At 37.4% G+C, this 144,179-nt stretch overlaps 5 protein-coding genes, 1 long non-coding RNA gene and 1 other non-coding gene across 11 annotated transcripts; 3 read left to right on the top strand and 4 right to left on the bottom strand.

The window, feature by feature from the left end:
* Positions 1 to 80: 80 nt before the first annotated feature.
* On the bottom strand, positions 81 to 1,718 carry LOC104590152 (fasciclin-like arabinogalactan protein 21). Its single transcript, XM_010248732.2, has one exon. It carries the CDS (start codon positions 1,597 to 1,599, stop codon positions 337 to 339), a length of 1,263 nt encoding a protein of 420 aa, XP_010247034.1. The 5' UTR covers positions 1,600 to 1,718; the 3' UTR covers positions 81 to 336.
* Positions 1,719 to 5,869: 4,151 nt separating this feature from the next.
* LOC104590079 (T-complex protein 1 subunit alpha-like) lies at positions 5,870 to 42,975 on the bottom strand. Its single transcript, XM_010248637.3, has 17 exons — positions 42,718 to 42,975; positions 42,472 to 42,536; positions 36,965 to 37,054; positions 36,742 to 36,828; positions 36,538 to 36,597; positions 36,349 to 36,399; positions 35,812 to 35,907; positions 27,727 to 27,792; positions 27,242 to 27,459; positions 18,787 to 18,883; positions 14,456 to 14,542; positions 13,485 to 13,619; positions 13,083 to 13,187; positions 9,227 to 9,355; positions 9,009 to 9,112; positions 6,773 to 6,863; positions 5,870 to 6,654 (listed from the first exon to the last, which is right to left on the bottom strand). Exons 1-17 carry the CDS (start codon positions 42,788 to 42,790, stop codon positions 6,568 to 6,570), a joined length of 1,641 nt encoding a protein of 546 aa, XP_010246939.1. The 5' UTR covers positions 42,791 to 42,975; the 3' UTR covers positions 5,870 to 6,567.
* Positions 42,976 to 70,082: 27,107 nt separating this feature from the next.
* Positions 70,083 to 80,325, bottom strand: LOC104590003 (protein NRT1/ PTR FAMILY 8.3-like). Of its 3 annotated transcripts, none has more exons than XM_010248536.3 (5): positions 80,129 to 80,325; positions 75,216 to 75,321; positions 74,913 to 75,130; positions 73,809 to 74,365; positions 70,083 to 71,238 (listed from the first exon to the last, which is right to left on the bottom strand). In XM_010248536.3, the coding sequence occupies exons 1-5, from the start codon at positions 80,162 to 80,164 to the stop codon at positions 70,416 to 70,418; spliced, it is 1,740 nt and encodes a 579-aa protein (XP_010246838.1). In that variant the 5' UTR covers positions 80,165 to 80,325; the 3' UTR covers positions 70,083 to 70,415. The 3 variants fall into 3 exon arrangements, with proteins under 3 accessions (XP_010246838.1, XP_088756184.1, XP_088756185.1); XM_088900058.1 differs by having other exon boundaries at positions 74,913 to 75,144; positions 80,129 to 80,323; XM_088900059.1 differs by lacking the exons at positions 75,216 to 75,321; positions 80,129 to 80,325 and having other exon boundaries at positions 74,481 to 75,054.
* Positions 80,326 to 88,298: 7,973 nt separating this feature from the next.
* Positions 88,299 to 97,165, bottom strand: LOC104589846 (cyclin-dependent kinase C-1-like). Of its 3 annotated transcripts, none has more exons than XM_010248311.2 (13): positions 96,899 to 97,165; positions 96,496 to 96,644; positions 95,078 to 95,159; positions 94,814 to 94,904; positions 94,674 to 94,703; positions 94,331 to 94,440; positions 94,171 to 94,243; positions 93,959 to 94,079; positions 93,748 to 93,865; positions 89,816 to 89,955; positions 89,624 to 89,681; positions 89,433 to 89,503; positions 88,299 to 89,305 (listed from the first exon to the last, which is right to left on the bottom strand). In XM_010248311.2, exons 2-13 carry the CDS (start codon positions 96,603 to 96,605, stop codon positions 88,771 to 88,773), a joined length of 1,539 nt encoding a protein of 512 aa, XP_010246613.1. In that variant the 5' UTR covers positions 96,606 to 96,644; positions 96,899 to 97,165; the 3' UTR covers positions 88,299 to 88,770. The 3 variants fall into 3 exon arrangements, with proteins under 3 accessions (XP_010246613.1, XP_010246739.1, XP_010246681.1); XM_010248437.3 differs by having other exon boundaries at positions 96,496 to 96,618; positions 96,899 to 97,158; XM_010248379.3 differs by having other exon boundaries at positions 96,496 to 96,660; positions 96,899 to 97,113.
* An 11,349-nt stretch (positions 97,166 to 108,514) lies between these two features.
* LOC148801092 (signal recognition particle RNA) lies at positions 108,515 to 108,818 on the top strand. The gene has a single exon (XR_016084831.1).
* Positions 108,657 to 117,483, top strand: LOC104589656 (uncharacterized). The gene is made up of 3 exons (XR_016083378.1): positions 108,657 to 109,009; positions 116,005 to 116,408; positions 116,529 to 117,483. It is a non-coding gene; the product is annotated as an uncharacterized LOC104589656 (long non-coding RNA).
* Positions 117,484 to 136,942: 19,459 nt separating this feature from the next.
* LOC104589582 (glutamate decarboxylase 1) lies at positions 136,943 to 142,900 on the top strand. The gene is made up of 7 exons (XM_010247975.3): positions 136,943 to 137,141; positions 137,233 to 137,437; positions 140,352 to 140,552; positions 141,381 to 141,595; positions 141,688 to 141,941; positions 142,045 to 142,097; positions 142,212 to 142,900. The coding sequence occupies exons 1-7, from the start codon at positions 137,056 to 137,058 to the stop codon at positions 142,680 to 142,682; spliced, it is 1,485 nt and encodes a 494-aa protein (XP_010246277.1). The 5' UTR covers positions 136,943 to 137,055; the 3' UTR covers positions 142,683 to 142,900.
* The last annotated feature ends 1,279 nt before the right edge of the window (positions 142,901 to 144,179 follow it).

The raw sequence follows: 144,179 nt of genomic DNA, 5'->3' as shown, positions 1-144,179 counted from the left end.
ATGGAATTGCATCGCAAACAAATGGAGGCAAAAGAACAAAGCTAGATCTATTTTAATGAATTCAGTATTCACACAATCTGGACGCAAGGGAAATGGATTTTCAGTTTTTCACTCATCAACAATAGAATCAACAGAGTAAAATAAGCGTAGTAGTAGCCTCTCATGCATCAAAGTTGCCAACTGAACCATAGAATTGTAGCAGAAAACAAAGAAACATATCTATATTGCTACTACCAAAGAATATTACTAGACAGGTGCACTATGCCGCCGGTAGACACTACAGACCACTTCTGTGATGGAACACCTTAACAGCAATAGAGGGAAGAAGATCAAGCTTCACAGACTATGATGATCATCAATTTCCATTGTCGCTTTGATTTCCGGCACGGGAGGAACTGCACAGCTACCGTCCTTCTCCAAAGCGTCGCAAGAACCAGATGTTCTCACACTTTCACCAACGTTTCTTGCTGGAAACATCCCACCGTCGCCAATCACTGCTGTCGAGTCCCATGCTCCTCCGATACCATTGAATGCTGCAGTCGGATGAAGATGTGGGAATGGCAAGTACACGCTGTGGACAACGATTTTGAGGTTGTGCATCACGTCGGGGATCTTGATCCGAACGTAGTTGATCCTCATTGGAGATGGTCCTCCTCCGGCAGTTGTAACCACCAAATTCTGACCGTGCTCCAGCGAAGGCAACAGCGTTCCTGCCGGAAGCTTAGAAAGGTCGACGTTCATCAAGTATCGATTGGGGACGATGTGGAACCTCACATTGCTGACGTACGCGTGACCACCAGAGAAGATAGACATGTCGTCCAGAGTGAAGATCGTCATGTTCTGGAGGTTTACGAGCTCGGCGTATTTCACTCTCATAGCAAGAGAGAGGACGCTGAAGCCATTGTTGCGCAGGCGGAGCATGGCGTCCCTTAACATAAGGCGCATCACAGGAGACTGTGTGAAATATTGAGTTCGTTCGGGCGCAGAAGGCTGGGGTGGAAACGACAGTGAGGTCATCCTCTCGACGTTGCAGGAGAAAGGCGAGAGGGGAGCAACGAAGCCATTAAGGCCGTGAACAACGATTATACCATTGTTGAAGATATCCGGCTGTGTAATCTCTACGCCTCCGACGAAGATCTTTGAATTGTTATCGGCGGAGGTCACCGTGATGCAGCGACCGGAGCTCATGGTCTCGATCTTGGTTCCGAAAGCTAGCTTGCGCATGTAGTCGAGAGAGAAAATCCCTGGCACGATATGCTCGCGAAGGAGACGAGGAACGGAGCATGATCCACAACTTCGGATCGACGCGTCCGTCGGAGCGAATAGCGTCGACGGTCCGTTCCAGGTCGTGAAAGCAGAGTCGGACAGAGAAGGAACTGCCATGGCCAGCTCGTGGAACCCCAGGTTCGCCAAGATCGGCTCGAGCAAGGTCGTCAGCGTGAAAGATTCTTGAATTTCTTGAGACAGTAAAGGTGACGAAGGTGGTGATGATAACGGCAGCGACGGAGTTTCTTCCCCTGCAGCGAAGCTCGTTCTGGAGAATGAGAACGAAGCGAGCACCGAGAGGAGGAGAACGGTGAGTTGCAGGCGAGTATCCATGACTGAGAAAAGCGAGAACGAGGGAGAGAGATGGGGATCGATCGATTAGGGTTTCTTGCAGAGAAGAAAGAAGAACGCAGTACTGAGGGGTGATCGGTTGTATCAGAGTGCGGAAGAAATGAGACTGATGAGGGGTATATATAACCAAATAGCCGCAGTGACGAGCAGTTTGAAGGAGTGAGAGGAGCAGTAGAATTCGTTAGGATTTTCTTGATTTTAGTACGAAAATGACCCTGATAATTGTGGGAAATTACGATATGAACGCAATTGACGCATTCATCTAGATATTTCTAGAATCTGTAATTTGTTATGTCGCAATTGATCTTGCCAATTACCATATTCATGCTTAACGCACGTGGTGGTCAAGGTGTAATGGGGCTTTATTCGTCATTTCCTATAATGAAAGGCAATTACCATGTTCCGATTGCCATGGGTCGGGATAGATTTTGGTTGTTTCGAACCGATTAAGACCCGAATTAACTACATATTACAAAAGTTCCCCTAATCGAGTCTTATTGGGTCAATAGTCAGGTCAATTCTCAACAAAAACCTTTTAGGATCTGATTCGAGAACAGGTTCTTCATATTTATTTTTTCGTTCAGACCTAAAACCAGTCCAACCCGATTCATTTTTGCATCTATTTTTTATACGCTGTGTTTGGAAATGATACAAATAAGTGTGAATGCAAATATGTAGTGTGTAAAATGGTTTCTATAAATTGTAAAATTGAGTTAGTTTTACATTGACAAATTTACTTTCTTACCAAACAGACTTTTAGCTGTAATGTATGCAAACATGAATTCCAATAAAGCATATGCTTTTTTCTTTGTCCAAAGCTCACTTGAATGCAAATTTACTTCTTTTTAATTGATATACTTTTACATCTTGCTATCAATGTAAATATGTATTGGTCTGTCATTTGTCAATGCATAAATATAATGTTGCCAAACATAGACAAAAGTGAACCGAGTGTAAATTTACCTAGACTGGGATTTACACTCCATTTGCATCGTTTCCAAATGCAGCCTTAGGAAAAATTCCCGATTAATACTTGTACTTTGGGTCTAGTGTCAGTTTGGTCTCCGAATTTTAAAACATGGTAATTCAGTAATCGAACTTTCAAAATGTGCCAATTCAGTACCTGCTCTTAATCAGTCATTAAGTGGTATTTGAAAAGACACATGTGCCTTTCAAATGTCATCTAATTTTCTCAGATTGTGTTTGTTTGCAGTGCAAATTTATTTGCACTAATACAAATACATGAGAGTGCTAATGTAAAAAATGCAAATTCTTGATTAATTTTGTTTTGGATTTTACTTTATTATGCTTCACGTCTAAATTTACTTCATTTGGTACTGCAATCAAACAAAATAAGGTAAAATTTGAAATAAATAGGTCAGAATTTACACTCAAATCATTTGCATTGCCATGATTTTGCATCAGTTCACATTTATTTGTATTGCAACCAAGAACAGCCTAACAACCATCTAATGGTACAAATCTGGCAACAACAGTAATAGAGCACTGCTCTATTTCACCAGTGCTCTCTCTCTCTCTCTCAACCCCATGGTTGCCCCTCAAAATCTTTCTTGGCTGAACTGCCAGCTGAAAATCATAAGAGCAAAAAAATCTCGATTTCATATCGATTGGAAACCTCGTTGTGACGACCCATAATGGGAGAGTCCGGCTTAACAGTCAAGAAATCCCATCAACCACTGACGACCCATACTAGAACGAGTCCTCGTTGGAGGGTTTTGGAACCCAAGATCCCATGGAGGTACTCAAGCCACAAATAGTGATGTTCGAGCTTAGATGGAGAAGTAAAGCATTGATCTCGTGCAGGTAGATTTTACAGGACTCTCCTGTAATGTGAGTCTTGGCCAGGTATGGTTTGAGGGTCATTTCCCTGCATTTCTGACTGTAATGAAATCCAGTTCACCGAACCAATCTGCTTTACTGAATTGGCAATTTCAAGCCCGATACCGTCATCAAGAAATAGAGCTGCTCGGATTAGCATAGCTCAATTGAAAGACTACTGATGATGCACAATCTGGCCGGTCTTAGCTGTCGATGATCTTGCCTCTGAACTGAGTAACAGGGACCTGAAACGGAGGGAGAAGAGAAGCTCCGGGGAGAACCCGGTGTAAGGGCTCCGAAGCTCAAATTAGAATCCTTCAAAGGCAAGATAAACCAGATCGCGCGAAAGTTAGCATACCTCGTTCCTAGGGGGTAGAAGCCTTTTATAACCACCTCGCGCACCCACTTCCAGGCTTCCGTCAGGTCGGGCATGATTACTTCTGAACTCCTGCCAGTTCGGATGTCATTTCCTCTAGCCGGACAGAACCGCCACTGTTCCTTTTGTCGGAGCCGTCTCTGCGGCTAGTGACGACGGTTGCAGGTGGCGGTAGCAGGAAGCCGTTTGAAATGCGGCTGTCAGGCGTCAGATCCCAAATCAGTCAGGTACGTCGCCCTTGGATACGGACGTCTTTGGTGTCGGGTACGTTTGGCTGGCCTGGTGCTTTGGAAGTGAAGTGTTGGAGTGGCGAGTGAGGTGTCTTGAGTTCGGTTTGGAGTGTTCCGAGCTGCCATGGGCCAGCTCGGGTCAGCTTTGTGAGGCTTGGGGCCCAGTATAGTTCGTGCTCCTTGCAGGGAGCTCGGGTTCTCAGTAGGGAGCTCGCTCTTAATAGGGAGCTCGGATTTTAGGGAGCTCGGGTTCTTACTTAGGGAGCTCGGACCCTTAACAGGGAGCTCAGGCTCTTACTTGGGGAGCTTGGACCCTTAACAGGGAGCTCGCTCTTAACAGGGAGCTCGGGCTCCTAGTAGGGAGCTCGGACTTAGGGAGCTCGGGTTCTTACTTAGGGAGCTCGGACCTTTAAGAGGGAGCTCGCTCTTAACAAGGAGCTCGGACTAAGTACAGCGGTCTGGAGTTCGGGCTCGGTAGTGAGCTTGGACTTGCTTCCGATGTTCGCTTTGGGCACTCTACTGTCCCGAGCTGCTTGCCTTTGCCACGTGTCGGGCGATCGCGAGGTCGGGCCAAATTTCCCTTCATCAACTACGAAGAACACGTCTGAGGATTTGAAATGCATTCTGGAAAGAACTTCGGCAGGAAATCAAATGGATTACATCTGTTTCATCTTCTCGAAGAAGAAGACGATGAGCATTATTTTATTTCTAAGGGTAATATTGACATTATCAAAAGTTTTAAGTCACAAATGATGTCATATAACTGACGGCTGATTAATGATAGATACTAAGTATGTGTTTGGTTCCGTTGGTTGTTGCCACATCAGCGCTACATAGGTATTGGCGTTTATTGCATATGAAGCAAAATGAAACAACTCTTTGGTTTCAACGTTTTGATTTTTGTGCATGGGGCATTTGGAGAAACACCAAATTCTTGTTTCCCCCAATGTCCCAGCATTTCAAGAAACGTTTAAAGTAAAAAAGTATAAATAAATGTTTAAAGTGAAAAAGCACAAATAAACGACCACCCATAAACGTAAACAGAACCAAACACCCTCTAAATTGGCACGTTTTGAAATTTTAGGTACTGAATTATCGCATTTTAAAGTTTGGGAACCGAAGTGGCACTAGACCTAAAGTACAAGGTACTAATTGGGAATTTACACTTTTTGTTATTATGATGTGCATTCCTATGTGATGTAAAATTTGCACTTTATCTCATTTATATTTATTGTGAGTGCAAATTTTGTATCTAAGGCTCAGTTTGGAAGGAGTACAAGTACAAATATGTAATGCACAAATATATACAAAATAATATAAAATACAAGGTTTTGCACTCTACAAATTTGTATTTGTACTCCTTTCAAACTAAGCCTAAGGTTGTTTTTTGTTGCAATACAAATAAATTTGCACTGATGCAAAACCATGGCAGCACAAATGATTTGAGTGTAAATTCTGACCTATTTTTTCTTTCAAATTTTAGCTTATTTTGTTTTATTGCAGTAAAAATGGAGTAAATTAAAACATGAAGTAGGATAAAGTAAAATCCAAAACAAAATTAAATAAGAATTTGCACTCCCAATACATTTGTACTAGTGCAAATAAATTTGCACTACAACCAAAAACAGCCTATAAGGCTCAATTTGAAAGGAGTACAAATACAAATATGTAGAGTGCAAAACCTTATATTTTGTATTATTTTATATGTATTTGTACTGTACATATTTGTATTTGTACTCTTTCCAAATTGAACAAAAAAAATGATGCAAAATTTGGACCCCTTCATCCTATCTTGATTTTTCTCTCATATAAAAAGTGGGAATCACATCATTTTACTTCTTACCTTATTCCTCCAAATAAGTAAACTTATACCGCATCCATTCTCTTTCATATAAAGTGAGAGATACACCATTTTATTTATTGCAAACAAACAAGCCAATATTGAACCTGAAGCAAAAGTAAGCCAGAATTCACACTCAGCACACTTGCACCCCCCTACATTTATACTAAGTGTAGGTGATGACCCAGTAGCTGAGAGGGTCATATGGAAAATTTCTAAATATAAGCATAGAATCAAACTCATGTAACTGAAGGTTCTTTATGGGTAAGTGGAACTCGCATTCACCCTACTTGGTTGGTGCCCATTCTTTGATACCTTGGGCTCCCCATAGAGCGCACCCCACAATGCCCCACAGCACATTTCAGCATGCATTGGGAACATCTTGCATGCTTGGTTGGGGACAGTGGTGGAGTCAAGAAATTTTCTTTTCTTTTTTAATATTTTTTTGGGGGGGACCCCACCAATACACTTGCCTCTCTCCCTGCTTGGAGATGTTTGATTGGTTGAAGCCTTTATGGTATCATGTCTTTCTGACATCATAGACTTTCCCATGTATAAATGAGAGAGAAAGAGATCCAATGTTCAAATCCTAATACTCACTCCACAGGAATACGTGCACGTACACCAAAATTGTCACTAATCCAATGTTCAAATCCTACTACTTACTACTCATCTGCATTCTCATTTTCATCTTTAACAAGCTTGATCATGTCGTCTATACGCAAAATTGTGATGGCAGCTTCAGTTGCAAACTAGAAGCAAAAGAATTCAGGAAACAAATTCAGTTACAAACTGTCAGAGAAGAACTGATATCACTTCGTCTACCCAAAAAAAAAACTGATATAGCTACAAGTCACTCACTGCCTTTACCTGTAATATCTTCACTTTGCTCATTGCGGGTTCAATAACCCCAGCTTCTAAGTTGTTGCGGATGGTTCCCTTCAAGAGGTCAAGCCCCATACTACAATATTGTAAAAGAACAAAGAATCAAGATGTAAATTTTCAACACAAAGGTGACGAAAAATAGTAGGAAATATGATTGCTTACCTAAAATATATACAAGATATGGCAAGATTGCTTCTTATTTTCACATATATTTTTAATGAGAAGTTCATATTAGTATATCTAAAATAGGGTTAAATTAGACCATAAAAGCTGTTTCTCATAGATCCAATCCAAAACAATGTTAATTTCAAAAACAGATACTGCTACCAAAATAACCCTGGATTAGTATACAAGTGGTTACAAGAAGGTTTTCAGCAAGTCCCAAAGATAATTAAAGGGGCCAGATGGCAGACCTGCATAATGCACAGTGTTTTAAAAGCACAAGGGCCAATTTGCGCCCGAGGCGCAAGGCGAGGCGTGTGTCTTTTTGAAGCAAGGCGCAAAAATACAAAAAAAAAAGCTAAAAAATCACTTGTGCTTATGTGTTTTAATTAAAATACATAATCATAACATGTTATGATTAAAAATAAAATTGAAGTACATAAGCATAGCCTATTATCTAAAATTAAAATACATAATCATAACATGTAAAGTGTACTCCAATGAAAATTTAAAAATAAAATCATACATATAAAACATTTTCAAGCATGTAAAACCCACAATCTCTTTTTTTCCTCAACTGCATTAGTTCAAGTAGCTAATGTGATGTCAAACATATTACAATCCTGATTCTACGAGCCGCCTTTGTACCACACCCCCTGAGGCAAGCCCAAACAAGTCCATGTTAGGACCTTAAATTCTTAATTTTCACATAAAAATAATGATTATATAATTTTAATTGCCTTTTAAGAAGATATTTTATTAAGATGAATGAATGAACAACATTAGCAAATCGGGGGTTCTCGGAGCACCTCTAGGTCCAAAAAAAGAAAAAAAGCGTAAAATTTTCAAAAGGCACACGCCTGGTACGCCTAGGATCTGGGCAAGGTGCCTACCCTAAAATGTGCCTCTCCTGTGCATCTAGGCATGCCTTTTAAATCACTGGTAGTGTTGTCAAATAAGAAAGAAGCAACTGTCTTCTGACTAGTCAAATCTTGGTCGTTTTTGCTGAAATTTGGCAGCATAAAAGTAAACTTGATAGTAATAAAAACTGTAATGGGAAAGTTCGAGTTGAGTGATTTTAGAATCTGCATGTCAAGGTCAAAATCCTAGTCAACATGCTGACCAATGGAATCCACTGGTGTTTATAGTAATTCCTGTTATTTCCATTTATAAAATGTTTTGCGGTTACTATTTATAGTAATAGACAATTTACTAGTTTTAGTAATTTCCAATTTCTTATATACAGTAGAACTAGAGAGTTATAGTATCCTGGTTTGAATACAAGCAATAGTCTAAGTAGGAAATTAAAAGTTGTTAATTTAGTCTATTAAAGAGTGTCAACAGGTGTTGAGAACAACCTATTCCATTTTGTTGTTTATTCCCAACTAGGTGCTAAATAAAGAATTCTCCTTCTGTTTCTACCATAGCCAGTAGCTATAGTAGAAGTTACTCTAGCTTCATCTTCTATTTTCTCTTCTTTATTTGCTTGCTAAAGTGGCTGAAGCCTATTGTTATCTCAGAAATTTTCTGCTACAATTAAAAAAGAAAAGTGTCACTTTGCACACTTCAAATAGGAGGTAGGGAAAGGATAAAAAACTCAAAGCTCTACATTTTACAAAAAGCATTTAGGCAACAAACAGACATGAAAACTACTCGCATTCTTTGCAAACCATACTAAGAAAAATTAGGTATGGGATGGTACTATAAACTGGATTGATGGACCTTGTGACGTATCAACCTGTGCATCTTCTCCAGATCACAAAAACAACTTATACAATAAATTGGGCAGAGCACAGCCCTGAAGAAACACTAATTAGTAATTTGAGAATCCTACCACCTAAATGATGAAATGTAAGCTAATTTGAAAAAATTAAGGAAATATGTGATTAATGGCGGGAATTTTTGTGCAAAAGTTGTAGATTTTGTATTTACAGGAATCAGGATAAGTACATAAGACACATGGACATGTCTAATGCTATCTTCTTGATTCTTTCTATTGTTTTTTTTAATACATAAATTCTCCTTAAACAGAGTTATAAAGTGGCCAAGAGACAAATACCTTGATAGGTGCTGCTTATCAGCTTTTGTTTGTGCAGTGTGGTGGTACGCCCGAAGCTTTGCAACCAATTCTGTTGCATCTTTTGCAGCATTTACAGCAAGAACCTATAGCCAATGCAGACATCACCAATTTGAGAATCGAGAGATCAAAATAACTTATCTCAAGAGGACGTACAGAAATAAATTGTGAAATTTAATGAACTCAATTCAAAAGATGACCTTTGGCACAATTAAAAGGGATTCAGCAAATTCTGCAATTGCCAGCTGTTCTCGGGATCCCAAAGTTGTTGCAAGATGCTCCAAGTAGACAGATAAAGCAGCCTCAACTGCACCACCACCAGCTACCACCTGTATCACCCCAAGTCATGGCAATGAGAAAAGGAATGTAAAGAATTTGCAGTGATTATTAGCTGTTAATTTATCTTATTCTTGCTGCAGGGATTTTTAGTCTGTGTACTATATTTTAGGTTTCACCCTATTTAATATTGTGGGGTGCCGTCCCCTATTTCTCTAGGTTCTCCAACCTGTTTCTCTCTTATTCCTTTTGCTTTAACTCTACTCTGTAGCAGATTACATGGTATCTGGCTGCTTGATCTTCCATAGATCTCTCTCTCTTTTTACCACATGACAATCCTACTTTTCAGAACTGATTTGCATAGCAGAAACTCTTTTCTCCTTGGTCATAGAACCAAGCCTTTATTTGTTCGAGTTGATCGACACGTCCACATGGCTGTATAGGTGTGCTCATGTGATAATACATACACTGGTTTTCAGATCATAGGGCACCTAAGTTTCTAGATTTTAAGCTACAACTACAGACATGGTTTAAAATGTCCATATATTTCCTAACATTTCCATGGGTACCAACATGAAATGTTACTGGAATTGACATATTCCTCAACGAAATCTATCAGTGCTTTGTGGTATACAAGATAGAGTATTACATATAAGTTGGCAACAATATTTCAGACACGTAGAGTAGCAGTGTTATTACCCGCCTAACGGACATAATTACCACCTTGAAATTCTTTTGAGGGGTGCAAAATTTGAATGGGTTGGGATTTTGTCAAAATTTGAATGGGCCCGGACAGAAACAGTGTAAAATGTTAACACTGAGTTATCTTTTTGCAGTTAAAATGCTCCCTTTAAACACTGAGTTTTTAACTGCAAAATGGATATAAGTCATTAAAGTAAGGAATGCCAAATGCAGCCTAAAATGGTTCGGGAATGTACATAGAAGACCACCAATTGCACCAATCAGAAGAAGTGATTCGTTACACATTGAAGGAGCTAAAAGAGCTCAGGGTAGACGAAAAAAGACATGGGTAGTAGTAAGAAATGATTTAAGCACTAATAATTTAACAGTGGATATGGTTTCAACAAGAACCAATTGGTGAAACAATATTCATGTAACCAACCCAATATAGTTGGGATAAGGCATGGATGATATGATGATTCAAGAAAACACTAGCATCTAGAATCAATATTTATTCCAATCAATACAGTGGTCAGCTAATTCTTTAGCAGATAACCAGCCTAGAGGTGGAATGAAGATAGCTGAACATGGAGATATTCCCTCCCTGGTAGGTTTTCTTTTTATCTTGTACTATGGATGCTTTCTTCTTTTTTGAGAAGTTTGGGCTTTTCTTTTGTCTTATTTGCCTTTTGGTGTCTACATGATTGCACTTCTATTGTTTTTGTATATTAACAAAACCCCATCCTCTTTTTAAAGATTAAAAAAACAAGGATCAATGTTTTAAAACATAGAGCCGTAACATAAGGCGTTCAAGTACTTGGAGGTGTAAGGTGTAATTCAGAATGCAAGAGGCATAAGCCTCCTCAACAACAAGAAGAAGAAGAATGAAGATGCACGAGCCAGAATGGAGAAAGGACCCTTCCCTTCCCTTCTTTTCTTTTCCTTTCCTTTCTTTTTATAATATGTGCATGAGACATACAAGAGACTAATGCTTTTTATTTTTTATCAATAACATCAATTTCATTAAATTAAGAGAATAGAGGGAAAGGAATACAAAGGGAGATAAAATAACTTAGCTCCCCAAAAATCAGAAAACTCAGGGAAAGCAAAGAAAATTAAAAACTAGCCTAGAAAACAGCCTCCCTATTCACTCCTTGCTTGGCCAACCCATCCGCAAATGAGTTGGCACTCCTCTTCACCCAGCTGTACTGAATCTCTATGTCCCTACCCAGCCATAAGAATTGTTTTTTCTCATTGTTAAAGTTCCACAAACCACTGTCCTCTGTCTTCAACCAATTAATCACCACCTTCGAGTCACCTTCCAGAATCAAACGGCTAATATTTAGATCTTTTGCTCTTCGAATTCCTTCAAGCGCTGCAAGGATCTCAGCCCTAAGAGAGTCACCTTCTCCAATAGGGCCAGAGAATAAAGCAGTAACAATCCCTTCCTCATTCCTAAAGACTCCTCCAATCCCAGAGGGCCCTGGATTCCTTACACTGCTGCCATAAAGAAAAAAATAAAAGATTAATAAAATTGGGGTGCAACACAAGGACTTCCCAGGAGGTCACCCATCCTAGTACTACTCTCGCCCAAGCACGGACAAGAGACTAATGCTTGAGAGGCATCAATGCCTCCACCATACGTTTCAGGGGTGTTTTGAGTGCAACTTACCTAGCACACTTCCAAGTATATGCCTCACACGCCTTTAAAAGCATTCACGAGGATGCAACTGTAGATACAAATAGTTTTTTTTCACTTGTAAATTCAATGAATAGAGAAAGATAAGGAGATGTGAGGTATGTGTATGCATGTAAATGTGTGCCTTAGGCTGTGTTTGGTTTGAAAGAAAAAGGAAGGGAAATTTCCCTCCCTTTTCTTTCAAACCGAACACAGCCTTATTGTTTGGTGGGGGGGAGATGAGTTGGGTGTACAGGTGCATCTACTTTTAGGCCCCATTCGTTTTCCTAATTCTAAAGGGGGAAGTCAGTCAATGGGATTGTGGGAAATTTTGCCATGTTCGTTTTTCACATTCATGTAGAACCTATGGAAAAATCACTTGACAAAACGTGTTGGGAAATTTTGCCCATTCTAACAAGAACTTTTTTATGGATAAAAGAGTCATTGAAAAATTTACCTAAGAATCAAAAGAAAATAGGTAAATAGCTTTTGAAAAATAAACAAGACCTTAGAGGGAGGAAATGAACGAGGCCTTAGAGGGAGGAGTGAATGGGAAAAAGGTAAAATAGGTAGGAGTCTGGCATTGAATAGAATAGGAATCACCTTTCACTAAAGTGTTTGTATTTCCAACTAATCAAGCACAACATCTACCTTCTAGAAGGTGTACAAATTAAAACATTTAAAACCATGAAGCAGTTTGAGTTCCTAAAAGGTAGAAGTGATGTTCTGTTCATTAAGTTTAAGATCATCTGGTCCAGCTGAACAACGCGAAAACATTTTAAATTAAATCCATGAAATAGTTAGGAACAAATCCCGACATGTGTGTATGTACACTTCTTAGTCTACACAAGCTTAATCACCATAATATCATCATCATCATCCAAGCCTTATCCCAACCATATGGGGTCAGCTATATGAATCCTGTTTCACTATTCCATTTTATTTAATCACCATAATATCCAGGCCAAAAATCAATGAATATCAGGTGGATAATATGCATTTAGTTCAGAAGAAAAAAATTAAACAATAAATTCAAACCCAGTAAAAAGAAGATAAATGGCTAATAAAATGACATTCAAACAGCATCAGCACATTGTGAACAGAAAAATTGGCCTTATTCAGGGATTTTCACAGATAACCCCTGGTTCTCTAGACAATATACCAATACAATAACCATGCGAAACAAAAACAGGACTGGCAATGTTTTGCACTATATAATAGTTTGATTTTCCCTAGGGGAGGATTAATAGGTTTTACCTCTCCCCTTCTGCTTTGTACTTATTTCTTTATTTATTAATGAAAGTTGTGTTATTCGTAAAAAAATAATAAAAAATCAGCATGAGAAGTTCTAATTAATATTTGAACTTCAAAACATGAAAAATAATGCCTCATAACAGAAACAAACAAATGCTCAGGCTTACCACATTGGATTCAAGAGCCCTCTTGACAATACACAAGGCATCATGCAAAGCTCGTTCCACCTCATCCAGCATGTAGTCATTTGCACCTCTAAGGATCACAGAGACCTGTCAACAAAGGACGGGGAGTAAAGAACAAAAAGTCAACCAGGAGAAGTTGCAACATAAGAAAGGTCGAAGATATTCCAACTGGAAACAAAACTGGTAATCAAACAAATATATTAACAGATATTGTTATAATATTATCATGAGTTGGTATGTGGAATGCCTTCACACACTGTGCTCGAGGTTCATAGGGATCAATGCCAGACCTCTGTTAGAGGAATATAATTTCTTAGAATATCAGCTTGGATTCCATGGTTTAGAAGATTAGCCAAAATATATTAACTATGATATATTACATACCGCACTTGTGCATTTCGTTCCCTTTATCATCATCACATCATCATCAGATATATGCTCCTCCACAACTTCATCAGCATATCCAAGAAGTGACGAATCAAATGTTTCCTCTCCTTCCATATCAGCAAATGTTGAAACCTGTGGTTCACCATATAGTTTCTCATTTTGCAAAATGTAAGAAATATGGGAGAAGTGAATTGGATAACTGAAGTACAAAAACTAAAGGAGATTAGAATTGGTTCATCTATGACCCATCCAATCACAAAAATAAACTTATCTCTGAAATGGTCCCCTCCTTTTGTTCTGGAGGTCTGTCTTGGGTCCTAGACCTCTATAGAGGTTTGAGACATTCTGAGACCTTGGCTGTTTTAAACCTTTTAGATAAACTTAAAGGGGTTTTCATTCTCCCTCACAGCACTGACAAAAGAATTTGGACCCTGACTCTGGTGGAGTGTGTTCTTGTTCCTCATTATTGAAATCCCTATATTCATCTAATCCATCTTCTTACTCTTGCTAAAGCTATTTGATCTGGCCCTATATCACCTCTAGGCTTTTTTATGGAAGTCTGCACTCAAGATATCAAAACCTGCGAGATGCTAATTTGGAGGAGGAATGCTTGATGTTTGCCCCCATGAAACCATTTTTATTTTTGCACATCTTGGTCAATCCCCCAAGATATTAGTAAGCTGTTCCCAGGCCAAGTTGATACATGTCATATGATGAAAATGGGAATATGATGCAAGGTCGAGATGGGAATATTGCATTAGGAAGAACTCAAAGATCAAGAATGGGAATATTCCATTAGAAAGAACTCAGACATATATCCTATTACTACCTCATAACAGCAAAGATAGTTACAAATGAAACTGTTCTCTAAGTACAAATATTTGCCACCTCAACTAGGGAGTAATAACTATGAATTGATATGGTTTCTAACTGCAAGTCATTAAAAAGAGATATGTTAAACTTCTTACCACAGTTGCACCAGTTGCCTTGGCAACATGGCGCAGATCCTCTTTGCGAACGCGCCTCACAGCTATTGCCCCAGCCTCTACAAAGTACTGAAATAACAATGAGAAAACAAATTCATTAGAAAAAGTGTCATAATAAATATATAAGGTTTCCAATTGACAAAATCCTATCTAAAAATAAGCATGTCATTTACTTGATGAATGAGACAATCAAAAAATTTTGACAGTCAGTATGCTTGTGACCTTTTCAAATATGAGTTTGTATTCAAACTGAAAACATAATATATAATGCATGTCAGAACAAGTACTAAAATGTCAAAAGATAAACATCAACAAAAATATCTCACTAGTATATCAAATGTTTTAGCCAACAAACTGCCACAATAAACCAATAATATGGTGGTGCTATAAATAGGGTGACAGTGTTCTTCAATATACTCAAGTCAGAAAGGCATATGCACAAAAGCAGGGTGTGCTGTGCATCATGGCTTGATAGGATTTTTTTTTTTTTTTTGAAAAGGTAAGGTAATTTATTAAAATAAGAACCAGTACAAAGGAGCCTAGAGCCACCACAAATTACAGATACAACCAGTTCTGAGATCTAAACAACAGACTCAAATTCTGATTTTTAAACAACTCCGATGCCGACACCCAGGACAGAAGTTTACCCACAGCCATCTGCACCATTTCCTCTGAAGATTTAGCTTTGCCCTGAAAAATTCTGTTATTTCTTTCAATCCAGATAGTCCAAAGCACAGCAGCCGGGATAGTCTTCCAAACCAAGATACCTTTCTTGCTGAGACCCTCAATCTGCCAACAAAACAGCAGATCCTTCACAGAAATTGGCATTACCCAACTGATTTCCAAAGCTTGGAGAAAATGCCTCCAAATATAATTCGAGACTGGGCAATGTAAGGCCAGATGCTCAATAGTTTCTACTACCCCACCACATAAGCCACATGACATATCCAAAATCTGAATGCCACGTTTCACTAGATTAACTTTGGATAGACATTTATTTAAAGCCATTGTCCAGAGCAAAAACTTCACTTTAGGACTGAATGAGCTCCAAATCTGCCTAGTCGGAAAGTTTTCCTGACCTGAACTTATCAACTTACTGAACATAGACTTAACAGAAAGCATGCCATCAGCTTCCCATTTCCATCTCCAAGCATCCTCCATGTTTGGGTCAATCCTCTGGTTCTGGAGCAGGCCCAACAGAATTGCATACTCCTTAATTTCCCAGTCAAAGAGGCGCTTCCTACAAGTTAGGTTCCAACTGAAAGAGTTAGCATCCACATTGAAATTCTCAGCCACCAAGGAGTCCTGATTTACAGAAATTTGATACAAGAGAGGAAAGGCATCTTTCAGACACACTTCAGAACACCAAGAGTCTTTCCAAAAGTTGATTCTTTCCCCATTTCCCAAGTTGTAACCGATTCCTTCCTCAAATAAACTAGCGTTCTTCATTATACCTGTCCAAATGGAACTTATCCCTCTTGAAATAGGAGAATTGGATCTCCAATCACCCCAGTCCACCCCATATTTGTCCACAATCAGCTTTCTCCACCAAGCATTTCTTTCATTTGCAAATCTCCAAAGCCATTTAAACAGGTTCAATAAATATGCCCCTATCATCATTTCATTGCACAAGGTTCAATAAATATGCAAGCCATACAACCTATACAGACATGCAATTATGCATGTGCTGCACATAGTATCTACTGTACCTGGACCCTTAATTCTTATTACAAAGTAATCCTGTCATTCTGACATCATGACATGGCATAGCCAGTATATGAATATGATGAAACAAGGATTTTATATGGGATATTTTATTCATAAAAAAGGATTTTATATGGGATACTTGTTATCTCCACCAAATCTATACTTATTTTTTTCTGTAACAAGCCGTCATAGATTGATACATGCAACGAGTTGTGATAGATTGCTGCAATAATAAAATCCTAGGCTGACAAGCAAGAGAATGTAGGTCCAAGTATGGAGCAATGTTTAAAAAGGCATGGGAAGCATACACTTGGAGGTGTTCCATCAGGCGAGGCGCTTCCAAAACACGTGGAGACACATACAAGAAGCGTCTAGGCATATGAGGCGTACGCCTCTGTAGAGAGCTGTGTACAGAGATATACGCTTCTATCACGCCTTATACGAGAGAGGCATACACCTCGCATGTGTGGCGTTTTAGAACAGTTCATTGTTTTGTTTATTTTAGTGGAGCCATGATCTTATCATGGTTCCCATTTTATTATATCATTGATTCAGTGTAAAATGGGGGAAAAAGCCCCCATTGGTTCATTTTGCAAATGAACAAAAATTAGGGCTCAAGTGAACCAGTGAAGCTGTGAACTGTGAACCTGCTGAAGTTTCTCTTTGACCAACCTCTCAAATCTTCAAGCTGCAATATCAGGTATGGGGTATTTTTATTTTTCTCTTCTTCTTCTTCTTCTTCTTCTTCTTCTTCTTCTTCTTCTTCTTCTTCTTCTTCTTCTTACTCTGCAATGTAGGGTATGGGGTATTTTTGTTTTTCTTTTATTTCTTTCTTCTTCTGCAACATCAGGTATGGGGTATTTTTATTTTTCTTTTCTTTCCTTTCTTTCTTTTCTTTCTTCTTCTTCTTCCCTTCTTTTTCTTTTGAGTAGCTCTGTACAGAACTACATAAAAAAAAAACACCACACAGCTCTGTTCAGTCTCACACTGTTTTTTTCTTTTTCTTTTTTTTTTCAGAAGATCTTAAGAGGACCACAGAGGCCAAGAAGCTGCACTGCTGGCTACAGCTTCAGCCTTCATCTTCAACTCTTCAAGTAATTTCTATCTTCTCTTCCTTTGATAAATTATTTCTTGATTGTGCTTGCCTCATTTGTAATTTCTGAACCTTAGACATGTTAATTTAGTCTATTGACTCTATTCTATTACTTATGCAGATTGTAAAAATTAAAATAATCTAGCAACAACTCTATATTTATTTTTTATTTGTTTTTGTTATATATCAATTAATTAAATATCTGAATTTCTTATTTTGAAGATGTGATTTGTGAATTACTTGGAGTTTTGTTTAGAACTCAAGTATTGAGAATATTGACAATTTGACAATTGAAATTAAGTCATTTAAGTCTTATGTATATTTTTTATGTTTAAAATGTCTATTTCTTTATTAATATACCCACTATAATTATAAAAAATGCATGCTCAAGGCTTACGCCTCACGCCTCCAGGTAGTGGACCACCTCGTGTCACGCCTCCGCATTTTAAAACATTGGTATAGAGTGACCACTTTGAGCCAATGTTGCAAGACTTGGACCAGACCGGATGGTCAAACTGTTAAACCTGAAAACTAGAAGCCATTCCAGCTTTTCATTCCCCAATCCCCCAATTTTTCAAATTTCTGAAAAACCAGCCAAACTGTCAAAACTGACAAGAACTGTTCAAAACTTGCCAGGTTATAACGACCCACCCAGGTCACTAAATCACCACAAACTTCAAAATGAGTAAATGGCAATAAATTGATGTCAACCTGTGACCCCTTTGTTATGTGTTAACATGCTACCTTTAATCTATCATGTTATTTGTGTTAATTTATGTCTCCCTAATATTTATATTGATTAAATATGCATATACTTTTGGAAAAAATGTGAATTGGAAGACTTGAACCCTAGTCTCTTGTTATCAAAAGTCAAGAAACAAAACCATCTAGCCACTACTTACACATATGCTATGAAATGCAAAATATATTATATATTATTTATATGGCTCGCGGTCAAACCATTTAACCCATGACCTGGCAGACATTCCAATTTTGTATCAAGTCCACATCTTGAAACTTTGCTTTGAGAAAAAAAATGACAAAGCTTAGGTCCATATCCCTCCCAAAACCTTTTTTTTTATAAAGGAGAATAGTTTTATTAATTCAAATAACAACAATACCTTTTACCTTCCCAAAACCTTTTACTCTCCCAAAAATGTTCAAATCTATTTATACACCTACTGGCACAGCCATCTTACCCAAGTCCCACATCTTGAAACTTTGCTTTGAGAAAAAAAAATGACAAAGCTTAGGTCCATATCCCTCCCAAAACCTTTTTTTTTATAAAGGAGAATAGTTTTATTAATTCAAATAACAACAATACCTTTTACCTTCCCAAAACCTTTTACTCTCCCAAAAATGTTCAAATCTATTTATACACCTACTGGCACAGCCATCTTACCCAAGTCCCCATATCCCAAGATTTTTGGCTTAAATAGTTCAATATAAATTCACATCCATACCAATAAACACATTGGTCATGGTAAAATAATTAAAACCTAAAGGATCTTGCCTTCAAAGCCATATCATCAATCCCTTTACTTGTTAGCACAACATTGGCTCCTGCTTTCAGAAGCTTTTCAATACGCTCTTTTGTCATGTCAGTCTCTCTGCAAAGATAGAAGAACAATTAGAGCTGCACTGCAGAGAACTATACACATCATTGCTTTCTTTGATAGGAGGGACATTTCAAAGAATTCACAAAACAATGAATGAGTTTGCTTCAAATTAAACAGCAAGGAAAACATTGCTTCATATAAAACAGTGATATTCATAAAATAGTAGAAACTGTGATTCTATATAGCACCAAGAGAAAGATGAAACAGACATGAACAGCTCAACACAGATAAAACCTAGAACTCCTTTTATATTGATAACAAGTTTGAACATCTAGAATTGATCCCCAATGTATATCTGAACCCAACTGCTAAGGCCTCAGTCAGGGTTCTGGACATGTTATTCACCTCGTTTGGGACAGCTCAACTTTTGGGCTTATGATAATTATGATAACAAATCGAGATCTGGTCAGAGTTATTTAAAAAGGAATATGTATATATATATACATATATGCTAATCACATTGACAAGATCCTTACTATCAGATATACTACCCAAACTCCATGTCTCAAACCTTCATATGATGACCATTGTTTAAGTTGTAAGTTATATTATTATTTTTTTTTTGATGAATGAATGGTATTTTATTAAATAGAGATAGAAATAGTACAAGCATGAAGCACCCTAAGAGGAGGCACAAGGTGTTACCTCCCCTTAAAGGTGGTTCCAAACCCAACTCTTTTCAGATTGCAGTAACAAATTAGCCAAAAACAGAGAATCCCTTGAAGCCCCTTGTTTAGCTAAAGAATCTTCCAAAGCATTTGCCAATCTACTAACCCACTGAAAGCTAACTGACATGGTTCCCGTAAGCCATTTGACTTTTTTGATGATGTCCCTATATCCCACAAACAACAGTTTCTGGGTCCGACATCCATCCCACTATCACCTTAGAGTCTCCTTCAACTATCAAATTAGTCACTCCAAGTTGGTTGGAAATCTGTAGTCCTTGTACCACAGCTAATATCTCAGCCCTTGTAGAGTCTCCATAACCCACTGGACCTGAGAATAAGGACAGAATGTTGCCATCCTTATTCCTCAAGATCCCTCCTATACCCGTAGGTCCTGGATTGCCTTGACTGCTCCCATCAAAGCTCAACATTACAACTCCTTCCAGAGGGGGTAACCAACTTGCTTGTGAATAAAATAGAGAATGCAATGAGAGACAAGTGAAACCAATAAAAGAGGATTATCTTTCATGTCCCCAAATGTAATGATCCAAAAAAATTCAGGAAAATGAAATAACCCAAAAAAACAAAAACTCCTACAAAGTATAGCATTCATTCACCCATCTGGCACCCTTTGGAACTCCTAAAAAAGATGATAGCTACAGTCCTCTTCAAATTTTGTTGTAATCTCCCTCTCCTTTGAGAGAATACAATTCTAATTACCACTCCAACAACTGAGCAGGTCCCATTTGCCAACACTCCAAAGCTGAGGAGTCAAGCATGCAAGGCATTCAAGTTGCTTTTTTCTTTGGTGATAAGAAAGCAGTTGTGCATAAACTTGACAGAATTTTCATTTTTGGCTAAGCACCTCCATCATCACTGGCATGGATCTCTCCCCTAACGAGTCCAATCTTTGTAAACCAAGTTGTCAACAACCTCCACCCTCTGTCAGCCATTATATATCTAATCCAGTTCACCACAATCAGATAAATAAGGTTGTACTGGAAGTAGTATTGCCATTGGAATATCAAACAATGGCATGAGCTGCTGAACCCAACTTCACAGAAGAACAGATCAACACCAGCATCCTCCCCCATTTCTGCAACACTGTCATCATTGTCAAGGGCACAAAAAATATAATGGTCTACAAATTCTGAAAACAATAATATAATAATGCTTTGACCAGAGGACATAAAATCTCCAAAAAGTCCTCAACTAAGCATTTATAGGTAGCAATCTTTGACTTTCTGCTTAATTGTTTATGATGTGCATATTAGGTATGACCAAATAGCGGGGTCAACAGTGAAATTCTGGGAAGATCTTTGGTGGAGCAAAAAGCCTTTAAGACAAGTCTAACCTAGACATTTTGCTTTGTCATTACAAAAATAAACCTATATCAGATTTGATAATTTTATCCCAATCACCTACGTCTACTTATTCCTCCTCCTTTTCCTCTTTCTTCTTCCTCTTCCTTGTCCTCCCCCATCTTGAGGAGGCTTACGCCACCTTGTGCTGCGCCTCTTGTGTTCTGACCTATGCCTCATGCCTCTTAAGTATTGGAACGCCTTGTGCCATGCCTCCACACTTTAAAACATTGTTTTAAACTGTCAGAAAGAATTTTGAGCTGGCTCAAAGTAGTCATCATCTCTATTAGGTGGTTGATATACTGTTTTTTTTTATCAAAAGGTTGATAACACTGTTACTCCGCATGTCTGCAACACAGTAGCCAACTCATCATGTTATAATACCATCCCATGTACTCCATATAGCATTAGTATTCTTTTTTTTTTTTTTTGATGATTTATATCATTAGCATTCTTCACTAAGGAAATATGTCAGTTCTAGTAAAATTGAGCCAATACCATGGAATTATGTTGTGGAAATATTAGAAAATATTTTGACATTTTATACCATACTCTATTCAAAAGGTCTTTGTTTTTGCTTCTTTCAGAAGCTATTAAACCATTACTAGTGGAAAAAACACAAATAAAAAACTAATTTAGAAATTAATAGACTATGCAAAGGTGTAAAATACATAAACATATAAAAACGCAACCAGAAAAGGAAAACAAAAACAAAGGCCACACCTGGATGTGCAAGGCAACCCGGGCACACATTCTGGAAGGGACATCACTTGAGTTCAAGCAAGGCACAATCCTTAAAATGCAGCTTGCATGTGTAACCAGGCACATTTCTACACTAGAGTAGCCATTTTCTGGTGTTTATGGAAGGAAAGGGATGTTTTTGTGTTGCTTTTGATAGATCTCAAATTTCATCATCATAATAACACTTTAGGTAATGACAGATCAGGCATTTAAGGGTGTGACTATGTATGAAATTTTGCAGGGATGACAGCATGTAGCAGGTTATTCTAATGGTGAACAGCAGTTGGCTCCCAATTTGGAAGATTGGGAGGTAAAAACTATAGCAGGTTCTCTAGAGTGTTCCATATCTGAATGACCTTTAACCTATTTGGGCCTTCCGTTAGGAGCTAACCCAAAAGAAAGTCGGTTCTGGTATCCAATTGTTGAAAAGTTTAAAAAGAGGCTGGCTGCTTGGAAAAAAAAGTTACATTTCGATAGGGGGTAGAGTGACCTTGATTAGGGTGACACTCGCTAGTTTTCCGGTTTATTTTCTTTCTGTATTCAAGATACCCTCAAGGGAAGCCAAGGAGCTAGAAAAGGTGATGAGGGATTTCTTATGGGAGCCAGGGGAAGAGAAGAAGGATCACTTGATTAGGTGGGAGATAGTCAGTAGGAGTAAGGAAGAAGGGGGATTAGGATTGGGAAATCTAGTTCTTAAGAATGAAGCTTGACTAGGGAAGTGGCTTTGGAGATGATCGTTACAAAGAGAAAGGTTGCGGCACAAGGTGGTGAATAGTATTCATGGCTATTTGCAGAACGGTTGGGATGCCGGGTATCTCGATGGGCGACTCTTGCAACACCCTGGAAGGCCATTCACGGAATTCTACCCCATTTTCTCAATCTGGTCAGGTATGATGTTAATTCTAGACACAATGTTCTTTTTTGGGAAGACATTTGGGTGGGCAACCAACCTCTTAAAGACCTTTTTCCCTCTCTTTACTCTCTTTCCCTTTATAAGGAAGAGCCGATTTCCAGTTTTATTTCCTACTCAGACCCTTCTTTGGCCCTAAACTGGGATTTTGGTTTCCGTAGAGGGTTACATGATGATGAAAGTGCTTGTGTTTCAGATTTATTTTCTTCACTTGAATCTATTTGTTTAGATCCCCTTAAACCTGACACAAGAATTTGAACCCCTAACCCGAATGGTTTGTTCACTTGCTCCTCTTTCTTCAAGTCCCTTTGTTCCACTTCTGCACCTCAGAATTTCCCTATTAAAGAATTTTGGACTAGGCCCATTCCCCCAAAGATTGTTGTTTTTTGTTGGGAAGTTTATTATGGTAAGATTAACACCTTTGAAAACCTACAAAAGAGAAGACTAAATTGGTGCTTATCCCCTAATTGGTGTGTTCTTTGTAAATCTCAGAATGAGGACTATCACCACTTACTGATCTCTTTCTCCTTTGCTACAGCTTTATGGAATTGGATTCTTACGTTGTTTGAGTGTAGGTGGAACCCGCCATCTGATACTAGTTTGTTATTTAGTCCGTCTATTTTTGAAAGGCACACAAAGAGAGGGAGAATTATGTGGAAGTACATAAGAACAGCTTTGTTGTGGACAGTTTGGGAAGAAAGGAACACCAGAATCTTTTGTGAAAAAGAAAGGAGCTTCTTGGAAGTTAAAGAATGTATTTTGACAAGGACAATTCAGTGGCTGAAAACTCTAAAGATCTTTGATGCATACTCTTTTGATGACCTATGGAGAAGTTGGTTAGCAGTGGCTAATACTTCTACCAGGAAGGACAGACATGGGGTTGAATGGATGCCACCAGGGGAGGAGTTTATCAAGCTGAACTTTGATGGAAGTAGTCGAGGAAATCCAGGACCTTGGGGCATAGGAGGAGTGCTGAGAAACAAAGATAGTAGCGTGATATCTTTGTACAAAGAATCCAGCTTGCAAAGAATCTTGTGGGTGTAGGAGACTCTTTTAGGGCCGAATTACTGGCTGCTGTACAAAGAATCCAGCTTGCAAATCAGCTAGGCATAGAGCATCTGATTATTGAAGGGGATTCCCAAGTGATAGTGGGTTGGCTGAAGGATCTAGACACTGTTATTCGGGGTTTTAGAGATCTTCTCAAAAAGGTTAAATGGTTAACAAGGAATATGACAATCAGAGTTCAGTGGGTAGGCAGATCAGCAAACTCATTGGCTGATTCACTTGCAAAACAAGGGGTTTCCCGAGATACTTTATTTTGGGCTTCAGTGTAATTTCTTTTGTACTTGTACTTCTGTTATAATTCTGTAATTAGTTTTAAAGGAAAGGTCGCATCTCGTGCCTTTCCACGGGTTGCATGTAACTCTTATTTGCTGGTTTAATAAAATTTCACTCATTTATCAAAAAAAAAAGTGCCTAATGTTGGGAGAAGAAAATTTTAACTCTAATTGTTGTTAGGCAACTGAAGAGTTTCAGGAATTTGTGGATGGTTAGGACTAATCACTTTTCACTTTTCTATCAATTCAACTCCCAAAAATACATCCTTAAAACAATTCTTTAGGGAAAAGAGACAAAACTAATCACTTTTCTATCTCAACTAAGACTCTAGCATAGCTCACACATGCCTTAAACAAAATTTATGAAACTTAAATTAAGATATTATACACAAAGGCAAGTCAGACCATGGGGTCCACTGGTCAACTGTTACTTTATTGTTTACCAAAATCTTCAGTTTTCAGAAAACATCTCCAAAGATGCTTCAAGAAAAACACACTTCTGCTCAGCCATTTTGGCTGAACTTGTTAAGCATCCACTATCTAGTACCATAAGAATAATAACTTTGTTGCAAAATTTGGCTTTAATCCACCTAGTAACTTGAAAGATACAACTTTTCCGAGAGAGAATCCCCCTCTCATGATTCTCCGCTCAGCAGTCCAAGCTCCCTCACTTTAAGAAGCATTACTTTGTGCAGAGATCATCTCCCCAACCCTCCTCAACCATCTGCAGCTTTTCTCTAGCCCCTTCCCTTTAGACTTTAGAGATCCCCTCACCAATCAACATCTTTTGAACTACACTCAGCCACGTCAAACCATTAAGTCAGAATAAGTTAGGTTTCATATGGCTCTCGAAGAGGCTTTAGAAGAGGTACAACCTTGCAACAAATGCACAAAAAGTTAGTTGTTTACCTTTCTTATTTCTAATAAGTTCAGCCCAGTGCATGAGGCTCCCGCCATGTGGGGTCTGGAGAGGGAAAGATGTGCACTGCCTTACCCCTACACATACGAAGAGGCTGTTTCCAAGATTCAAACCCTGATCACCCAGGTATCAATGGAGCAACCCAACTGTTGCACCGGCCAGAAGAAAATATATACATGAGAGGATGTTCAATGCCACAAAAAACTACAGAAAATTCCCACCACTAGCCTCAACCTCCTGGAATAGTTATCAAATGCATTGATTTAATATCTAGATGCGATTTTGTTCCTTGATGTGACCCCCACAACAGACGTACAGCTAAATGTGAAAAATAACAAGCAAATGATACGGGTTTTACACATGAAAGTAACCACAGATACTTCAATAAAAGAGTACAATACCATTTCAATCCTCTCATGCAAACAGGACAAAGTCAAACATGAAGCACAGCTGTAACCCAACAAACCCAAGTAATATAGATCACACCCATGATCAACATGAAGTAACAATCCAGAAAACTACTTTGGTTTTCCAATCTGGTAGCTGGATTCATGGTAGTGAGTTGGACCAACAGATATTAGAAGAGGCCAAAATGGAACTTCTTGCATTTGTCACTGCAACAAAAAGGAATGGAGATATGTATGTCCCCACTCATCTTTATTGCATTAGAACAGCTCTTAACAAAGACACCATTACATGAAGTAAAGAACTAGCATGAGCTAGGAAATGGCTTGCCTAGGCAGGACTTGGTAAATTTCCAAATGAACATTACTTTTACTCCAGAAACAAAAGTAAAAAGAACAATTGTTCTTCTATTCCCAGGGCTGTCAATGGGTTGGATCTGACCCGATGGACCCGGTCCGGCTCTGGTTCTAGAATTCGTCCCAATGGGTCAGTTCCGGTTCCTAAAAAATTGTCCCAATTATTATCAGTTCATAACCGGGTCCACCATGACTCAAACCGACTTGGACCCGACCCGAGCCTTATATAATATTAAATGTATAAGATATATATATATATATAATAGTTAATAGATTATATATTATGTAATATTTAAACAACATATGTCCAAAATGGTCATGTCGGTAGGGCTTCATTCAAAACCCTACCGAAATGAGCCTTTTTTGTTTTCTTCTCCATTCAAAAGGCAAAAACAAAGCTAGAACTCTACAATTCTAGAAAACAGGAAAAGGGGCTGCAGTTGAGACAACCTAATCTTCTCTCTCGTCGTCTGTCCATCTCTCCTCTCTCATCGGTCTCATCTCTCTCACCGTCAATATATTCTCTCTTACCATTCTCTTCTTTGTCGCTGTCAGTCTCCTCTCTCATCAGTCTCTTCTTTCTCTACAGTCTCTTCTTTCTTTGCCATTAGCCTCTCTCTCATTTTTTTATTTTTACCAGTTGATTTCTTCTTATTTTTAATAGTTGATATTTAGCTCTTTACTGTTAAACTCGGTTGCTGGGATTAAGCCATCAAGGGTTTTTGTTTTAAATCGATCTCCATTGTTGCACTCGACTATTGGGAGTTTGAAATCGATCTCCACTGTTGAACTCAGTTGTTGTCTTCCATTGGGTTGGACCTGACTGTCCCGAAGACTGATCAATTCGGTTCTGGTTCCAAGACTACAGACCCTATAGGGTCTGGTTCGGTTCTGGGTCCATGGTATTTCTTGTCGGTTCGGACTAGTTCTACCATATTCCAAACCAGACCCGACCCGTTGACAGCCCTGTCTATTCCTGGAACAATTGAAGCATTTAACCTATTTGCCTTGATAACCATGATCAACACCAAAAAGCATCTTGCACAATAAACATTTTTTATCACTAACAATAGAACTTCATTAATAAAGGGAAAAAAATCTTGCACAATAAACATTTTAAAACAAAATAAAAAACATAAAAGTTCTCAATGGTCAATGTCCATGTACATATTAAATATAGAAACTAGGAAGTTCTTTTTTGTTTGTAGGTATATTTAGCCTTACAAACACTTATTTCACAACAGCAGCCCAAATTCATAGAAAAATGTGACAAAAACGTAACAAAAGGAATTTATTGTGACCACAAATCCCAATATAAGGTAAATGACATCATGTGATTAATTTCAATAAATGAAGTTAAAATTTCATCTTATGGTCTTGGCATTCAATTCTAGTTTAGGGTACTTAAGGTGTCAACCACAAAATGATCTGCTAAAAGGTGCAATACCCTCAAAATTGACTAGGAAGATCACCTCATTGTTTCATTCAAATTTAACAGAATTCCTTTAAATGTGCAAGACAAATGTCCAACCACCCATGCATCTGATGCTAGCAAAGGAAGTGCTTCAAAATATTACTTACTTCACGAAACCAAATCAAGACCAAACTATGTTGCACTATTTCAAAAGAATTCAATTTTTATTTAATGTGATCACCTTTGACGGATCTTCTCAAGCTCCCTAGGATCTGTGACTAGAACTTGAACACCCAATTGCATTTTTGTTTTCTGAAGATTGAAATCAAGACAAGCAATCCTAGCAGGAGCAACTCTAAGAGGCATTCCTTGTGCAGCACGGCCTGTATTTAGAGCATAACCATTCAGCAAATAGCTGTCTTTTGCACTTTTGCCATGAGCTTTCAAAATATTGATGCTCTGAAACAAGAAGAAGTGTATCACTATAACTTGCAAAACAAGAAAACTGGATGCCTTTCAAAACCATGAACCAAAAAAAGGGATTAGACTAAACGAAAATGCTTGACAATAGGTAAGTTCAAATCCCAATGACCACATCACAGATTCAACTTCAGATCAGAATATAATGTGAATTAGCTATAGAAAAGGAAAGACCAGTGCTTCCAACATGGCATACACAACTACACTCTGTGGATGATAACACTAGAAGTTTATACAACAACTGACCTTGATTGGGTATTTAGTCTCCCCATGTGCATTGGTGGTCTTTATTGCTTGAACTGCATCCACAGCCTAAGAAATCAAATTAAAAAGATGAATGCATTGATTGCATAACAAAATGTTAGAACCAGGAAGGGCATGCAGACAAACTCCTAGGAATGAGGAAATAGAAGCAAAAATCCTGTTTTTGTTTGGGTAAGTACAGCTCTTATTGACCACTCAAAAGTTCCCATGATGGACTAGCTGTTTAAACAGGCCCAATACTATGGACTTTCGCCACCTATCCAACCACAAAGAGAAGTGATGGGCCACACAGACCCCACAAGATTTATTACACCAAACAAGAATTCCTTACAAAATGTTCTATTGCCTTCTTATTGAATCATTGATCATTGTCCAGAGATTAAACTACTGTCAAGTTAGGAGATTATGAAATATTTAGAGATCTTAGAAGACATTTAGAATCTGGAAGATATTTTGCTTCTTTTTAGCTTAGAAGTCAAAATCTTTTCTAATAAACATATATTCCACACTTATGATTCCATACATAGGGTGGAAAACTGGAAACCCAGAAACATTTGTAAGAGAATAGTAAAATAAAATATAGATTTTATTAGCAATATTTTCTTTTCTTTTTGTTGCAGACACCAAACATTATTAAGAGTGCAGACTCCGTCAAAAGAGCCTTACAAGGTGTAAGCAGAAAACAATTGTGCATGGATAGATTCCACAAAAGGAAATAAGTTGGGGCAGCTAATGTGGACTAGACTGATACCTGGGGGTGCTTGGCATATATATATAAAATATATGGTAAGTCTTAATAGACTATTCTAAGATGGTTTGGTGTTGTGCATGGAAGACCACTTACAGTAAAAAGTGGTCTGCTAGAAATTGAAGGGATAGAGGGGCTAGAGGCAGACCAAAAAAAGGACATGGGCTGAAGTAGTAAGAAATGATTTTAAGTGCTCATAATTTAACAATGGATATGGCATTAAACAGAATGAAATGACAAAACAGGATTCATTTTTTTGGTAATAAAATAAAAAAAAATACTAAAATAAAAAGAAGATACAAGGAGAGTGACAAGAAGGAGAGAGAGAGAGAAGGCAAGGAACAGCTCCCACAAAAAAAAAAAAAAAAACACTACAAACCCAAGAAATCCAATACCCAAATCTCCAAGAAATGAAAAACTTGCTAAATCAATCAAGCCCACACCACAAAACAATCAACCAAGCCCCAAAGTGTCACATACTAAAAAAGACAAAAAAACTTCAACCCAAATTCCATCCTTGAGCACCAACCTTACTACTTTGACCCAGAGCATCAACAAGAAAAAAAACACCCCAACAAGACACAAATAAGCCCTCCTTCTTTGATGTTCTCTTGAAATTCAACATCTTCTTGTTTGGTCCAACCGCAAGAAGACCCCCTTTCAGCCTACCAAAAACTTTTTTTCCTGAAGATAAATGAAAAAGAAATTTCATTGCTGATACCAAAAACTTTTGAGACCAAGACATCTCTATCTTTCTTCTGTTTCCTAAACCTTTTAACTGCTAGTGTGTTTCCTGATCTTCTTCGAAACAGCAAGCTCCTCATTGATTCTTTCCAATTCCATGACAAAATTTGTCTCAAAAAACCTAACATCATCCTCTTCTGTACTTTTTTCAACCACCTCTGATCTATCTGCACATGAAAAATTTTGAGTGTCATCAAACAGTAAGGGACTCTCAAAAGTATCCCCAGTACCCTCCCACACTGACATTGGAAAAATGTTTTTCCAACCCCGTGAACATCTTTCTAGTATAATCTTCTCCCTCAAGACAAGAATACCAGTTGCCTTGCCCACCTGGGCCACCTCTAATCCTGTATTTACAATCTTCTCCACATCTATCAATTTTTCAACATGAGTCTCATCTATTGGAATTTTTTCTTTCTCTGAACCCAAATGCTTTTCTTCCTCCCCTTCACTTCCTTCTCCCTTCTCCTTTTCCAGAACATCTTCATCATCCTCTTGTAATGGGCTTGTTCTGTAATGTCTCTTTCTCTTGAATACGTTTGAAGAAGGATTAACTAAAGCTTTCTCAATTTTCCCCCACCACTACCCTCCTCCTTTCCCAAGGATATCGTAATTGCACTTTTTAAAGCCTCCATCTCCAAGTAAACTCTCTCCTCTCCCTTTCCCTCTCCTTCTAGCTTATCCTCCCCTTCTTTTCTCCCACCTGTCGCTTCTACAGTGGTTTCTTTCTGAAGTTCACCTTCTTTTTGCTGTAATGCATAACCACTATGAATAGTTGAAGCAGTGTTCCCAGCTACAGCCACAGCCTCTTCACTCTTATCCCGCCTCTCTTTTATTGGTGAAAAAAAACTTCTCTCCTGGTCAGAATTCAAGGCCTTCGTTTCCAGCGCATAGACCTGAGTCCCCAGACCTCAAAGTTGGAGATACCCCAGTTTCTTTGTAAGAATATGTTGTAATTCTCCAAACAAAGCCTTTGGTATCCTGTCTTGTAGACTCCCTTCTTATCATCATAGTTTCAATAATTCCTTCTAACTTTTATAGAAACGATTATAGACCCACACTCGTGTCTATCACACATTCCCCCCCAAACGAGCCCACTTGCTTTGATAAAAACTTAGAAGTCCCGACTCTAAGGGACCCACTCGAACTACTCACAACACTAGGCCCAAAAACATTTAAATCCACCTCCCTCACATGACCACTTAGGTTATCATGTGAGAGGTTTGACTAGCTAGCCAGTCCAACCCCAACTACACGGTTCGAACCGAAGGCTCCTGCCAACAAAACCGAGTCCTCATCCTTTTCTCGTTCCTGGTAAACATGCAGACAAGCATTTAAACCATCTGTCATCACCTGGTCAAAAGAATCCCCACACGCTGCCCAAACCTGTTTTCTTAAGCCTGACGTTTCCTCCCCTGAGTGGGGAAGGGCCTTGGGTTCTTCAAAAATGTCATGACACTCCTCTAGGAGCCGTTTGAGGTCCCCCTTTAATTGGGAGCTAGGTGGTTGGGTCTCAGGTCCAAGAAGTTCAATCCCCTCCCAATCTGGACCCATATACATCAACACTGGCAGATCCATGTATTGACAGTATTTCATGATAGACTGGTTTAACTCATGTTTTGGGGGAGTTGGTCCATGGCCCGCAAGGGAATATGCTTGTCCATTTTGAGTGAAGTACATGGATAATCTACCCAATCATTGATGGCCGGTCCCAAGTCACTCAGCCACTGTATACCAAGAACTATGCTGGTTCCCTGAAATTCCAGAGGGTGGAGATCCACCTTAAACTGATTCCCCTGTATCATAAGGTCAACCCCGTTGCAAAGCCCATTACAGGTCAGGTAATTCCCATTGGCCACATGCACCAGAAACAGCTCAATGGGCTGAACCAGAAGCCCCAATTGCCGAGCCAGCAACTCGGTAATAAAATTCAAAGTACTATCACTACCTATTAGAATGGAAACAGAGTGGTTCCTGAGCTTACCCTCCACCCTCATTGTTCTCGGTGTTGGTCAACCTATTAAAGCTTGAAGGGATATTTCTGGAGCCTCATCCAGTTCCTCTATCCCAACATATTCCCGCGGCTCTTGATCGGAATCCTTGTCATTGTCCTCCATCCGAAGCAAAAATAACTGATGCTTCTTGCATCTGTGACCCAGAGAAAATTTCCCATCACAGTTATAGAAAAGGCCCCATTCCCTGCAAGATTGCACTTTTGTCCAGTTAAGCTTCTTCAAGGACAGCAGAGGGCCATTGGTTTTGGGCTTACCCACATTCTAGTCAAGTCGAGGCAGAGGTGTTTTGAGGAAAGGTTCTAGGTTTCGTTGCAGCCTCTTCATCCTATTCAATCGTTCCTCATGGAGGCGAGCCAAGCTAGTTGCAGCAATAACAATCGCCAGTTGAAGATCATTCACTTCAATCCGAATGTCCTCCTGGATTCCTCCAACAAAACATCCTGCCAATGCCTTCTCAGGCCACCAAAAACTCGAGAAGCCAACTTCTCGAACTCGTTCCAGTATTCCTAAACAGAGCTAACTTGTCTAAGCTTCAAAAGGGCTTCATAACCCAACGGCCCAAATCTAGGGCACAAGGCTTCTGAGAAATCAAACAAGGTGAGGTGAGGATTAATCCGGCGATACCATTGATACCAAAGTATCGCTCCCCCTCCATATGTACCATTGCTACCCTCTATTGGTTGGGAATCTCATTATATTCGAAGAATCATTCTACTCTGAAAATCCATGACATTGGATCATCACCGAAGAAGAGAGGAAAATCCAGATTAGCCGTGTGCCATGGATTTCCCCCTTGCTTCTGACTACTCCCTTGGCTCGAGCAGTCATCTAAATCTTGAGTTGTTGTAGAGTTCATCCGTTCACATTGGCTAGCCACTGTGGTCAAGGCTTCTGTAATCTCCTTGAATTCCCCAGTAACCTTCTGTAACTCCCCTTCTATCTTCTCCACTCTTTCATCCATTGCAATCTGGTTGTCGACATTGGGTTCCCTCCAATAACCTGAGCTCTACTGCTCACCACAGGGGCTACTTTAAGGGAGCCCTACCTCCTAGAAATTGAGAGAGAGAGAGAGAGACTTTTGAGAGCAACTGAACTGCCCATTGCATTATTCAGGTTGGTATTTATAAGGCACTTACATCGAAGGCACATGGTGAGAATCAGGTGTAATCATTAATATCATAACTAACTCATTTGTCGTGACCCCCTAATGTAGACGTGCCTGAGAGGTGGCTTTGGGCCTTGGACCACAATCGGCTTGGGGCTGGTGAAGTGGCACACCCGGGTCTCCTGGGCTGGTTGGGCCTTGTTAGTTATTCACTGCCAAAAGTATTTAAGCAATGTTTAATCCTGGTGGTAAATTGAATTAATCTATTGGAGGTTTTTTCGATTTCCTTTGAAGAAAATTTTCCTTGTTATCTATGTTGTCCAACCCAATGTTTCTTCCATTCTCGAGAAACTAACCATAGCTCCAAAAGGGAAAAGAAAGGGCCAAGGTCACTTGTCTACAATTTCAAAACTGAGAAATATACCATATCAAAGAAAAAGCGTCTGAGTATTTAAGGCAAACCCACAAGTGCTCTTCAAATTCAAATAGTTAGGAGCATAAGAAAGACGGATTTGTTGTACTGGTGTTGGAATTGAACTGACAAGATTATGTAGATGGTCAAGAGGATGTTGAGGATCTACGGGGACTCAAGGAAAGAAGGAGGTGGAGTTAGAGAAGAACTAGTGTTTGGTGGTGTTGATGAAGGTATTTGGAGTTGAGGAGATTTTTGAAGCAACTAAAGGTGGAATTCACTGTTGGGGAAGGGAGCAAGGGAAAGAGGTGGCAACGCTCCTCTGTCACAGGTGATCATGGGAGTTGGTCTGAGTTGAGAAGTGTCTAAGGTGATGTCTTATAGAGCAAACCTAGTATGCAAGTAGGGCGCTTAAACCATGTATATAACAGAGTTTATTTTATGATCAAATAATGTTCAAATGAGTCCTAGGGTTGATGGGATTGAAGAGCAAAACTAGATTTTGGAAATGTTATGAGAACCCCATTTTTTTCTTTTTTTTATAATTGCCCCGTTCTTTTAATATTATGCATTCATCCTTCTTAATACAAGACATTCTTAAAAGATGAAGAATTATAATTAAAATTACAAAATTAAACTTTTGTGCATGAATTAAGGATTTGGGACTCTAGCAAGGATTTGTTTGCCCTTGCATCAAGGGGCTAGGTATAAAGTGGCTCAAAGAATTAGGGTAATGTGATTAGGAAAGAAATAAAGAAATTAAAATTTTCAAGTGTTTGAATTGCTGAGTGCATGAATATGTTTATATGTTATGTTTAATTTTATTTTTACATTTTCACTTTGAATATGCATTATATGTTTTTTGATGAATGAATAAGTAGTTTTATTAAAGAGAACAAAAAAGAGTACAATCATCCTTGGAGGAGGCACAAGGTGCTACCTCCCCTTTAGGGTGAGTACAGACCCATGTCTTAACAAAAACATAACAGAACTATAGATATACAAAAAAGCACGAGAAACCCCTTGTTTGACCAAAGTGTCTGCGAGAGCATTTGCTGATCTGATCCACTGGAAATTGACTGACATATTTCTTGTGACCCATTTTACTTTTTCAGGAAATCTCTGTAGCCCCAAATAGCACTGATCGGATTCAGCAACCAGCCCACTACCACCTTGGAGTCACCTTCTACCAATAGGTTCTGCACCCCAAGTTGGTTAGCAATTTGTAGGCCTTGTACAACTCCCAAGTATTTCAGGCCTTGTTGAGTCTCCAACTCCCATTGGACCTAAGAATAAAGAGATAATGCCTGAGGGCCCTGGGTTGCCTTGGTTGCTACCATCAAAGTTCAGCTTTACAACCCCTTCTGGAGGGGGTGTCCACCTTACTTGTGTCCTAATCTTCTTAGATACTACAGAAGCCACCATTACCCAACCCCTCCAAATGTCATCATAGGAATATCCACAAACAAATCAGAAGTCTTTAGCCAAAAGATGGTCCTTGTTAAAATACTCTCCTTAACTTCCCCAAGACTCCTTTCTTTTCCTTGGAATATCCTGGCATTCCGTTCTTCCCAAATAGTCCATATCATAGCTGCTCTTATGCATTTCCACATCAGTTTTCCTCTCTTCGTTGGCCACCGAAAACTTGATGGATCAACGAGCATTTTTACTTCAGAAAGCAAGTTCCACCTTACAAACTTGAGGAAGTCGGGGAGAACGCTAGAAATTACTTTCCAAGGAGTAGTGGGTCGAGCCCATCGAGATATCCCAGCATCCCATCCAGTTTCGGAACAGCCACGGATACTAGCCAGTAGCCACCACTTCATGTCAAAGCCTCTCTCTTTCCACAGGCCACCTCTAGAGCCATTTGCCTAAAAGAGCTTATGCTTATGTATTTAAATTTGATCTAATAGGCTTTTTAAAACATTTAGTTTAAGATATATGCGTTCTTTAAATAATACTATTTTAAATATTTTTTGAATTGTTTTGCAGTTTTTTTTTTGCATTTTTTTAACTTTTTAAAATTTTGCGCCTTGCTTCAAAAAGGCACACGCCTCGCTTTGCACCTTGCACCTCAGGTGCAAAAAGCCCCTTGCACTTTTTTTGCACCTTGAGCTTTCTTTACGTCTTGTGCTTTTAAAACACTAGACCAATGGAAACTAGAAATATAGCAACAAGTTAAGAAATCTCACAACATGACTCCCAAACCTGGAGCCCCATATACCAATTTAGAGATGTCTAAGTGTCTAGATGGGTTCCAAATCGCCTAGGCATCACTTTTTTTATATTAGTTATGCCATTCAAGCCAGGCACCCGTCCAAAGGTGCCATGTCACCTAGGCGCAATGCCTTGATAACTATCAAATAAATAAATAAATGGCTTTTAACAAAAACAAAATAATAAAATTATCACTTTATATAATAGTTTAAATACACTTAAATTTTTTTCTGATCAGTAAAAATGTATTTTATTAAATTCAGATTATAAGCAGTTTATACAACTTGGTGATGGGACTGTTGATCCCCTTTAATCACACTATTCTACTCCTCATTACAGTGCAGCCCAAAATAATTGCTGTCTCAATGCCCCCTGTTTTGCTAATCCATCAGCTAGCCCATTTGCACTTCTTTGGACCCATTTAAATTCAGCCTCAACCTCCTTTGCAATCTTCTCCACTTCGGACCCATTTAAATGACACTTAAATTTTCAAACAAGCAAATAAGTTGGAAAATGAAAACAACAAAAAGCAAAATGTTTAATATAATGAATCTATGAGAATGATCATAATATCATGCATAAGGAATTCACATTTCCTATTGGTTGCAAGAACAGGAATTCTCATAGGCAACTTTCTGAGAATCTAAAGGCTGATGCAAAGCCCCTATGTCGGCATTTTGTTAGCATGGAGAGTTAAAAGGGCTGGAACAGAAACATACTTCCATAGAAAACACAGTGTGACACCTTTAAAATTCTAAATTTCAATAGCTATAATGACAAACAGATGAGACACAAGGGCACACAATAAATGTGACTAATGTCTTACCAAATTAGCAAAGAAATCACTGTCAATGGCAATTAGCTTCGAGGACATGCTTGTCTTGGCACAGTTTATGAGGGAATCTTTTCCAAGCTTTTCAACCTAGATATGCATAGGAGAAAAAAAAGAAATTCATAAAATACATAAAAAAAAAGTAAGAGAACCAGATTAATGGCGTCCATAAACAAAGGATAACCTATTAATCTAGAAATACAGAATGGGCTTAAACCAATATTTCCAAGAGATCTTTTGACTAAAAGTTAACATAATGGATTGAAATCAAATACATTCAACATAGAAAATTCACCCTGGAGTGGAATGGATGTTCCACTCTCTGTATACATGACAGTGGTTATCATGCAGATCTTGCAATATAAATCAATGGGATGTGCCCTCTTAAGCAAACCATGTACATTGACAAGCCATCTGCAGAGAATTCAGTCTCAAAGACACTAATTTTCACATCAGAGTCACAAAATTTTCCAGGATATTTTCCTGTTTCCTTTTGGAACGTTTCCAAATATAAGCTGTAAGGAAGCATACCTTCACAGCAAGTTTCTCATCAACATATTTGCATGCTTCCCTCATAGCAAGCTGTCAAAAAATAAACTTGTATGTATATAAAAGAAAATAAATGTGCAGACAAAATATCAATGAACCGATAAATTGATGCAATTATAGTTACAGTCACTATGAAAATAAAATGTTCTCTTACAAGTAAAAAAAACTCACTCTGTATCCACTGATTATAGATGTTGGATGAATCTTATTTCTTACTAGATCATTTGCTCTCTGCATAAATTAAAGGATAAAATATAATTATTGATTTATTTGGAAAATCTAGCAGCAATGCAAGCATATTTGAAGGAGTAAACGCTTTATCACATGCATGTTTATCCTTCAATCAGCCTGCAGGAGCTAAAGTCTAAGCATTACCTTGAGTAATTCTGCTGCTACTATAACCACTGAGGTCGTCCCATCTCCAACCTCTCGATCTTGGAGTTCAGCCAATTCCACAAGCACCTAAAACCCCCAGAAGAAGGAAGATATAAAAGATGACACAGACACACATAATCAAACACCAACAAAGATCTCTCAGAAAAAAAAATACCAACAAAGAGAGAATAAGAAGGAACAGAAGTATGGCAAGATCGTATACCTTGGCAGCTGGATGCTCAACTTCTAACATCTTGAGTATTGTAGCACCATCATTAGTAATTGTTACATCACCAATATCATCAACTAGCATCTGAAGAATTGATCAATGGCGATAGTGTCAAGGACAAATGGTAATGCACCAACACATACACACACACACTCTGACATAAAAGACAACATAAAAACACATTTCAGCACCCAATTGTTTCCAGATTGAAAATTTTTATTTTTGACATATGATCTTTACCCAAGGATTTTCAAGACCAAATATGAGTTTTTCAAAGCGACCAAGTGCATCAGGAAGTTCTTCTCAAGTCCTTCAAAATAAGTACCCATATGCCTATATTTGATCCTAAATGCAGAGGTGTAAATCAGGCTGTGCTGCCCGCAGCCCGGCACAATTGTATGAGTCGTGTCGGGCTTGGGGTTTCAGGTCGGCGGGCCAGGCCAGCACGGCCTGCATTGTCATGCCGTGCCGCCCATGGCCAGCCTGCCCCCCAACTATATAACAACTAGTTGAGGGGGTATTTAGGTAAAGTGATAAATGACTTTATAATAACCAAAATACCCCTCCCAACAACTAAAAAACAGCTAGTTTTTAGGGTATTTGGGGGAATTAAATTATTTTCAATTCCTATAAATAGTCTTATCCTCCACCATTCTCATCACACCAATTATCATACTCTTCTATACTCTCTCAAATCTCAATCTCCTCTCATTCATCATACTCTCATACTCTCTTTACTCTTCAATTCTCAACTTGATTCAAGTTTCAACAAGAACAAGGCTTGCTCGGGTATCTCAAGTTAGCAATTTGGGAGACTTGGAAGCCTCAACCGTTGAAATCAAGTTGAAATTCCAAACCAGCAATCCAGGCAAGTGCAATTAAATTAATTTTTATTTTTTTATAATTAAAAAAATGGTCAGCTCCTCCTCTCACTCTCGACACCAATTCCCCAACATGGTCAATGTCGACGATGTCAATGCTCAATCGCAATATGATAGTGTTAGCGCCGATATGGATGTTGTTGATATTGTCGGCACTCCCACCCCTAGTACTGCTACTAGAGGTAGGGGAAAGAAAAAGAACACTAGGTTGATTAGCCCGATTTGGACAATATTTAAAATAGACAAGGTTGAGGGGAAGGGACAGAGAGTCATTTGTAAAAAATGTACGAGTGACTTTAGCTATAGTAGTACTAGTGGTATTGGCCACTTGGCCAAACATTTGAAACGCCATTTGATGAAAGAAGGGAAAGAAACATCACAAGCATAAATAGGCAGTGAGATTTTTGGTACTTTTAAATATTCCCAAGAAAAAATGAGGCAAGAATTAGCAAAATATATTATGCATGTTGAACATCCATTTTTATTAGTTAAAGATACTAAACTTGAAAAATTTTTACATAGATCTGTAAATCAACAATTTTAAAAAGTTTCTAGAAATACTATTAAAATAGATGCTTTGAAAAATTCTAAAATTGCGATTACTTTTGATATTTGGATATCTAGATTTAACATAAGTTATATTTGTGTTCTCAGTCATTTTATTGATGAAAATGGCTTTTACATAAAAGAATTTTAAGTTTTACTAGGCTTGAATGGCCACATGCTGGCCCAATTATTGTTGCAAGTATTTTAAATACTTTACATATTTATGGAATTGAAAATAAACTTTTTTCTATTAGTTTTGATCATGCTAGTAATAATGATTCAGCAATAAATATTTTAAAATTTCAATTGAAACCATGTTTAAATGGTAAACTATTTAATATTATATGTGCATGCCACATCTTAAATTTATGTATTCAATATGCTTTAAATAGTATTTCTCATCATATTTCTAAAATTAGAAATTGCATAATATATATTAAAAGTTCTTAGAGCAAGAAAACAAGAATTTAAATATTTATGTCAAAATTTTGAAATATAAACATTTTGTATTAGATGTTCAACAAAGATGGAATTCTACCTATTCTATATTAGAATGTTGTATTGCTTACAAACAAATTCTTAGTGATTTTTATAATGCAAAAATGCCACACGACCCTATACTTGAGGAAAATTGGGAGATGGCAATTTGTGTGAAAGATTTTTTACAATTTTTTTATGATGCAACTAATGACTTTCAGGTGTTTATTACTCAACCAGTTGTCTTTTAGTCAATCAATTATTTATAATTAATGAATGTTTTGCAAAATATAGGAAAAATCCACAATTTTAAAGTATTATTGAAATAATAGAAAATAAATTTAAAAAATAATTGGGAGAAAATTTCTCCCCTTTATTGCTTAGCTATAAAATTAGATCTTAGGATTAGGAAAGATGGTTTAGAAATTTTACTTGAATCATACTGTGAAAATACGAATATTGAAATTGGAAATAAAATAGAATAAGTTAACAGTTTATTATTTGAAATGTATATTTTATATGAATCTCAAGTTGTAGGACATAGGAAATCTTGTACAGGTGCAAGTTCCACTTTTGAAACAACTAGTTCTAGTAGTGGATTAGACAAAATTTGGTTTCTAATACATAAGAGGCAGAAATCTACCACGAGTTCATCAGCAAGTTCATTTACTAAACTTAATTTTTATTTACAAGCAAATATTTCTACTTTAATCAATTCCTACGACAACACAGGATGGGATAATTTTGATATTTTAGCCTGGTGGAGAGGACATGAAAAAAACTATCCAATCCTTGCCACCATGGCACGTGATCTACTAAGCCCTCTGATGTCTACATTTCCATCAAAGTCTTTTTTAGTGCAGGTATTAGGGTACTGGATGACAAGAGAAGCTATATGAATGATGAAAGTCTGGAGATGTGCATCTGCCTTAAAGATTGGTTGGATGCTGAGGATAGATTACAAGACAAAGGAGGGCATGACATTATACCTGCTATTTCACCTGAAGCAGATGATGACAATCAAGGAGATGATAAGATGAAGATGCAGGTGGAGGTGGAACTTGAAGAAAAATGATGAAGTCAATATTTTTTATTTTCTTGTGTACTCAATATTTCATTATTTCAATATTGTAACTTTTTTCAATTTTTTAAGTTATTGTAATTTTTTTCAATTTTATTTAAATTAGTTGTCATTTTATCAACAATGTAATTTTTATTTTCAATTTATAATTGTATTATTTTTTTATATTTTATTTCATTTTCTATATTTCATTCATCCATTGTCCATTGACCATTGTATTGTTCACATTCAAGAAATAAAATTCCTATTTTTTTCCAATTTGTTATCCATTTTGTATTTTGCCAAGTATTTAACTAATTTAAGTATTTTTTTTATTTCTTTGTTAGATTTTTTATTTTTCCCCAAAGCTCAAAGGAATTATTGAATCAAGTACAGTGAAGTGTTTTAGCAAAAAAATTAAAAAAAAAAATCAAAACGACAAAATAAGCAAAAAAAAAAAAAAAAACTGTTTGGCCCAGCCCAGGCCCGTGCCCGACAAGGGCTGTGGGCCATGCCGGGCCGACCCCCCAAAGTATCCCAGGATAAGGAAGCACGGCCCGGGACGCACGCGAGCCATGCCATGCCAGCCCAGCACAGCACAAGCCGATTTACACCTTTACCTAAATGTTGGATCAAATAGGATTATTTTCCAACTTTGAGCATACTTTCAACCCTCATTTGTCTTCCAAAATTTGGCAAATTAGGTGTCATAAAGGTTTTTGAATAAGTTTTGAACCAAGCCTAAGATAAAATAAATCCTATTTATTCTTATATTATTTTAATAATATACATGATTTTGCCAAAACCTGGCCCTCATAAAAGGGTCTTCAAAACCATTTCAAAGAAGTTGTCTATAAACTCCTTGTTTTGCTAGCGAGTCAGCCATCCCATTTGCGGTCCTTCTGATCCATGTGAAAGAAGCATTGAATTCTCTTTCTAAGCTTTCAATCTCTTGTAGGGAATGTCTATAAATCTAGGGAGCATTATGGATGTCATGGAAGGATTGCAAAAGGCAAAAGAGTTGAATGTAAGACAGCCAATTATAGAAGGGGATTCAAAGTTAGTAGTGGAGTGGTTGCCAAAGAAAGATAAGGGTTTCTGGATTTTCAACAATAAAATAAAAGAAAGTTGATCTGTGGAGAGTTAAGAAAGTTTACCTCTCCCGATCTTGTAAATAGTTTTCTTAATTCTAATTAAATTCTGTTATTGATCAATATGTGTGTGTGTGTGGTTGAGAGAACAGAGAAAAAACGGGGCGGCAGTTATCTCCCAAGAAAAGCTTATCTTCTTCCTTCCACCATTTTCTCCTCCCCAAATATGACTCCATCTCTTGTGATGTATTACTGCATACTTATCCTCAATGAAGTCATCAAAGGAATAAATGTGGTTTTAGTTATAGGAAGCATGTTTCAAAGCATGCATTCTTCAAAACCTAGTTGCAATGAACACCCCATGTTCTTTTTATGAAACCTAGATAAACTCCATAAAATCTCCAATGAGATTGTGATTTTGGACTCAAAGGAAAACCATGATGAGGATTTTGAGAGACAGTAAGCCCAAAGCAGGTAAATACTACAGTCGATAAACCTTATGATTTGGGATTCAGAGGAAAACCTATGCTACAGCCAGTAAATACCCAATGCCAGAAAAGAAAGCATCTACTGTTCACCTTCCCAGCAGAGTGGCCAAATGAAAATGTGCAGTCTGTCGTATTTTGGGTCTATTCTTGCTGGGTGATTCCTTATCACCCTGCTGTAACCTCTCTTTCCTTTTTCTGTTATATAGTTTATTTTTATTTATCTTCAAAAAAAATACACAACAGCCACATCAGCAGAGATGGAGTGATAACAAGGGGGAAGATAAGTAAGCCCGTCCAACAAATTAGGAAGTGAAAGTATACATTCTTGTGGAGCATTAACAGGTCTCTTATGTCACCAACACCCCCCATGCCAATTATTCCCCCAACCACCAAATGATACTCATAAACCTGACTGACGTGGATAAGCACTAACCAATGGCTGTTGCTTGATGCCCCAACCAAAATCCTTGCCAACATTCTCATTCTGGCCAACATATTAATCTCTTTAATTTTAATCTCAAAAAGGAGGGTCGTCTGGTCCATCTGACAATAGAGATTAAATGTTTCACTCAACATGGTATGCCCTCCCACATCAGCACACTCTATTCTCATTTGAGTCCTTATAGGTTCAAAAGCGCACCCCTAGGGGGATCAACGAAACGAGGTAAGGACCCAAGTTAACACTAACTATGAGAAATGTCATGACCCCTGTTTATTGAGCAAATAAAGTACACCAGCTGCAAGCATAAGATACACTCTAATCTAACACCTAACTGATCATTACACAGCATTCAGCACAAACTCACTTGCCTTCCAGAAGAGGGAAACAAGAAAAAAAGGAAATACTCAGTATACACTTGAAAATAAAATCTCTTGAAAATGACAAATAAAAAAAAAGAACGGTAAGAAACAATGAAGGATATTCTGATGGCATTCATCCGAGGAACAAAGGAGGTACCTTGTCCAGACCAACGGGTCCAAGCGATGATTTCACAATGTTCGCAACAGCTTGACACGCCACCACTGCCCATGTTCCGTTCGGAATCAACCAAAAAGACAGGACCGATAAAAGACTTCGATTAGATTTCATATGAAATGATGCAAATAAGCGCAGTGAAAAGGAAGAGTAAAAACAGAAAACAAAATGAGGCACCATTATCAAGCAACCTCGTCCTTCAAGCAAAAAGGGCATTAAAAAGTGTACCATCTTGGGTCCGAACGTCCTGGCCAGAATGTCGCTCCCCCAAAATATCAGGAGTCTGTGCTGCAATCGCCATTTTGGGATAGTCCAAAGTACTGGAGCAAGAAAGCTTCTGAGACTAAACCGAAGATTTAGAACTTAGAAGGTCCAAAGAAGGGTCTGTACAAACCCCAGAAATCTTCAATCTTCTGTCACCAAGTAGAGATCAAGGGATTCAAGGCACGGAGGCCGAAAGGAGTGAGAATTTGAAAAATGAAAGGCAAATGTCTTGAATTACCGCTAAGGTTTAGAGGTGTAAAGTGGGCCGTGAACGGCCGTGCCGCTCTCTCGGTGGAAATTTTGGAGGTCGGCCCAGCACCGCCCATGGCCCAGGCCCAGGCCGTGCCGGCACTCAGCCCTGGGCCGGGCTGGGCTACAGACCTTGCCGTGGGCTTGGGCCGTGCTGGGCTGGGGCCTGAGATGAACTGAGTTGCACTATTTTTTTTGAAAATTTTGATTTATTTTTTAAGTAAAATTGTAAAACTAAAATATTTAACTTTACTTTGAACATTTGGAATTGAGAACTATTTAAAAAATTAAGAAATGATAAATCTATTTTATCTAACATATAAATGAAAAAAAATACTTAACTAAATTGAAATAAGAATGATGGAATAACAAATTGAAAGAAAAATATGAAATTTATTTCATTTAAATTTGAATGGTACAAATTAGTGAATTACAAATATAATGATTGGATCATTGCATACTTGGATGAATGAAATATGAAAATGGAATAAATTAATAAAATATAAAAAATACAATATGGTTACAAATTGTAAATACAAAATTACATTGTTAACAAATTAAATATATATATATCAAATGAATTAAATAAAAAAAATACAAGTAGTCAAATTCATGAACCATCATTCATGACTTTCATCATCTGCTTCGGGTGAAATGTCCGGTGTAGTATCATGCCCTCCCTTGTCTTGTAATCTATCTTTTGCATCTAGCCAATCCTTAAAGCAAATGCGCATCTCTATGCTCTCATCGTTCATGCAACTTCTTTTGTCATCCAGCACCTTGGTACCTGCACTAAAATAAGACTCCGATGGAACTGTAGACACCGGAGGGGTTTGTAGATCACGTTCCATGGTGGCGAGAATCGGATAATTTTTCGAATGTTCACTCCACCAGGCGAAAATATCAAAATTATTTTGATACTTTACCTAAATTATAAAAAATTGCTAGCAAATAAAAATTAAGTTCAGTAGATGAACTTGTTGTAGAACTAGCAAATTTTTGCATTCTACTTATTAAATAAAAAAGTTTTTCTCTTCCACTACTAGGCTCAAGATCAGAAGTAGAAGAATAAGATGATGAACAAGTCGTAGGAGTATTTTCCTACAACTTCATATTCTTACAAACTGTACATTTCAAATAATAAATTATTAATTTCTTCTTTTTTATTTCCTATATCAATATTCATATTTTCACAATATGATTCAAGTAAAATGTCTAAACTATCTTTCCTAATACTAGGGTCTAATATCGTAGCTAAACAATAAAGGGGAGAAATGTTCTCCCAATATTTTTTAAATTTATTTTCCATAATTTCAATAATACATTAAAATTGTGAATTATTTATATATTTTGCAAAGTAATCACTAATAACCATTAATTGATAAGGTAAATTACAACTAGTTGGATAATAAATTCCAGATAATTCGTTTGTTGCATCATAAAAATGTTTTAAAAAATCTATTATACATACTGTCGTTTCCCAGTCTTCCTCAAATATCATATCATTAAGCATTTTTAAATTATAAAAACCAGAAAGAAATTGCTTATGAGATATACAACTTTCTAACACAGCATAGGTAGAATTCCACCTATGTTTTACATCAAATATAAAATCTATATTTTAAACCATAAATTTGACATAAATATTTAAATTCTTGTTTTCTTGCCCCTGAACTTTTTATATATATAATACAATTTATAATTTTTGAAATATGAGTAGAAATAGTATTCATGGCATCTTGAATACATAAATTTAAGATGTGACATGCACATCTAATATGAAATAATTTACCATTTAAGCATGGTTTTAATTGAGATTTTAAAATATATATTGCATAATTGTTATTACTGGCATTATCAAGATAAGCATGCAAAGTATTTAAAATACTTGCACCAATAGCTGGGCCGCTATGTGGCCATTCAAGCCTAGTAAAACTTAAAATTCTTTTTATTCAAAAGCCAATTTTTATCAATGAAATGACCGATAACACAAATATAACTAATATTAAATTTGGATGTCCAAACATCCGAAGTAATTGAAACTTTAGAATTAAGATTTGCTAACAAATAAATTATATTTTGTTTATATAAATAAAGAATTTTTAAAACATCAATTCTTATAGTATTCTTATAAACTTTTTTATATTGTGGGTTTATAGAACTACACAACCATTTTTCTAGCTTTGGATCTTCAGCTAATATAAATGGTTATTTTGCATGTACAATATACTTAGCAAGTTATTGTCTCAGTTTTTTCTTGTGAATATTTTAAAGTACCAAAACTAGCCCCCCTCCAAATATGTGTTTGGGTTGTTTCTTTCCCTTCATATTCTCTCGCTCATGTGTGAGCAGATGTCTGCTCAAATGACCCATACCACCATTGCTACAATAACTAAAGTCTTTCCCACATTTTTTGCAAATGGCCATTTTCACTTTCCTTCAATATCATCTACTTTAAAAAAATTTCAAACCAGGCTATTCAGCTTAGAAGCCCTCCTTTTTCCCATAATATTAATACTCGGGGTGAAAGTTCCACTTCCATCGACATCAACTGCATCAGTGCTAACACTATCATGATGCGATTGAATATCATCATTGGTGAACATGTTGGGGAATCGGTTTTTAGAAGAGCCAACCAGTTTTATAATTATAAAAAGATAAAAATTAATCTAATTCGACTTACCCGGATTACTAGTTCAAAATCCCAACTTGATTTCAACAGTTGAAGCCTTTCAACTCTCCAAGCATCCCAAATTGAGATACTTGAGATGGTTGAGCAAGCATTCTTCTTGTTGAAGGTCGAAATTTCAATAAAGTTTAGACTTGAGAATTGGAGAATGCAGAACCAGACAATCAGCTAATCAAAATTACTTAGATTGTAGAGAATTGAGAATGTAAGAATACGAGAGAGAGAGAGAGAGAGAGAGAAGAGATTAAGTGAATTGTTGAATTGGTGTGATGAGAATGGTGGAGGATAGGGCTATTTATAAGAATTGAACATAATTCAATTACCCAAAATACCCAAAAAACTATATGTTATTTAGTTGTTAGGAGGGGTATTTTGGTCATTGTAAAGTTACTTATAACTTTAGCCAAAATGCCCCCTAAACTAGTTGCTATATAGCTGTTGGGGGCATTTATGTCATTTTTTCAACCTCCATAAGCAAAATACACAAATACCCCCCTAATATGGCTATTTATAGCTGTTAGAGGGGTATTTATGTAACCCCCCCCCCAAAAAAAAAAACTAAAACTAGCTGTTGGGCCCCTTTTGGGGGGGGGGGGGCAACGTCTATATTTTGGGTGGGCCCAGCCTGGCCTGATTTACACCTCTACTAAGGTTTAGAAATCTAAGTACTATACCCCTATTTAACAAATATTTAACAATTACCCTAAGGTTGTTTGGCAATTGTTCTCTTTCTGTCCCACTCAGTTCACATGTGATATTATGTGATAGATACATTCCTTCCTAAAATACCCTTTATGGTCCTACTATATTCTCTAGCAGTCTCCCTCTCCCTCTCCTTATCCGGTTTAGGACTTGTTCATTTCCTCTTCATTCATATCTTTTAAGATGAATCTTTTAACTTGAAGAGAAAATGGTTGTTCATTTCTTCTTATGTGTAATCATACAACTTTTTATTTTCCAAATATACCCCAAAAAGACAAAAAAACCCTCATATATGGGGTCAAAATGGACATTTGATAATTTTTAGAATTCAAAACAATATTCTCTGTATTCAGAGTTCAAGAAAAAAAAAGTTTACCAATACCATATACCTCTTAATGTAACTATTGCACTTTCATATGTAAAACTTCAGAGCAAACAAACAAGCCCTTAGTCTCTAATTCTGATTCCTATTTACTCTTCATTTATGTTTCTGGCTCTGACTCTCTCTGATTCCATTTTTGCCTACCCAATTCCTACTCCCACTCTGACTGATTCTGATTCCAATTCCACCTTCATTTACATTTCCGGCTTTGTCTCTGACTCCAACTTTGACTCTATCTCTGATTCCAATTCTGTATTAATCTACGTCTTGGCTCCAACTTTGTTTTCATCTTTGTTTCCAACTCTGATTCAACTTCGTCTTCGTCATCGAAGAGTTCCACCCAAAAACCTAGAAAATCAACTGGCGACAATTCCCATTGATTAAGACTTTTCAATTGAGATATATGGGTCTGTGGCTTCTTCAATTGGCGGTGTTGTAGGATGAGGATGAAATCACCATATCGCCGATTGTAGGTGTTGTAGCATCTTTAGTTCAAAATGGCGAGTTTTATATAACATTGGGGATTCAGAAGCATTGTGCATCAGAAATGGAAGCTCAGCTATCTTTCCTTATCCTTCAATAACTCCGGTGTGTTTTGCTTTTCCGTTGATTGTTCAACATCTTTATTTAATTGAAGGCTTTCAGCCATCAACCTTCTCTTTTAATCTTGTCCACATACCTCAGCCTGAAACTCAACAAACCACATAAAGCCTCAAAAGATAAACTCAATTGTTAAATGCTAATAAGGCTAACTTTTGGGCCTTAATATCAATAAAAATAATCCTTTTAATATAATTTCTAAAATCAGTTTTTTTTAATATACCAAATAAAGACAAAAACATCGTTCATCTTCTTCTTCCTCTAAACCACCGAATAAATTTCTGTCAACCAGTATAATCGTTCCAAGACACCTGAATTGGGACCTGTTCACTTCAATCCTCTCATTTCCACTAAACTTCCACTTCAATCGCTTAATCTGCAATACCCTTTTCCGATCGACATTAAAACAAAGCTTGGGCTCATCGCCACTCACACTACAATCAATTGAGATGTCTCTGGTCTTGCCTCCAAATCTAGCTCTGTTGTGTAAACCTTGTTGCCAAAAACATGTTCTCTTCTCGAAATCAACCTGGTTTCTTCTATTGGGCTTCCATGTTTTGGTTCTGTTGTATGCTTCCCTCTGAGAATCGCCAACAAGAAGGGTCATCACATCGTCAACGACGACAATGACGTGGAACCCAGGTTGGGGTTGGAGGCGACAAACTTGGCTCTGGTGAGATCCCAATAGATTTCAACCTTTTTCTTCATCAGACGAAAACGGTGGCACTGGTGGATGGTAGTCAAAGGTTCGCAAGACTGGGGTGGAAGCAAGATGGGAAAGAGCAAAATAAAGAAGATGAATGGTAATTTTGCCCTTATTTGATATATTTTTTGAAAAAACTAACATATTTTAGAAATTATATTAAAATGATTATTTTTATTGATATTAAGGCCCAAAAATTGCCCTTACTAACTATTAACAATGACATTGACCTTCATAGATGAGGCTAGGCGCACTGTCCATTTAGACCGTTGTAGAAGTTGTCAATGCTCTTTTGATCAACAAGGTTAACCAATACGTTGTATTGGTCCTTCATCCCATCAATGAGTTTTTTTGCATTCTCTATTGGTCCATCTTTGTTTTGCGAGAATGGAACCTCTTTTTTTATAAACATATACTTCTCATTTTTTCAAAAACATTGAATCAAGATACTTGCCCATGATTTCTCCAAGATCAGTACTAGAGCTGCCCTAGTTGTTATAGGAATCCGAATCATAGATAGAGAAGAAAAATAGCTACACGAGAGGAGAGATAGAGAGAGCAAGAGAGAGACTTGAGGAAAGGGGGGAGGCATTACAAATCTTCCATGGCGGTGACAAAACAGGGGCAGAGAAAGATAAGAGTACGAAATATAGGTGACCACCGTGAGAGGGAATGATAGATAAAGAAAGAGAGAGTGTGACAAAAAAAAGGGGAGAGGTGGTCAGTACAAGGCGATTAATGATGAGGGGATGCGTAACCACCAGAGGCCATTCATGAAGGGCCGACTGTACATCCAAATCCACGTAGAGTCCTAGATTCTGGTGTTCTTTCCCCATTTCAGTGTTCCACCTTGGAGACAATCTGCACGTAGAGTTCCAGATTATGGTGTTTTCTGAAAGGCCCTCATTTAAAAAATTTAAAGAAGAATGAGAGGCAGAATAGTCTTTTTAATTCTTTAGTTAATGCACAGTGATGATAAGGAAGATTTAGTCAATTGTCATACACAATAGGGATACTTTAAGACAATAATGAAATTGTGGGGGTATTGATGAGGAGTAATTTGGCACGACCTGGTAAATAAAAGTCACGTGGATGCGATCTGCACGTAGTATGACAACTCAGCAAAGGGAGCCTAGTCAGTGCTATGCGGAGCTCGGCGTAAAGTCACTTCGGCAACAGCTCACCTTAGCGTAATGCCACCTCGGCTGCTAATCGAGTTCGGGGCCCAGGAACCGAAGTGACACGTAATAAATCCCAGTAGCTTCCTAGCAGACTTCGGATATTGCGGGATCATACCGCATAACGGTAAGCCTTATCTTCTCCCCATTCGAATCGGGCAGTGATAATGAAGTTTATTGATTGATACGTTACTTCCCGACTAAAGCAGGAACGGATCTCGCCCATTCAGGCCGCAGATCTCAGAACTGTTTCGAGAAACCCACAATAACTCAGCTATATAAAGGCGTCAACCCCTCCACGGTCCAGGTACGCACGATTACTTGCATCCAAGCTCTCTAGCACTCAGATTCTAGCTCATCATCACAACATAGTACTGACTTAAGCATCGGAGCGACCTCGTCGGGTTAACCACCCTGGGTGCTCTTATCCTCTGTCTTGCAGCTTGGTTTAGCTTGCTACACGACTAAGGTCTAGATCATCCTCCAGCTAGGAGCTTTCAGATCGCGCACCATCAATTGGCGCTGTCTGTGGGAACACGATCGAAAGGTCATCCCAATCTCTTTATAGTTTCAAACTCAGTCTCAACCTCAATTGCATCTTCCAGCCACAACGATAAGGGTAACATGAACATCACAGGGGGGACAAGAGTAGTAGATAGTCACTCCCCAAGGACCCTCGGTGACAATCGGCCAGTTCACCATTCCTCTAACCATATCTGGAGTCCCATCACCGTCTGCACCCCACGCTACCCAACAGGTGAGTGTCCCGCTCCCCTAGGTGAGCACCACATTCTCGGAGCCTTCCATGATTCCCCCTGGGATTGGACACTCCCAGTTCAGCGACCTCGTCCAGAGTGTCTGAACGATGTAGATTCATTAGTTCCAACAATATTACTTCTATCAGCAATATCAGTAGCAGTTCCCACCATTGCAACCAAACCAACCGGCGAACAACCAGCGCCAGTCCCCACCTCGCAGGGAGAAAACTTCGCAAGTACTAGCCCCCAATTCGGGACGTACCCCACCCCGGGGTGTTGTAGGCGACCGACGTACTCCCTGCCTCTCGAAGAGAAAGCCCGAGGAATAGATCTGAACCTAGCCAGCCTGAGAGGCGCAATCGACAAATTTCCCATGTGGAGCACCAATTTGAGTCCGAGGTGCAGGCTCTAGGAGAGACCCCTCGGTTCCTTGCAGCAACCAGCATTGAACACATGACGAAGAAGAGGTGGCGAGAAGAATCTCCGAACCAGCTCGCCCTACTATTCAAAGTAAGATCGAAGTGCCTAACAACACGGAGGCCAACAGTACAAATGGCGCTCCACCGAAGAAGCAGTAGCGGCAACGTCGCAAGACTCGCTGTTCATCAGCAAGAAATCATCCAACAGCAAAGCCCAACCATCCGGCTGACCAAGGTCGGGAAAGAGAGGAGGTGAGCTCGGTGGCCACAAGAACAATGCCTGCTCTTTTGAGCCAACCTTCTCCCCTGACACCCAAACTCCTAGCAGCCCCCACGTCGAAAGATTTCAAGGTTCCACCACTAGACAAGTATGATGGGTCCTTTGATCCCAATGATCATGTGGACACGTCCAGTCCCAAATGCCCCTTGCCGGGGCCGATGAAGCTTGTATGTGTGTGGCTTTCTCCACCACGTTCAAAGGAGTAGCTCGGACCTAGTACAGAAACCTGGTGCCGGGTTCCACCGGAAGTTGGGCGCAGTTCGCAGACATGTTCATGACCCACTTCATCACTAGTAAGAAGTGCTCGAAGTCATGGGAGAGCCTTCTGAACGTGGTGCAGAGGGAGGGAGAGTCAATCCACAGCTATATCAAACACTTTAACGAGACATGCCTGCAGATACCGGACCTTGACCCAACAATATGTCTCATCGCAGCACGCAAAGGCATCACCCATAAAGAGTTCAAGTGGCACGTTGTAGCCAACAAATCAAAAAATATCACTGAGTTCCTCTAGTTGAGAGATCAATTTATCAGCATTGAAGAGGAAATAAACCAGAAAAATGACAACCAGCTAGGAGAAAAAAGGAAGAGGGAGGAAGAGGGGACAAGCAACAAGAAAAGAAAGAAAAGTAAGTCCCCCAAGCTTGAGAAGCAAATCCCCCTCGCGAAGTTATAGGTCGGGTTGGCGTTCCAAGACCCCTCTAATAGAGAGGACGAACTACACCCCTTTGAACACGAAGCGAGGAGAGATCCTAATGGCAATAAAGGATTCCCCTATCGTTAAATGGCCACCTAGATTTCGCGGAGACCAAACGACTAGGAACCCGAATGTCTATTGTCACTTGCATAGGGACCACGGTCACAACACAAAAAACTATAGAAACCTCTGCGACGAAATTAAAGAGCTGATCCATCGTGGATACTTGAAAAAGTACATTCTACACGAAGAAAAGCAACAAAGGAACCGACAAGGAGAACAAAAAAAAGATGCCCTAGAGAGTAGCAGACAGAATGAACAGCCACCTTGCCCACTACTAGAAGAGAAACTGATCCGCAGAGTGATTAATATGATCACCGGGGAATTTATTGTAGCGGGGTGCACAGTGGCGGCTGGGAGAACATCGTTCTGAGAGCTAAAGCACGAAGCAAAGAACCCACCCAAACGACTTCGGATTGAAGAACCAATCTACTTTACCGAGGACGACGCCCGCGGGATCCAATATCCTCATGACAACGCCCTGGTTGTGAAGATGGTCATCAATGACTTTGAAGTAAGGCAGATATTGGTGGACTCAGGTAGTTCGGAAAATATCCTCTTCAAGGAAACCTTTGACAAGCTACAATTACAACAGAGCGACCTAACTTCGGCAGACGCCCCACTAGTAGAGTTCAGCGGAGAAGAAGTTAGGCCTATAGGTCGTGTCACAGTACCGGTGGAGGTGGGCACGTGGCCAAATATTGTCCGGTTCGAGCACACATTCCTGGTGGTCACTACCCCATCCCCGTACAACGCAATCGTAGGTCGGCCTATTACGCATGTTTTACGCGCAGTAGTGTCGACCTACTACCTCTCAATGAAGTTCCCAACATATTATGGAGTGGGAGTTGTACGAGGTGACCAACTCGAGTTCCAGAGGTGTTATGTGGCTACTCTCAAAAGAAAAGCAAAGATAGCAGAGGACGTCGAATTGGAACGACCGATAGACTATAGCGAGGAGCGAGCTGCCCCGATTGAAGAGACGGTCCACATACCAGTGTCCAAAACCGAACCGATCAAGACTCTCCAGATTGGAGCACTCGTAAACGAACTGCTTTGAAATCAACTAGTAAGTTTTCTACTTAACAATTTAGACGTTTTTGCCTAGTCTGCGACACAAATGCTCGGAATTGACTCTAGTGTCATAACTCACAAACTAAATGTGGACCCTTTAGTTAGGCTAATCCAACAAAGAAAACGCAACCTCACCCCGGAACGGTGGAGGGTAATCGATGAGGAGGTCTGGAAGCTCCTCACTACAGACTTCATCAGGGAGGTCCATTACCCAAGCTAGATCGCAAACCCGGTGCTCGTGAAGAAATCCAATGGGAATTGGCGCATGTGCGTCGACTACACCAACCTAAACAGAGGTTGCCCAAAGGATTGCTTCCCCCTACCCCGAATTGACCGCCTGGTAATGCGACCTCAGGGCACAAATTGTTGAGTTTCATGGACGCCTACTCCGGCTATAATCAGGTTAGGATGGACACAGCTGACCAAGACAAAACTGCCTTTGTAACCGAGCTAGCGCTATACTGCTATAAAGTTATGCCCTTTGGTTTAAAAAATGTTGGAGCAATCTTTCAGCGACTTGTAAATAAAATTTTTGAGCCTTTAATTGGCAATAAAGTGGAGTGTTATGTTGACGATATGGTTGTAAAGACCCAATTCTCTGAATCTTTAATTAATGATTTAGACGTTGTTTTCCAAATTTTAAGAAAATATAATATGAAATTAAATCCGAATAAGTGTGTCTTTAGAATCACTTCGAGAAAATTTTTAGGCTACATAGTCAACCGGCGTGGTATCGAAGCCAACCTAGAAAAGATAAAGGCAATTATGGACATGAGTCCACCTCGAAAAATAAAAGAAGTCTAGAGGCTGACTGGCTGGGTAGCAGCCCTAAGCCGTTTCATGTCCAAGTCAGCAGGTCGATGCCTCCCCTTCTTTAAAGCTATTAAAAAGAATGAAACTTTCAAATGGACTGAAGAATGCCAACTTGCGTTTTACGAGCTCAATAGGTATCTAAGTATCGCCCCAGTTTTAACCTGACCTGAGGAAGGTGATGTTTTGAAGTTGTACCTCTCCGCGAGTGATGAGGTAGTCAACTCGGTACTAATTAGGGAGGTAGACCGGGTTCAACGGCCCGTCTACTATGTAAGTAAGGTACTACTGGACACAGAAGCTAGATACCCCGACATCAAGAAGCTGGCGTACACGCTAGTGGTAGCAACTCGAAAATTACGCCCCTACTTCCAAGCCCATACCATTGTTGTCGATACGGATAGACCTCTAAAGCACATCCTACTTAAACCCGAGGTGTCCGGGAAGTTGACAAAGTGGTACATTGAGCTCAGCGAATACAACCTCCGTTTCGAGCCACGACCAGTGATCAAAGCCCAAGTCTTGGCAAACTTCGTAGCAAAATGCACGTTTAGCACACCGGCCTCTGAACTGACTGAGCCCGCTCGCACGTCAGAGACATCAACCAGTGCGGCGTCGGTCCCGGTCGAAGCAGTACCGACCTGGGACGAGGAGCCCTGGATCCTTCATGTCAATGGCTCGTCTAACCAACGAGGAAGCGGAGCAGGACTGATACTGTACGTCCCGAGCGAGGTGAAGCTGGAGTATGCTCTCCGGTTCGGATTCGAGGCATCGAACAACGAGGCAGAGTATGAGGCGCTAATTTTCGGGCTCAACTTAGCAAAGGAGATGAAAACGAAGCACCTCACCGTCTGTAGTGACTCTCTACTAGTAGTTAACCAAGTCAATGGCGACTACGAAACACGTGACTCGACCATGGCAGCCTACTTAACCAGAGTCTGAGAGATCCTACCGAGCTTTCGTTACTAATTTATCAGACAAATCCTGAGGTCCAAGAATGCCAAGGCCGACGCCTTGTCACGACTAGCAAGTACGGGCGACAACACTATGCGGACTGTGTACATAGAGGACCTACCTTGGCCCAACATTCTCAGGGGGGCAGAAGAGGCCGCTCCCGTGTTGCAAGTGGAACCGAGCTAGATTAACCCGCTCGTTGATTATCTGCTCCACGGGACCCTACCTATAGAACGCAATGTAGCTCGGAGGGTAGAGCGACAATCGGCCAAATACGTCCTCATAGACCTACATTGCCGGCGACCCACAGAAGTTAAGCTTGTACTTCGTGATATCCATGAAGGTCTATGTAGAGGACACCTGGGGGGTAGGGCCATTGCCCAAAAGGCATTAAGGCAAGGCTACTATTGGCCCACAATGAAAGCAGATGCACTCAAACTCGTCAAGAAATGCGACAAATGCCAAAGGCATGCCAACATCCTCCATCAACCTGCTACCGACTTGAAGTATCTTACTAGCCCGTGGCCCTTCGCGCAATGGGGAATTGACATCCTCGGTCCATTTTCGCCAGCAACCGGACAGAGGAAGTTCTTAATCGTGGCAGTAGACTACTTCACGAAGTGGGTGGAAGCCGAACCGCTAGTAAGCATTACAACTCGGAATGTGCAAAATTTCTTTTGGAAAAACATCGTATGTCGTTTCGGACTCCCTAAAATCTTGATTTCAGATAACGGGAAGCAATTTGAAGATATTAAATTCCAGAACTGGTGCGCTGAGATGGGGATTCAACAGAACTTCTCCGCGGTAGCACATCCACAAGCAAACGGGCAAGCCGAAGTAACGAACAAAACCATCCTTTGCGGGTTGAAAGCTCATCTTGCGTGAGCTAAAGGGTTGTGGGTGGACGAGCTACCTAGTGTTCTTTGGGCCTACCGGACTACCATCAAGACAACAACGGGTGAGACCCCCTTTAACCTCACATATGGTACAAAAGCGGTGATCCCGGCAGAAATCGAAGTGCCCACGTTGCGACTTGAGGCTTATGATGAAGCTTATGATGAAGAAATAAATAATGACGAGCTCCGTACCAACCTAGACCTTGTAGAAGAGGTACGAGACCTGGCCTACATTCGGACTGTGGCATACTAGCAGAAAGTAGCTCGGTACTATAACGCCCGGGTCAAGAAGCGGTAGTTTTGTTTTGGCGATCTAGTCCTACGAAAAGTTATGGTACCTGAGCCTGGTGTGGGTAAGATCGGACCGAAATGGGAAGGTCTGTACCGTATAAGACGGGTGTACGGGGAAGGCACGTATGAGCTCGAGACTTTGGAAGGGAAGCTAGTACCTCGAGCATGGAACATGAACAACTTAAGAATATACTATGTATGAATCCACAACTCCAAGTATAAGCCACTCATGAAATCACCAAACTGGTCAAATAGACGACAAGCTGGAGAAAGGACCATAAGTCACTCCCAAAAGCCTAAGGGCTATGGTGACGAGCAGATAACAGACCTCGGCACAAAAAAAGTCCTAGTCACTTCTTCAGCATAGGCAACTTAAAACCCAGTCGCTTTGGCATAGGCAAAGCAAAGTGACCCAAACACAGATAGGTCGGGTATGTACCCTGTAGTGTCTGTTTGCCCTGGCATACAATGGCGATTAGATTATTCCTACTAGTGTCGAGCTCGTCAGCTCGGGAGTAATCTATACTTAGAAAAAAGTTCTCTCCTATTTGGTTTAGCTCACTAGCTCGGGAGTGATCTACACTTAGAAAAATTTGCATACAAAGATTGCAAAACACTTGTATTTCATTGATAAAGAACTTCAAGTACAAAAAAAAAAGAGAAAGATTACAATTGACTGATCTCGGAGGCTCGAAACATTGAGCATTACAAAAGGAGGGGGGGTCCAAGAAAAGAGGCTTCAATCTTTTCGGGGCTCTTCATCCTTATTGGAGACTTCGACAGGAGGATTTGTCTCCATACGGTCCTCGCCAGCACTGGTCTCCTCTTCCTCGTCATCACGCAGGTCGTTATCACTCTCCGCTTCAGAGTCCGGATCTTTGGAAGCTTCGATGGCCATCTCCTTGGTGATTTTCGACGTGGTTATGGCGCTGAGGTTGAGGTGGGGAAATTCACACTGGGTCAACCACTTGCTGAGTTTGAACCCCTTGTGGTAACCCACTGTCCCTACCTCAACCAGCCTTTCCCAAAGCTCCACAGAGGACTTGTATTCCTCAACTGCCTTAACCTTGGCTCCTCCATCACCTGAAGCAGTAGTTCGGTTCGCTCCTTCAGGTGGGCCTCGAGGTTCTTGACCTCCCTCTTCAATGCCATTTCACACTCTTCGAGCTCCTTCTTCTTTGACATCAGCAGAGTTAACAGCTCCTTCTTAGCTCGCATGTCATTCTTCAATTGGTTGATTTCGTTGCGAGCTAAGTTTAGTTCGGCGTGGGCATTTCGGGAAGACTCCTCGGCTTCGAGAGCCCACTTTAGGTTCACCTCGGACTGATAAGCCAAGTTGTGGATGGAGGAGTTCACCTGCCAAGAGAAGAAAATGAGTATCAGTATACAAAAAAATCTAAGTAGAAGACAATTTGAAAGACAAGTTCAAGAACGTACCACCATACAGTGTGTGGCCGCTCGGGCCCCGAGCTGAGCAACTGGCAAGTCGGCCCAACGAACGATCTCCTTAGTGAACACCGCATACTTGCTCTTGAGAAGGCCGAACTTCGGAATCAAAATGCTTCGAACTAGAGCATCACTACCCGAAGAAGTGGCGGTTGCTAGGACGGGCTCTTAAGACGTAGCCTCCTCGGGCATGCGGGTTGGGGTGGCCTTGCCCGAGTCCTTCTCGACCAGATCGATTACGGGAGGCTGCTCGGCAATTGGTGGGTGCTCGGGCTCAGGAACGACAGCCTCAGTTGTGGCTGCTTCAGTCTCGACGCGAGCCTTTTTGAAGGCTCTCTTCTTTTTTTTCCCCTTCTTCATGCTCCCGAAGAGCTCATCGGCAGGGATATCGTCCTTGGTAGCTGCAATAAAAACGAGGTAAGTCAGATACAATACCAAAGTAAAACGAATAGAAAAAGTATAGCAAATAGCAACCTACCTGGAGGACTTAGGCCGGCCTGCATGAGCTTCTCCTCGGTCACGAAGTTTTCGAACTTTAGGCCGAGCCCCGCCCAAGATCGGACCTCCTCCCTTGTCTTCAGGTCCAGTCTAACGCCGGGGTCCTGGATGACTGCTCTCTAGTGAGTCGGGAAGGGCCACCCCTCGGTGTTGCGGACCATGAAGTAACACCTCTTCCAGGCCGGGACCTTATTAGGGAGCTCGTGCAACAATTTGTATCCGGGATGAGGTGACAAGTAGTAAGTTCGCCTGTGCTCGGGCAGAACGCAGGACAAGTTTTTCTTAATGGAAAGGATCGAAGAGAAGACGTCGAGGTCAAGGGGACGGTTGTAATCATGGAAAAGAGAAATGGTCCCTACTATATTACAGATAGAGTTCGGGTGTAGATGGTCTATGGTAATGTTAAATAATTTAACGATCTCGATTATAAGAGGGTGAAATGGAAGACGTAGACCGGCTACGAGCTTCTCCTTGAAGATCATGATCTCGTTGTGATCATGATCCCAAGGAATGTTTCCTAAGGGGATGCTATATACAAGGTCGTTAGGGAGTCTGTACGGGACTACTAAGGCTAGGAGCTTGTCTGCCATCCTTATCGACGGGCCGACTTTGTCTGGCAGCTAACCTCGGTATGAGGTGGAAGCTGATTTACTAGAGGCCTGTTGCTCTCGCCGAGGTGAGTTCACCTCGGGTGGACCGAGGACCGCGTCCTGTCCTGAAGTGACCACCTTGGTAGGACGAGGATCCACGGTCTGAGCCGAGGTACCCACCTTGGCCCCAACGGACTCTCCGCTCCCGTCTAAAAGTCTATCTAAGCTAAGGCTAGACATATTAAAGGAAAGGACAATGGAATCAAAAGGAAAAAGCAAAGGAAGGTGTTCTCACCAAAAGGAAGACCGAAGAAAAGGAGGCAACCTCAAACCCAGAAAAGGCTGATACCGAATTGGAAGACTTGAGCGCGATCTCAAAGATTGTGGATTTGCAGACTTGTGGCGAAGAAAATGGGCCCTTTGGCCCCTATTTATAGCTTGTATATCCGGGAATCAACGGTCAAGATCAACACAATTCGACAGTTCCTAGGGAAACCAGTTGCACGCCCCCCGAGGTTGAAATCGATTTAGTGCGTGTTTTGACGTCCGTAGAGTCTATAAACTACTTGATGTCCGTGCGTACCGGGTACGCGATCTTGGTTACTTCCTGGTTGAACCGAACGGTTGAACGGGTTCGAGCAGCGGCTCCTCCTCCACATCACCTAGATTTCGTGCCAAATTCACCTAAGCTCGTCGTGAACTCCCTGTGCCAGGTTAGGACCCCTACCACGAGGAATGGGGGGCAATTGATGGGGAGTAATTTGGCACGACCTGGTAATAAAAGTCACGTGGACGCGATCTGCACGTAGGATGACAACTTAGCAAGGGGAGCCTAGTCAGTGCTCTGCGGAGCTCGGTGTAAAGTTACTTCGGCAACAGCTCACCTAGGCATAATGCTACCTCGACTGCTAATCGAGTTCGGGGCCCAGGAACCGAAGTGACACGTAATAAATCCCAGTATTTTCCCAGCAGACCTCGGATATTGTAGGATCATAACGCATAACGACAAGCCCTATCTTCTCCCCATCTAAATCGGGCGGCGATAATGAAGTTCATTGACTGATATGTTACTCCCCGACTAAAGTGGGAACAGATCTCGCCCATTCAGGTCATAACTGTTTCGGGAAACCGCAATAACTCGGCTATATAAAGGCGTCAACCCCTCCATGGTCTAGGTACGCACGATTACTTGCATCCAAGCTCTCTAACACTCAGATTCTAGCTCGTAATCACAACATCGTACTGACTTAAGCATCAGAGCAACCTTGCCGAGTTAACCGCCCCGGGTGCTCTAATCCTCTGTCTTGCAGCTTGGTCCAGCTCGCTACATTACTAAGGTCCAGATCATCTTCCAAGTAGGAGCTTCCAGATCGCGCACCATCAGGTATAATTAGTCAATTTCTTAAACCTTAGTAGTAGTTTAAGAAATTTTCCCAAAATAGAAAGCAAACTACAGAATTGAGAGTGTGTCTTAGGCTCGGGCCAAAGAATTCCAACTTGGACCGGATTTGTGGCTGGGCCAATCTATTCCATTAGCCTTAACCGCCAATCAACTTGAATTAGCTTACCCTAGTTTTTTTGCTTATTTCCTAGGGCTGAACCAGGGGTGGATTCGAGCCGAGCCGAGCCAAGCCAAATACTTGGCTGTTTGAGCTCGATTCAATTCATAACTCACAAGTTCGAGCTTGACTTGGCTCAAGATCGACTATAAGCCAAGTTTTTTTTTTGAAAAAATAAAAAGTATATGTATAAATTTATTTTTTAATTTTTCAGACAAAAAATTAAGAATTATAAAATTATTTACTATTATACATAAAAAGTAAAAAATATTATTATATATACAATAAAATTATTTAGTATATATATATATATTTATATGTATAATAAAATTATTTATTTAATACTAGGCTTGTGAGCCTCATGAGCCGAGCTCTACTGATTAGGAAATGAGCCTATATATCTGGCTCAAATTCGGCTCAAAGCTCAGTTTAAACTGAGTCGAGCTGAGCTCGAATAGCTCATGAAAGGCTTGCCTCGTGGCCACTCCTAGCTGCAACCTGATCGAATTTGGACTGATCCTATCACATCTACATTCGATCCAAATCCAATCTACCAAACCTGTGGATCCAAATTCAATCTAAAATCCGATGCATTAGACTCTAAATGAATTCGAATTTAAACCACATCCATCTTATTGTATTTAAAATGACAGAAAAAATTACTTTTAACTTATATTTATAATAATAATAATAATTTTAATCAAAGTCAAATGGGATTAACGTTTCATTCGCTTTTGGGTAAGTTACTCGAGTAAATGTAGTTAGCCAGGCAAATTTTTCTTGTGAAATACTTATCCAGGTAAGTGTATTTATCTATGTTCTTTTATTTCCTAGGTAAATAAGGCAATGACCATTTTAGACATAGAAATCCATTATTAAAAGAGACATTTTTGTCTCATTCATGTGTTGGTAACTTTTCCCCTATGTGGAAAAGTTATTTACCCACCTTAAAGATGTCTATCGCCCCGAGTAAATGATACATAAGAATAGCAAATATAAAATGCGTATCGCTTTGTCCCATTCAAGTTTGATCATTGAATGTAAAAAATATAAAATGTTATTGAACAAAACCACAAGTATATAAAAAAAGCGGCTACTCTCTGGACCACTTGGATGGAGAAGAATAGCAAAGTTTTTGAAGGCAAATCCCATCAAACAGATGGACTAATACAAAACACAGTCACAAAGGTTTTTTTTTTTTTTTTTAATGTGGGGCGTGTAAGGGGCACTGATGGATGGATCAATTCGGTCTAATATGAATCCATTACAGATGGATCAAGTCCAATCCAATTTAATGAATATTCTGGACCATTTTGAACCAATCCCATTCAATGTTTGCATTATCCGATCTATTTAAATTTATTTTAAATTAGATTGATTCCAACACAAACACAATTGCCATATGAGTGGCTTAGTTGGTAGCTGGATTGTTCCAGTAAATACATGGATTTGAGTCCCACTACCACCGATTTGAAGGAGAGTTAGTAGTGTGTTGTGCTATTTCAAAAAAAGGAAAAAAAAAACACGCCTCCTATGGGGATTCTGGCATATGATTAAATATAAAAAAGAAAAAAAAACACAAACCAGGTCCATTGACACTTGTATCCTTTACCTTTTATCAATGGATTATTGATATTGGTTCAACCCAATCTAATAAATAGTTTAGACCATTAACTCTAAACTGGTCAAATCCAATATATCGTTTTGGTCCCTCCAATCTGTCCAAATTGATTTTTATTTGGATAGATCTAACCCAAAACCGATCCATTGACACTCCTACCACCCCCATCCCCTTAATAACCCCCCAACTTTGGTGGTAGCAGGATTTGATCTCAGGTCTCTCTAACAAGAAGTTAAAGATTCTACCAAGCCACCCATCAAATACTAGTTAGGACCTAGGGGTGCAAGTCGGGCGGGTTGAATCAGGTTTATGGTCAACCTAGGCCCAGCCCGGCCCGGGCCCGAGGTCAAGCCTGATTTTCCCAACCCGAGCCCAGCCCACCTTGTAATTTGATGCACATGGGTTGGGCTCGTGTTGATCAATGAACCCACTCTAAAATTATACATATATAAATGTATTTATGTAAATATATACATATATTTATATATATATATATATATGTATAAATGTATATAATTGGGCCAGGTTCAGACTACCTAAGGACTAGGCCCAAGCCTGGCCCAAAAAATATAAAAACCCAAGTTATTGGGCCTGAACCCAACCTGAGGACCAAAAATCCAAACCCAGCCCGTATAAAATTCTGGGTTGGGCCAGTTCGGACTCAGGTTGAGCCCGCCCAAGTTGCACCCCTATTAGGACCCATGCATACACTTGTTTTATAAAGCGAAATTGAAGCTATTAAAAAAAAAAATTAAGAAATCCTATAACATCCCCAAATAGGCCAAGCCGATTTGAATCCAATCCAACTATAATTTTATTATCGTTTAATTGTGCCAACTTTTAAATGGGATTTAAATTAATGAAAACTTAAAAGATTGTGTTATTTCATGTTACCTTTTAGTTTCTTTATTTTATTATTTTTAGATAATTTTTTATTATTTTTTGAATGAACAATTGAATAAAATAAATACCACATAATATACTACAAAGAAAATAAGCTAGTTTTCAACAAAATTTATTTTTATTAATTTTAAAGATTCTGTTATTAGAAATTAATTTTATATTAAAACAACAAAAACAATGAAACGGACAAATCTTCTACATGGATCTCCTGAAAGAGACAAATTCAGCAAGATAAAATAGAATTTCATTTACCATGATCACTTTGGGTTCATTGTTGAATTCAAATTTCTACAAGAGATAAACAAGTATTGGAATGGAAAAGTAAAAATAAAAAAAACAAGACCGCTTATCCTGCATGCCTCGCTGGGTTATTAATCCAGTACGTTACAGTACTGAGAAATAAAAATAAACCCCTACTTAGACTCAAACATCCTTCACAGTCAAAAAAACATTAGGAAACCTTCCATCACTTATTTTTTCACTGGTTCTTAATCCAGAGCAATTTGGTTTTCATTGCAATTGAGAATAGATCCAGATGAAACTGTGAGTAAAGAGTTGCATGAGATAGTTTGCTATTGGATGCAAACAAAGCTTAAAACTTTTGACAAGAAAGACAAACAATTACATCTGTTTATGATAGCCATTAGGGTAATTTGGGATCAGAGAAATTAATAGTTGTATATTTAATAATTCTTGCCCCCAACAGAGCCAGGTGCTGCTTCAAGTTGGCACATATCTCAGTAATGACATTGATGTTAAACATTCAAACATTATATCAAATAATAACCCAACTCAATTGATAGCAGCACACACTCAACGAGATTTATGTAGATGGATCTCTTTTTCATTTAATTTAATGTATATTTTATTAGATTCAGGTCAGAGTTTGGCAAGTTTTAGTGGCGGCTACCAACCTGATGTTGGGGACAGGCAATGTAAAACAAGCTCACATTGGAGTTTCTATAGGGGTTCAACACAAGGACTTCCCAGAAGTATATCTCATGTGGCATCCAATAATCACAGCCAAAAGTAATCATTCTTTTGAGTTTTGCAATCCGTATGTGGTCTTTAGTTGTTAAAATCTCATCGGCTGCGTTTGGAAATGATGCAGATAAGTGTGGATGCAAATATGTAGAGTGTAAAATGATTTATATAAATTGCAAAGTTGGGTTAGTTTTGTGCAGACAAATTTATCTTTTACCAAACATACTTATTAGGAGTGGTCTGTATGGTGTAGATCACTAAACTCTGTGTTTGTTTTTAGGAACTCCCAATTCTAGTAGGAGAATAGTTATAAGGAGGTGTATTTGGCCCCTTATCATGCCATTAGTTTTTGGAGTTAGGGGCTGTTCGTTTCCTCTTAACTCTTGTCTCTTAAGAAAAATCTTTTAACTTTAAGAGAAAAATGGTTGTTCGTTTTCTCTTATCTCTTAAAGTGTAATCATACAACTTTTTGTTTTTCAATGATACCCCCAAAAAGACAAACAAAAACTCTCATATATAGGGTCAAAATGGATATTTGATAATTTTCAGAAATCATAATTCAGAACAACATTCTATTCAGAGGAAAGAAAATTTCACCAATACCAATATATCTCTTAATATAATTATTGTACTTTCAGATGTCAGACTTTAGAACAAGCAAATAGGCCCTTAGTTCCCAAATCCAATACCTACAGCTTTTGTTGTTTCCATAGTGTTCTCCCTTTTTTTCTCTATCGAACAAAATAGCTCCTTGTTGATCACCTAACCTATTCCCAACTTCCTTAGAGCTTTATTAGTTTGAATTTCACACCTATTGTTCAACTTTTAATTTCATACCCATCCAAATTTTGGCATCAAGTGTCCATGTTAAACATGCATCACGACCAAGCAACTTTAGGCTGCATTTGACATTACTTATTTTAAGGACTTGTAACCTTTTTGCAGTTAAAATGCCCCTATGAACACTGAATTTTTAATTGCAAAAAAAAGGAGATAAGTCCTTATAAGGAGTGTTAAATAGAGGTGTAAATCGGGCCAGGACCCACGGGCCGTGCCATGCCCAGCACAAAGGTCTGTGTCGTGCTGGGTCGGGGGTTCGAGGCCCGTGGGCCGGCATGGTTAGTATGTGTCATTCTGCCTATGGCTCGCATGTCGGCACGACCCAGCCTGCGGAACAACACGAAACACAGCCCGCCAGGCCCGTAGCGGGCCATGCTCGGGAATATAACCGTTGGGCCCCCCTCCCAAAGGGGCCCAATGACTAGTTTCAGCTTTTGAGAGGGGTTTTACATAAATACCCCCCAATAGCTATAACAGTCATATTAGGGGGTATTTATGTATTTTTCTTAGAGGGGTTGAAAAAATGACATAAATGCCCCCCAACAGCTATATAACAACTAGTTTAGGGGGGCATTTTGGGTAAAGTTATAAGAAACTTTACAATGACCAAAATACTCCACTCAATAACTAAATAACAGATAGTTTCTTGGGTATTTTGGGCAATTAAATTATGTTAAATTCCTATAAATAGCCCTATCCTCCACCATTCTCATCTCACTAATTTAATGATTCTCTTAATCTCTTCTCTCTCTCTCATATTCGTACATTCTCAATTATCTGTAACTTGAGAAATTCTGATTAGCTGATTGTCTGATTCTATGTTCTCCAATTCTCAAGTCTTAATCTTATCAAAGTTTCGACTTTCAACAAGAAGGCTTGCTCAACCAGCTAAAGTATCTCAATTCGGGAGGCTTGGACATTGAATGGCTTCAACCGTTGAAATCAAGTTGGGATTTTGAATCGGCAATCCGGGTAAGTCGAATTAGATTAATTTTTATCTTTTTAGAATTAAAAAAAATGGCCGGCCCTTCTCAAAACCGATTCCCCAACATGTTCACCATGGATGACATTCAATCGCATCACGATAGTATTAGTGTTAGCACTGATGCGATTGATGTCGATGGAAGTGGAAATTTCACCCCCGATAATAGTGATATTAGGGGAAAAAGAAGGGCTTATAAGCTGAGTAGCCCGGTTTGGAAAGTTTTCAAAGTAGAGGATGTTGAGGGGATGGGGAAAATGGTCGTTTTCCAAAAATGTAGGAAAGACTTTAGTTATTGTAGCAAGCGTGGTACGGGTCATTTGAGCAGACATTTGCTCACACATAAGCAAGAGGAAGATGAAGGGAGAGAAACAACCCAAACACAGATTGAGAGGGGGACTAGTTTTGGTACTTTCAGATATTCACAAGAAAAAATGAGACAAGAACTTGCTAAGTATATTGTACACGTAGAACAACCATTTATATTAGCTGAAGATCCAAAGCTAGAAAAATGGTTGCGTAGTTCTATAAACCCACAATATAAAAAAAGTTTCTAGGAATACTACAAGAACTGATGCTTTAAAATTTTTTATTCATATAAACAAAATTTAATTTCTTTGTTAACAAATCTTAATTCTAAAGTTACAATTATTTTGGATGTTTGGACATCCAAATTTAATATTAGTTATATTTGTGTTACCGACCATTTTATTGATGAAAATTGGCTTTTGAATAAAAGAATTTTAAGTTTTACTAGGCTTGAATGGCCACATAGTGGCCCAGCTATTACTGCAAGTATTTTAAATACTTTGCATGCTTATCAAAACTAATTGTTTTCTATTAGTTTTGATAATGCTAGCAATAATGATTCTGCAATGAATATTTTAAAATCTCAATTAAAACCATGCTTAAATGGTAAATTATTTCATCTTAAATTTACGTATTCAAGATGCCTTGAATATTATTTCAAATCATATTTCAAAAATTAGAAATTGTATTATATATATAAAAAGTTCAAGGGCAAGAAAACAAGAATTTAAATATTTATGTCAAAATTATGGTTTAAAATATAAACAATTTATATTAGATATAAAGCATAGGTGAAATTCTACCTATGTTATGTTAGAAAGTTGTATATTTCATAAACAAACTCTTTTTTATTTTTATAATTTAAAAATGCCTAATGATATGATATTTGAGGAATATTGAGAAATGGCAATTTTGTATAAGAGATTTTTTAAAACATTTTTATGATGCGACAAATGAATTAGTTGGAATTTATTATCCAACTAGTTATAATTTACCATATCAATTAATGATAATTAGTGATTGTTTTGATAAATATAGAAATAATTTATGATGTCGCGTGATCTAGTCACTCCTAGTTGACACTCACGTGGCTCCTGGAAGGTACCTGAGATGAAGAAGAAGAAGAAGAATCCCCGGGGGCTTGCCCGACGGGAATACTCTGATGCTTAAGTTAGTACTCTGTAGGAGAAGCAAAGAGAGGGCGAAGGCTAAGAGTGAAGATAACGCATTCTCACTATACTCGAGAGATTAGATGTCTCAAGAAAAAGTTTCTCTTCTGCCCTAAGGGCTTTTTTATGGGGCGCTCATGCTAGGTTGGGCATAACCGCCACTGAGCTCCTGCCACAGCCATTACCCGCCATGGCTGCGCAGGTGGCCGTTGTGACGTACTTCTTGCCCGGGTGAGTGTCACGTCTCCAAAGTGGCAGGCACGTCTTCGCCTGCTGAGAGACGTGGACGCAGACTGTCGAAAAGACGGGGACTGCACCATCAGTAAGGGATATGGCGCAATCCGATCGGTACGGCCTGTCAGATAGAAGCTTCCTGAGGTGCGCCCATGCGGCTTATTCGCGAGCTACTTTGTAGCGAGCTTGGAACACTCCAGGATTATCCTTAGTAGAATTGGTCATTGGGATGACTTCTATTTGGGAGCTCGGGCGAACTAGTAACTTCAGCTCGCGAACTAAAGTTGCCTTGAAGTATCTCTTCAAAGGTAGCTCGGGGGACCTGGAGCTCGCGTTGTGGCGAGCTCCTCCTTTTATGAGCTACAATGTAGTGGGCTGCTTTATGGGCCCGTCACTTGGTCGTACTAGGCTACAACGCTGAGCTGTCGCTCGTGTTGAGTCAGTGTCCATGTATCACCGTTTCATAGGTTGGGTCAAATTGTCCTCCATCAATTTACAATTTCAATGTATTGTTGAAATTATAGAAAATAAATTTAAAAAATATTGGGAGAATATTTTCTCCCTTTATTGTTTAGCAACAATATTAGACCCTAGGATTATAAAAGATGGTTTAGATATTTTACTTGAAACATATTGTGAAAATATGATATTGATATAGAAAATAAAAAAGAAGAAATTAATAATTTATTATTTAAAATGTACAGTTTGTATGAATCCAATGTTCATCATTTTCTTCTTCTACTTCTGACCTTGAGCCCAGTAGTAGAAGAGAAAAGCTTTTTTATTTAATAAGTAGAAGGCAGAAATTTAATTGAAACATATTGTGAAAATATGATATTGATATAGGAAATAAAAAATAAGAAATTAATAATTTATTATTTAAAATGTACAGTTTGTATGAATCCGATGTTCATCATTTTCTTCTTCTACTTCTGACCTTGAGCCCAGTAGTAGAAGAGAAAAGCTTTTTTATTTAATAAGTAGAAGGCAAAAATTTGTTAGTTCTACAACAAGTTCATTTACTGAACTTAATTTTTATATGCAAGCAAATTTTTCTAATTTAGGTGAAGTATCAAATAATTTTGATATTTTAGCATGGTGGAGTGAACACTCGAAAAATTATCCGATTCTCGCCGCCGGCACGTGATCTACTAATCCCTCCGGTGTCTACAGTTTAATCAGAGTCTTGTTTTAGTGCAAGTACCATGGTGTTGGATGACAAAAGAAGCTGCACGAACGATGAGAGCATAGAGATGTGCATCTGCTTCAAGGATTGGCTAGATGCAGAAGATAAATTACAAGACAAGGGAGGGCATGATACAACAAACATTTCACCCGAAGCAGATGATGAAAGTCATGAATGATGATTTATGAATTTGTTTACTTGTAGAAATTTTCATTTTTTCAAATTATTTTTAAATTTTATTTAATTTATTTGATATATTTTTTAATTTTTTAACAATGTAATTTTGTATTTTCAATTTGTAACCATATTGTATTTTTTATATTTTATTAATCTATTCCATTTTTATATTTCATTCATCCAAGTATGCAATGATCCAATCATTGTATTTGTAATTTATTAATTTGTACCATTCAAATTTAAATGAAATAAAGTTCATATTTTCCTTCCAATTTGTTATTCCATCATTCTTATTTCAATTTGGTTAAGTATTTTTTTTTCATATATGTATTGAGTAAATTAGATTTCTCATTTCTTAATTTTTAAATATTTTCTAATTCCCAAAGTTCATAGGAAAATTAAATATTTTAGTTTTACAATTTTACTTAGAAAAGAAATCAAAATTTTCAAAAAAAATGAAAAAAGCAGTACAACTCGGTTCGGCCTAGGCCCAAGGCTCGCCTTGTGGCCCAGCCCGGCACGGCATGAGCCCACTTGGGCCTGGACCATGGGCCATGTTGGGCTGACCTCCAAAATTTCCACTGTGGAGGACGACACGGCCCGCCTTTAGGGTGGGCTGCCCACGGGCCGACCCTTTAAACCTCTAGTGTCAAATGTAGGCTTAGATTGGGATGTACAAAGATTGTTGGGCTATAAAAGGCTAGACTTGGTTCAATTCAATTCAATCCCAATCCAAGTCACCCCTCCCCAATGAAGCTCGACTCGTGAGCCTAATATATATATATATATATATATATATATATATATATATATATATATATATATATATAGTATTTTTATTTTTTATAAAATAACAAATCGAGCTCGAGCTTGCAAGCTTTTGAGCTGAGCTAAATTCGAGCTCAAGTCTCTAGCTCAAATCGATCTCGAGCTCAAACTCAAGCCTAACACTATTTTGGCTCAGCTCGGCTCAAATCCACCCCTACCCTAGTCGAAATCAATTTATAAAATAACAAAAGAGGTGTAAATCAGGTCGTACCGCTTGCGGCTCGACACGAACTTGGACCGGCCCGGCCCGACGGTCTATGGGCCGTGTTAGGGATTTTAGGTTCACAGGCCGGCATGGCACGACCGAGCGGGTTGTGCCACCTGTGGCCCGCAGGCTAGCACGACCCAACCCGCAAAACGACCATGGCATGACCCATATATATATTGTATATTATAATTATATAATAATATATAGTATATAATATATTAATAAAATAAATATTTTTTAATTTTATTATACTAATTTATTTAATTATTGCATATATAAGCAGTTTTATACACAAAATTCATATAAAATTAAAATTTTAAGTTTTTTGTAATTTTTTTTAAATAAATAGCTTTGACCCGATATATGGCCTGACTTGGCCCAAGGCTCGGCCCACGGGCCAGCCCGGCCCGTGGGCTATGCCGGGCTGACCCCCAAAATGTTCACCAGGTAGGGCGGAACAGCCTGTGATGGCCCGTGGTCCAGCACGGCACGGCCCGCACAAAGTGCAGGCCACCTACGGGCCGTGTTAGGACCCACTTTACACCTCTAGCTAGAGGCATAATCATTTTCCCCTTTGGATCATGGTTCATTGGTTTGATACATTGGATAAAATCAATGAACCTGTGATATATATATAGTCAATTTTGTTTTCTATACAAATAAGCGGTAGGGATACTTTTGAAATAAGCAATCACAGACCTATGTCTTTAAACATTTTTCATTCAGTTTAGGTGGTCATGTTACTATTTTTAAATGGAAAAACAAACACTTCTTAGTGAAAGGTTAATTAAGTAAATAAATTACAAAGTATAGGGGTATTTTAGTACAATGAAAATTATAGGGTAGATTTAAATAAATCTTGGGTGTTCTAGCTAGTAAATGATGACCCTATATATTATTAATATATAATATGCAGAATTATATAATATATTTCATAGAAATATTAGCTATATACATATATTCAAAATATATAATTATATTTTGCATATAAAATATACTTTTTATTTTAGTTTTATTTTTTATATTAAAGTTTAAATTTGAGACCAAAAGACGTTTTCTGGCAAAAATAGTGGGGTGAAGCACCCTTCGGGCCATTTACACCCCTACTTGATTCATTTGTTTCAGATTCAAATCTTGTTTATTCAATTTATATTGCTCTCCTACCTTCCCAACTGTACAAACACAAAAATTTCTGAGGTGGAGGAATCAATGCCCCCCTTTGATCCGTTTACACCTTGTTAAATCATCTTCAGATATTTTTAAACCATCCAGGCCTGCAGCCCGTGATGCTGTCATATGATAAAACTACGAACAAACCTGAAATCACAGATTTCGCCACAGATAAATTTCTAGGAAATCGCTTTCTACCATTTTGTTTGAGTACCCCTAAGATGCCTTCTTGCATTTGTAGTTCTTGGCACAGAAGATGTAAACCAGCAGGTTCAAGAGGCTTAGGCCAGCTATGAGCAAGAAGAAATGATCAAGATGCCCCTCATTCAGGTTATCAGGTATCCATCCGGGCTTTCCGCCTTTGGTCGTTATTGTTGTTACAATGGTAAGAATAAAAGAGCTTAGGTAATTACCCAATGCTGTTGTAAGCAGTGCCAGTGCACTACATAGACTCCTCATGGCATCTGGAGATTGATCATAGAAAAACTCGAGCTGCCCAATGAAGGTAAATATTTCTGAAGCCCCCACTAAGACATACTGAGGTATCTGCCAGAAAATACTAATTGGCACCACCTCCCCATGGTTCACCAAACCGAGGTCCTTTGCAACCTGCAACCGTTTCGTCTCTACTAATGCAGCTGCTATCATGGACAATATTGATATAAAGAGGCCAATACCCATCCTTTGCAACTCTGAGAAGCCACTCTCAATACCTGTGAACTTCCTTGCAACTGGGACAAGGAATCTGTCATAGATTGGGACCCAAACAATGACACTAAATACATCGAAAGTTGATAGAGATGCTGGAGGAATGGTGAAGGAACCGATGGTGGTGTCCATAACCATTCCCTGTTCCACAAACATGGTAGACATCTGAGCATAGACAGCAGAGAAGACAATGCCTGTAGCCCAGATAGGAAACATGCGGATTAGTATCTTCAACTCCTCCACCTGTGTTACAGAGCAGAGTCTCCATGGATCGGAAAATCCATCATTTTTAGATTCAAGATCTGTCACCAAAGCAGCTTTGTCAAGAAACCTGTGGCAGAAAGGAAATTGCCCATCAATATCAAAATACAGAACATTCAGAATTAATCAAGTAAACGAACTGAAAAAAAAAATACATTCAAATGAAATGCGAAGGTTCCCTGTATAGAAATCCTAGTTTTGTACACTATTTTTATTGTCCTTGGATTTAATACTAGTATAATAGATTGTACAGTGGGTATCGTGTATGTATCTTGTTTTTGGTTTGTTCTTTTAATAAGAGGCATTTATGCACCATTTGCCGTAATAAATAAAGCTTGGTCTCTGGGATGGGGGCATTCATTCCAATACACCCCTCCTCCCTACTTCATCTTATCCCTCTCAGCTCTAGCTTGACGCCTTGGATGATTGACATGGTATCAGAACCATGGAAACCTGATTTGTTCATGTGAATCACAAGAGCCAAACTACTGACAGGTACAGTTGATGTCCCATCTAATTAAGTGATCTTTCTTCAGTCCCCTGCTTCCCAAAGAAAATCCCTCATCAGTTTCTCTAACCTCTTCACAATGACCTGAGGCATCTTAAAAGACTAACAAATAATAAACAGGGAGGTTAGCTAGAGTGGATTTAATAAGCATCAACCTACCACCCAAAAAAATATGGTTTCTTTTCCAGACTACTAGCTTCTTCTCAGACCTCTCTACAACAGGGTTCAAAAAATTGTGGACTCTAGGGTTGGCACCTAGGGGAAGCCCAAAGTAGGTCATTGTCCATTCACTACATGGAAAACTCAATATTTCTGCATTTGACCCCATCTCCTCACTCTCCGTATTGACTCCCACTACCAAACTCCTTTCCAAATTCACCTTCAAATTGGGCAGCTTCTCGAATAACCCATTGGCAATTTTCCCTGTCACAGAAAATTATACCATTAGCAAATCATAAGTGAGTCACTACAATATATTCCTTCCCACCCTCCACCCTCTAATTAATTGCAACCTATCAACTTTCAGGATCAATCTACTGAGAACGTCATCAATTCAATGACTAGTTCAAATAAACAAGGAGGTGCTGAGCCCCGGTGAACTCCAATAGTAACCGGAAACTCTGATGTCTCTCCCACAACTGTTTTAACAACATTGGCACTCTTTTCCTTTCTGAAGCCCACCATATTCTCTCCAGGGACTCTTATCATATGCTTTCCCTAAATTAATGAATACCATATGAAAATCTCTACTTTTCTCTCTTCTATCAATCATCTAAATTAAAATATATTGCTTCCATGTTTGATTTCTTTGGCATGAAACTAAACTGATTTCTAAAACACTTGTTCCATGTTGTAACCTATTCTCCATTACTCTCCTCCAAAGTTTCACAATATGGCTCATGAGTTTAATCCCACAACAATCATTACCACTTTGTATGATAGTTTTCAAGGTGTCAGATGAGACTAGGCAATAGGGTGTTGTTTCTTGTTGCCAAGCCATCTGAGTGATGGATCTTTTTTCTTAATAAAAATCATAAATTATAGGATAAGTCCCTCGGTTCCATAGCAACCAGCAACCATCTTTCATTGACAATTGTAAGTAATCTTCATAAAAAATATACATTTCATATTAATACATAGAAAATCAACATATTTTAAGAAGAAAAAGAAGGAAAAATAAATTTTGTCCTAGACTCCTAGGAATAGAAGAAAAAGGGTGGATTAAGAAGAATGTGCTGATTGGACAAAATTTTAAGTTCTTCCTTGCTTATCATTCAGGTTTGAACTCTTCAAGGGTTTAAGACAGCATATACCAATATTTGTGTTGATTGAACCCTAACGAGTAGGAAATAATAAGAAGAAACTAGTATATAAACCAACAAAAAGAATAATTTAGTTTAATAATGTCTGTTTTATAATCTCAAAGAATATAGAGTGTAAAAATATTTCATAGCACCATGTGCAAAATAGCTAGGTTCTTAAGCAAGCCAACCCTCCATGGGTGCCGACGTGCTGTGTTACCAAGGTGTTGCCTCGACAACTACACTTTGTATTATAACTATTATTTTTACATATAGGAACCACAGCGCTCTTTCTCCATTCATCTGGCATGCATCTTATTGAATAGTTTAGTTAGCCAATAACAGGCACACATCTCCCATGCCTTTACAAACTTATTGGAGTACTATTAGGTTCTAGTATCTTTCCCTTCATCCTACATAAATCCTTCTTCACTTTGGAAATTTTACTCAACGGTAAAATAATTACTTGAAATGGTTTTAAATATGTCAAAACATATTATAAATAGATATACATGACAAAAACAGAAATATATGTCTTTATATGCACAACAAAGGCTGCTTAAGAAGTTAAATGCATTTTGCACTTTGAGGCATAAGACTCAAGATTGAACCTCAAGGTGAGCCTCATAATCTTTCAAAACAACAATTAGAAACACAAGTAACTTGGCTAATGCAACATTACCAAGACATGGAAACAGCAAAGGGTATACACTCAATCTAGATAATAAGTCGTTGCGCTAATGGGGCAAAAAGTGAAGGAAAATAATTGGTTTAAATTGGTCTTTTACAAACACAATAGTTTGTTATAATTTGAAATAATGGAAAACTTACTTCAGTTCATCACTATGCTCCAATTTCCGACTCCCTTCAATAGCAGAGGTTTTGTTTGGCAATTCGTACAAGAGAGAACTATCACGAGGAAGTTCCAAATTCCACTTTCTGAGAGATGCAACCACAACTTGACAAATTCTTGTAAGAGGGCTTCCACCTGGCTTCTGAAATCTATAAAGAGACGTGCCTGAGAGAAAACTTATAATGGCAAGACCCATGAACACTGTAGGTATACCAAATCCAAGGCCCCATCCAAGATTATCTTGTACCCATACAAGTAAACTACTTGATATGAGAGCCCCAATGTTGATAGAAAAGTAAAACCAATTGAAGAAAGATCCCTTCTTAACTCTCTCTCTTCGATCAGTATCATCAAACTGATCTGCCCCAAAGGATGAAACACAAGGCTTAATCCCACCAGTCCCTAGTGCAATCAGATATAGCCCAAAAAAGAATATAGCGTACTGTGCTGGAGTTGCCACTGGGCAAAAAGACCCCACACATGAAGGAGGCTTTAAGGCAGGAATTGAAGCTGAGAGGGTCAAAGTACACATTCCCTATACAAGCACAAAATTTACATCCAATAAATTTGTCTTTTAAAAGTAAAACATAAGAAAATTATAGATTGATGCAACTAGAACCAATAAAGAAATAAGAATGAATGAGGCATACTCTATAAATCTTACTCCACATCCCTCAGGCATGGTCCACCCACTAATTTAGTTGGTGACCACTGATTGGAAACATTAAGGGTCTGAAAAACAGGGAGATTTCTATAAGTAGGACAGGTAATATCTTTAATGGGTAATACAAGAGAGGCAATATTCGTTGTCTCCTAGCTTCGTTCCATTCAAAAATCCAAGTTTTACCTCTAAACTGGACATGTAAGACTCCTTATTGTCAATTAATGCAGTTTCTTTGGGTTCATGGGTTCACAATGATGGTCTCGCATAAAGCATTAAAGGATAGTGCTTACTCAGGAAAATAAATCCTTCTTTTTTTGGTGAGAAGGATAATAAATCTCAGGTTCATCATATATGAAAGAAATCAATATCTTAATATTTCAAATAAATAAAGAGAAAAACATTTTGAATATATAGTTACAATAAAGTATATTGTGGAGAAAACTGCAATTGTCCTGTATCTTCCCCAATATGCATCTGCTAAAACTGCTCCAATGAGGGGTGCAAGGTAGCAAGTTCCTTGCCAAGTTGTAACATTTCGTGCAGCAGATGCATTTCCTTCATGTAATTTATTGGTCAGATAAGTGACAAGGTTGGTTGCAATTCCATAGTATGCCAAACGTTCGCTGCATTCATTACCTGTATTTTTCACACTTTTTAGAAGAAAAATGGGCTTTAGCATATATGCAACAGAAACTTAAACAATGTTGAGAAGTTGGAATACCTAGAATAAAGGGACATGCTCTCCAATTTCCAGTCTTATGCTTAAGAGCTGGATCTCCATTGATATCAACCGATCCATCTCCGGTATATGGTCCTCTGCTTCTTTTCTGAGGTATAAAAGGAAACATTACATATAAGTCTAGCAGTCTTGTTCTTTTGGATTATTTTTATTTATTTATTGGTGATTCTGTGTTGGGAGGGGTTGAATACAGGTGAATAAGGCCTGATTAAAATCAGTAAAAGAGGAGAAAGGGGACTGTAAAAAGAAGAAATGAAGTAGAGGAGATGACAGAAATAAAAGAAGAGAAAAAGTGGTCTGTTAATTGAAGAGAAAATCTAACACCCAGTCGGCCAAACTCCTTTATATTATATAACCATACACTTACATCAAAGTAAGCATATAATAATTCTGCATTTAAGTAATAAAAGATAATTTCCACACTGCCCTTACTTGAGTAATAAACTAAGATTGACTACTTTACTATTCTCTAAACAACCAGCAACATAATAGCTGTAAACCACAAGGGCGAGTTTACTCCCAATAAACACCCCCTCAAGGTGATGGATATATCTTACAAAGACCCATCTTTCAAAAAATAAAGTCAATATGGGGTCTATTCAATGCCTTAATAAATCTACAAGCTGGTTGTCTAACTTGACAAATGGAGCATTTACTTTATTGCTTTGCACCTTTTCATGGATAAAGTGACAATCTACCTCAATATACTTCACCGTTTCATGGAACACTGGATTTGAACCTATAGTATAGCAGCTTGGTTGACATGTGAAGATGCATAGGAAGTAAGGCAGGAAGAGCTAATTATTGAAGCATACTTTTCAGCCACATAAAGTTCACATGTTGTAGGACCCATAGCTCAGTATTCAGCTTCAGCGCTAGACATAGCTACCACAATCTACTTCTTGCTTTTCCATGTAACCAAATTTCCTCCAAGAAACGTGTAATGACTAGTAGTTGATCAATGATCTGAGAGTGAACTAGCCCAATCAAAATTGATATGACTTGAAACTGTTTTTTTTTTCCGGAAACTGTTAAGTGGCCATGATCCTTGTACATAATTCCAAGCCCTAAAGATCCCTTCAAGTACTAAAGTATCCTAGATACAGCATTGAGATAAGGTACTCTAGAAGTACAAGGGTTCATAAACTAGTTAATCAATCATACTAAACATGAATGAAATGTCAAGTCAAAAATTAGTTAGATAACTCAATTTCATAACCAACCTCCTACACTGATTTTTATCATCAACCAACTCCCCTAAATAAGATACAAACTTGGCATTTAGATTCAGAGAAGTAGGGTTTATAACCTAGCATACAAGTCTACTCAAGTAAGGAGACATTCAATAATAGCTGAAGTGGCTGAACTGAAAAACTTATTTCTTAGTCTTTTAGTGGATAAATTAATTAAATAAATAAAATCTTCAAAGGTAAAGTAATCAAACTGTTGACAGGCTGACATTCCTTTTCTTGTTTACTATTGAACCTTATATTGTGTTCTTTCAATGTGTGGTTAGCAGGCTGTTCGTGGCACAGAGTTAAAAATAGGAATGCAGGGTCTATTATAAAGTAACTTTTGCTCCCATTGCAAAGATGGTAACATTAAGAATTGTCCTTGGACTTACATCTGTCAGTCATTGTATGGATTTAAATAGGCACCCAAGGCATGGTTCAGGCAGTTCAGAAATGTTATTACTAAGATTGGATATGCCCAAAGTTATTTTGACTCTTCCCTGTTCATCCACACAAGTGCCTTGTGCTCAAGGGTGGAGCCAAGGGCGGCAGAGGGTAGGGCTGCTCATGGTTCGGTTAACCAAACTGTGGGCCTATTTTTCAAACCAAACCAGTACTACCCATTTTTGGAAAACCGGAAACCAAAACTGAACCAAATCCAATCAGTTAACTGCCAGTTCGGTTCATTGTTTTTTCGTTTTTTTTATATTTATAACATATGTATTATAAGTAAATATATAAATATATAATAAAAATACTAGAAATACATATAAGATATAATATGACAAATATAATATATATATATACTGATCAATTCAGTTAACCGTTGGTTTTTATAATGGTTAACCAAAACCAAACCAGTACCTTCGGTTTTTTCGAAAATACTAAACCGACCGGTCTGGTTAACCGGAAATTTTTGGTTCGGTTTTTGATGAGCACCCCTAGCAGAGGGGATCCATGGTCCCCCTATGCCTTAAAAATCCCCACATTCCCCATTTATATCTCACTTGTTTTTTGGCCCCCTCCATTTTTTTTGTGAGAATGACGGTTCAGCCCAGGGTCAGAATTTTTAGGCCCAAAGTACAGTTGGGGTGGGTGCCAGCTCGGAATTGATGCCAATTCATGGGCGGGCATTAATCCTGGCTCAACTCCTGCTTAAACGTAATGTTTCTTTTGTCGTATGTAAATGACATCTTTATTACAAGTGATGATCATTAGGGCATTAAACAGTTCAGACTACTTATAGTTAGTCCTTTAAGATAAATAACTTCTGCCCCTTGACTTATTTTCTGGTGTTGGAGATTCATTCCACTCCTTGTGGATATGTAATGAATCAATAGAAGTATCCTAAGGACGCTCTAAAGTTTGCTAATTTATCAAACGACAAGCATGCCACAACACCTTTAGAGCTAAATGTGAAGTATTCCAAAGATGATGGTGCTTCTCTTTCCAGTCCCACACTTTGTCAATAACTTATAGGGAGCCTCATATACCTCACCATGACTTAATCTGATATTGCGCATGCAATCCAAGTTATTAGTCAGTTTGTATCTGCTTCTTGCCAATTACATCTCAAAACTATACATTGCATCATTCAATACCTCCAAGGGACAACATCTAGAGGTTTATTCTTTTCTTCATCCTCACCATTCCAGCTACAAGCATATGCAGATGTTAACCATGCTGGATGTCTTGACATTAAATGTTCCAAGACTAGATGGCATACTTGGTGATTCTCTCATCTCCTAGAAGTGTAAAAAGCAACTTACAATTTCTAAGTCTTCAATAGAAGCGAAGTATCATACTCTATTAGGGCAGAATCCAGGGCAGTGCTGTATGGGTTAAGGATGGCCAAATCTCTCAACTTCAAAGAGATACGGGTATAAAGAGATGCCAATGTAATATTGGCTTGGATCAGCAATGACAAAGTGGGATCATGGACATATGGAAACTTGATAAAGGAAATCAGAAATGTCATACGAAATTGACACATAAAGTGGATTTCAAGGTCAGCTAACTCTTTAGCAGATAGGTTCAAATTGATATCTCCTCGCATATACCACTTCATGCAAATAATATTATTGTTATCTTTATTGTGTCTATCCAGTATTCCATGAGTGCATAGAACACATTAAAAGGGATTATCTAATGTAGGACACGGTAGGGGTCCTACAAATTTTAGATTCAGTAGTGGACTTTGTGGGGTATGGAGAGGTTTTGGGTGATTAGCAATGAAGAATAGGGATACAAAAGCAAGTAAACAGCTTGCTGTCCACCACAGAATGAGCAAAAGACTAGAAAGAAGGAAAAGAAATCTTGTTGTTAGAGTAGACAGCAAAGGGATAGATCACTTAGAAAAAAAATAGGAGACAGAGAGGGAATTAAGAGAAAAATTCCTGGCAACAACCTGAGTTCACTAAATTAAACTTTAATTCTTCAAATCAACTCTTCTTCAATTGCAATTATAATGAATATTTATAGACTAAACATATGAACTCAGATGTCCTTTTATAAACTAAGACATATGCCTGGATGTGCTCAAAAAACACCCTTAGGCTTATGCTGGCAGCATGGATGCCCCTGAGGGCTGAGGCGTAAGCCTCAAATGCATGAAGCATATGCCTCTTTGTTAAGCCTTATGCACCTTATCCATGCCTTAATAAAGAAAGAAAGGAAGGAAAGAAGGAAGGAAGGAAAAGAAATGAAGAAAAGAAGAGAACAAAAGAGGAGGCGTATGCCTCTTACATAAAATGCCATTTATTCAACATCAAATATAATGTATCTTTGACATATTTCACATATACTCCTATCCTTGAAGAAAGCTTGTTTCCTACACTTCAACAACGAAATAAAGGCAACATAAAGAAATTATACTAATGCTGTATTGCTGTTATGTAAGAATCCAGTATCATGAAACTGAACTGTTACTGCACATAAACGGGAAATGCCATCAAAAGATACTAAACAGAAAAATAGCAAGATTCATAGGAATTCTAAAGCAGAATTAGGATGAAAGGATATTATTAAAAATGCCATATTAGGCGTGACACGGAAGTATTCTTTTTACTTGTATAATGATATGACAAATGAAAATGCACCAAAAACACAATTAATGCTACTTACATCCAGAATTGGCATTATATATATTTTTTAGCCAACAACAAGAATGGATCAAAATTGGAATCGGGGTAAAAAAATCACAAATTCCACGAATCCTACTCAAAGAGAACCCGAGAAGATATCATGGAAATAAGCAAAAATAGCAGCCATCTAATAACATGTTGAAATCAAGATTGATGAAGTATACTTAATTCCTGATACATAAGAATTAAACTACCGAGACAACTAAACATCATTGGAAACCCTGAGATGTCATAACCAGAATTTGTGTTGCTTTCTTTTAACCGCTAGGAAAACCTCTTCTTTTCCATTCCTACCAGCTTACAGTCTTAGAAATTGACCTAAATATATCAACAATTGAAACAAACCAACTGCTCCCATCTCCATTAAAAGTTCAAATAAAAAAAGAATGAAATATGAAGTTTCATAACACAGAGTCGAGATCGTGAAAACAACAACTTTAAGAAACAATGTTCAGCAAAAAATAGAGGAAGAAATGTACATGAAAAAAAGGGAAACAAAAGCAGATGTAATCTTTCTAACCTCCAAGAGCAATGTTTCCTCCACTTGAGAATTCATCACTCAGAACCAATAAAATCAGATGCTTCTTTTTGTCAGATTCAACTGCAATCTAAAGAATAAAGAACGGTTAGCAGTTAGCTCTTATATAATACGAGTTGGTTGGTTTTCAATTTTTCCGCCATATGCCGAGACCGTATCCGCTCTTAACAAAAACCTTTCCAACACGCTCCAACATGATCCGATCCGATCCTATTTTATCGAATTTGGATATTCTCGTTTCATATTTATTTTACTGTATTGGATCGGGGTCGGATCACCCCTATCCGATTTTCTATAATATATAGCATATTAACATTTATATGTTATTTATTTATTTATAAATATATTATTTATATTGTAATTTTGTAATTTTTTTATATTGCAAAAAATATGTATGTACATAATGAAAATAGTTGATTTTTTTTGTTTTTCCTTTATTTAAACTGTTATATTTTCCTTTTATTTTAATCATTTATATTTTTAACAAAAAATTAAATTGGATCAGATCAAATTCAAATATCCAACATCCTTATTGGGTTCGAATTCAAATTAATATTTGTGAGATTCAATCGGATAGGATCTATAGTTTATCGGATTGGATTTGGATATACCTTGATACAAATCTGATCCGATCCATTTGCATCTCTATTTGTGTCTGGACATCTATGTTTATAACATAGAATAAATTGACTAAACCAAACCGATTCGACCTGAAGTGGTTGGTTTTAAAATAAAATTGGCTAGTTCTTTGATAAATGTTACAAACCGATGAATCAATTTGGTTATAGGTTACACTATTATCAAGACAAGGCCCAGTAAAGCTTTACACTATTATAAGATAGGGTTGGACTATGATATGGAAAAGATATGATTTCTGAAAAACTTCTGATTAGTCAATTAGAATCATAAATGTGATAGCCAATCAGGTGTTATTTATCAAAATTCATGGGTGGGTTTTGATTGGTCAAAATTCTTCCCATATCATATCTTTTCTGCATCATGGATTTTCCCTATAAGACATTATATTATTATAGGGAGAGAATTAGAGAAAGAGAGAGAATTAGAGAGAAATATTATATCATTAAAAGAGACAATTAAGAGAAAGTGTTAATGACAGAGAGCAATTATATTATTAGAGAGAGAGATTTGGGTATTTTAGGCCCCTTAGGGAATGGGATTCCCATTTCTTAGTCTTAAAGAGTACAGAATTGATGACAAAAAACCCTTGAAAACCTAATATTGATAAACAATTAACAAAATATTAATAAAATAATAGTACTATAATAAAATATACAAAGATATTAGTTATTAAATATAATAGTAATGTATAAATAAAATATTAGTACAATATTAAAGTAATAATAAAATACTAACATATTAATTGTTAAATAATTATATAAACTAATTTGAAAATAATAAACAAAAACAATAGAATGTTAACAAAACTAATAATAAAATAATAAGTTATTACTAAAATATAATAATAGAAATATTATTAGTAATAAAAATAATAATATATTCATAAAATTAGTTAATAAAAAACGAGAGAGAGAGAGAGAGGGGGGGGGGAGAGAAAGAGAGATCCCACCTGATGGTGCACAATCTAGATGCTCTTAGCTGGAGGGCAGCTCGGACATCGATCTACTTTGCTAGCTGGTCAAACTGAAAAAGAGGAAGGCTCAGAGGACCCAGGGTGGGTGCTTCGATGCTTAAGTTAGTACTTTGTTGAGCGAGCCAAATGCTTGTATGCTAGTAGGCTAGTGAGCAATAAATCGCGCGTACCTTGTGTCGTTGGGGTTGATGCCCTTATACATGTGAGATGCCATATGTCTCACAAAACACCTCCGAGATCTTCGGCCCGTGTTGTTAGGAGTTTGTTCTGCACCAAGAGGTGGACTTCATGCTAGCCGATAAGGCTTATCGAGTCCATCCAATATGAGCAGGATAAGGATAAGACACGCAAACGTGTGGCGTGATCGTGAAGAGGTCAGAGATAGTTAGCTTGCTTTTAGAAGTTGGCTACGTGTCACCTCGGCAGGTAGGGTCATCATGAGCTACTCGGACTTCGGTCCTGACTGAGGTGCCCAAGGTAACCTGGCTCGCTAAGGTGGTAGGGACTGCCAAGTCAATGCCCAATCAGCAGGTTGCTTCCACGTGTCTATGCATGAATAGGTTGGGCCAAATCACCCCCTCATCACCACCATTTCCACATTAACCTATTTTAGCATATTTCTATTGGCGTCTTAATTTTACTCTCCTCCAAGTTTTTATTTCATATTCAAATTCTATTCAATTGGTTAACTATTAGAAAATTATAATTTGAAACCTAAAGTTAATAAAAAATATTAAAAAGTCAAAAGTTAATAAAAATATAAATTTGGCAAGGTTTTATCTAGCAACTATTAAAAATTAAGAAATTAATAAAAATAGTAAAATTAATAATAAAAAGTAACAACTATAAATTTCCAAGCTTCAACAACTATTTTCTTTTGAGTTAGGTCTAGCTCAGATCTACACCAAACCCACAAATAATGCATACAATAGGATGCTCAAATTTGGATTATATCTAGCTATGTCTACATCAACATCAGATCATGAAATCTCTAAATCCACATCCATAACTGATTATTATGTTGGATTTCGAATTTCATCGACAACAATCTTATTGTGTTTTAAAAGGAACTAATTATTTTTAAAGTATATATGTATAACAATTAAAAAATGCATATAAATATAAAATATTAAATTTATTAATTATAAGTTTTATATAATTACACACAATATCCATATGTATGCATAATTATACTACATATATATGAAATAATAAGTTTTTATTACATGCGGATTTTAATTAGATAGGATGGGGTTAAATCCGCATCCAACCTCATTATTAATCAAATTCAAATTATAACATCCAAATCTAGGATTATTAGATTCTAAGTCTACTTGGGTATCAAATTAAATATGACCAAAGTTAAGCAACCCCTAAGCTCAACTTGGAAGTTGATATGCGTGTATATATTATATATTATTTAGATAACAATTTTATATTAATATATAGATAAAAATGTTATATATTATTTTATAATAGACTAAAATTAAATAAAAATTATGATTTATAAAAATCATAATTTTATAATTAACACAGGAAAGTCTGTCCATGTCCTTGGCCCAAACAAATATTATTATGCTTGAGGTGTGGGTTAGACTAGGCTAGACAACCTTAAAAATTGTTAATTGTTAATGCACGCTATCAAAATATTTCCTGAGGTCTTTTATTTTTTGTGTTCAATGAGCTACACAGTGCATGGGAATAGCCCATCCCCCATACCTATTTACAAAAAAATAGTAACATTTAATTATTGATAATAAAGTAAAATAAATAAAACAGAACACTAATAGATAATATGGAAAAAAGAATTATTTTATTAAATAATTAGCAATACTTTATTATTTCTGTTAAAATTATTAATATAATTAATCTAAATTAGTAAATTATTTTCTTAACAAATGATTAAAATAATGATTAATTGTTTTAAACAACACTGCATTCCTTCTTTAGTTATAAGTTTCAATTGTTTCACTTTCCTTTGATAAACCACTTTTATCATCTCTTACCTTTCATTTTTCTTTAATCATTAAAATATTAAATATGTTTCTCAGCCTTGCCCTCTCACTCCTAACATGTAGCATCATCTCTCTCTCTCTCTAACTTCTTTTCCCACATTGACTGATGGTACACCTAACAAATCAATCAAGGTTATTATATATATATATATATATATATATATATATGTGTGTGTGCGCCCCACATATATATCCTAAACATCTTTCTTTATTTTATAAAGAGAAGTACGGACAGGCCTAATGCAGATTTCTGATTTTTACTACAGAACTATAAACATTCAAAAGGTCAAAAACCCATACTCTGCACCTAATACCCACCCCTGAATTGGCATCAATTTCGAGCTGGCACTTACCCCAAATGTACTTTGAACCTACAAATTCTAACCCTGGACTGAATTGTCATTCTCTCTATTTTATTTTGCTAGGTTGACCATTGTAACCAACCAAAATATAAAATATTTTCAAACTTGGTTTTATACTATTATGGGTCGGTTTTGGTTGGCCTAGTAACAAACCCAACGGTGTCAGTTCGGTTGGAACAAATAGGTAAAACCAAACTGACCCGAACCATGTACAGCCCTACATCTCAGCATGAAACTAGGACCGACCATGTCTGAGATGTGTGAATACAGAACATGTTGCAACGTCTTGGAATGGCTAGATCCAAACCTTCACATATGGCTAGTATAACTTTGGGCAGGTTTGGGTTAGGCTTTTGCCAAAATTTAGGCTCTTGAGATGCTCTCATTCCATCTAGAAAGTGTTGCAGGGTGTTTCTCATCTCAATCCTTCTTTGGGATGATCACTTCTGGAGCTTGAATTTGAAATTTTTAATTAAAATGTAACTAGGGTTTCTTTTTTGAATTTCTAACCAGTCTAGATTCAAAATTGAGCTCGATGGGACTGCTTTGGACCTCCCTATTCCTTGGTTTGGCACAAGAAAGGGTGGCAATTTTCAACCCAACCCGCTAACCCACCCAACCCAACCATTAATTGATGGATTGGGTTGTATCCATTTAATTCCGGGTCACTGCGGGTTGGGTAACCCGTTATCTTTGATGATATTTTGACTCACTGGTTCCATACCCTAAATTATTCACACTGTACCCCCTCTCTCTCTACAGATCACTCGCATTTTCCCAACCAGAATATCATCCATCATGTGTGCCAGTGGGATCTTCTCCATTACCCATTTTGAGGTCTTGATCGGTGACTTTGAGCCATTTCACACGAAGAAGAGATCGCATCTTGCATGTGAGAAGGAGCCAATGGATCCACCACCACCATAGATTAATACTTCAACTATAGTACCTCTGTTTTCATCCGAGAACCGGAGGAGTAAAAGGATTGATGAGCTAAAACTTGGATAATTACGAGACTTAGATAACAACACCACAAATCAAGACCTCAGCTGTAGTAAGAACTGGAGGGGGTAAAGAGTTCACATCTCCACCCCACAACGTCTCATAGCACATTCCCATAGTGTATTGTAAACATCTTCTAATAATAGTATCAGAATTGATGATGTCATCATCAAGAGATGTTCCCAATACACGGTGGAGATGTGCTGTGAAACGTTGTGGGGCGGCCCCTTGTGGAACGGAGATGTGAACTCGGGGGTAAAAGGCCCAATGAGCCGGAGCTCATATAATTTTGTGGCTCATTGTCAGTGACGGGTGGGAACTCTCTGACTTTACGATTGTGGACAGGCATAAATTATCACTTGTTTCTCTCAAAAATTGAGCCCAAAAAGTGTCTGGTGATTATTCCCAAAGATAGAATTAATAACTAAATTCTATACGTTGTGCGCTAGCTTTCATCGTGTCCTTCTATTTTTTTTTTTATATTTTGTTATGCTTTTTGTAATTTTGTTGGCTTGTTTTTTCATTTTTTGTGTTTTCTATAATTTTTGTTTTATTATTCTTATAATTTTTATTTTTTCATCTTTTTATGTTTTAATGAATTGGGTTAAGACAGATTTGGGTTCAAACCAACCCATTTATTTTTCTCTAAATAGGTTATTAATAGATTGAAGCTCAACCCGAACCTAAACCATCCAAACTCACCCAATTGTCACCCCTACTTGGAAACCATTCTATAATACATATACATTTCTAGTGCACTGAAATTTGGAGAAGGGTAATGCCTGGCATCATTTATAACCTAGGTTCAATCTTGTGAGATTGTGAAATTGCTTATTAGAAGTGGTAGTTACCTACCGCTCACATTGGAGTTGTTTCCGTCCATCCCAGTCATTGTCTTCATACCGGTTGCTCCATTGAGCAAGAAAAGCATAATGCAACTGAAGGGTTGTGCTTTTGAATCTCAAAAAGGAGAGTCAAAATGGGGTATCCATAAATCCCAGACCAATAAATGAATGTGCAAAATCAATCTCGAACCAAAGGCTTGTAATAACAAACCCAATTCCCTAAATGTATTAGGTAATTGCAAACAAGTTCAAAGGTGCTGATTTCTAGTAGGTTGTAGCGGAGACTTGGAGTCGAATTAAGGTTCAAAATTTTGTTATTCAATATGTATCATGAGTGGGTTATTGATATGTCTATTTTAAGGACAAAAATATGTTTGTTTTACATGTTAAATTAACTCATTTTCCACCCCTGAAATTTTAAAACAAAAAAAAAAGAAAAAGAAAAATAAAACATGTGTGGTTCAGAATATCGATACACCTCTTCCAACGTATTGGGTGTATCAATATTTTGAACCTTGTGTTGAATGTTGCCTTCACTACCCCTGTTGTGTAGCCCCATGGAACCGATAATAAAAAAACAAAATTAAAATTCCAGAAGTGTTTATACTTTCTTCATGGTAATTTTAACTTTATATTTATTGTGATCATTGTTCACAATATCAATAAGATCTGGTGAAATTTCCACCATTTTGCTAGATGGCGGTATGAAAATTTTCAAGGATTTTTTTTTTAATATCTTTGATAGTTTGTTGATATTTGGACAATATTTTAGATTTCATTACTAGATTATATATTTAAAATTGAAAATTTTAGAATGTTATTAGAAACTTTTCAATTTTTCCCTAAATTCATCATAATTTACAAAATTATTTCCTAAAAGAACAAATAAGCATTCGATGATTGGCTTACCATTTAAATATAATTCAATGGAAGGCATACAACTACAAAAGAGGATTCTCGATCTAAGAAAAACATAGTAACAAAATGTTCAAACTCTTCAGTCTATGTTTGGTTGCAATACAAATAAATTTGCGCTGATGTAAAACCATGGCAGTGCATATGATTTGAGTGTAAATTCTGACATATTTTTGTTTCAAATTTTAGCTTATTTGTTTTGTTGCAGTACAATGAAGTAAATTAAGACATAACGTAGAATAAATTAAATCCAAAACAAAATTAAACTAGAATTTACATTTTTTACATGCATTTGTACTATTGCACTGCAACCAAACACAGCCTAAATGTGTGATTGTAGTTCTTCCCGTTAGGCCTGCAACCTAGACCAGGTTAGCCTAAAACCCTGACTTGCTTATTTTTAAGTTTGGGTTAGGGTTAGAGTTGAAAAATCCGTCTAACTTGGCTTATTTTTTATATGTATAATCAACGTTCAAAATATTGATACGCCTGATATGCTGATAGGGGTGTATCGGGTGTTTTGATACCTTTTTTTTTTATTTTTTTCAAAACTGGTTCAAGGGGGCCGATTTAGGACTCCTCCACCCTCTGAACCGGTCAAACCCCCCAATACACCCACTGTAAGGGCGTATCGGAGGAGTCCCGGAACGATACTTATCGGCCGATACGGACCGATACATATTGATACTTTGAACCTTGTATATAACTATTATATAAACATGCATTTATGTATACAATAACAATATTGTTATGGTAATGTTAAAACTAAATTGACATCAACCCTTGAGTGTACACAATGAGAGCACTCATGAGAGGTAAAGAAATCCGGTCAACCCAGCCTAGCCCAACCAAACACAAAAAACTTCGGTTTGGGTTAGAGTTGGGGTTCAACATCTTAAGTTATTTTATAGTTGACAACTTGATATCACCAAATTGCAAACCTTTTAATGATTCCTTAAAAAAAATATTTATTTTTTAAAATTTACAAGATCTCAGCAAAATTAATAAAATATCCCAAAAATTTCACCATATCTACAATGCATATCCATCAATATCAAAATTACTAATCATGATTCTAATCAATGTAATTGTGGATTTATGAGAGATTCCTTAATGTATTCATACCTATCAAAATCTTTCACCAACTCCATGCATATCAAAAAGCGTACGTGAAACAGAATTGCTGATAAGCTTTAGAATATCGATATGTTTGTTGTACCTTGGATTCATCGTTTTGCAAAATTAATCCAAAAAAAAAAAAACAATTTTGAAACTAGATAGCCAATTATTGAGATGCTGAATGGGACATTTTTTTGTAATTTGACATCTTTTCAGCATTTTGCGTTCAGCAACTTATCAAACACCTTAATATATCCACCAAAAAATAGTCTAACACCACGATGAAACATAAGTGGAAAACAATGAAATTACTTTTCAAGGCTAATTACAAGCAGAAAATTGTTCAATCTGAATTAAATTTAAGTAGAAACGAAAAGGTCGGAGCGAATAATACTTGAATAAATTCCATGTCAATAGACTGCGTAATCTTTATTCATACAAGCTCCGAACCTCGAAGCTAACATACATCAGTGAAACCTTAACCCTGTTCACTTGCACCATTTTTGTTTTTTCCTTTCGGTAATCAAGCTCACACTTAAAAAACCTTAGAAGTAGATAAATTGAACGAATATTTCAGCAATGTTTTCTTCCATTTTCTTTTTCCATTATTTTGTTAATTATGTTGCAGCGCAAGTCTGACCGTCCAAACTTCTGCAGAGCACAACCTTAACCCTTGAAAAATGTCAACCTTTCATGTTTCTGTTCTCTTTCTTAAGGCTCTACAGAGTAGCAGATGTCGTAGCTAACCCATTACTTACTGCTGCCATTGATTGCGGTTGTTACCCATCATGTTTGAACCTCGACCAACACCAGAACCTCCTCCATATGGACCACCTTGGGGATAATTAGGGGCACCGGCTCCATAACCACTGCCACCTCCTCGAGGACCTGCACCAGACATGCCGCTTGCAGCATATGGAGGGCCACGACCTTGAGGTGGATATGGACCACTGTTGTAACCTCCACCTTGGCCCCCACGATTTGGGTGGTTGTATCCCCCACTAGGGTTTCCACTCTGGGGATATCTGCTTGGTCCTCCTGATGGTCCACGAGGTTTACCATAGTGGTGGGTAGGCCCTGCAACAACTGGAGGCTGGGAGCTATGCATGGGCTGGTTAGGTCCTGGCCGAAGCTGAGGGTGCACTTGCCCTGTTTGCTGGATGGGGGGAAGGCGTGCATGCAACTGTGGGTGCTGTAGTTTCTGTCGCTTTGCTGTTTCTTCATGTTGACGCTGCTGTTGGCGCTTTTTCTTTGTCTGAAATTCATGGGATGACTCGTACTTGGGCAAACTGCGTAAAACACAATATAAATTATAGATCAAAACAATGCCATCTTAGCACACGACCAGGGAAGCAAGTCACAATTAAGATATAGGAAGAGCAGAGCAAAAGATGATTTGGCCTTTGGGAATCAAACCTCTTGGGATCACAAGGCAAGGGATCAGTCCAGAAATACTCCGCATCAAGCGCATCCTTGGCAGATATTCTCTATATTAAAAGGGAAATTCAAAAGAGTCAAATATTGATCATGCCATTAAATAGAAAGTTGGTAACTTTACCTTCTTCAAAAAAAATCTAGGGACAGGTATTGTATCTGATAAATGATACCTGAGATGGATCGAGAGTCAGCATTCTCTCGAGCAACTCCAAAGCATGACGATCAAAACTGGAAGATAAAAGGGAATGATAGTTGTGACAAGAATTTCTCAGACAAATAAATCATGTAAAGCCTCTAATGCAATTTAACAAAATAAAAAAAAAATGAAAATTTCATGCTAAATTAGATATCTGTTTACTTACTGTCTGAAGACCTCCCTGAGACGTCTCTTCATTGGCCTAGTTGGCTTGAAATTGTTATACCAAGGTATCTTCGAGACTCCAGGCCAGTTGACCTCATCTGGGGCTCCACACAACTCAAATATCTTGTTCAATTGATCTGGCTACAGTAAAAATGAAAACAACTTTTACCTAACACAGTGGCTTCCAGGCATGTTTAATACAGTATACACATCAGCAACAGGAACTATACAAGAGAAACCATAAATTCTTGGGGAAAAAACATACTAATGAAGGTAGGAGTAATCCAAAATAGGACATCCAGAATTCACATATTTTCAGAAGATCATTCTATAATAATAATAATTAATTTTTTGGTTGGTAATCTTTAACCTTGTTAATAAAGAGAAACAATGGTTTACATACAAAAACATGCCAAGCATCCCTAAAAAAAAACTGAATATTTGTCCCTTGCTTGGCCATAGCATCAGCCAAACAGTTTGCTGGTCAATAAACACAATGGAGATTGATTACTAATTCCCTCTTCAACACATTTTTTTGATAGCAAAAAAAAATATTAAGAAAAAACTGAGAATAAATAGTCAGGTCAAAAGATGACACCAAAAAGAAAACAGGAAAGAACTAAAAGCTAGGTATACAATCAACCCCTTCATGGAACCACTTGAAATTTTATTCTTGAATGTTTGACTGTCTTAGCATTCACATGATTTGATATTGGATCTTCCTATAATATTCAATTGGTTATTAAGAAAGAAGACTTTTTAAATAAAACTATACTAACATATGCACATCCAAAAGACCATAATATAACATAACATGCACTCATAGGCATTTCCCCAAGTATGTGAAGCAGCAACAAGTCCTCAGAGAAATGTGAGCATCATGTGGGTACAATTGGGTGGGGTATTAAAACAGACAAAACTCTGTTTTACACTTATATGATCAAATAGAAATGAAGTAATAACTTCTCCAAGATATCTTTAAAATATGGAGGCCATATATACAAAACTACTATTCCTGAATACTACAACAGTGTGGAGCTAACTACTTTCACCAATGGCCATGGAAATGTTCATTGCAATACAATGCGTTGGACCTAATTGGCTAATTGAATAGTAGTATTATACAAATGATGACATCACAAAATTAACTGAAGCAGACAACACAGAAGTCATCATCTAATATGTATATGATCATCTAGCAAATAGGAACAACTTAGTGGTACCGGAGTTTCTAGGAAAAAAAGTCCCTAAAGGTAGAAAAACTTTTTTTTCGACAATGGGAAACAGTTTTCACATTAAACAGAACAAAATGGTGAAACAGGATCATGTAGCCAACCCCATATAATTTTTTTTATAGGAAACGGTAACTTTCATTAGATAATTAATAAGATTACAGGCTTACTTAGACAATGGGAAACAGTTTTCACATTAAACAGAACAAAATGGTGAAACAGGAGCATGTAGCCAACCCCATATATTTTTTTTTATAGGAAAAGGTAACTTTCATTAGATAATTAAAAGGATTACAGGCTTACCACCCACAAAAAGGATGGAAAGAGAAAATCAAAAACTTACAAACAGGCCCAAAACAAAGCCTCCCTAGTAACTCCTTGCTTAGCTAAAGTGTCAGCCATTCCATTTGCTGACCTTCTTACCCAATTAAAGTGCACCCCAATCTCCCTTGCTAAGCTAATAATCTCTCTTAGAGGCTGTCTAAGAGACCACACTCCCAGGTTTCCAGTTTGCATCCACCCTATTACCAGCTTGGAGTCTCTTCCACTTCTAATTGCTGCAAGCCCCATTGTTTCGCCAATCCCAAACCTTGAAGTAAGGCCATTACTTCTGCCCTTAATGAGTTCCCCACCCCAATTGGGCCCAAGTAAAGGGCCAAAACTTTTCCTTCCTCGTTTCTGTACACACCCCCAACTCCCGACGGACCTAGATTACCCAAGGAGCTTCCATTAAAGTTTAGCTTCACCTTGAACTGAGGCAGTGGTACCCAACAATCTTGTACTGCAGGGGAGGAAGGCGAGGATATAGCTATAACACTCCAATTTCTAACTAAGTCCGCTGAGGAAAAATCCTTGAAGAGATGTACTTTCACAAGTGCTTCTTTGGATTTTTCTTGCCCTAGAAAGATCCTATTGTTTCTCTCTTCCCAAATTGACCATAGGATGGCAGCTCTTGTTATTCTCCACATTACCCTGCCCACTTTCCTTGGTTGTCGGAAGAAGCTAGAGTCAAAAAGGTTCAGCATACCTGGGGGGGGTTCCATCTGCCAATCCCATATAATTAGGACAAGGCTTGGATGATGATGGTGATAATTGGAAACACTTCACTGAAAATAGAAGATTATTAATTGCTACCAGACTTTATATGAATGGTTAAACTGGCAAGACTAAATAACAGAGTCAAAGTAATAAAGTTATTGTTTACAAAGCTTGTAACTCATATCTTCGTGTACAGTTCATAGTTTATTGAACGAAGGACAACCATCAAGAGTAACTGAAGAAAAATAAATATTGTTTTTCATCAGTAACAAAGAATTTTATTAAGATAAGAAAAGATAGTAAATTAAAAGATACAACTAGCAGCTCCCCCAGAGCCAGTCCCACCCTCAACTATAAATCAGTGAAGCCCAATACAATTGTTCCCAACAAACCCCTGTTTGGCTAGGGTGTCAACAAAACCATTTACTTATCCATTAACTGATTTAAAGGAAGACTCTATCTCACTTGCAAACTTTCTAATTCAGTGCTTGTCTATATATCCATCTCCCATGGCTGCTGTTTTTCAACCATCCCACCACCAACGTAAAGCAAGGTTCAAAATATCGATACACCCGCTACGCAGGTAGAGGCGTATAGGGCAGTATCGGTTGCTTTTTTTAGTCTGTCCACCCCCTGAACCGATCAAAACCCCGATACACCCTCTGTAGGGGCATATCAGGAGGCTCCCGATATGATGCGTATCAGCCGATACATGTCGATTTTTTAACCTTGATGTAAAATACCTCCAACCATCATTTTCCTTAAATTTAGATGTTTGGTAAGCCTTAGGCCTTGCAATAAAGCAACAATTTTGGCTGTTAGATAATTTCCATATCCCATGAGGCCCGAGAAAAAGCGCTATTATAGATCAATTTCCATCGCTAAAAACTCCAATAACTGAAGGTCTGGATTGCCCTGAAAACTGCCATCGAAGTTCAATTTTATCCTGTTGCTTCCTCAAGGAGCTCATTGCACTTGATGGATAGGCTTCAATGTGGAACAATGATGCTACCACTCCCCACTCTCTATCCATGTCATCCACTGAAAAGCTTTTGAAAATTTTCAAGGTTTTCACCCAATGGATTTGCTTCAAGGTGATGCTTTCATTAATTGCCTCCAAAGATCTATATTGTTTGTTAAACCAGTTATTCCTTTCCTCTCAAATTGTCTATAAAATTGCAGCTTTAGTGTCTCTCAACATCACTTTGCCTCTTGTTTTTAGCTGAACCATAAACCATAGCTGAACATCCCATGATTCTGAGTATCCCAAAGCCAATATGATAATACTTGACCAAGTCACAAAGCCAATATGACAATAAAGATGTACTATATAGCTATCTCTAGAAGCGAAATGCTAGGCAGAACCTCCCAAAGGTTGTAGTGTCTCAACAAAATTAAGGATTCAAGGTCTGACAAAAGGACTTCAACCCATCAACCTATAGCAGCATCTCCCAGAAAATGTCAGGGTACTTGTACAAAATGCTTCAATGTAATTCTGCATATTGTAATCCACTTGAGGCATAGATAGCAGATTCTATAACAGAAATCCTATGTGCACCCAGGAAAAAAGAAAAACAAAATCTTCTGGCAAAAATGGAACCATAAAACAAGTTCACAATACCGGGGAAAAAACAATAACTACATACATTGAGGGGAAGAGTACCTCATCTTTTCCAGGAAATATTGGTTTGCCATGCAAAAGCTCAGCAAAGATACAACCAACAGACCACATGTCAACGGCTGGGCCATACTTTGTGGTTCCGAGCAGCAACTCAGGAGGTCTGACAAAATCATTATGGCCTAAGAAAAATGTGCACATTCTCCGAAGGGCAAAAAGACAGTTATTACCATGGTATCCAAAATGGCATCTTTACCTATACCATAAAGTAATAACACGATTTGTAAGATGTCCATTATGGTCATTGGAAAACGACCGAGCAAGACCAAAATCTGCAAGCTTAAGATTTCCCTCATTGTCTATTAATAGATTAGAACCTGCAGACACAGATGCAAGACAAATATCAACCTATCGGCAAAAGCTTAAGATCCAAATCCAATAAATGATATAAATTGGCCGAATATCGACCTTTTATGTCACGATGTAGTACTTGATTAACATGACAGTAATGAAGCCCAGTCAATAGCTGCCTCATATAACACTGATAAGAAAGAGTGTTACTTTATTGCCAACTATAGGTGGACATAAGTTATAAAATTTCATTTTTAAAAGCTTTCGCTTATAATACCTTGATCTGAGGAACTGAAAATCGCATTCCAGGGCGATCAGCAAGACCCGTCAAATCATGATCCATGTACTCAAAAACCATGTAGATGCCACCTTTGTACTTGTTACCATCTTTACTCAAAAAATAAGATGAATATCAGAAGTTTTATTCCTCAAAATCATAATAATATACACCATACAAGGGAAAGTTCAAATTCAGGTAAACTACGTGACTGACATCAGATAATATGTGCAACAAAGAGAAACTATACAATTAATTGAAGCATCGATAAGATGGCAAGTAAATTAATGGTTGCAGTCATGAGCTGCAATAATCAAATTGCATGTAACATCAAACTACTCACCTGGTCTCCCTTGCTCATCCTTTTCAGGGCCTGGAAAACAACCATAAAGTTAATATCAAAATAAGAAGCACATAGATAGTTTATTTCTTGTGTGAAAGACAAGAAAATTTTAAAGAAATTCAGAAAGGAGAATGGCATGCCTGGAGATGTAACAATTTCCTTCAACTTAATTACATTCTCATGATGTAGCTTCTTTAGAATTTTAATTTCACGTATGGCAGTAATTGGGAACTGCATATAATAGTGAAATATCAGACATATTCCATTCTAAAATAAGAAAAAAAAATGATCTAATAACTTCACAACTGTCTGTAGCTTTTATCGTCAAAGTCTAAATTCATGATTGACAGATTTGACATATCACGAAATGAAAAATCAACAGAAAATAGGGACAAGAAGCATACACCCTCTCTTTCATTGTCCATTCGTATCTTTTTCAATGCAACAACTTCCCCTGTTCTGATTTCCCTAGCCATGTAGACTTGGCTGCAAACACAAAAAGATAAAAGTTTCTAAATTCATGAAATCTGACATAAAAGCAGCTGGAAAAAAAAATATTTCCAAGAGACCATGTTGTGAGATAATTTGGCAGTATTCCAAAACAACATACTATATTTTCATGAAATAAAAAGGATGCATTTACATGATAAAAAGAGATTTAAAAAAATAAAATGTAACACCATAATAACACACATCATAAAAAGAAACAAAACTTATGAAAGTGACAGATTAAGAAATGCTGGTGGCTCCAATACAAAATACAAATTACTCACTTTTCCAGGCATTTACAGACAGGAATAGGACAGGAAACTTCAAGTTACTTATCAAAATAAGACAAAAAATCTACAAATTCCAGTCGTATGCATTGTTTAAAAAACAACCAAACAGGATGTGCCGGATTCTGATTCTCTCCATATAAGCCGCCAAAAAAGTAAATAACTATCAAGGAACATCCTACAAATTGGGGAGAAGTTCCCACTACAAAAGGCTACCCTACCTATTATAATGACCAAAATATTAATTCAAAATTGGATATAAGTGCCAGCCTGTAGTAAGTTTATGTTAGTGAAAATTTTGTGCAGTGGGAGACAAATACATCAATATCTCTTTTATGTACCAGTCTGCAACCCTGAAGGATCCCTTAATGTTCTTGCTCAGTATTTTCAGTATATGTTATTTTCCTCCCACAATGAATTGGTATGATGATGGATAAATAACCCTTGCCGTATGTCTTCTGGAGGAATCTGTTTTGCCCTTTTCTTTTTGCCATCTTGGAAGGAGGCAATTAACTTCATAGTAGCGGATAGTGTTAAACTTAGACATTTGAGGACAAAACATAATTAAAGGAATTCTACACCAATGCGATTTCAAATTCAACTCCCAACACTTCATTGGAAACTAGAAGGCCTTAAGCTGTTCAGTTGTCAATGAAAGAGAACATTAAGGAAAAAGTTGCCTCACTTAAACCAAACATATTATCTTCACAAGAAAACCCTAACAGAGAGAACTAGCATCTGCTTCAACCTATAGAAAATTCAAGCAACAGAACAATCTCTGAGAAAATGAATATATACTTGATAAAAGTCAGAAACACTCTGCCCAATCCCGTTATTGGGTACCCAGAGCTTAATTTTGACAAATCAACTCATAGATGGACCGGTTGTTAGATTATCGAGTACATATAAGCACTTCCAACGATCTAAAATCAACTTCCCAAGGGAACAGACAAATCAGTAAAGGCGAATTGCAACAGATACAGTAATCTTACTTAGACAAGTAAAAAATCGGATTGTGTTTATTTCTTTCTACTTTTCCAACCTACCCATATGTTCCTTCACCAATCTGCTCCAATTTCTCGAAACAATCAACGCTTCGAGATCCCCATGACGGGGATTCAGTCAAATTGAGTTGCCCAGGGGCCGCTATAGACATGGCTCACCTTCTCCTGTACCGAATAAACGATAACGACAACTGCAAACATATGCAACTAAACATTTAAACAATAAAAAACTACGAATTATACGGGCGTAACTCGAAAACCTAATACAGAAGAAAGAGAACTCAATAATTCAGTAAGAAAAATAACACCCAGAATGAAAACAGGCTCGAATTGGGAATTGGGAAATCAAAACCGAAAGAAAAAAACGATAAATTAAAATAAGGGAAATATCGATAAAACGAAAAGGAAATTAAGGTTTATATGAAAGGGAAAGGAGAAGACTTACTTAGAATAGGTGTGTCTACGACGAGCGAAGGTAGTAAGGAAATTGATGTTTCCAAGCAAAACAGCCGAGTGATAGTGAGATCTTATCAGATAGAAGGAACAGGCATAACGCGCTGAGCCAGATGAAAGCAACCGCAACAAGTTAGGGTTTTTATGTGAAAAAGGAAAGGAGACTACTTAGCAGAATAGGTTCGTCGACAAACAAGCGAAGGCAGTAAAGGAAAAGGAAATCGAAGTTCCAAGGCAAAACAGTCGAGTGATGCCGTGATGGTGAGTTGTATTCAGATAAACGGAACGGGCATAACGAGCCGAGTCCAAGTAGTTTGGGTATCAAAACGGGCCCAGGCCAGTAGTGATCATGGACCGAGGCCGGCATTTGGGCCTATGATACAAAATTCTATGTTTAATATGTGATGGCATTTTTTTGGTGAAAATAAATAATAAATTTTATTTATATGTCATATTATATGTGTAAAATATATATGTTATAGTTTATATAAATATAAAATATTATGTACAATATATTATATGTATCATTATAGATAATAATAATATCATATAATAGAAAATGAAACATATAATAAAATGTAGGGAAAATTCCCGATCAGTACCATGTACTTTGGCTCGGAGTAACAATTTGGTCTCCGAACTTTAAAATGTGACAATCCAGTACTTGAACTTTCAAAATGTGACAATCCAGTACTTGTTGTTAATCAGTCCATTAATCAGCCGTTAAATGATATTTGAAAAGTAAAAAATGCACTTTGAGTGCCATCTAATTCTCTTTATCAACCATCCAAACGTTGACAAAAAACTGAACAATGCCAAATCCTATCCTCTTCTATTCAAAAAAGTTGGTGGTTATTTAGAAGAATATATAATTTGGGATTGTTCATTTTTTTTTCAATGTTCGGATGGTTGATAGAGAGAATTAGATGGCATTCATAGGGCATTTTTGACTTTTCAAATGTCACTTAACAGCCGATTAACAGACTAGTTAACAACAGGTATTGGATTGTCACATTTTGAAAGTTCGGGTACTGGATTGTCACATTTTGAAAGTTCGGGTTCTGAATTGTCGCATTTTAAAGTTCGGGAACCAAATTATCACCCGAGCCAAAGTACAAGGTACTAATCATGAATTTTCCCTAAAATGTAATAATATATTGTAGGTTGGGCTTAAAGTATTGGCCCTGATTGAACCAGGGTCTAAACACAAAACCTAGGCCCAAGCTCAAAATGAGTTCACATTAATGCTCCATAGGCACCTCACATGTACATCTTAGCGTGTGCATTGGGAGAATTTACATCAATACCCCATAGCACATCCCAACAGTGTATTGGGAACTTCTCCCAATGACAACTTTGGGAGATGTACTCAATGCATGCTAATTACATGACAATTTTGTTGTCGCATTTTTTTTCGTTTGCACTTCATGCATTTGTACTAGTGCAAATAAAATTATACTGCAACCAAACGCTGCCTTTGTGTCTGGTTCAACTAGGTTCCAATTGCCAACGGATAAAAGCCCGTTAACCTTAGCACAAATTTAAAATGCTAACTTCTAGATGAGAACCTTAGCCTGTTAACCTTTGTTCTCATTAGCAGGTGCTCATTAGTAGGTTCATGCTTCCCCACAGGATGCGAACTGTGAGACCAAAGTCTCGTACAACCCAACACTTAGGCTCTGTTTGGTTTGTGGGACCCCGATAGAAAAACTCGAGAAACCACTGTTACCACTTACCATCGACCACGAATTGAGGAGGCATGGGCCGAGAAAAATGAACCAACGACAACAGATAGAGGAGGGAGAGAACCAGTGCCTTCCCCGTTACCATCGCACCATTGTTACCATCGAACTAGCAAGGATCTACTTTCTTAGCAGATATGCTTTTCATCTTCCTCCCTTTCTTAGCGATCTCTCGTCTTCATCACCTTCTTTTTTCTATTCTTCCCGTCTTCCCACTCCTATCTCTCTCTCATTCCCTCATTTTCCCTCTCTCTCTCTCTCTCGCTCTCTCTCTTATCACCATTGCTTTCTCAACCCTACTTGCTTTACTTCAAATCCCAAGTTCATCCTCTATTATAGAATAAGTGTGAAGAAGCATATTTAGAGTGATAAAAATGACAGGACCACTACGCGGTGGTCAATTAAGCACTGGCAGAGGAAGGGGGACTGTCAGTGCCGGAGGACCTCTTCGGAGCTTCAGTCATGGAGTTCTCTATCTCTCCCTCCATCTTCCTCTTCTTTCTTCTCCCTCACCTTCTTCTTCCTATTCTTCCCGTCTTCCTCCCTTTCTGGCGATTTGCTTTCTCAACACTCCTATCTCTCTCTCATTCCCTCATTTTCCCTCTCTTTCTCTCTCTCTCTCTCTTTGATTGTCACTGTAGTCATGGAGCTCTCTTCTTCAGCTTACATGAATCTGGTGAAGAACCAGCTCGTAACAATGTTTTCCTATTATTTTCCCATATATAAAACTAAACAATGAAAAGGTAAATTTTTACACTTTCTCATCCCATCCCACCCAAATCTTCCCACAAACCAAACAGAGCCTTAGAGTCCGTACATCTTTTTTAAGAGAGTTCATACATCAATACACCTTGTAAAGTTTATACATCCTGAGGAGATAGAGACTCATGGACACAATTTGTCGTTGAAATCACCGAGTACCTGATGGAATCTGTGTTTTTGTTTGTGTGATTATAACTAATTCTATATAAAGATGTTAGAAGTTCATCGAGTATCTTTAGTTCAACGTTCCACTCTTCTTCTATATACTAGTAAAAATAATATTATTATATATAAATATTATCAAGCTGGGTTTGGGCTCAAACTAGACTTATATGGTAAAGCTTGAGCTTGAGCCAACATGCTTAAAACTTTGCCTAAGCCTGATTTAATGGGCCAGGCCGGTCTTGGCTAGACCATTAGGTTACCTGGCCCATGAACATGTCTAGTCCCAACAATGAGATGTAAATCAGTCTTCTAAAACTGATGTAAACTTGGAAAAATTAGAGAGAAAATAGGAAGAAAAGAAGAGAACAATAGTACAAGAGAAAGAAGATGGAGAAAAGAGGAAGAAGAAGAAGAGTTTGAATGTCTCTTCACTCCCTTCTCTAATCCTTTTACTAAACTTCAATCTTAACATAATTACAAGTATACCCTTAAGTGCGTGGCCAGCTAGGCAATAACATAAAGAGAACTAGCAAAAGAAATAATAGGCCCATTAAGATAGGCCTGTTAGCTAACAAATAAATAAAACATACTATAAGAAAAGATACTAGGGCCCATTCGACCTAGTCTCTTTACACTCCCCCTTAAGCTGAGCATAGATGTCAATCATGCCTAACTTGCTTATATAGTGTGTCAGCTTCCCTCTCGGAACTCCCTTGGTCAAAATATCAGTCAGCTACTCTTATGAGGTGATGAATGACAAACAAACTTCTCTTGAGGAAACTATTTCCCGTATAAAATGTCTATCAACCTCAATGTGCTTAGTTCTATCATGTTGAACAGGATTATGTGCAATATTGATAGTTGCTTGGTTGTCATAGTAGAACATTATTGGCATTTCATAGTCAACCCCCAATTCTTCCAAAAGGGATCGTAGCCACATTAATTCTAACACATCATGTGCCATAGTTATATATTCTGCTTCAACAGAGGATCTGACAACTATAAACTATTTCTTACTCCTCCATGAAACAATGTTCCCTGCCACCAAAGCACAATAACCCGAGGCGGATCTCCTATCATCAATATATCTTGCCTAATCAGCATCAGTGTATGCTTCCAGCTTCATGTGTCCATGTTTGGCACATAGAATACCTTTCCCTGGAGTACCTTTCAAGTAACACAGAACTCTTTCTGCAACAGCTAAATGAGTATCTCTAAAAGAATGCATAAATTGACTAATAACACTCACTGCATAGGAAATGTCTAGTCGAATCATGCAAAGATATAACAACTTCCCAAATAGTCTCTGGAACACTCCCCTATCAAATAAAAGTTCACCATCTGTAGTAGAAAGCTTATGATTGGGATCAATAAGAGTGGATGCTAGTTTAGCATAGACTTGTTCATGGGCCGGGTGGCCCGACGGGCCGACCCGGCCTGGCCCGACGGGCCGACCCGGCCTGGCCCGACCCCCGGACGGGCTTAAATAGTTTTTTTGGCCCGCGTGCTTAACCTCGGGCCAAAAAGCCTGGCCCGCATAAAATTTGAGCCGGGCTCGGGCTTTGCCAAAATAGCCTGGCCCGAGCCCGGCCCGGCCCGGCCCAACCTATAGTTAAACCTAAGTAAACCCGGTCCGATCTATAGTTAAACCTAAGTAAAAACCCTATGTGATGTCTATTTGAATAAATTTTTTGATTTGTGAAGGTCATTGATTCACTTGTAGGCTCATTGTTCATTTAAATAGGGGAAAAAACATCTAAATTAAAATAAAAAATGTCCATTTGAATAGGGAAAATTTTGAATTTCTTTTATTAGGTCGGGCTCGAGCTCGGGCTTCAGGCTTTTATCAGGACCGGGCTCAGGCCCAAGTTATAGGCCTGTTGGTCGGGCCGGGCTCGGGCTCGGGCCTAATAGTTTTCTGTTAATAAAGAGTCAAAGCCCGGCCTGGCCCGACCCATGAACAGGTCTAGTTTAGCACCAAGTTTACCAGTCTCAGCAAGGAGGTCAAGGACATATTTACATTGAGAAATGAAGATACCATCCTTAGATCTATCAATTTCAATGCCCAAAAAATATCGGAGATCTCCTAAATCCTTGATCTAAAATTCAAAGTTAAGAAATCTTTTGAATTTACTAACCTCTTGGGTGTCATTTCCCGTGACCACAATATCATCAACATAAACTATCAAAAAAGACACCAAAGAGCCACTTCTTTTCAAGAATAGGGTATGATCAGATTGAGTTTGTGTGTAACCAAATGAGACAAGAGCAGCCCTGAACCTCTCAAACCAAGCCCGAGGAGACAGTAAATGGATTTCTGCAGTTTACACACCTTCTCCTACATTTCCTTTCCATACATCCCTGGAGGCAAAGACATATAGACCTTTTCATGCAGATCTCCATTCAATAAGGCATTTTTAACATCAAGCTGGTGGAGAGGCCAATCAAAAATAGTAGCCAAAGATAACAAAACCCGGACTGATGTCATCTTAGCCACATGAGCAAATGTCTCAAGATAGCCAATACCATACATCTGAGTGTAGCCTTTAGCAGCCAGCCTGGCCTTAAACCTCTCAATAGAGCCATTAGAGTGATATTTAATGGCAAATACCATTTACAACCCACTGGTTTCTTCCCTTCAGGCAAGTCAACAATATCTCAGGTATGGTTCTTATACAAAGCATCTAATTCAATCATCATAGCATCCCTCTATTCAGGTTTAGATAAGGCTTCTGGTACAAACCTGGGTATCACATGGGAAGAAACAAAAGCCAGAAAAGAGTAGTAGGTAGGAGATAGAAAGCTATAAGATAGGTGTTTGGAGATACAATGGGTTGTACACTTCCGCTTGCCCTTGCGAAGAGCAATAAAAAGATCAAAGTATGGGAAAGATGTAGATGGGTTAGAGGAAGGTTGACCTGTTACCTCAATAATGATGAAAGGAGCAAAAGGCTCTTCTGTAGGAGTGGAAACAACTTGTCTATGTCTGAATCTGTGCCTTTGGTACCACCTTTGAAAAGCAGGATGGGGAGGAATTACAGAAGGATGAGGTGGAGGAGGAGGAACAAGAATATTGGAGGTAGGCCCAGTGGGAGAAGTTGACACCTCATGAGATGACTCAAAAGCAACAAGAAGATGAACTACTGGAGACATAGCAAAGGGTTCCTCAGATTTCTCCCCCTTAGGAGGAATACTAAAGAAAGGAATAGATTTAACAAATGTTACATCACGAGATACAAAGTGAGTGTCATTAATTGGATCAAAACAACAATATCCCTTCTGTGTGGGGGCATATCTCAGAAAAGCACATTTACGAGCCTTAGGTTCAAATTTATGCATTTGATGGCTGTGAACATGCACATAGCATGTACACCCAAAAACACAGAGAGTAAGAGAGAAGAGATCATCATTCAAAAAGAGAAGGCTAAAGGGGGTTTGAATCCAAGAACCCAGGAAGGCATGTGGTTAATAAAAAATGTAGCAGTGAGGACATCATCTCCCCCAAATTTTATAGGAACATGGGATGCAAAAAGGAGGGATCTGACAACTTCAACCACATGTCGGTTCTTCCTTTCCACCACTCCATTCTGTTGTGGAGTGTAGGAATAAGAACTTTGATGAATAACCCCAAAAGTTTTCAAGATAGGCTGACAAGGTTTTCTCAAAATACTCCTTAGAATTATCATAATGGAATATTTTGATCTGGGTGTTAAATTGGGTAAGAATGAATTCATGAAATTTTTGCATAATAGTTGGTACTTCATCCCTAGATTTCATGAGATAAATTCAAGTGTAACGATAGTAATCATCAATAAAAAGGATAAAGTACTTGTAACTCCCCATAATAGGCAAATGATATGGCCCTCATACATCAGAGTAAACAATATGAAAAGGAGAAATAGATCTTTTATTGCTTACTAAATAAGATTGTCTACAATGTTTTGCCAGTTCACACGACTTACAATGAAGACTTGATAAAAACACTCCCTTAAACATATTTTAAAATAAATGACTCAAAGTAGAAAAAGACAAATGACTAAATTGAAAGTGACATAACATGACTTTGTCAACAGAATCTGACAAGACTGACTCCAAGGCAACTCCATGAGGTGGTTCAAGAGCATTATCAGGTGTGTCCAGCAAGTATATTTCATTCGCCTCATGGCCACTCCCAATCATCCTCTGAGACTGTAGGTTCTGAAAAACTCAACGAGTGAGAAAGAAGGTTATGCTACATTTCATGGATTTAGTCAAGCTATTAATAGATAAAAGATTTGTATTAAAAGTTTAGGGACATGAAGAACAAAGGATAAATAAAGGGTGTCAGAGGTTTTTATATCCCATTTGCTAGAAATGGGAGCAAGAGACCCATCAGGAAGGGATATTTTCTCTTTACTAGAGAGAAGGTGGTATGAACAGAAAAGGTTAGACAAGCTGGTCATATGGTCTGATGCTCCAGAATCAATGATCCAAGGGATTTTATGATTACTTGAAACTGAAGCATGGTTTGCAGAAGTACGAATACCTGAGTGAGCAAATGTTGATAATGATGATGTGTTGCCTGAAGAGTGAGATGTAGAAACAGTAGCCTCCAAGTGATTTAGCAGCCTTCCATATTTTTCAAATTCTGCCTTCATTGCTGCATACTATTCAATGGTTGACTTCTCTTCACTCTCGTTACTTCCTCCTTCTGGTACTATGGAAACATTAACTGTCTTAGGCTTTCATGTCTAACTACCCTTCTTAAAATTGTTTTTATTCTTAGACAGGTCAGGAAGAAGATCAGGATGAAACTTCCAGCAAGTGTCCTTCGTATGCCTCGGTTTCTTGCAATATTCACATACCTGCTCCTTCTTAGTTGGACCCTTCGACTTTATTCCAACATGTGCAAAGTGTTCTATAGGTGGACTCTGTAACTGAACCTACCGCCTACTCTCCTCACTGCTCACCATAGCATATGCCTGGGCAAGAGTAACCTCATCTTTGGCCAGAATATTCTGCATAATGATGTCAAACTCGGGGTTGAGTCAAGTAAGAAATTCAAAAACCTTGTTTCTTTCCACCAACTTCCTAAACATTTATGAATCATTCTTAGTCTCCTATGCAACTGTCTCCATAACATCAAATCCCTACCATAAGAATTTCAGTATAGAATAGTAGATTGCTACACTCTTCTCCCCTGTCTTAAGTTCTTCACATCACTTTTCAGCTTGTAGGCTCTAGCCACATTCAACTTTTGTGAATAAGTTTAAGTAACACTGTCTCAGATCTCCTTGGCAGAGGACATCCAAAGATAGTGTTTGACTCATATGAGGCTGCATAGAGTTGACCAACCATCCTATGACAGTATAGTTCTCCTACATCCATTTCTTAAATTCAAGGTCTGTCTCTTCGGGTTTCACTTTACTGCCTGTGAGGTACCCTAATTTTCATCTACTACAGACATAAATCCTTATAGACTGTGCCCAAGCAAGATAATTTGTCCCATCTAGCTTGATTGTGGTCACACCAGTCAAAACGAAATCTACTAAGCCAAGCTCAGAAACTAGCACCTGCTTGAACTCACTTTCGTATTGCTCCATTAATCAAACAAAAATAAAAAAAATATAAACAGAAATTTGGTCTTTATAAACTTACTTCATGTCAAACCAGTACCCAGATGCTTGAAAACTAGGATTTCATTGCATCTGATTATTGGAGAGAAAGAGAGAAGATGCAGGTGCTCCTACTAGAGCTTCCCAATCTCTTCCAAACCTAAACCACCATCTTTTAGAAGTCAAAAGACACCTCCCAAGCACATAATGTCACACCCAAAGCTTCACTTTTACTCGTAACTTCAAAAATCTCTAGTCGACTAGGGTTTTGGGCAGAAATAGTACATCACCACTTCTTGGCAATATCCGACTAGATTTAAACTCTCATAACCCTCTACCAACTAGGCAAAAGATTTGAACTATAGAGAACCTATCTCTCCATACACTCTCTTAATCGAAGGGTGTATGGGAAAAGAGGAAGAAGAAAAGAAGGAAGAAATAAACCTGCTCTGACACCAAGATGTAAATCAGCCCTCCAAAACTGATGTAAACTTGAAAAAATTAGAGAGAAAAGAGGAAGAAAAGAAGGAAACAATAGTACAAGACAAAGAAGATGGAGAAAAGAGGAGGAGGAAGAGGAAGAGTTCGAATGTATCTTCCCTCCCTTCTCTAATCATTTTACTAAACTTCAATCTTAACATAATTACAAGTATACCCTTAAGTGGGCTGCCAGATAGGCAGTAACATAAAGAGAACTAGCAAAAGAAATAATAGGCCCATTAAGATAAACACATTAACTAACAAATAAATAAAACATACTACAAGAAAAGATACTAGGGCCCATTCGGCCTAGTCTCTTTACACAATGCTAAGGTGAGGGGTAAAATTACAAAAATGCCCATGTATTGGCTTTCTTTTTTTCACCTATTTATTTTCTTCTACCTTTAGACTTTGGATGCAAATCAATAGTGATAAAGTAATATCACCTCAATCTATTCGTTACTGGTAGTCTCACCGTTGAAGGCTTACTTTGCCAATGCTAATTTGTATCTTGAAGCCCAAAGGTAGAAGAAAGATGAACAATGAAAAAAAGAGAGTTAGAACACAAGCATTTCTATAATTTTACATGTTATCACAATGTTAGTATAATGGAGTTGGACTTAAATGTATATATCTAAAAGTTTAGGTACTATCCAAAGTGAGGCTACCCCTGAAGTATAGGGCACCTATTCACAATATACCTATTCTTTTGTAACAAAGAAATCCAATTTTGAAGATCCTTTAAAAGATAAAAAAAAGAAGAAAATAAATACAACTAATAAGAAACATCGCAGATCAACTCTATCATCAATTGTTATGGATATGCTAAACTTCTAGTGTTGTTTGAAGATGTAATGAATAAATGGAGTTTTTGCATACACTCTATGAAACTAAACTCAAAAAGCACACTGGTTAGGTAAATGAGTGAAGCTTTGTTTGATGAAAAGCTCAAAAAGGTCCCTTTTGTGCAAATACAAGGTTTAGAAGTACAAAATCAACCATATGCAAGGTAACATATTTATATTTATACTCTTCTAAAACACAACAAAAAGTGAAAAAAACAATTACATTGAGTTGAGAAACAAATTTTTTGTTAAAACTAATTTTGGTAGTTTATTCGAAACTGTTTAGTTAACATTGAACGGTTGAAGCCCTCCGAATGGGCCTTAATGCCTATGACTAGTTGACCCGTGTGATGCACATGCTTTATTTATAAGCAAAATTGAAGATGGAGCTCTATAACATTTCCAATTAAACGTTGTCCATATAAGTTCAATGAAGTAATTTTAGGGTTATGTCTAGTTTATCAAATCACAATCTAAATTGTTCTTTAGTGAGAGTGGCCAATTTCCAATTCTCTAGATAATTTGTGTTATTTTTTTGTATTTTAATGCTAATTTTTATTGATGTTTTTGAAAGAGAATTTATTATTATTTTTAGGTAAAATTATAATAAAACATCATCTTATAAAGATTCTATAAACTACCTTTGTGTTTTGATCCTAACAAAGGCCTTTCTTTTAGTTTTGAGAAAAAAAGTGCAAATACCTCCTTTCCCTTAGGCTTTTTGGTAACAAAGACATTAAAATTACTAAAATACCCTTGTCATTAATGTATTGTCATACATAATTTAAAGTTACAACCTCACCTTTCATTAATTTATTTTGCTAAACAACTTTCAAAGAATAATTCTCCTTACTCTTCTTGGACAAAGTAAGGTAAAAATGTTGAAGTGAAGTAAAATTAGTACATTACATCAACATTTCAGAATGCTGATGAAAGCAAGGTATTTGCACCTTTTTCAAAACAATAGGGGAGGTTTTGTTAATGTCAAAACATTGGGGAGTTCCATAGGATTTTCAGAAAACCCAAGAAGGTTTTTATAATTTTCCTTATTTTTAAATGAAATTTAAATTGATTTTAGAACAATTAAACTATATTTAAGATTAATATTTTTATTAATTTTTAAAATTATTAAAAATTGAATTTATTTAAGTATAGTAAATTCCTTATTTATTTAAGTATATTCAGTGGAAATTAAGTTGGTTCTAAATTAATAAAACTAATAATTGTTAGATTATTTTGTAATAGTTTTACATTAGTTTTAAATTGGCATTAGTTTTTAGGGAGTACCCTGAACTTTGGGGATAGTGTCAAGTTAGTACCCAAACTTTCAAATGTGTCACTACTGTACCTAAACTTTCAAGAAAGTGTCAAGTTGGTCCCTACCATTAATCAACCACCAGTTATTTATTGCAAATTCCAAAACTCTCCATCAAAAGAAGACACTGTTCAATAGACATTGTTCAGTTATCTGTTGAATTGTCTTCTACCTTGAGACAATTCAAAACTTTCAAAAATTGCATATAAATTCAATAATTATATTAATGACTTCAAGCTTAATGTCAAAATAACTATAAATAACATATAAATACATAGGAATTGTATATCTGAAGAAATATATTATTATTGATATAATGGGATGCATAAATATTATACAATTTTATTGATAATGTATCAATTTTTATTTTTATTAAAATCTAAGGCACAAAAAATAAGCAACTATTATATTTGAATTATTATATCAACTATTTTTTATTTTACTATTTTTAATTTTTAACATCGACAAAAGATCAACTAAAAAAGAAATGACTTTAAAAATAAGTGTTTTTAAGAAGAAACGAGAAAAAAGAAAAATGACTTTAAAAATAAACCACAAAACAAGTGGGTATGATCATAGATGAAATGTTTTTTTCCCAATTAAAACTTCCCTCAATTTGGGCAATGAGTCAATGACACCATATCCAGCATCGGAACGCGAAAGAGATCTAGCTTCCTTATTAATCCTAGGAATACAACATATATCGCTGAGCTCAGTAGCGCGAGCTTGTAACCCGAGCGGGGGCAACAAGGTGGTTGGACATTAACTCGATCCGACGGATAGGGTCTGTTGAGGCTTGATTTGGTTCGCCCGTTCCAAGTAAGGAGTTGGGCCACGCGACTCGGGTGAAGGCTCGGGTTTCATGGTCCTTAGAGTGGAGGTCACCAGGTCAGGCTGGTTTCACAGAGCAGCGACAACCTCCCGCTCCCGTCGGTGGAAGGATAACGAATCGGTGCCTCGCTATCCCACTGATGCCTTAGGAGCCGAGTTTAATCGGACGGCCGCCTTTTTCTTTCTCTTCCGAGGGTTTTTTCCTCAGGTTTAAAGTCTTGATCAGGTCAAATTCGCGTTTTTCGGTTCAGAATGGAAAATGGCAAAAGGGTTGGAAGAAGTTCTTACAGACGAGGATCGACGGGCGCTGAGGGGAAGCAAATTTGTGCTTTTGCCATTATCACCGCCTCCGTCACGAACTCAGCCCAGGTTTGTTTTTCGATTAGGGTTTTCTGTGCTCTTATAATTTCGTCGACTAGGGTTTTTGCGGAGGAACATAAAACTGTACGTATTACATGTGAAATTGTTCTCCGATCTTGTTCTTGGTTTCTGTATGGTCTTCACTGCTACGCAGAACTCCGTTTGGAATAGTCGTAAATATTATTGTGCCAAAGCCCCTTCTAGGCTGATATAATTTTTGACTGTACTAAGATTGTTAGTACTTGTCAAATAGATAAACAAAGGTATTAATGGAAAGAAAAATTGACTATAGTTTGTTATTTAATTGGAAGAAAGGGTGAAGCAAATAACCTAGATGATGATTGTTGTGAAAAACTGACTTCGACACTTCTTCCATTTTTTTAAATTATTCTTATGGTTTAGTTAATTGGCTAAGTGTACCTTTTCTGTTTGAAAATTGATTAATGCTATCCCTATTGTATCTAATAATTGACTAACTCTACGCTCGTTAAGGTCCGTTAATATTCCATCAAAATTCATTTACACGTTTTATATATATTTTTAAAACTCAATTTTACACTTCACCTTTTTCCTCCCCTTTCTCTCTCTCTCCCTTCTTTTTAACCAATACGAGGATTCTTAGGTTTTGTTGTAAAGGTGGCAAGAGATGGGTCCATTGCAACACTGGACCCTAGAGTCCAAACTACCACAATTGCATCTCTCTTTGAATTTGCAATTATTGGAGGAGTTCCAATGGACAAATGATTTGGAAGTGGACTATGGGGTTTCCGATTGGGCACCAGAGGTTCCAACGGCGAAAGGTTGGTAGGGGCGGTTCCAACGACAAAGGTTCTAGTAGCGAAGGTTCCAGCGGTTCCAATTTCTATTACTCTCCCTTCTCTTTTCTCTCTTTTATTCCCGTTGTTGTTGCCATTGCCGCTTCCGGTACCAACACCGGTCTTGGTGGAAATGATATAAAACAGCTTGCCTTGCTAGCCTTCAAGGGTCGAATAACACAGGGTCCTCTAGGGGTTGCTTGGTTGGGTGCTATGGATTGGTCGCTTGCTTCACCTTCTTTAGATCACATCTTTAGTGCTCTAGTTTTAGTCTTGATGAAATGACCACCTTCATTTTTCGAAGGCTTCTGCTGTGGAACTGAATCTCTCTCCAGATGATGACGACGATGAGTTTTTTCAAAAGCATGCAACTTTATTTCTAGTTCATGATCGTAGTAGTGCAGAGGTTTCTTCGACTGAACTAGTATACAAGTTCGAACCAGTTTCGGCCTCTACGCCGTGAAGCCCGATGACCTTGATCTAACTCAGTAAACGGATTCCGCTTCTGAAGGTTGGTAGGGGCAGTTTCAACGGTGAAGGTTCTAGTAGCGAAGGTTCTAGCGGTTCCAATTTTTGTTACTCTCCCTTCTCTTTTCCCTCTTTTATTCCGGTTGTCGTTGCCACTGCCGCTTCTGGTACCAGCACCGGTCTTGGTGGAAATGAAACAGAACGGATGGCCTTGCTAGCCTTCAAGGGTCGAATAACACAGGGTTCTTTAGGGGTTGCTTGGTTGGATGCTATGGATTGGTCGCTTGCTTCACCTTCTTTAGATCACAGTTTTAGTGCTCTAGTTTTAGTCTTGATGAAACGACCACCTTCGTTTTTCGGAGGCTTCTACTGTGGAACTGAATCTCTCTTCAGATGACGACGATGAGTTTCTTCAAAAGCATGCAACTTTATCTCTAGTTCATGATCATAGTAGTGTAGAGGTTTCTTCGACTGAACTGGTATACAAGTTCGAACCAGTTTTGGCCTCTACGCCGTGATGCCCGATGACCTCGATCTAACTCAGTAAATGGGTTCCGCTTCTGAAGAAGAAAACCACCTCCGGAGTTAGAATTTGAAGAGCATGAGGTGGAATTGAGGGGTATGGAATTTCGATTGTTCTGTAACTTGAGGTAGGGGAACACCACTGTCGTTCTGCATTTGGTTCTCCGACTTTCTAGTCTCCAGGTACTATTAGGACTGCATGTGGGAAGGAATTTGAATTTCTTGTTGAGAGGTTTAGAAATAGAGTTCTGACGTTAACAACTCTGCAACAGCATCTCAAAGATGGGGAAGGCCGGGTTCCTCAAAAGGGGTCGAGGTGTACTCTGTACTAGGTTGTTCTACCCCTTGGATACGATGAAGCTTATACCCGATTAACAACTTTGCACTGGGTCAAGTAAAATTCACCGCCATTTGGGGTGAGGGGAAGACTTGTTTCTCAAGAGGGTCTGAATTCGCCGGTTGGGTTGAATGGAGATGGTTTTGCTCGACAACCCCTTTGCACCCAGTTAACAACTGTGCACTAGGTCAACCATATTTGCCCATCTCCAAATGTGTCCTCATAAATGTAGTTAGGGTTTTGATTTCCTTTTTCTTTGTTTTTTTTTTAAAATTTGAAGAAGAATAAAGGGTAAAATAGTTTTTTTTTTCTGTCATTTTGTTAACAAGTGCTAACAGTAAGGGAAGTATTAGTTAATTGTTAGAAGTAGTAGGAGTAGTGTTAGTCAATTTTCAAATAGTAAGGGTACACTTAGTCAATTAGCTAAACCATAATAGTAGTTTAAGAAATTTACCCTTTTTTTATTGGAAAAATAACTTCAAAGAAACTCAAAGGAAGATTAGGACTACCTGAGCTAACAATTACAATGGCTGCAATTTGATCTCCAACAAATTAAATATCCTAACATTTTTTTTTGATAAGTGAATAATTTATTAAAATCATAATTGGTAAAAACAGTATAGGGAACCAATATAACAAGCAACCATATTTCAATCGACTCCAATGCAATTGATCCCTATTTCCCGTTTGCTTTAATCTACGATTACATTAGCTCCTCTCCCCATCCATTACATTCTTACTTATTAGGTTCACTATTAACAAAAGTAACAATATGATTAAAAATAAACATAAATGCTTGTACCAAATAACAATTATTATTATTAGGGAGAATGATGGCTCAGCCCAGGGTCAGAATTTTTAGGCCCAAAGTACAGTTGGGGTAGGTGCTGGCTCGAAATTGATGCCAATTCACGGGTATGGTATTGGTGTACAGAGAGGGAGCTTTTGACATTTTGAATGTTTAAAGGTGTAGTGGAATTCAAAAATCTGCATTGGGCTTGTCCGTACTTTTCCGTTATTATTATTATTATTTTGATAGGAAACGATAACTTTCATTAGATAATTAAAAAGATTACAGGCTTACCACCCACAAAAAGGATGGAAAAAAGAAAATCAAAAACTTACAAATAGGCCCAAAACAAAGCCTCCTTAGTAACTCCTTGCTTAGCTAAAGTGTCAGCCATTCCATTTGCTAACCTTCTTACCCATTAAAATGCACCCCAATCTCCCTTGCTAAGCTAATAATCTCTCTTAGAGGCTGTCTAAGAGACCACACTCCCAGGTTTCCAGTTTGCATTCACCCTATTACCAGCTTGGAGTATCCTTCCACTTCTAATTGTTGCAAGCCCCATTGTTTTACCAATTTCAAACCTCGAAATAAGGCCATTACTTCTACCCTTAATAAATTTTGTGTTCCATTTCTATCAAAAATAAAATTAACTTTTATTTTAACAATTATTTTTATTTAATATAATGAATATATAACATTAGAAATGTTCTCAAATATTTTTGACAAAATTCTGTACATTTTCATTTTTGGTGTTTTTTCTTTTTTTTTTAAATATTTATTATTCAATTATGACACCATGGGTTTCTTAGAAAAGTTGGATTATTGACCCACCATCTAGATAAGAAAATAGCTTTGATTTTGGATTAGTTTTAAATTAGGGAAAATTATAGTCAGAACCAACTGTACATTTAAAATTAGGTTATATATTAGTCTAGAAATCAACAAAACTTTGACAATCGGCTTTACATTTCAAATTATAAAAACCCTGTCATGTCATTGGAGGCTTATGTGGCTATTGCCAACATGGGATTCTTAATCCATGTTGGACACAGCAAAAAGCTTATACTGAAATTGCCCTTTAATGTTGGGTGATTAGAAAATAAGAAAATGGTTTTTAGTTTCTCTCCCGCTCTCTCTCTCTCTCTCTCTCTCTCGGTCATCTCTCTCTGCTCAACGACTGTGTGATTTAAAAAGAAATAAAAATGGTTTTCGGTTTTTGTATTTATGTTCTCTCTATCAATTTCTCTCATTCTCTCTACCTATTGTTCTCCCTCAATCTCTCTCATTCTCTTTCTCGGTCAATCTTTCCTTCTCTCATAATTTCTATCATTCTCCCTTAGTTTCTCTCACTCTTATTTTTTTCTTAATATTTTCTTACACACTTATATGGTATTAATAAGATTGTATAAAAGAACATGAGACCAACTTGGTATAGTTCAAAAATCATTATACCAATTTGATAAAAGTTCATAACAAACTCTTAATTATGAAGTTTACACCAACTTGATAGAAATTCATAACTTGATTGTACAAGTGGTTGGTCCCTTTAGTTCTTTTATATGGTCTAATTAATACTATAAAAGTTTGTAAAAAAAATAAAAAAAGAATGAGAGAGGTAGTGGGGAAAAGATTGGGGGAGAACGATAGAATTTGAGGGAGAATGAGATATTAACCGAGAGGGAAAGTGAGGAAGAAGAATGAGAGAGAGAGAGAATGGGAGAGAAACCAAGGTTTTGACTTGGCTACATAATAAAGGTGAGAGAGTGGGAGATCGAGAGATGACTGTGAGAGTCAGAGAGAAGGGAGGGAGATTGAGAGACGGGGGAACGGGATAGAAACTGAAAACCTATTTTTGGTATAGACTTTTTCTGTCCAAAATGAATTAAGAGTCCCATGTTGTCAACAACCACATAAGCAAGCCTCTGATGACATGGTGGGGGGTTTTTATAATTTGAAATATAGAGCCGGTTGTTAGAGTTTTGTTGGTTTCTGGACCATCCTACAACATAATTTTAAATGTATAACCGACTTTGACTATAATTTTCCCTTTAAATTATATATTTCATTTACACTATAAAAATAATTTTTACTTATCACACTTAATTTTTGTTTGTCTATAATATCATTTGAACCAAACCACTAACCCACCCATAAAGAAAATTAGTTTGATTTCTAGGTTGACATTAAATTTTGTATTACATTTCCATCATTAAAAAATACATAATATTAGAGATGTATCCAATATTTTATTTTTTATAAATATATAACATTAGATATGTGCCCCAAATTTTCTCTATCTTTTTTATGTGATTCTTTGCATTTTATATTTTTAAAAATTTTATTATTTGATTATGACATTATTTCATATCTAGGTAGATTTTAAATTTGGCATTCCATTTTCATCATTAATAAAAATACTTCTTACATTTCATGCTTATTTAATTTAATTATAAAATTATTTATTAATCCATTTGACCCTAAATGATGGAATTGCTTGCCCACCACCAAGAGCGAAGAAAATGGTTTTGTTTTCAAATTACTTTTCGAAATATTTATTTTTATACTATTAAAATTTATATTGTGGATTTAATCACAAGAATTTAATGATGAGAAAAATATATCTTACATATATGATTTACTGAGAATAGGAAAATATTTGTATTTCCAATTGTTTTTAAATTTTACATTCAATTTCCATCATTAATAAAAACATTTCTTATTTATCATACTTATTATTGTTTAATATGTATGTTAAAAAAATGTTCACAATTTATTTTATTATTTAATCGTGGCAACATGGATTAACCCATTTGACTTAAAATGGTTTAATTTCTTACCACCACCTTGATGAAAACTTTATTTTTTCTAGGTAGATTTTAAAAGTACAAGCTTTTATGTTATTGGAATTATTAATTTATTAACTATGGATTTAATTAATAAAACTCAATGATGAGAAGAAACAAAAATGACTTAAACGTAAGATTCATTGAACATGAATACAAGTTAATAAATTAAATATTGGATTTATTATGAGGGAATTAAATGTATTGAATATCATAAAATCACTTCTTTTCAACTCATTTAATATCAATAACCGATTACCCTATTTGTCCTCACTTTTTATCAATAAAATTAAATGTACAGGGGTAAATTTTATCCTCAAAAAATTCTAGAAATATTCTTGAGGCAATGCTTGCCCATCACTCGGAGGGAAGAAAATGGTTTTGTTTTCAAGTTACTTTTCAAAATATTTATTTTATACTATTAAAATCAATATTGTGGATTTAATTATAAGAATTTAATAATGAGAAAAATATATCTAACATATATGATTTAATGAGAGAGAATATAGAAAAATATTTTTATTTCCAATTGGTTTTAAATTTTACATTCAATTTCTATCATTAATAAAAGCATTTCTTATTTATCATACTTATTATTGTTTAATATGTGTATTAAAAACGTTCTCAATTTTTTTTAATTTGTTTTTTTTTTTATTTTATTATTTAATCGTGGCAGCATGGATTAGCCCATTTGACCCAAAATGGTTTAATTTCTTACCATCACATTGATGAAAACTCTATTTTTTCTAGGTAGATTTTAAAAGTATAAGCTTTTATGTTATTGGAGTATTGATTTATTAAGTATGGATTTAATTAATAGAACTTAATGATGAGAAGAAACAAAAATGACTTAAATATGATATTCATTGAACATGAATGCAAGTTAATAAATTAAATATTGAATTTATTGAGAGAGAATTGAATGCATAGAATATCATAAAATTACCTCTTTTCAACTCATTTAATATCATTAATTGACTACCCTATTTGCCTCACTTTTTATCAATAAATTTAAATGTAGAGGGATAAATTTTATTCTCAAAAAAATTCTAAAAATATTCTTGACGTCATTCGTACTTTTTATAGAGTAGTTCATTACTCACGTAGAAGACTTCATTCAAAGTCGAACACTCGATTTTCAACTCTTTTTCTTCTTCTTCTTCTTCTTCACAGTTCTATAATAGTTCATTACTCTAAGTATTGAATTGGGTGTCTTTCAATGCTTCAAGAATGACGAACATCATTACTCGATGGAAGCATCCCTTCGGGCATCATCGATGCTTACAATTTCTATGGTGTAGAGCCGTGGAATCTCCCTAGAGCTGATAAGCTGGTAATGGGTGTGAACCAAGAAGGTAAAAAGTGCAATGAAGCTTTGTATTTCTTTGTTTCGTTGAAAAGGAAGTGCGCGAATGGATGTAGACCCGATCATCGAGCCGGTGATGGATTCTGAAAGGCTAGTTTCGGGGACTCCTATGTTAAGGATGTCAGGGGAAAGGTAGTGGGTCACACCAAAACTTTAGTGTATTATCAGTACAAAAAGAAAGGCGGTTGATCTTGTAAAGATGCTTCAAAGACAGATTGGATTATGCATGAATTTTTACTTTTGAATCGTCCTGGACAGGCTAAACAGGTTTTAGTTACTTCTTACTTGTTTACTTGTTTTCTTTTAATTATTGCGTTGTTTCATTTGTTTCTTAGAATGTTCCTTCTTTACATCTTATTCTAATATTGGGTTCTTACTCTGTAACAGTTCCATCAATGGATACTCTGCAAGATCGCTAAGATCGGAAAATTATCTTATGATTCTCAAAACCCAGATGGTAACAATATAATGGGTAATGCTGGCCAAAACTGGCACCAATTGCTAACCCAATGGCTTCTCAAATTGCTCATTTTATCCATGCCCACAAGTTGCGGACCCAATGGCTTCTCAAATTATTAACCGCTCATTTTATCCATGCCCACCGGTTGCTGACCCAGTGCCTTCTCAAATTAATAAGTACTCATTGTATCCATGCCCACCAGTTGCTGACCTAGTGCCTTCTCAAATTAATAAGTACTCATTATATCCATGCCCACCAGTTGCTTGTCCAATAGTTTCTGACATTAGTAACTCCACGGAACACTACCCGTGCTTATCAGATGCTGATGACATGCAAACTTCTTATATTGTTAATGACATTGAAGGTTACTCATGTTTGTACAGAGGTTTATCAAATCTTAACATCACAGTTCCTGATAATATTCAAGAATCCATCTCTTCAATCTCACAAGGAACACTGTCTAACAACTACTGTCCCACAACAGTTCATCAACTCCAAGAATCATTACATCACTTGGATGCATTTGGAAATCTCTCCATCTATGAGGTAGGTTCCTCCAGCTCCTCTGATCCATCAGTAGCAGGAGATGTTGGATTAGCAATCCAGGGAGCAAGCAATGTTACCATGTATGCACCATCATCCTTTATTGCACAATCAACAACGTCATTGCCTTCTGGTGCCAATGAATCACGTTCAACTTTACCATCATCAACAACAACAATATGTGCAGCAACACAAGATACAGAACTTGAACTATCATAGTCGGATTGGTTTGATATTTTGTTTGGGGACTGATCATTGTTTAAGTAATTCTTTGACATTACATTAGGATAGCAAAACTTGTGTACGTAAATTCCCTTATTTATTTATTTTTCTCTTCTATTAATTTTTTCAATGGATCATCTTTTGATCTAGTTAGTAGATATCTTGTGCAAAAAAAAAAAATTGGAAATGGGATTCCCATATGCTGATTTAACACCAAAAATTATATTTGATTACTACTTTTTTAGAAACAGCCTTGAGTTCATTTATAAGAACTTGTATAGCTGTATGGGAGTTCACATCTCCGCCCCACAGCACATTCCCGTCGTGTGATGATGACATCATCGGAACTGGTACTATTATTGGGAGATATTCCCAATACACGGCAGAGATGTGCTGTGGGGCGTTGTGTGGTGGCTCCTTGTGGGGTGGAGATGTAATCTCGCTGTATGGTCCTGCTAACACGAATTTCCAAGTGTCATTCTTATGTATAGTTTTTCACAAAAGCCTTCGTATGTTGTATTTTTTTCATTTGTCAATCAAGTCGAGTTTAGATTGATTGTGTATGTGTTTTTTGTTTTCAAAACTGAAACAAAAAAAACATGTTCTTAAGTTTCTGGATTTAAATACATGTTTTCATTTTGTTATTTAATATCATCCTTTATAAATCACACAATTTTTTATTGCAAAATTTGTTTTGTTTTAAAAAACACTATTTTGATGATTCCAAAAACATGTATTATTGACAGAGTATATTATTGGCCTATAAGGTCACCACCTATCCCCTTGCGTTGCTTGGGCCAAAGCCCAATATTGATTTTTTTTTTTTTGCAAGTATAAAGGCAATAGGGAGATGATCCAATTGAACTCCATTGATCCATTGGAGTTCAGTCAAACTATAGACGAGGAGTGAAAAAGAAACAAGGTTGCTCTGCCACATACTGTATCGTAAGTTTGAAGAATAAAAATTTGTTTTTGTTTTACAAAACATAATTCGATGGTTCCAAACATATTTTTGAAACAAAATCATCCTGTTTTTCTTCTCAAAAAAAAAAAAACAAAGTTAAAGAACATGCTTTTATTTTTTTGCTAATACAACAACAATAAAAAATAAATGAAAACAAAAGCATTCACATTATCAAACACCCCCTTAAAATCCCCCAATAAATTCCCAACATATTACATAAACTGAAAAGGCCATTAGCCCTAGACCGATGGATTATATAGCGGAAGCAAAGAGGGTGTAAAAATGATGGACTTGATAAATGAGTGGGCTGGCAAAATAATGAATGATAATTGATGAGGGCGGATTTGGCCCTCCAGTGAAATTGTGATACCTGGCACCTCATGCAAACCAAGTCCAGCCTCTTGACGACTAGGCAGCTCGGTATAGTTAGGGCAGCTCGCCACAGACAGCTGGCCACTCCACAATCAGCCTGCGTCTTACAAAGAGCTTGCCACTTAGGGGCAGCTCGGCACTTACAGGTAGCTCGGCATAGGCAGCTCGCCACAGGCAGCTGGACATTCCGCAGGCAGCCTGGAGTCTTACGAAGAGTCCGCCACTTAGGGGCAGCTCGGCACTTACAAGCAGCTCGGCATAGGTAGCTCGGCACTTAGGGGCAGCTTGGCGTATCGCAGGAAGATCTCCTGCCTGACAACCGTACCTGACAGATCCGGAAACCTGTGCCCACGTCTCTTGCTAGGCGGCGCCGTGCTGCCAGTCTTGAGAGTTGTCCCTTGATTGGCAGAGTCGTACTCTGCAGCAGCCGCCTGCAGCCGCCACCTCAGCTCTGACAGTAACGGTTGCGGCAGAGAGACAGAGGCGATTACGCCTAACTTGACAGTGGCTGTTATGCCTGATTTGACAGGACACCACTATATAAGGACTCTGACCCCCAAAGACAAGTGGGGGAGAATGAAAAAATGGAGGTAATCCTTGCTTTCTAGCTCTCTCATTTCTCTCCAAGCTCCCTACAATCAGAATGCTAACTTAGGCATCGGAGAGTCCCCGCCGGGAAATTTCCCCTGGGTCCTCTAATTCAGTTCTCGCAGGTCCCTCAGCTCCCGCTGCCGGCAAAGGAGAGGAGATCACCTCATGCAGAGGGAAGCCAGGTAGCTCTCCACCAGGGAGCTCGTCACCAAGTAGCTCTCCACCAGGGAGCTCGTCGCCAGGTAGCTCTCCACTAGGGAGCTCGTCACCAAGTAGCTCTCCAGTAGGGAGCTCGTCGCCAGGTAGCCCTCCACTAGGGAGCTCGTCACCAAGTAGCTCACCACCAGGGAGTTCGTCACCAGGTAGCTCTCCAACAGGGAGCTCGTCACCAGGAAGCTCGTCACCAGGTAGCTCTCTACCAGGGAGCTCGTCACCAGGTAGCTCTCCACCAGGGAGCTCGTCACCAGGTAGCTCTCCACCAGTGAGTTTGCCACCAAGTAGCTCTCCACCAGGGAGCTCGTCACCAGGTAGCTCTCCACCAGGGAGCTCGTCACCAAGTAGCTCTCCACCAGGGAGCTCGTCACCAGGTAACTCTCCACCAGGGAGCTCGTCACCAAGCAATTCGCCACCAAGGAGCTCGTCACTAGGTAGCTCTCCACCAGGGAGCTCGTCACCAAGTAGCTCTCCACCAGGGAGCTCGTCACCAAGTAGCTCTCCACTAGGGAGCTCGTCACCAGGTAGCTCTCCACCAGGGAGCTCGTCACCAAGCAATTCGCCACCAGGGAGCTCCATCATCCTCTGAGTCACAGGCCACCTGGGAGCAGGTCAAATGACGAGGTAGTTAGCCAAAATATTGGTACATCACAAAAAAAATTGGTATGTGACCAGAAACGGTTACATCAATAATCACAACCAGTGAACTGAAACGTAGAAGGAAGAAGTATCCCAAAAGGCAAAGATCTATTGGAAGCATCAGTGCCCAAATAAACCTATTGGGCTTGGACAGGTAGCCCATGACAAGAAGGCTATTAAGCATATGAAACTTTGGATCGAAAATTGGGTATCAAGCAGCCCACTAGCGGAGAGACTTAGGTTGTGTTTGGTTTGAAAAATAAAGAAAGGAAATTAAGTCAGTTAGGAGGTTTCCCTTCCTTTCCCTTCTTTTCTTTCAAACCACACACAGCTTTAGTGATTGAGATTGGAATTTGGGACTTGGAGAAAGCATAGGGTTGAACTTCAAAAATGATTAATCAAGAATTTGAGTAAAATCCGAACATTAGTTCTTGAACATATCACCAGAGTCACCAGAGAAATAGCTACCTACCATCCACATAAGTCTTACCTCTACCCTACAGTTGGGATAGGTGCCAGCTCGAAATTGATGTTAATACACAGGCAGGTATTGGTGTTTACGTGGAGGTATTTGAAATTTTGAATTATTGTAAGTCTGCAATAGAATTCACTAGATCAATTGGAGCACATGTATTATGGATCTCATGTGTCTGCCAAGAAAACGTTGTGCACATTCCGTAAACAAACTATGCCAAAGTATGCCCCATGGGATTGCCAAGCTGCATCAAAATTACTTCTAATCATCAAATGGTAGGGATGGTAATTTTCCTCATCACTATTGGTTACATGGCCTCCCCAACCTGATGGAGTGATGGGGAGTGAAGTTAATTCAAATGGACCTTTTTTTATATTTAAATATATCAAAATATATTTAGAACATTATTTTTACTTAAAAAATTTCCTTCTAAATCTATTCCCTAAAAAAAGTATTTTTAATTAAAAAATGTCAGGGATTCAAATCCCCATTGGAACCCGTTTCCATTGGGGATTTGGGATGGGGATAACTTTGGGAGGTTCTTCCAGATGCCACCTACTAATTTGGGCCTCTCACTGACTGCTGTCGGTGGAAAAGTAAAAAAAAAAAAGTTTCATTTTCCAATTATAGATCCAAAACTGCTTTGATGGTAAACGTTGGAGTTGTACTTAAATTAGGTCAAGTGGCCAAGGAAGAAAGAACAAACTTACTTAAGACTGATGGTATAAAAATAGATCCATTTGGATTAGCTTTAGTTTTTGAGCTTTGGGCTATTGAAAACAAAATCAAGCTAAAAAGTATTTTTTTAATATTTGGTAATACTTGCTTTTAAAAGCACCGACAATTTGAAGTCAAAACACTTGGCCCCAAGACATAAAGCCTAAATTTGTACTTTGGGGCGTTAAAATAACAAATCTTGAAATTTATCCAAACGCAACCTAACATATTTTACAAATAGCTTTCAAAAGACCTACTCTATATACATTCAATCTGCTGGTAATGAGGCACTGGAAAACATATTTTCCGGCATCACTGACCAGTCAGACGACGGACCTGCATCTTATTCTTTTACTCCGGATGCAGATATAGACGATAGAGATGACAATTTTCCACCTACCTGAGACTAAGAAATCATTGTGGACCTCTAGCGGTACGCCTGTATGTATTATTGTCACAAGGCTCCAATGAGTGAATAATGGAGTCCCCACCCCAGCCATGTATAAGATTTCATTTATGAAGAGGTCATTATGGGTAAGAAGACTAAAGACTTTGAAGGTTACCGACAAGAGAGAGAGAACTTTGAAGCATGGTTTTGAAAACTGAAATAGACCGGATGGTTGGACCGGTTGATTTGGGAATTGTTCAGACAATCGGTTCAGTTTCATCTTAAAATAGTTTTTGGGCAAAAATACGTTGACTTAATCAGTGGCCCGCTGACCTGGGTAGTTGAACTATCGATTTATCAATTCAGACAATTTTTTTTCATTTTTTATTTTTTTTTTAAATTAGAATAAAAAATCTATTCAAACCAGACAACCGGACCATTTTACCCAGGAACCGATGGCCAAAACGATTATGTATCCAGCATGATTTTTAAGACCTTGCTCCAAAGGGTGCATCCTACTATAATGAGAAGATTGTATAGATAGCATCCGCACATATTGATATATATGCATTAGGGAGTGATGTAGCGCGACCTAGCTGCTCCCTGCCGGAGGTGATCTGGCTTTCAGACTTGTTTCCTCTCTTGGTTGGGGACTTGTTCTTTCTTCTCTTGTTCTTGTCGTTGCCTGCGTTGTCACCTTCCCTTTTTCTTTTTTCTATTGGACGGTCCCGATGAATTGTTCTGCCACGGGGTGGTTCTTGATTCTATGGATGCAGAGGTTGACTGACACGGATGAAAGGGCCTTGCCTTAAGTTCGTGGCCAGAACCCCGAACCGATTACCTACTAGCGAACCTTCTTGATGCGAATGCCGAGGTAAAATGGCCATAGCGGGCTGAGTGTCTCCTGATCTGTTTCCGGCATTGCCCTGTGAAGCGGGCGGAGTGATCTGCCCGTCTCTCCTACTGCGAGGTGAGACTTGGCTCCCGAGGGGACCTTGTCGCGAGGTCACTTTATCCCGAGGTGGTTGGACATCCGAGATCGATTTGTTGCGGACTGGTCATGTCAGGCTGAGTTGTCATTTCTTGGTCAGGTCGTGTCCACGTGTCCCTTCTTTACTAGATCAGGCCAAATCACCCTTCATCAAGGAAATAGACATCAATTTGCAATTAAAAAAGTGGTTGAGAGAGAAAACTTGAAAAGTGCCTTGGTTTGTAGATTGGCCTACCCGGTGTGGACGTATTTGGACTCTTAATCTTGTAGGATGTTGATGATTTAGAGTACATCTGAAAAAAGGGAAAATTTTGAGAAATATATCCATCTAGTTTTATTGCTCTTAATAGTCATGGAAGCCAACACAATTTAAGGGTAGGTGGGTGAGGTGGGGAGAATCTAGGCAGAATTTGATCCTATTTCTATTCTACATGACCAATGTTTTTAGTGATAAGCATGGCTCAAGTTTTTTTTTTTTTTTCATTTTAGGTACAAAAACTATAGGATTAGAAGTATAATAAAAAATAGAATAAAATATAAAAATCTCCCCTGAAGTTTCGGACAATCATACAAAATTTTCCTATAATTTTATTTTAACAAATACCTTCCTGAACTTTTGAAAAATTCAATAAAAAACTCCCTTCTGTCATTATCCCAGACAAAAAACATTAGATTGATGCACCAGTTTTCTCCAAATATCCGTTCTATCCTTTTATAAGTTATTTTACATACAAAATTACTGAAATAATCACATTTTAACTCAACAAAAAAAACATATTTCAGTAACTTTGTATGTAAAATTATTGAAATGATTGTTAAAAGAGGTTTTTGTTGAATTAAAATGGGGTTATCTTAGTAATTTTGTATGTAAAATAATTTATAAAAGGGTAGAATGGGTATTTGGAAAAAAATGGTGTATTAATCTAATGTTTTCCGTCTGGGACAGTGACAGAAGAGAGGTTTTTGTTGAGTTTCTCAAAAGTTTAGGGGAGATATTTGTTAACATGAAATTATAGGAGAGGTTTTTATGATTGTCAAAAACTTCAGGGGTGGTTTTTGTATTTTACCCTAAAAAATAAAATATGTCAACATTTTTTGAAAATTACTGAATTGATAATAAATATCCTAAAAGCAAGTTGATCGATTAATTTAATAAAACGTGAAAAATCTCACTCCATTTTGTTAGAACTGTCTAATAAAGTCCAATTATATTGTTTAATGAATGAGTGAAATGTTTGAGATTCACTAAACTAAGCTCGGAATCTACTATCCATAAGAATTCTACTCACACCTACCCACAGGACATAGCTATACATTGAGAACATCTTCTATATTTACATGTTATTATTCATAGGAGATGTTTACAATGTACAATTGTTATATATTGTGGGTAGGTGTAGGTAGGAGATTGGGATTCCACTAAACCTATTTCAAAAAAAAAAAAAAGTAAGTAAATGAATAAAGATCATGAAGAATTGTTCCATTTCTCTGTATTATTGACAATCCTAAATCCCGTCTCTGCAGAGAACTTCCCAACCACTCGTGATCTGCTACCCACAAATTGTTTCCAAATATTTATATATAAAGCATTACCACCAATATTGGAATTTTCTTTTCATAAATAATTTCTATGAATAATAACAAAGGAGATATTCCCAATATAATGTATTGTATGGATTGAGATGTGGGAAGAACTCGTGGTTTCTTCACTATTTTCTTGTACGCACGTTTGTCGGTAAAATTTTGAAAGAGAGAGTTTGGATCCTTATTTGTCAAGCTACAGAACTTTTTTCCTCCAACCTACAACCATTGCAGTTTATTTTATCAATTTCGTGTCCCCACCTCCCCCTTTCTCTTCTCCCTTTCCATTTTTAACCAGTCTGTCAAAATCAATTCTCTATTAATGTTACACTCTTGCCACGTATGCTACACACTTACCACGTGGCTAGCTTTCCGTATGAAAATTATATTTTGGGATGTCTCTGATGTGAATTCTTTGTTTTTTAGTTGACGGTTTTAAAAACAAATCAAAAGTAGTTGGTTTGAAAATAGATGTTCGAGCATGTTTTTCTTTTGTTCTTAAAACTGAAACCAATAAATATGTTCTTGAATTTATGGTTTAAAGAACATGTTTTCATCTTGTTATTTAATATCACGTTCCATAAATAATACAATTTTTTCATCATAAATTTTGTTTTATTTTTTAAACTATTTTTTATTTCAAAAACATGTATGGTTTTTTAAAATAAAATCTACTCATTTTTGTTTTTTTTAAAACAAAAAATACAGTTCCTTTTAGATAAATAAAACAAAAACACAAATCAAGAACTTGTTTTTTTTGCTCATATTACAATTAGACTTGTTCATGGGCCGGATCGGGCTTTGCCTCTTTATCAACAGAAAATGTGCAGGCCCGAGCCTAAGCCTGAGCCTGGCCTGACTATCCGGGCCTAGATCTTGAGCCTGAGCCCGACCCTTATATAAAGCCCAAAACCCGATATCTATACCCAATGCCTTATTTCCAATGTACTTTTATAAATTAATATTATATTAATTTAGTAATAATTTAATAATTTAATAAATTAATAAACTAATTAAATGACTTATTTTCGGTTGGCTCACTTTGTTTCTATATTCAATTTTGGGGATAAGGTTGCGTTTGGCAGTGAGTTAAAAGGTTATTGGACTATTTAAATATTGATGTAGTTAAACTGAAATTTAATGGATCTAATCTGAATCGGATAAATTTACTTAGTGGGTGTTTGAGACCATAGCGTTTTACAAGCGTATCATTGCACAAGTGGGCTCCGATTCACAAGTGTTTCGTTTTATTTGTTTAAAGTGATTTGATTTATTATTATAATATATTTATAATGATAATTGTATAACATCTCAGAACATTAATCAACTTTTTCAAATTTTCAACATGTTATGTCATCTCAGTGATTCAAGATCATCAAGGCAATTCAAGAAAAATCTAATGATTCAAAAAACATTATTTTTTTGAATCTTGGAATTAATTATTGCAAAAATTTTTTTTTTTGAAAAAACAGACTACCAAAATGTGATTCTTTTATCAATTTTGTTTATTTGTTAATTTAACATCAATAAAAACAAAAAAAATTATAAAACACTCCGATGCCAAACACGCCCTTACTGAATAGTGAGAGAATTTGGAATTAAATGCCCTGCGTCGCTCCTTTTGGCTCCTTTGGCTGGCCGTTGAATTTTGAATGTTGAATTGCCCCTTGAAACCGCCCCCACCACCACATACCATCTGAGTTCTGACCCGTCAACCACGCTGATATTTAATACCATGGGTACCTTCTTTTAATTACAAATTAACCTGACTCTATTTTGCGATTTTTTTTTCTTCCCTTCTGTTCAGGGTCCGTTTGGGAGGATTGAATCTTTCGTTGAGTTGATTTCACCGAACCATTTTGGATAAATCACTAATGCGAGATGTTTAGTTAGTTGGATAGAAAATAAGAGAATGAATGTTGAGGGGTTGTTTCTTAACCAAATTTGTGGAACTTTTTAGCTTTGGTGTGGTTTGTCAAGTTTTTTTTTGAAATATCTTCTGATAAATCTAACAGTTAAAAGATGATGTGAGTTTTTGTATTAAGACCTTAGTTACTTGAAGATTGTTTGATTAAGGTGTGTCTTTTTTGCATGAAGATCTAATGAAAAAAATCAAAAAGCTCCATTTAGAATATTTCAAAAGCAACCTAAAATGAACTTCACATGTCTTTTCGAAGAAACATCTTTTGGTGATTAAATCTTTTTCCCAACAAAACATGGGCTACTGGACTTCTAAACAGCCACAACCTGCATTGAAAGACACCAAATTGGGCCAAATATCTTTCCTTCTTATCTTCTATCAAACCATTGGTGTGGCCAGGAATTTTTGTGAGTAGATGCAACCAAAATCAAAGTAACAAAAATTAAATTTTTGCCCAAGAAAATGTTATAAAAATTAAAATCAAAGAAAAAACATCGATATATAATATTAAACATTTTCTTTTCCCACTTTTTAAAGTTTTTTCTTGTTTTCTTGTATGTATGTGTTTTCATTACAAACTTTGGATTGCTTTTATGCCAATGCCTAAATTTGTTTTGACCTTTCAATCAAATTGGTTATTTTATTGACTATAAATTATTTAAAATCACAAGAGGTACCTCATATTTTTATGGAGTTTTGTAGCTTTTACTTATAGTGAATCAAATCTTTTTATATTTTGAATTGGCCCACAATTTTTATTTAAATGGGGTCAATTTAAAAAATAATAATAATTTAAACCTAACATAAATTATAAATAATCTCTTAAAAGATCTTAGGATTCTTTTATTTATGTATTAAACTAAACATATCCGTACATCATTTTGTTTCTTATCTTGCTCCTTCAGTCCTTCCAAACAAGCAACCTTGCTCGTGCCCCCTTTCTCTTTCCTATAAAGTGGGACCACATAATTTTATTTCATATTTAGTTTGCTTAAACAAACAAGGTAAAATCAAATACGAAGCAAAAGTAAACTAAAATTTTCACTAAGCCCATTTATATTCCGCAACATTTACACTTGTGCAAATGAAATTTGTATCCAAGCAAATTGAGCCTTAAGAATTTTGCAAAAGTCCTTAAAAAACTCTTCTTTGACTTTATATTTTCTCTTATTTTATCATAAAATAGATGATGAATTAGGTGGTATTCATCACAATTCATGGGGGTGATTTGATTGATCAAAACTCCTTCAGTACCATGTCTTTCTTGTATGATAGATCAAATTTCAAACCAAACACAAGCTCAGCTCAGTCAATATTTTATCAAAGATGTCATGATCGAGCTCTCTAATAGTTGAAGCAGAAATTGGATTGATTACTGTACCCTTTGTATATTTTATCAAAATTACTAAACTATTTTCCATAGAATAAAATATGTAATATACTTCTCATCTTTAAAGGATTTATCCAAATAGTTAAATGTGCTTATTAGGAATTCTTATTATAAATAATGAAGATTTTTGGTGGGAAATGGCATCATCTCATGGTTGGTACTTGGTAATTTGTTAAGTTTATGCGTGGCTGTTTTACCACTCCTATTGGAATATCTGATAATTTGATTGATGATCAATGATAAATTTACTTTTTTTTGGTTAAAACGATTCTGATAGAATCAAAATTTGCTTTTTTAAAACACTGAAATAATTTAAACACAAATTATTAATAATAATTTAAAGATATGACCAAAAATAATTTAACAATGGGATGACAAAAAAAAAAAAGATTCATGAAACTGACCCTATATAGTTTTTTTGGGTCCAATATAGTTGGTATAACAATCATGTATACGACAATTTCATTCTTTATCTACGTTGCAGATTAAAAGTTAGAAAATTAAATAAAAAAGGGAAATGATGAGTCCCGATCTCTTACCCACAAGAACCCTGTCCACATTTATTGCAGCCACACATTTAAAATATTTTATATTATGTAGGGGGATGTTCCCAATTCACAAGGGGTGATGTATTATGGGTAGACCTGTTCATGGGCCGGGTGGCCCGATGGGCCGGCCCAGCCCCTAGATGGGCTTGAACGTGGTTATAGGCCCACGGATTTAAATTCAGGCCAAAAAGTTCGACCCACAATAAATTCGAGTCGGGCTCGGGTTTTGTCAAAATAGCCCAACCCGGCCCGACCTAATATTAGACTTAAAGTGAGTAATGTGATTATGTCCATTTGAATAAATTTTTTGATTTAAGAATATATAAAAGAAACGGGAAAAAACCATCTTATAGGCCCATTGTTCGTTTAAATAGGAAAAAAAACTATCTGAATTTTTAATTCTAATTTGAATAGGAAAAATTGTTTTTTTTTTATCAGGTCGGGCTTCGGGCTTTTTATCAAGGCCGGGCTCAAGCCAAACCCAAGTTATAGGCCCGTTGGTCATTAAACTCGGGCCTAGCATATTTCCCTTAATAACAAGTAAAAGCCCGGCCTAAATCCAGCTCGGCCCGGCCTATGAACATGTGTAATTATGGATAGGCGTCGGCAAGAAATCCGGAGTCATGATGCACATCGGCCTGTCAAAGTCACAGGTCCCAATGGTAGTCCCAATTGATGGGATCACCATTAAAAACCAGTAATATTTTAAACGTATGTTAACCATCAAGTAATACGAACCATGCATTTCTGAATTCTGATATTAAAAAATCATATATTTTTATGAAGGTTGTCTTCTTACAATCTTCTAGTAAAAATGTCAGATAATCCAAAGTCTAAACTCCTAACTTTTCGGTTCATAAACTCAATTTTAAGCAGATAGCTTTTTTGGGGGATAATTGCACAAAGAGTCAAAAGAGGATTAGCTGGTTTTTCACAAATGGATTTTCTAATAAATACCAATAAAAAATGGTATTCCTGAACCCGACCCGATAACTCACCCGAATCCATCTTCTTTAATAAAATTAAAAGCTGAGGAAGTCTAGGTCTAGTTTGGAATTCCTGCTTTATTTCCCATGTTAATACTTATCTGTAACTAGACCTCTATTTAGGCGGTGTTTGATTTGATACAAGATAACAGTGAGAAACAGAGGGAAAATTCTTAACAATTATAACTTATTTTCCACCAATCCAAACACTATTGAAGTAGAAATTCAGGATGGATCAGTTCATGTTTACAACCCCTCAACCCCATTAGGTCTTGGTCCTCGGGGGTGTAAATCATTTACCCAATTTGAATTACTTTCAAAACATAGTGACCTGAGTCATTGAACTGGTCCAATTAAGGGTGCAAACCATTTACCCGATTTGAAGAATTTTCAAAACATATTATTACGCCTTGTGCAACTCTTCCCAAATGGTCAAAGCACTTTTTGTCCCAATTTTTGTTTGCCACAATCCAAACCTATTAAGCAGAAAATTATCCAAACAGAACTTTAATAACTAATAATAAGTCAATAAAACAATATTTAAAAATTTATAATAATTGTGATCAATTTAGTCAACATCATGGACCACCTCCGGCGCCAAAACAAACGCCACCAATATATGAAGATTGTCCGAAAATATTCATTGGACGGTGGGCCAACTTGGGCCCAACCAAAATTTTAATTAAAACTGCGGAATTCAGTTTGGGTAACTCAATATTTTTAGTTTAGTTTCGTTCCCTGCAATCAACGACAAACACGTTAGCATATGGAAGCTCGAAATCTGTATTAACATTAAACATTTGTACATGGGTGTTAGTGTGAAAGAACATTTGTCCTTCAAACGAAGAAGCAAAAATTTCTAATGGAAAATTTTAGCGCGATGTTGACTGTCAGTGTCAATTGGATGCAGGATTTATAATTTATTGAGTTGGGAGTTGGGACCACATGTAAGAATTAAAATTGTGTGGATGCATGATACAATATTTCTTTTTTCGTAAATTCCTCCCTCAAAGTTTTGGACCATTGCTAAAATCTCACTTGAATTTTCGTAATTGCAATCACCTCCTTCAACTTTATGATATAGTTGCAAGTAGACAAAAGGCATGAAAAAATAATATAAATTTTATAAATAATAAAAAATTAAACTTTAAAGTTGCAGCTGTACCTATGATTGATTAGATATGAAGGGTAAATTTGAAAAATAAATCAATTTCAAAAAAGAGACTAAAAGGATCTGGGCTAGTGATTTATCTAAGGTTTTGTTTAGTTGCAATGCAAATTTATTTGCACCAGTACGTACAAATGTAACAAAATGCAAATTCTTATTTAATTTTGTTTGGATTTTACTTTATTTCACTTATTTCATTTGTACTGCAATCAAACAAAATAAGCTACAATTTAAAACAAAAACAAGTCAAAATTTACAGTCAAATCATTTGCATTGCCACCAAACACAGCTTAAGAAAAATTTGGAAACAAGACATTTTGGTCAAAAGTCACTTTGGCTCAATTTGAAAGGAATACAAATACAAATATGTACAGTGCAAATATAAGTTTAGAAATGCAAAATACAAGATTTTGCAGTGTACATATTTGTATTTGCATTCTTTCCAAACTGATCCGTATTATATAGTCTAGATATAGTTTCCTTTATTAATTGGGTCGGGCCAGGAATCGGGATGTACATTTTGCACATGCCCTGTTGTTTTAGTCGTAGTAATTTCAAGTGAGATGTTTGAATATTATATATTTCCAAGAATAGAGAGCAAGAAGGGGCTGTTATTTCATGCGTTGAAAAAATCTTGGGCTATTAAGCTTCAGAATATAGGTTCAATTCTGAGTGTAATTATCTAGGTAAGTCTTTTTTTCTGGGAAACACTTATCCAGGTAAGTGTATTTACTCATTTTCTTTTATTTCTCAGGTAAATAAGGCAATGGCCATTTTAGCCATAGAAATCCATTATTAAAATAGATATTTTTGTCCCATTCAAGTGATGGCTATGTGGGAAAGTTATTTACCCACCAAGTGATACCCAAGAAAATAAATTTTCCCTGCTCCCCATAAAACTGAAAAAAGAACATGAGACTCTTGTTCAATGGGAACCAAAATCCTATTGACCAACTTTCCCCTCTATCCAAATCCAAAAAAAAGAACACCCCCTTTGTGTGAAAAAAAAAATGTGAGAAGTTGGATTTGTATGCAATATTGCAATTTACCCCTCCAACACTCCAACATTAGGCAATAGCCCTTTTTCGATATAGAGAGCAAGGGGAAAATCCATGCTGCAAGAAAAATCAAAAAACTCTGATAAACCAGAATCTCCAATGAATTATGATAAATACCACCTAATTAGTTATTACTTTTATGATACCGATTGATTGGTTACAAGTTTTTATGGTATATATTTTAGTATTATTGTTAAACACAAGAGCGAGAAGATTAATAAGTTTATTGTCAAAATGCCAAAGCATTGGGGCCTTATTGGGTCAGAAGGAAGACCCGATTAATAAGGCTGTAAATGGTATCCGCATGTGTGAATTTGAATTTTAATATATTTCTGTTAAATATGATTAAATCAATTAACTTTTTTTTGGTAAAACGATCTAATCATATCAAAGTGTTCGTATAATTTTAATTATACTTATATTTGCACAAGTATTTAATTAATAAAGTTGATTGGGATGTTGTATAATATTTTAATCATTTTAGGGATGTTCTTCGATGTGAATTGCTTTCTCTTGTTGTGATTTTCAAAAATTAATTCAAAACCATCTAGCTTGAAAAGAAAAAAACATGTATCTATTCTTGGTTGTAAAATATGTTTTTCCTTTGTTTCTAAAAATCAAACCAAAAACGTGTGTTTGAATTTCTGTGTTTAAAATCTTTTAATTTTAATATTTTTAGAGGGCCATTTTAATTTTAAATAATATAATATATTCTCACCATCTTTCTTAAATCATAAAATATATGCATTCTGAGGTGCAAGGTGCAAAACATTTTTTCAAATTTATTTGCAGGGATGCTAAATTACGGTAATGCAAATGATTTACATGCAAACTCTGATTTATTTTTATTTCAAAGTTTACCTTATTTTGCTTGATTGTAAAATAAGATGTGATGCAGAATGTAGTAAAACCTAAAACAAAATTAAATTAGAAATTGCATTCTTTTCATTTACACTAGTGAATGACGCCATACTAATTATGGGGAATCGGTAATATTAAATTTACATTGTGGAATCAATATCGATAAATTTATATTTATTAATATTTTAAATAATTATTATGAAAAATAGCTTTTCAATAATTATTAGAATATGGATAATTTTCTTTTGTTATGATATATAGAGGGTTAATGATTAAGGGGGTGTTCTGTAGTGTGGATGAGAAATTGGTGGGTGTGGACTGGTCCACACCACACCCTATGGTAGGGACCAATCCACACCAAAGTTCAAAGTATCGACACGTATTGGCCCGTACGTGTCATTCTGACACCCCTCTGATACGCCCCTACAGTGGGTGTATCGAGGGTTTGATTGGTCTAGGGGATGGAGGAGACCTAAACCGGCCCCCTTGAACCGGTTGCAAAAAAAAATAAAAAACGTATAAAAAAGGGTATCAATTCGCCTGATACGCCCATACCGGCGTATCGATATTTTGAACCTTGATCCACACCACACCACAGTCCACAACTATTCTTAACTGTGGACAAATTGTGTGGACTGGATCAGTCCACACCCACAGTGGCATTCTACAGGTGTGGTGTGGAGTAGTCCACACCACACTTTTTGATTCCATGTATCTCATATACATTTATGAATAATCTACACCAACATTTTAAAAAATGACCCGAAAACAGAATTGTTCTGGCCACCTGTATCTGGGTCAATGGTCCGATCGTTTGGTTCGAATGAACAACCCATTCTAACAAACAAATTAAAAATAAAAAATAGTATAAAACCGTTGAACAGGTCAATGGGTCAACGGTTCGATTGCTCGAGTCAACGGGTTGTTGACTTTTTCAACATTTTTGGCAAAAAACTAGGTTTGGGGTAAAATGGAACCGCTTGCTTGAACGGTTCCCGGGCCGAACGGTTCAACTATCTGGGTCAACGACAGTTCGAAAGCCTTAGTCTACATAGTTATACATAAATATCTAATTTTTGCATTTTATATGATAAATATATTGAAAATGCATCAATGAATTAATATTGACTATTAAATATTATTTTTTTATGAAAACAATAGTAAAATAATTAAAATTTAAAAAACATATATTTTAAATATTCTAAATATTTTAAGTATTATTTTATTGATAAAATATTAAAATTAAAAAAAATTAAGTAAAATAATTAATATTTTATTGACAATAAATATTAAAATGTGAAACAAACAATAGGGTTTCGGTCTTTTTGGGGAAGTGTGAAGTAGCGGATCAAAAACCAAGCGTGGATGGTCCCTAACCACGATATTTTGCCGTGGATGAGAAATAGGGATGTGGAGTGTCCACAACCTACAAAACAAGTGTTAATCCCGTGGACATGAACACAACAACGAACACCCCCTAAGTGAGATTGATAGAATGTAGGCAGAATTGGTTTTGGATAACCACTTTTGCATTTTTTACATTTTTTTAGGAATAGATTGAAAATAGTGGTAGTGGGTTATGGGCTTTCAACTTCTCAGAAAATACCATGCGTCTTGCTTTTTAGAAAAATGAGAAGGCCATGTGTCTAAATGGTGGGGAGCTATAGCTTGGTAGTGGTTTGTGGGTTTAGCAGGAATTTCTCAGAAATTATCATGTGTTTAACTTTCTAGAAAATGAGAAAGCCACTTATATTTAAATGGTAATAGTGAGCTATAGACTTTAACATTTCTCAGAAAATGACATATGTCTAGATTTGAAAAAGCCACATATGTAAATAGTGAGGGTTGTAGCTGAAAACCTTTCTTTAATATATATATATATATATATATATACCATCCCATTTGTTTGCAGCTTACTGAATTAATAATATTGGTTTTGGGTTTACTATTTCCGGGAATATCCTACTACCCTTCCAGAGCAAACGGTGTCCAAATCAGATGAACTAAAAATAAATAAAAAAACAATTTACTATTTTTATAAGGGTAAATAGATTAAATCTTCCCTGTAATTTTTAATAGTTGCCGATCCGTATCCTGATTTATGCTAATAGCACTGTTTTCGCTTATTTTTGTCTGACATTGTTGCACACCCCTTCCATTAATTAAACGATAAACAGGGCTGGTTGATATTAACATCCCGATATTTTTAAATATCAAAATTGCCCTTTAATAAAAACACTAGATTTTACATTGATTGTTTTCATGACTTTCCCTGTGCTACTCACTTGACGGGCCTTTACTGCCATATTCCCGACTATCAAAAGATATAAAATCTTGTACCCACTTAGATATAGTGCAATGATAAAATGGTCGGCATGGTTTTCAAATCATCATTCATTGGATGGTTTAATTTGAAAATTGCGTTCAGGTAATCAATTCTGCTTTATCCTTAACCCTTATCTTAATTAGAAACGTTGGGTTGGTTAATGATTCACTGATCCGAGCGATCAAACCAATGATCCCTTCAACTCAGACAATATTTTTAGTCATTTTTAATTTTTATTTTTTAAAATTAAAGTAAATCATTCAATCGAACTAAATAGTCAAACTGCTAACAAGAAACTGATGGCTAGGGGTGGCAAGTTACTCGAGCTCAACTCGGTTCGGTTTCAACTGAGCTTCGAGTCAAGTTCAAACTTAATAGAGCTTGGCTCATGAGCCGGCTTGAATATATATATATATATATATATATATTATAATAATAATATATAATAAAATTATTATAATTCTTAATTTTTTAAATATCAAATAAAAAATATTTATATATATAATTTTTTATTTGTATAAAATATTTTTCTCAAAATCAAACTCAAACTTACGAGTTTTTGACTCAAGTCGAATTCAAACTCAAGATTTTAGCTCAAACCAAATTCGAGTCTTATAGAATAGTCTCAAGCCGGGATTTCACCTAGGCCCTTTGACTATTTCTCCCTTGTAGGTAGCCTGCCTTCATCACTTACGAGTTTTTGACTCGAGTCGAATTCAAACTCAAGATTTTAGCTCAAACCAAATTCGAGTCTTATAGAACAGTCTCAAGCCGGGATTTCACCTAGGCCCTTTGACTATTTCTCCCTTGCAAGTAGCCTGCCTTCATCACTCACTAAGTACGAGCTAAGTTTGAGTCTAAGGTTGCAAATAGTATCCGATTATCCGATTTCGAATTTGAATTTGATGTTATCAAGGGTTATCTGAATTTGATTCGTTTATAATAAGATTAAATATGAATCTATCCCTATTCGATCTCATATAATTCAATTTTATTCGATTTATATATATATATATATATATATATATATATATATAAATTATATTATATCTGTGAATGAAAATTTTATACTCAAAAATATATTTAATATATGCTTATATAAAATTATATTTTATATAAGTAATTTTCAATTCACTTTGTTCATAAAATATAATGTTAAAGTCATTTTTAGCTCATCTTATTAATAATATATAATATTTTGGTCATTTTTTAGTCTAATTTATTTATACTATTTAATATCTTATTATAATTCGAATTCGATTTGAATCTGCTATATATACGATAAATATGTTTTGATTTGAATTTGAACATAATCAAATCAAATTTGGATATACCTATATCTGATTTGATCCGATCCATTTGCAGCCCTATCCAAGTCGTCCTGACAACTTTTGATCGCCATCAGATAATAAGGCTGCAACTTGGGTCAAATTGACTCAAACCCAATCCGAAAAAAAGATGAGTTGGGTCGGGTCGAGTTGATGCTCAAGTTAGAGTTAGGGTTTAAAATTGGGAACCCGACTTTACTTCAAATTGGGTTAGGGTTGACCCCTCGAGCAACACAACACAACACAATCTGAACCCGACTCTATAGTACATATCATATATAAATATATTATATATATGATATATCATACATGGATTTGTTTATATGCATGGTAGTTGTATAGCCCCCACCACATAGTATCATTTATTTCTTTTAAGATAATCACTTCACTTAATCCTACTTAGAAATACTGAAGTCTTAATTAACATATTTATGTTTTTGAATATTTTATTCTTTGTTTCATCTATGTTGTTAGCTACGTATAGCTTGCTGCCCATAAAAGATTTATTATATTTCATAACTCATAATAAACTATAGTCATTTCAAACTTTTTTTTTTCTGAATTTTATACTTGAAAGAACAAATAAAAACATCAACAAACAAATACTAATAAAATATAGGATTAATATATGTAGTGAAAGTTGAATGAAGATATGAGATTACAAGGGATGGGAAGAGGGTTGGTTTCGGCCCAACCCGAACCCAACTAGGATTGGCCTCAACCCGACGTAACCCAGCCTGACTTGCAACCCTATTAGATAACATATGCAAATTTTAACATAACTCATGGAGATTGTATGAACAATAATCGTGAATGAAAATTCAGAAAAAAAAATCTTACATTTGTTTTTATGAAACGGCAGACGTGGGCTATTTCGGTCATTTCGCCTTTCCCGTCAGTCCGAATTAACGGAAGAGGTGTAGATGCGACGATATCAGAAAAAATAAGGGAGGGCAGTGTTATTAGCATAACAACCCGAAACTTTCAGAAATTACACGGTGGTTTTATCAATTTACCCTTTTATAACGTGGGAAAAAGTCTAAAATGTCTAATTATTGATCCAAACCAAACATGTCCCCCACTCGCTCTTTATATTAAGTAGCTGCTTTTGCTCTCCCCCTCGCATTCCCAATTTCAACCCAGCATCTCTCTCTCTCTCTCTGACCCAAACAATGGCTCTCTCCAAAACTGCGTCGGAGTCCGATGTCTCCGTTCATTCTACCTTCGCTTCGCGCTACGTCCGAACTTCTCTTCCCAGGTGTTTAAGCGATTCTACTCTCTCAGTTTGTCTGTCGGTGAGATGGAATTCCAGATTTGAAGGTCATAAGAACTGACGGTGGTGGATGCAGGTTCAAGATGGCAGAGAAGTCGATCCCGAAGGAAGCGGCGTACCAGATCATTAGCGACGAGCTGATGCTGGACGGGAACCCCAGGCTGAACCTAGCCTCCTTCGTGACGACATGGATGGAACCGGAGTGCGACAAGCTCATAATGGCTGGCATCAACAAGAACTATGTCGACATGGACGAGTACCCCGTCACCACCGAGCTCCAGGCAAGTCTTCTGTCCTCCTTCATCCCCCCTTCACCGGCGATCACTCCTATAGCCCTATGCTTTCTTTCTTTCTTTCTGTATAGATTACCGCCATTACCTGCTTACCAATCGGTCGGTCAGAAAATCGGATTCGACAAATCCGATTTATTCCGTTTTTCTGTGGGTGGGTCCCTCGTTACGTTGTATATCTGCCTTTAGGCCTGTATCGCGTTATATTCCGCGAACCGCAATTAACGAGTGGATCCCACTAGTCGGGCAGCTTGATGATGTTGAGGTTGCGGACCTTGTGGTTCTACACTTCTACCATGGCCTACACCTTTGGATTGGAATATCTCTCCTAGCTGGAGTTTTGATAGCGTGACGATAATTGCTACGGAGCCTTGATGCATACGGTAAAAGTAGGACGCTGGAGTTTTGATAGCGACTGTGATGGATGGTTGGGGACAGTGTTGGGAGCGATTATTGGTATTAGATCTGAATTCTAATGGACCCGCATTAAGTGCAGAATGAGGTTGTTTCCTGGTGAGGCGTGATGGAATACCGCCTGGGCCTACGGAAATACTGTAGCCCCATTGATTTTACAGTGATGAAACTTTGGGGATACCCGATTTTCTGTGTTTCGTTACGGGAAGTTTACGCTTTGCGGGACGAGATTGGCTGCTTACAAAGCACTACCACAGGCGCGCGACAGCCCATCCTATCCGTGCATTGGGAATATCTCCGCGTGACAAGCACGGGAGATGTTCGCAGTGCACGGAGGCGATGGATTGTGGGGCGCGCTTTGTGGGCAGCCTATTCGATCAGTACACTTTGAGCCATTTTGGGTTCTTTTCAATATAATCTTTTTTTTGCAACCGTACCCCTATGGTTTAGTGAATTTTCATCTTGTGCCACATCTTTTCCTGCACTTTCCTTAAGTTAGTATTCAATCAGGTCGATTTTCATCAAAATTCAGGGTTGTAATTGGTCAACCATTTTGATATCAAGTTCATCTGGCATCATAGATTTTTTATTTGAAAATCGACCCACTTTTGCCTCTAGGTTTCCAGTTAGCGGTTCAACCATGTGGTTCAAATGGATTGATCTGCAACGTCATCACAAGCATGATGAAATATTTAAAATATAAAAAATATAGTTATGAGCCTAAGAACAGTTGTTCAGGTCGAATGGCTTGACAGTTTAATTGTCTGGATCAACATTTTATTTATCAAATCAATGACATTTTTTTGCAAAATAACTTGTCGACCTAGAAAGGTCACCGATTCCTGTAGATGGAAGTGTAGGAGAGAAAAATCAAAAGCCGAATAAATCAGTGCAGGATCTATACCCCTAAGACAGATAGAAAAAAAAGACTGTAGAAGAGTAAAATCGTTGAATGCAACCATGGAAATGAATTCCATTTCAAACCCATCCAACCCTGATAGTTGTTTCCTTCTCAAACACGGAATTGAATACTCAAAATCCACTAGTTCTATATTGGACCACCAAAACAATCAAACCCAAATGTCAGAATTTTCTCCCTTTAAATTCTGTCCCTGATTCCATTTCTACCCTGAATTGTAGAAGTTCGATGTGTCATTTTCTGCTTTCCTATTAGTGAAACCCAAGAAAAAACATCTCAAACTTCGAATTTAGTGCTTCATGGGTCCCACGACGGCTGCACGGTTCAAAGAGTTGCATAAAAACTCCTTGATATGTCTGTTAAAAAGTATGCAACTTTATTTTATTTTTGTCATTTCATGGTTGGCCTCCTAATAGACCAAAGTTTCCAAGTGGAAACTCGGCAAAGCTTAGGACCACAACTCTTCTTCTTCTTCTAGGTAAAATTTTGCTACTTTATCTTTGAACCAAAGCAAACGGATAACATGTACAAGGTAACTTATCCATACTTTGTATGGTTTTGAGCAACTGGTGGGCCAAATAATATAACCAGACATGGTCACATAGACCACTCAATATGCTCCAAAATGTCCCTATACCCATTATACTATACTTGTAAATTCAGTAATTCCGGTACTCATGCACTTGAATGGCATAGAATGAAAGTAATTAGAATATTCTAGTTCTATTTTATTCTATGATTCAATTCTGTCCTTAATTTTAATTCTACCTGACCCAAAACACATTTCTTTGAAATTTATAGCTTTGTCTTCAAATAAATGGTTTTTCAGCAGCTGGTAAGCCAAATATTATAATGAGACACTGACCACTCAATTTGCTACAAAGCACTGACACGTCAGAATCAGCACAAAATAGGGTAATTAGAATATTCCAGTTTTGTACTTTTCACCGCCATGACATGATCCAATAATCTAAAGATGTATCATATTATGATATATGGGGTAATTAAAATATATCATACTATAGTGTATTTGTCACTATAGGTCAAGTATGTATCATATTATGATATATGGGGTAATTAAAATATATCATACTATATCACAGTATAGTGTATTTGTCAACTATATTTTGGGTGGTTCAGAGTTTGGAAGGAGTAAATATGTAGAGTGTAAAATCTTGCATTTTGTATGTATTTACACTGTATATATTTGTATTTGTACTTATTTCAAACACATTAAGAAATTAGGCATTGACCACTCAATGTGCTCCAAAATGCCCTTATACTTTTTTCACTGTACTTTTAGATGTTAGACTTAAAGAAAGAGTTTGATTGTTTCAAAAGAACCGGTCTCAGACAGGAGAATGGAAAAGGAAGGAAACAATAAAAGTCAAGGTTACTCCATTGGAGCACTTAGAATTTGATTTTAATATTTAAGCCAATGAGAAAATAACGTAGAAGATGGATGTCTTCACCATTAGAGTACTTTTAATAAAATAAGAGAAAAAGTCTACTATACTCAAACTTGTTTAATTGGTCTTTTCTCCTTTGATTTGTTTTTTTTTTTTTCTGCAGAACCGGTGCGTGAACATGATTGCACATTTGTTCAACGCTCCACTCGGAGAATCAGAGGCTGCCGTCGGAGTAGGGACTGTGGGGTCGTCGGAGGCGATTATGTTGGCCGGACTGGCATTCAAGAGGAAGTGGCAGAACAAGAGGAAGGCCGAGGGTAAACCCTGTGACAGTCCCAACATCGTTACGGGTGCTAATGTTCAGGTATGTGAATTGGGCTCGCCCAGTAAATTATAAAATATGGGCGAAGAAGCCCGATCCAAATATTACACATTGTGCAGTGTGGTAGAAGTATTGGTCTATTACTCATCAAGTCATCATATTGAAAGTAGGTTTTTGCTTGAAGATTTGGTTAGGGTTAGGGTTGACAAATATGAATCCCACTTGACTTGGGGTTTAAGGCTGAGAGGTCAACCCATTTAACCCAATCCGATCAGTATATTTATTTAATGGGTCCACTATGACACCGAAAAGACATGACATTAGAAAAACTTGGTTTGACATTAGAAAAACTTGTAACCAATCAACCAGCATCATAAAAGTGATAACCAATCAGGTGGGTTGTCATCAAAATTCATGGGTTTGATTGGTCAAAGTTCTTCTGCCATCATAGTTTTATGGCATCATAGATACTGTCTTTTATATACACATTACTACACAAGTATGTGTATATATGCATCAACAATTTTGCGTTTGGAGATCAAGAATTTATTAGTGTAATATAAGTATAATATTCCTAAGTACCATACTGATCAGAAGTTTTTCAGATATCATATCTTTACGATATCATAGCCTAACCCAATTGTCTAATCTTAAGTTGAGAAGTGAGAACATTTTCCTAAAGCAAAAGGAATTCAAGAAAATGGCCCAACATGAGCCCAACCCAACCCAATGACATTTGCTGATTCACAACTTTGGTTTGGGTTAGGGCTGACTTCAACCAAACCTAACTAGGCCCAACTTGCATCCTTAGGTTAGGTCATGGCTTAACATCATTCACAATGACAATCTCTTGATGACTATGATGTACAGGTCTGTTGGGAGAAATTTGCAAGGTACTTTGAGGTTGAGTTGAAGGAGGTAAAACTGAGGGAAGGCTACTATGTGATGGACCCTGAGAAAGCAGTTGAGATGGTTGATGAGAACACCATCTGTGTCGCTGCAATCCTCGGTTCCACCCTCAATGGTGAATTTGAGGATGTTAAGCGTTTGAATGACCTATTGATAGAGAAGAACAAGGAAACAGGGTATGTTTGGCACTTGTAGTAGTGTGTATGTTTGTCAAATGATGAATCTTCCTCTACAGCGATTTAATCTTGATTTTATGACTATTTTGCAGATGGGAAACTCCTATTCATGTTGATGCTGCCAGTGGTGGATTCATTGCTCCATTCATCTACCCAGACCTAGAGTGGGACTTCCGCTTGCCACTGGTGAAGAGTATCAATGTCAGTGGCCACAAGTATGGTCTTGTCTATGCTGGGATTGGGTGGGTCATCTGGAGGAGCAAAGAAGATTTGCCTGAAGAACTCATCTTCCACATCAACTATCTTGGAGCTGATCAGCCCACCTTTACCCTCAACTTCTCTAAAGGTAATCACAGAAAAATTCTACCATAACCATGAACAAAGATGATCACAAGGGGGTTCATGCCAGAATAAGTCATTGACTACTGTATTTTATGAAATTACTACAGGTTCTAGTCAAGTAATTGCTCAATACTACCAGCTAATTCGCTTGGGCTATGAGGTGAGTTCATTAAGGAAAGCCACCAAGAGATTGTATTGGAATTATTGTCAAATAGATCTACCAAGTTGGTGCATTATAAGAAAAGAAACTAATAATTCTTGGGTTTTCTCTCAGGGCTATAGGAACATTATGGAGAATTGCAGAGAAAATACAATGGTTCTCAAGGAAGGATTAGAGAAGACAGAGCGTTTCAACATTGTGTCCAAGGACGAAGGAGTCCCCTTGGTGGCATTCTCACTCAAGGACAGTAGCCATTACACTGAGTTCCAAGTGTCGGACATGTTGCGCCGATTCGGATGGATTGTGCCAGCCTATACCATGCCACCTGATGCTCAGAATATAACAGTGCTCCGTGTTGTTATAAGGGAGGATTTCTCTCGAACTCTTGCTGAGAGACTTGTCCATGACATCCAAAAGGTCCTTCATGACCTCGACACCCTCCCTGCAAAGATCTCTGCGAAGCTAGCACTCAATGGTGAAGAGGGTATTCTTCCCCGCAAGAAGAGTGCCATTGAGACCCAGAGAGAGATCACTACAGCATGGAGGAAGTTTGTGATGGCCAGGAAGACCAATGGTGTTTGTTAAGAATTTGGACTTGAAGCCATCACGAGAGACACTACTGCTAAGTTTTTGTTTTTTTCCATTTTCCTTCTTTCTTTTACTTTCGTCCCTACTCCTTTGATATTTTAGAGTTCAATTAATTACTTGTCCCAAACCCATGTTTATGGCCTCTTTTTGAGTCTATGACTTTATATGATTTATCTTAAATTATTGAAAGATGTCATGAACAAACTAGTACAAAACTTATTAGCTCCCAAGTGCTGCATTTGTTTATTTGTTTATGATGCAAACATTGAAGTGATGGAAATATGGTTCAAGTTGGTGTTGGTTTGCTTAAAAACACAAATTTTCCATAAAAAAATTGTAAATATGCACTGAAATTCATGTTTCCTCTTAAAATGGATGCAAATTAAGTTTGCCTCCAAAATATAGATATAAAGCATTGCACCATTCTATGTGTTGTGCTTAGAGGAGAGATGCAAACACTGAGGAGTTCATGTACATTTCAACAATCTTCACTTATATCTGCGTCTCCTTTCATCCATATCAAGCACTTTTCCTCGAACTGAAGCCGTTATTATATGACTAAGGTGGCGTTCGGTAATCTGAACTCTGAAGTCTAAAAAGCAGAAAAACTTCTGAAAAAACTCTATAAGTATTCAGAGGAAGTTTTGTTTTTCTGCTTTTGCGGACATCTGAATTGAATGGAGTTGTTTGCTAATCTGAATGTTACGAGGTCTGAAAATTTTGCATTTTACAAATTTATCTCTCAAGTTCACTGCTTTCAAAACCGGACCGGACCGGACCGGACGGTTGGGCTGGAAAAACTGCCTGACCGGTTCCATTTTCCTCCAAAACCGTTTTTTTCCCAAAACCGTTGATTTTGGTCAGTAAACCGCTGAACTGGCTGATTAACCATTCGAACGGTTTTGACCGTTTTTTAAATTTTTTTATTTTTTTTGTCAGAATGGGCTAGCCGTTTGGGTCGAACGGCCAAAATAAGAAAAAGTTATAAAATAAGAAAAAGTATAAAATGTTAAAAAATAAATAATATTAAAAGAATAACATGATAAAATAAGAATAAAAAAGATTAAAAATCATTTTAAACAATAAAATAATAGAAAATTGTAAAAGCAATAAAAGCATTAGTAAAAATTAAACAATAGTTTAATGTAAAACAAATAGCAACCAGCTACTAATATGATTAGAATGTTACAATTATTGTAATAAATAATTAAAACATTATAAAATAATTAAATGTGATTAAAATTAGATGGTCTTAACAATTACTATGGGTGTGACAGCGTTGCAATGGGGACGGTTTACCTAGTGTGAACACAAAACGGTAATGTACAACAATAGAGGTGAAAGATTGTAATGGGTTTGGTTTCAGACCAATAGGAGCAAAGGTTCCAAGACAGTGATGAAGCGAAATCAGTTGATATAATAATCACAATCGAAGCAAGTGTGCGTTGGGGTTTATTCCTCTGCAGCACAAATTACAGGGTGATGGATTCTTGG

Source organism: Nelumbo nucifera, chromosome 3, assembly GCF_055504915.1.
Source record: "Nelumbo nucifera cultivar China Antique chromosome 3, China Antique-T2T, whole genome shotgun sequence".
Lineage (NCBI taxonomy): Eukaryota > Viridiplantae > Streptophyta > Magnoliopsida > Proteales > Nelumbonaceae > Nelumbo > Nelumbo nucifera.
This window is presented reverse-complemented; position numbering and strand designations above follow the sequence as displayed.

Excerpts from the sequence above, each read along its gene's own strand:
- LOC104590152 (XM_010248732.2), bottom strand. The coding sequence starts at position 1,599 with ATGGATACTCGCCTGCAACTCACCGTTCTCCTCCTCTCGGTGCTCGCT.
- LOC104590079 (XM_010248637.3), bottom strand. The coding sequence starts at position 42,790 with ATGGCGATTGCAGCACAGACTCCTGATATTTTGGGGGAGCGACATTCT. Across the intron at positions 37,055-42,471 it reads GACCCGTTGGTCTGGACAAG|ATGCTAGTTGATGATATTGG; the intron begins GTACCTCCTTTG and ends TCAATTCTTCAG. Across the intron at positions 36,598-36,741 it reads TAGCAGCAGAATTACTCAAG|AGAGCAAATGATCTAGTAAG; the intron begins GTAATGCTTAGA and ends TAATTTATGCAG.
- LOC104590003 (XM_010248536.3), bottom strand. The coding sequence starts at position 80,164 with ATGAATTCTCAAGTGGAGGAAACATTGCTCTTGGAG. Across the intron at positions 74,366-74,912 it reads TCTCCACAATATACTTTATT|GGAATGTGTACTTTGACCCT; the intron begins GTAACTATATAT and ends GTGCTTGTATAG. Across the intron at positions 71,239-73,808 it reads GAGCATAGTGATGAACTGAA|GTTTCTTGACAAAGCTGCTT; the intron begins GTAAGTTTTCCA and ends TTTCTGCCACAG.
- LOC104589846 (XM_010248311.2), bottom strand. The coding sequence starts at position 96,605 with ATGTCTATAGCGGCCCCTGGGCAACTCAATTTGACTGAATCCCCGTCA. Across the intron at positions 94,080-94,170 it reads ACTACATCGTGACATAAAAG|GTTCTAATCTATTAATAGAC; the intron begins GTCGATATTCGG and ends CTGTGTCTGCAG. Across the intron at positions 89,306-89,432 it reads TTGCCTTGTGATCCCAAGAG|TTTGCCCAAGTACGAGTCAT; the intron begins GTTTGATTCCCA and ends TGTTTTACGCAG.
- LOC104589582 (XM_010247975.3), top strand. The coding sequence starts at position 137,056 with ATGGCTCTCTCCAAAACTGCGTCGGAGTCCGATGTCTCCGTTCATTCT. Across the intron at positions 137,142-137,232 it reads GTCCGAACTTCTCTTCCCAG|GTTCAAGATGGCAGAGAAGT; the intron begins GTGTTTAAGCGA and ends TGGTGGATGCAG. Across the intron at positions 142,098-142,211 it reads TAATTCGCTTGGGCTATGAG|GGCTATAGGAACATTATGGA; the intron begins GTGAGTTCATTA and ends GTTTTCTCTCAG.